Here is a 139,663-nt window from a genome sequence, read left to right on the forward strand (position 1 = left end):
GTATGAAAAAATTTAGTACCACAGAGATCAAAATTGATCCTGCAAAAAAAGTGTCTCTAAAAAGCATTAAAGAACGCTCAAAAAAAAGAAAAAAGTCCAAAGATGAAGATCCACTCCCTGAGAAACGCCCCAAAAAGCTTTCTAAGGAAAAATATTCAAAGCATGCAGATGAAGTGGTAGCTCATGAGCAAAAAGGCAATGAATCAAGCTCTGAAGAAAGTCAAAAACTTGTTGACTTAGAAGATGAAAGTGATGATTCAGAGACTGCAAGAAGCTGGAGGCAGGAGGGAAACAAAACATCTCAGCTAACACTCACCAAGTCAAATGCTGTTTTTGGGAGTCTAGATCGTGTACAAGTTAGTAAAGAAAAGCACAGCTATACTCATCGCCCTGTTATTCCAAGGAAGCATAGAGTAAGGGAAAGACTTGGTGCAACAGCTTACCCTAAGCTTCAGCATGCTAACCACCTGGAATCTGATGATAGTGATGATGCAAGTGTGCCTAATAGACTGACCAGCAGTGTTGTTACAAAAAAACCTTTCAGACATGACAATCCACCGCAAAAAATAATTGTGCAAATACCAGGATCTGCACAAAAGCAAAAAAAGAAATCAAAGACAAAACCAGATTTTTCTAAAGTTTATTCCATCCCTGCTAAGAGAAAAGCAGAGCAGGAAGAAGAAAGTTCTTCTGTATTGGAAAAAAAAACTAAAAAGAAAAAGAAAGAAAAAAAAAAGAAGAAGCATTTGAAAGAAATAGTGGACGCTGATGATGAAGGTCCCCCTGCCTCTGAAGGAGTTATAGTTCAGGAAGCTTGTGCATCTGTGGAACTGCCGTCTGTACCTTCACGTCCATCTGTTTATGATAGGCTTGGAAAGAAAGTACCCCTGACCCAACACAAGGAGAAGAAAAAAAAGAAAAAGAAGAAAAATCAATCCAATGATGGTGAGCATATCAGTTAATATTTTTCAGGAATTGTCTTCTCCTGAGGTAATGGTAGCAATAGTACTGTGGAAAAGGTTTCTAGTCATCTTGTATGTTTTGGGCATAAGGAGTGTACAATTTTTTAAGTGATTTTTAAGTTTATTGCAAGCATTTTGAATTCTTTTTCAATATGCATATTTGTTACAAGTATTTCAAAAATACTAGTCAATCTTTTAATAAAGTAATAGTTTTGGTATATTTTATCTTTATACACATGTAAGTTTATTGTGCGGGAATGTATACTATATTAGCTATAGAAGCAATGCTTTTTAGAGTAGGATGTTAATGAATGGCTTAAATTTGCCTTTTTTTTGCCACTTATTCAGAGAAAAAAATTGGGTTTGAAAAATTCTAAGGTTTTTTTTCCTAACAAAAATTGTCAATGGTGTTATTGTTTTGTTCGAGTGTGTGTATGCGAGGGGATGGGAGGAGTTAAGAAGAAAACATTGATAAAATCAATACATGTGGGTATCAAAAATAGTTTTTCACTTGTGGGTAGGAGAGGGTGGATGGGGAACCTCTCCCAGTGCTACCCTTGCACTTAAGCCAACTCAGTGTTATTTAAAGCAAAGTACAGCACAGTACTACAAAACATGATTTAACTATCTGAAACACAAACTTGTTTAGATGTTGCAGTCTGTACAATGATTATTATAATCAGCTTCATACGTTTCCTATCTTATGCGTGTTTTTATTTTTTGACTAGACTTTTGTCTCTTAAAAAAGTGTCAAAAATAGTGTTTTCTTACTCATTTAAAATTTTACCAAGTAGGATATACAAAGAAAATATTAAATGTGTTCTTTTTATTTTTGTAAATATGTATACTTTAGGTGAGTCAACTGACTTACTATCAGATTTTTATTTGCAGTAAGACGAAGTTGAAAAACTTTTAGAAATTTTATAAATGACCTAAGGATTATTCAGTTACCAAAGTCATTAATTGTGATAAAATAACCATGATTCTTTATGGATGTTTTATTTCATAATCCTTTTCAAACTAATGGTTAACAACTTATTATGACTAATAGATGTTACTCGTAAGTTTATTTATCTACCTACATTGTTTCAGATCTCTACAAATAGTAATATCATGGTAACATTTTTATTAAGTTAATAATTTTTGTACTTGATAATTACAATGTTCTCTGCAGGTTTTATACATTATTTATTAGTGGTGTTCAATGATTTTAAAGTATAGAAAGTTTTTGTAAAAATTGTTTTTCATTAACACGTGATATTTATCCAAATTTATTGAGAGATAAAATGTCATCAATAATTTACCACAGAAATAAATTGAATTCTTCCTTTGAAAAATGGAAGAGTTCAAAGATCACATTTGATATAAGTGTATTACTCATTCTCAAGGCAGCTATCTGATGTGTGATATAATTCAACTTGTTAAATGTTTTTGCTAATATTATTTCTATATACACATTTTATATCCTTGCTGTAGTTTTTTTAGACCACAGCATTTTAAGGCAAAATTTAAAACAAAAAAAAAACTTTCACAATATTTTTATTTTGTTAAATTTATAATGTAGATGACCAAAAAATCTTTTTTTTTTTTAATATTTAAATATCATTTTAACAACAAAAAAAGTCAATTGATGTTTTTAATGACAAATTGCTCAATGACTTGTTGAAGACATTTACTGGTGCTATGAAAATTGTTCTTGATGTAAAGCATTCCTACTGTCTGTAATAATTCTTTGATGGTACATTCCTGTAAATAATTGAAATTATCATTCCTTGTCATGTTCTATCAAGCAGAAGATTCTTCAGATCTTGATGCCAAGATTCAAAAGATCAAGGAAGAAAATGCAATCCGTGCTCAACGACAAAGGGAGATAGAGTTGGACAAGGAAAAGTATGGATGAAAGACACATTGGATTATATGATTCATTGTTTGGAATGTTTTTATATAATTTTGTTTTAACACTTACATTTTGATTACAAAGAAATCAATGTGTAAAATTATTTATGCATGTAATACATCTTTAGGTCTTGTCAGTTACTAATCTTAAAAAATTGTCTGGAAGTTTTATTTAGTTAACAATAGTTTTCCAATATAAAGTAACAGCTATTCTTAATAGAGCAACGTATTAGCGTATTAGCAACCTCTTCTTTAATTTTTAAATATATTATTCCATCACTAAAATTTTCAATACTGTTATGAGAAATTAAATTTGAACTAGCGTAAAGAGTACGTTTGGTTCACTGACGACCAATAGTTCTTGCCCATTCTTGATAGATTTCTTCTGTCGGGATCTTGCTATTACGACAAAAAAAATATCATAGTTTGCGAGTAAACTTCAAGCAGATATTTGAAATTAGCTTGTTACAAAGTTTTTAAATTTGTTCCTAAATATATTTATTAGAGAAATATTGAATTTTGGAGAATAAGTAATGTGTGATGTTAAGAAAGGTTATGTTTGTGATTTAAAAATGAAATAATGTTTTGTTAATGTCAAGTCAATTACTATGACATTAATGATTTGTTAATGAGATTGTTTATATTTTTTGTACTTATGTTGTAGAACAATAAATAAATTTTTTAAATTGTTAAACCAGATTGATAATGCGAAGAGAGCATTGGTATTTTCCCTAAAAAAAAAAAGCACTTTATTGCCTACTTAGGCATTACACCGTTGGATAAAGCGCACTTAATACATACCTGGATAAAGCGCACTTAATACATACCGGTAATTAAGTGTTGTTAGTCCTGTGATAGACTTTTTAAAACCCAACAGTTTACTTGTTCTTCTAGCCATGCAGTGCTAAGTTTAGGCTGCACATATTTTTTTTTTAAAACTCAATTATCCATGCAGGTGAAAAAAATTGCTTTTTTGTGTGGTGTAAAATTGTACATTTTGTTTGAAATAAAACTTTTATTCAGCTGCTCTCAAGATATTTTGTTATATTTGTAGAGGGTGTGTCATGTCTTATGCTTAAATGTGTTACTTTACTTCACACTGATTGTAAATTTGCAAAGCATTCTTTTAAAATCATATTTTACTTAAATATTTGAATACCAGCTACTTTTATGATATATACAAACAAAAACATTTTGATTGCATAAAAAAGTGTATTACATAAATTAATCATAAAGATAAAAGAACAAAACTAATTTATGGAAAGTATTGCACAAACATAACGTAAACAATGATTTTATGCAGTCTATAAACAAGTTATATATTGCATGAAGAAAAATGCATGCAGAATAAAAGATTGTGGGTATTAGCATTACTAAATACAAAATATTCGAGCTACTCTAATTTATAAATTTAGAACATCTTCATGTGCTGCTTGTTACATTACAAACTTATAATAAATGTAGCTTTGACATTTTTAAATGAAATATGAGCTGATTATAAATGATATAACTAACTAAAATGAACATTTAATTAAATATAAAAGTGAACAATTACAAAATTAAATGTGCAAATTTTACTTCTTTGAGTACTGTAAAATAAAAAGGTTGCATATATGACAATCAGGTATTGTGGCCTCATCTTAAGATTGCTTTAAATATTAAGACATTTAAAAAATACATACCAGTAGTATGAAATGCACTTCTAAAACAAATTTGTTTCTTTTACAAAAGTAGATTCTAATCTACTGGTTTCTAGTATACTATCATCTATTGATAGGCACCTTTCTAGTTGTTAGCATTGCCCAACTATTTTCTCCTCATTTCTACATTATACTAATTAGATTTCTATTATTAATAAATTATTATTTAAAGCTTTAATTGTAACATTTAAAGGTTAATAAAAAATAGATAGAAAATTTTTTCCCCATAAGTAATACAAAAGTAAAGGCGGCTGGGCATAGTGCTGACCACACTTTCCCTTCATATGCCGAGGTCTCAGAAATAAGAGAACTCTACTTCACTTGCCACATAGACCGTCAGATTTGAAAGGGAACTTTAATACAAAAATAGAATGCCATTTCAACTGAGAAGACGCATCTAATATACCAACATGAAAATTTCCTAATGTATTTTTCAGCAATCTTGTTGAGGGTAAAAATTTAAATAGAAAAGTGATACAAGTTTTTCTTTTCTAGGATTAAAGAAAATAAAGATACATTTTATTTTTTTCCTTTGGGATTTCAAATAAATAAATACATCTTAAAACAAAAGGTACTATATTGTATTAAAAATAACGTACAAACAAAATCATATCTGAAATACAAATCTTGGAAGCTTTATACTTATTATGCTAAGTAGATATTGACCTATAGTATTATGATTGGTTTCATTAATAGCAAAAATACAAACAAAAAAAAAAACACCTAAAAATATTTTTAATTTATTTATAAATACTAGTCTTTTCTCCAATTTTATTGTGCCTATTATTTCTTTTAATTTAACAATGTCTAATACAGAGTATTTACATACATACATTTAAAAAAAAGAAAATATATATATATATACAGAGAATAGTATGTATAATAATAGCTTTCAGGAAGACTAATGTTTTGGACAATAGCTATTAAAAGGTTTAAAAACAATGTAGACCTTTTACATCATGTTATTGAGTGTCTAAAAGTATTGTTTTTCCACATCTGAACATTTAGTAACAAATGCAGTCATTCGAATGATTAATGAATTTGTGGCTTGCTTCAAGGCACATGTGGTATGAGGGCAGTTATTCAGTTGATCCCATTTTGTGTATACAAATGTAAAAAAGAAACAATAAAAAGAATTTATTGGTGCTGGTATCTCAACCTATTTTTACAAGAAAAAAGAAATGTTGATAAAAAAAGAAAAAGAAACTTGATAAAACAACACTAAAAATTTTTGAGTTCAACTACAATTTCAAATGATGAATTGTATATTACTAAAATAATTAAATCGTTGAAAAAAAATTATTGTTTATACAAAACAGTGGATGCTAACTAAACTGGGGAACTTTTCCAATCTTATTATAACTCAGTTGTAAAATAGGTATATTAACCTATAAGTAAAAAAAAAACATTACGATACTTTAAATAACTCGCAAAAAGTATTTTTTAACTAACTAAATATTAAAAACCTTATTTTATACCATTTTAAACAACACTATGGAGTAAAAAATCTTCCATGTGTAACCATGCATAAAAGAATGCAATCATAGTAATATTAATAAATCTAATGTTTTTATTTAGCTTTGTATGTACTTTTACTTAAATTTTACACCAAAGTACACTTTACAACAATTTAAGCTATGCTAAGAACTTTATTTAAAAATACTTTTCCCAAAAGTATTAAAACACACATACACATATATATAAAGTATTCCAAAGATTAAACTTTTTAATTTTTATAATCATATATTTGGAGTTGAGTTTAATATAAAACCCTCACTTCAGTTTTAAAATATTAACACAAGGTTGCTGAAGGCAGCTGAGATCACAACCTTGTTCACTCAATTATATTATTAGAGTTTCTATAAAAAGCTTTAAAAGTCACAACTCAAAAAACACAACAATAATTAATAGAAATACCATTTAGAAACTATTCAACATTTGCATTATTTTAAAAAAATTCTCTAAACATACACTATGGAGTAGTTGTATAATACAACATGAATTGTAACAACTTCTAATAATGGTATTTTACTATAGATTGATATTAAAGCTAATTTATCTCTTTATTGAGAAAAATAAGGAAAAAAAAATCATCAATAACCATTAATTACTTTAATAACTCTTCAAATTTAACCCTTTGAGCCCTGGCCTCCCTGGCCTAGTTTCTCCCATTTCCTGAGCTCCCAGGGCCAAACCAATTTTTTACTTATCTGCTTCTAACTTTGCCTATAACTTTTGAACCGTTTGAGATAATCAAGCCAAATTTGGTATCCAGACTCAGGATCAAACAACAATGCAGCAAGATTCTGAAATTCTTTATTTGTTTACAATGTATGAACAGAACAATGTATGTAAAACGAACACGTAATTATTTTTTTGATAGGCCATAGAAGAAACAAATTTACATTTAGTAATTGTTTTGTTGTTATTGATACCTGGCCATACTAGTTCATAGCCAGAAGTCCACTTTTGTGTGATAACTTTCAAAACAGTTATCACTGCCGGACCCGATGCAAAGAAAAACTTCGCATGTTTTGCACCAGTAAACAGTTGTTTTTTTCGTTTCGGCAAGTCTTTGTCCTTGGCACCATGTTCATCATGACGTACAATGTCACTGTCAATTTCTATGTCACTGAGTTCAGTCTCAAATTCAACGTCACTATCATCACACTATAGACCAGGAATATTATCTTCTTCATCAGAATCAATAAGTAGTTGTATTGCCTGAGATGCAGTCATTCTACTTCTTTTGTTGATATTTCGGTCTTTTGCTTCATCTTTTGCACCAACTTTATATGCTGAAGTCGATGGCTTTTCGTTTCGGCGGCATTGCTACGAAATGTAAACACTTTCACTTTTCCTAAAATCTATTTTTAGAATCATAATCACACACTAAAAAGACATATGCGCAGTTTTAGTCAGTCTTCCGCTAATTATATTTAATTAGACGGTATACCGACCGCTAGGAATATGACGCTATATCATCGGGCCGGAAAACCGGCTTTTCGGACATATATGCCTATTGTTGAAGCCGGTTTACCGGCCTGGCGGGCTCAAAGGGTTAAAACTTTTAAAAGTTCCAATACATTTTTGATGATTACAAGTGTAGCAATTTTAACAATTAAGGCAGTTTTATCATTAAATTTTTGTTAATAACTGTAATTGATTATCCCATTATACAAGTTTTCACATTTCATACAGGCCTAATGCTTTGAAAGCTTTGACAAACTTGTTCAGGAACACAAAATAGAAAAATGAAAATAAAATGCACCATACTCATCACAACTTGTGCAACAATACATTATCAACAAAAATAATACTGCTAGTTAAAACACAACATGCATAGTTATCCTTGTATGATAATAATAATATTGAAAAGATCAATTGCATATACTGAAAATTAACATTAAATTTTAAATTATCTCTTCGAAAACTCAAAAATGTTGGAGAAAATTTTAAAATTCAACATTAATATGCAATGATTAATGGAGTTTGAAAATATGAATGAGCATCTAAAGAAAATGTATACCAACCATGTTCTAGTCAATAATAGAAACATTCACAACTCTAATAACTGTTTGTTGAATCTAAATAAGTAAAGTAACCAAAAGGAATGTGTGCTTAAATTTCAAAAAAGATTTTTAAGCAGAGAATAGTGCATATATCTTAAAAACATGTTTTTCAGAAAGACTTGAAGTTGAAGGCAAAAATAAAGCTATCTTGTTTAAAGATTTAAAAAAAAACATCCTGGTTAAAAGTACTACATGATGAAGCTAAAACATTTTTAGGTTTCATTATGCTCTTATAAAGAAATTCTATACAATTTATGTATGAATTAGTATAATACAATGTACTTTTTAAAAACTGGCTGTATGAATTATAAAATGAAAATTTGCGTTGGTTTGAACATTGCAAAAATGTGGCTATAAATTCAGACTGCATATATTTTTAAAAACATTTGAATTGGCGATGTTAAATCATTTAGTTTTTTATGTAATAACTCTACAGGTTGCATTTTTTTTATTAGGTATAATTTAAATACAACAGAATACATGCACTGTTTTATTTAAACTGATCAGTTAATGCCAGTTTAATGCCAATTGTAATAAACCCAACAATAATAGCTACTGTTTACCAAATGATAATATTTCAATTGAATCTTGTTTAACGCATATGTTTGTATAAGATTTTGAAGGACAACGCAGATTGTGTTTATTTGGTGAATGAAACTACATTTAGTCTATTTTCATTTTAAATAAATTGAAATGAAATTAAAACAAGATACAACTATGGCCCTAGATATCAAGGATTTCTTATGGATGCTTATTCATCCCATAAAGAAGCTGAGCCAAAAAGCTTATTGGCATTAGAGAGCATTGTGTTTACAAGGCAAAAACTTGAAGTAAAGAGTTTGATGTTGATGAGGAAATACTTGGACAAAAGTATTTTTTAAAAGACCATTTATTTGAAGGTTGGTAGCTCATTATGGTGCAAACAAGATTTCACTGTACTTACAATAATACATGCCATGAGTGTAAGAAATAACTTACTTTCAAATGTGTGTATAATGACAATAATTTAAAATAAAGTATTTTTGGAGCCTTCTTATAATCTTATTACCCTAATTTAAATAATTTCTACTGCATAATGATATAACCCTAAAAATGAAACCTTTTATTTTGCTAAGAATTATTTATCTTTCAGATACTTCTAATTAGAGAACCACGTAGAAATAAAAGGTAATAAATAACAAAAAAATAATAATTTGGTGGTTAATGTTCTTTAGTTTTTTTTTCAACACAAAGATTTGTGTGCAGAGTAATTAAATGTAGTGTACATATACATGAGAGTTTATGGGATTTGTACTCACAACAAAATGTGGTTAGATGTGAAGCCACAATTAACTGTATTTAAGGGCATGGAAAAGTTGCTAGATTTTAATACCCCTTTTTGTTTTAAGTGTTTATAGTCTTTTCTTATATATGAAAATCATTTTTCGTTCTTAAAGTAAAAAAACTGTTTTCTAGTGCCAGATAAATTTAGTCAAGAGTAATAAGAAAATAGCTCAAGAAATTGAGTCAAAGCTTTCTGGTCTAGAGATCCAATGACTACCAGATTTAAAAGTTCAAATTTTTCTTTTTTCTAGTAAAAAATATTGCCATTTACGTAAAAGAAATGTGTAAACTTCCCCCCCCCCCCCCCCCCCCCTGTTGTTTCAACTGTTAATTTTCAACCTTTTGAAGGTCTATCAAAAAGACATTTAAAAATGGCTTTATTCTATATAGAAAATTTTTAAAATTGCAGTGACAATTTAAAAAGAAGCTTTATAGCCACAACAACATAAAATTTATGTGTACTTATGCAATCAGGATACAAGTTGTGCTCAAAATTAAACATTACAGATATTGCATATATTTAGGACCATCCTACTTCACAACATCAAAATGTAGCTGTACAAAAGCTTTAAGAAGAGGAGAACTGTCTGGGTTAAAGGATATTTATATAAAAAAAACTTTTTACATTAACAGGATTCAACAGATCCAGAACTCAGTTTTCTCTCTCTGGGTATAAATGAAAGGTGTTTTCGTTTTGAAGATGAAGGGGTAGAGTTGATTCTGTTTAACTGGCCCGAAGACTTGGTTTGAGGACCATCCCTGGACTGCACATGCTCCTGTCTGGCTTGCTGCAAAGCTTTTGTTGCTCTATGGTCAATCAGCACATACCTGGACTTGGAATAGTCTTTCTCTTTTTGTTGTCTGATTCGTTTGCTCTGCCGAGTATAAGTAACAGGTGGTGGTGGGGGCGCTGCTTGCGCTGGTGTTTTCCTCATGTCTACCTCAATATAGTTTAATTCTTGCTCCTCTTCTTCAGATTCTAGCTCAGACTCTGAATGAGAAGAAGGAGAGGCGGGACAAGGCAAGAGCAACAGAGGCTGTCTGGGTGGGAGTGCTGGGGGTGGGGGGGAAGGTGCAAAGTAGGAAGGAGGAGAGTCAGATATATCAGAAGGTGTCAGGCATGGAGATGACTGAGAAGATGGTGGTGTGGAAGAGGATGTACGTCGTATAGGGATTGGTAGTGGAGGAGAGGGTATACAAGAAATGGACGAGATCTTCTCTACTGGACTTGTAATCGGGGAGATGGGTTCTAAAGACTGTGCTTTCTTACTGTATGCTGAGATGGTTTCAGAAGACTTATTACATTCAGGCGGTTTCTCAGGTATCTGAGCAGCCTGTGGAGTAGGTGCAGGTGACCCTAAAGCGTTGAAAGTATCAATATTTTTGTAACCACTAGATTTAAGTAGAGGAATTTGTAAGTGATTTCCTGATGAAAAGCTGACAAGTTCAAATGACTGGTTCTGTGACTTGTTTGTAAGAGTATCATTACTCTTACTTTGTCTGTGAGGATCTGGACACTGAAGCCTTCTTCTAGATATGATACTAGATTGAGCAAACTTATCAAACTCCTTTTTGTGCACCTTTTGGTCATCCCAGCTGCTAAGAGCTGGCTCTGGTGCTAATGTCAGAGCTGCACTGTCTCCAGTTTCAGTTCTTCGTGGATCAGAATGTGATCTATGAACATTAACAGGCAGTGGCAATACTTTTGTCATAGGAAGACTAACTGAGTGTTTTTCCAGTTTAGGAGCATCTGATTCTGAATTCCTCGACCTGCTTTTTCTAATGCTCCGACTAGTTTGCAACTCACTGGCAGTGTTTTGCTTCGGGGAGAAAAAAAAGGACATGAGTGTTTGAACACCAGTCCTGATGGGGGAGGCGCTAGAGTGGCTGCTACTTGTGCTGACTGTCCTAGTGCTGGGTTTAGGTATAAACTCTTGGTTGACATATATTGGGTAATACACTTGCTGAGCTGATGAGTGGTGGGAACTTGGGCAGGTCGGGGATGGTGGAGGAGATGCATTAAAAGAAAGATCCATTGGGAAGAAAATTCTGTGGTCAGTGGACTCAGCACTAGTTTTGTGCTCTGTGCCTATAGCAGTTGGCTGATGAATGACTGGGGATTTAGAAGCACTGGTGACCAACTTAGATGGTTTATTGACTGAGGGCTGCGAGTTGTCTTTTTCCCAAGGATCAGAATGGAGACTCTGGCATGACTTGGTTGTATCTGCCATGCTAGAAAATGTTGGTGAAAGCTCTTGTGATGATTGCAAGGATGATAAAATAGACAACTCCTCATTTAGGTTAGGCTCGTTGTTTGATACCGCATCAAAATAGTGTGTCCTTCGTTGTATTACAACATACTCTTTTCCTGCTCGTGGCCGCAATATTGTTTTCGCCGGGCTTATACATTCATAATCATCAGTTACATTGCCCTGATAAGAGCTGGATAGATCACACAAACGATGGAACAAAGGGGAGGCAGCCTCAGTATGTGTTGGTGAGGATTCATCTCTTTCATTAGGCAAAATGTCTAGAGGTAATGTACAGGATGCAGCGCTTACTGGTGTTTCATTCCTAGGTTCTTCTAATGAAAATCTTCCTGGAAAATAGAAAAATTAAAACAACAGATTAAACTTTGTAACTTGACAAGCAAATTACATACAGAAAAAAATTAAAATATTTAATTTACTTTTATTTTTCACTTTATACTACAGAATATACAGTTCAAAACTTTAAAAATGGTTTTCAATAATTTTTGAAGGTAATCATATTTGTATTATTGAAATTAAATAAATAACATCTTATTTTTAAAAATGTTATAAATTAAACAACCAACACAACAAAGCAGTTTTAATTTGCTAAACCAAAACTGGCTCACAACAAACATGCATTCTTCAGTGCTAAAAATGAAATGCTAATAAATAAGAACAAAAATGTGTAAACAAAGTCATAAATATAAAAAAAGCACAAATTAAGCTTTTGTTCTAGAAGATTTAAAATGTAACTAGAGGATTTAAAGAATGGAAGCATGGCATAAAAGCAGTGTCTTAATTTTAAAATTATAACCATTAATTATATCAGTCGTATATTGTAGTGATGAAACTATTGTTCAAGGTCCCTGTGAATATCAAAATATAAACATCTTAGAATTTTCTCTTTTACTCCCTGATTCCCTAAAATATAATAAACTTAGAACTAAATTTAATATTTTTCATATCTTCCAATGTTAGACAATTATGTCAGTAAAAATAATAGAAATTGTTTCAAAGATTCTTATTTAGATCTAAGTTTAAAAAAAAAAAAAAAGCCAAAAGCATAATGGACTAAAAATTAGCATCATGGTAGAAAAGTCAATTCACCATTTAAAAACAATGTGAAAAAAGTGGGGTATGCAAAGAAAATTTTAAAAATGTGTTTAAATGAAATACAATAAAGGAATTTGAAACAGCAACAAAAGTTTGAGTCAGAAATAAAAATGTGATTTGTCAAATTATTGTAACAACAGTTTTGTATTAGATGGTTTTAACTTCACATAACATGCAACATTTATATTACAACATGCATGTAGCAAAATGGAATTGATGGAGGATTTACAATTCAATAGTGATGGTGTTAGTAACTAAACTTAAAATAAAAAATGCAACAGAATGGCAAAACAAAAATGTTTGACTAAAATGTTTTAAACATAAACTAGAGATGAGAGGCAAACAAAAACATTGATACAGTTAATCACTGAAATTCAAGTATAAAGATATACAATACCATCTCATGACAATTAACAATCTGGGAGGTACACTTATCTATCTTAGAATACACTAAAGCAGATACCAAACATGCTTTAGACTTTTAAAAATTTCTATTGTGTTGCACTTATCAGATGATTCTTGTATGCATCCAATGCACCATGATGCTTAAAACAGAAAAATACCTGCCTTTTGTTTCTCAAAAGTTGCCTTTTGGGAACTTTGTTCTTCCTCGTCAATTATTATTGGTTCATAGTAATGCCTGTGGTTATCCATTTTCATGTTTGTTGCTCCTTCAATACAGGACACAGGCAATATCTCGTCCAACTCAACATACAGGGGTTCATTCATGAATGACAGAGATGGTGAAGTTTCAATGACAGGGGAGAGTAGAGCTTGATACAGTTTTGTTTTAGGTGGTAAACTTGGTGGGGTATCAGAGGAAGTAGACAAGGAGAGCGCTGGATGGGAGGCACCACTAGAGATATCAAGAGGTCTCGATGATCCCTGCTGGTTAGACGCCTCAACATCTAGCAGGCTTGAGCAAATTTTTAGCTTCTCTTGGCTTTGGCGCCTTTCTTTTTGAACAGAGTGCAGGGGCAACTTTAAATTCACCCCTTGCTCATGATCTTCCCGGGGCTGTTTTAGCTCAAGAGAAGAAGAACGCTGGTAAATAACAGGTTTCTTGGAAGTATTCTGTTGTTTGATCATGTCTATTAATTTTTCATCATCAGTCTTTGATGAATCTAGAGCCAGTGCTCCTGGCTTGTTGGGAGACTTGTTTATTTGCATGTAAGGATTCAGTGATTTAGAATGATCCCACTGGACATGAAGGATAGTTATGGCTCTTGGATCCACTTTCTTTTCTCCTCTTTTCAACAGCGGGGACATATCCGAGTCATCAGAATCATCTAGAATAGAAGATGAGCTCTCTGTCTGCGGCTTAGGTTTAGATGAGCCAGAAGAAAAACTACTGGAAGATGATCCAATCTGATGGACCACATCACTGCCATCTAGAGACTCCTGGTAGCTAAGTCTGTTGGGAAAGCTGGATGATCTCCTCCTGCCAAGTTTTAATTTAGAAGTTTTTTCTTCCTTTGCTGCCTTAGATGTTTCATGCTCTGACATACTGCGCTCTAACACACTGTTTCTGTTTTTACTGTTGCTAGGTTTTTCTTGGGTTGGGCCAGCGTTCTTATCTTTGGAGCTACGCCTCTTGAAACGAGCCAGGAAACCCTCCTTGGTAACAGGTTCTGGTAGTGGAACACTGGCTGTGTACGATTCTTGACTGGTAACAGTTTTCTCATTGTCTATTAAAGTATTTACATAAGTTGATCTACTATCTCCCATTTTTTTGGTGAACTCAATCAAATTTGGAAATGGCATGGGCGGCTCTGATAAAGCCTGATTGGACTGGGATTTTTTAGCTTTGGTGTAAACTTTAGTGGGACTTTTTACTGGCTTTTCATTAGGTCTCAAGTCATTACCTGGTTTAGATTCTACCGCATTTGTACCACTGTGCTTCACTTTCAATGACATTGGCCGTGGTGGGTATGGTGGTGGTGGGGGTGGTGATACCTTAGGTCGAACAGATGGTTTGCTGGAGTCCCAAGCTGTTGTTTTGCTAACATATGTCTGGAGGGTCTCTAAGTTTTGCATGACAACACTTTTCCTGTTAGAAACACTAGACATCTCCATATATGTACTCTCACACACCTGCTTACCAACATTGGGTGCTGGCAGAAATTTTAAGTCAGCTTCAGAGATATACAAATCATTTTTGCTTTCCACAACATCTAAGTATATTTCATCCTCCCCACCTTCCAATCCAAGTGTGGCCATGTCCATGTAATCACACCTGTTTACTATGGTCTTCATGGGTTTACATTTATTGTTAGCACCTGTTGGAGTAAATGCACTATTTAATTTTAATGGTGAATCCGGGATGATAGTTCGTTTGTGCTGAATTTTTGGACTGCCCATCATACAATAGTTATCTTCCTTGGCATCTTCTTTTGTAAAATAATTTTCATTTGCAGTTTTCCCATACTGAGTGTTACAGTGAATTGTATTTTTTGGTGGCGCTGGTAGAGACTGCTTCTGCTTGCAGGCATACTCTGAGGGTGCACTTGAAGGGATGGCAGAATTAGAGCAGGCATTTAATTTCTTAAGAAGAGCTGGACCTTTTGGGGGTAGTTCTGGTGGTGGGGTAGATGCTTTTCTTGCAGGTAAATTTTCATACAAATCTTCTTGATTTATCCTTTTTTCTTCACGGGAATATTTTCCTACATCAGCGGTTAGTACACTGACTAACTCTGAACCAGGTTTGTTTACATCATCATCTCCTTTAGCCATGCACTGCAATGATGCATAAATTATGGGATTAGTTTCCTCAGGATCTGGATCCATTTTCACAAACAAAATTTCCTGATGTTCATTGTATTTTTCATACTCTGGGTAAGCTTGTGTGTTTTCTTGTGATCTCTGTCCAGGTGCCATTTGTCGACATGAAGACTGATACAGCCCTGCTTGGCTGAGGTTGATTAAGCTAGCTGTGGCTGCTTGAGAATTGAGACATGTGAGACTGCTGCTGTGCCCACAAGGTCTCTCATGTTTGATATTTGGTCCTGCAATATTTGCACCATAACTAGCTGGTATACAATCAGCACTTCCTGGAAGATATACATGACTTTTAGACTCATCATCATATTTACTCAAGTTTACATAAGGGAGTGGAGCATTGAGTCGAGAAGTAATGGGTATATTATTTAGCTTGGTATGAAATATTGGACTTAGTGGAGTTCCCTCTGGCATGCTGGTGTTCAGCCTAAGTGCAGTTATTCTGTCAGCTTTTTTTGGATTGCTCAAATCGTTCAGTTTGTGTTGCAAAGGTGTAATGTTTCCAGAGATAATTGCCAAATCCTTGTCCAATCCTGATAAAAGGGTACTGGACATATTTTGACCAGAAAATTCAGCTTTCTCTGAAGGCTGCCCATTTGACATTTCTTGTGACTTGCCTGAACAATTGAGTAAAATCTCATCCAACAGGACCATTTCTCTATGCAAGTCAGACTCTTGCATTTTAAGCCGTTGCAGCGACTCTTCACGTGAATGTTTGTTATTGGAGTTGTTAGCTTGCCATCCCGCAGCCACCATTTCATCCACATTGCTAACTTTGAGGTCAAACAATTCAGCACTTACACTCTGCCGTTTCTGCATAAATACATGCCTTTTCTCATCCTGGTCAGATTCTTGCCCTTTAGGTACAATTCTTTTATAGTTCCCATAATCTTCAACAGAGTTTGAGCAATATATATGTAATGGCAAGTTTTCAGAATCACGCCTTGGTATTGAATAATTGGATTCTTCTGTCATTCCAGGACATGTTTCCTCAAGTTTTCGTCCATGATTTGGTGGTACATCATAAATTCCCATAAGATGTTCTCCATTTTCTGGGTAATTTTTTTCCCTAAGTGCTGCAATTCGATGATGATCCATAACACTAACTGAATGACGTTTGTACCAACTCCAGTCCTCAGAATCAGCACTTCCTGTCTGGTTGTCATGACAACAATTAAGGGTAACAGGCAATGCTCCTAGTGGGGGAGACTTTGTATCTACTATTTGATGGTGATGAATGGATGATGATGATAGTGAAGGGGACATATCTCTAATAAGATGTGTACCCAAGTCTATCTGTGAGCCTGAAAATTTGAAATACACACAAACATACACTTTCTTTTTAATTATCATGATAAAATCACTGGATGAGTTAAATATTTAGCATGAAATGTTTTTGTTTAAAGCAGTTTGTTATACATACTGATAGAAAACAATGGTTCAAAAGGAGTAAACAGAAAGTATTAATGGAAATTACATACATGGTATTTAAGCAATGATTCTACTCATATCTAAGTAGTTTTATTTCATTGGTAATTTTTATGAAGTTCCATTTAGGATTCTTACCATGTTCTAATTGTTGAATTTCTAGTAGATTGTGTTTACATAGGGGATTCAACATAATGAAAGGTCTGATAAAGTAATTTAGATTACACTTTACCCATTTTAACCAACAATTTTTAAAAATGTTAATTTTAAGACAATCTTAATGACAGGATAAAGTTATTGAATCATTCCATCTCTAAAATAAGACCACTCCTTTTTTTTTTTAAATGTAAAATAAAAATGCTTATATCAGATTAATGATTGATTTTTCAATGGCCAAAGGTAACTAGATTATCTTAATATCAAAATTTATACATTTTGAGGGTTAAATATTGAATATGAATTTTATAGTGTATTAGTAAAGCTATGTTGACTGGAACAAAAGTGAGTTAGCTCCTTAGACAACTCAAGTCATGTTAGATAAGTATTTGATCTGACTTTAACCATTACTATGCTGTATTGTGAGCCTCAAAATTTTTGTATCATTAGGGTCAATCTGGGAAAATGTGTTCCCTCAGACTTCTTTTTAAATTTTATGAAATAACACAATAACATTTTTTTAGACATTTTATTTGCAATACAAAGAATAACATAATTTTCTATAATTTTTTATAAGTATTATTAAGTTTTACTTAAGAATTGCTATTCCCAAATAATGCCAAATATAGCACTAAAGAGTTATCTCTCTTTTGTTAAAGAGCTAGTAAATGTCTACAGCTGGCAATATTCTAAAATATCAATTTCTGAAAAGTTCATTTCTAAACCTAACACCCTATGCCTAATCATTATATTATACTTGATTATGAAACTATGGAAAGTATTATATTTAATTATAAGTACATAATAATCTACATGGGTGAACCTTGACATAGAGTATAGACTGCATAGGGCTGACTTGTGAAAGTATATAGGAGGGGCGGTAGAAATTTAGAAACATTTATCAGTATCTAAAAAAGTTTGAGGCGAATAAATGTTACTAAATTTAATTAGTACTCATCCTATGTGAAGGTCAGTTCTAATTCATATAACCATTACTTTATTTATTACAATAATGTAACAACAATTTTAATTTAAATACTGACGGTCCTAACAAAAGTAGTTGATAGATTGATTAAATTACAATTAATTTTCTTAAAATTTAAAAAAAAAAAAAAAAACATTTTTAATAAAAAGAAGTAACAATATTTTACTTAATATTATGTGAAAAGAAAAACAGCTATATATTTAAGAAATGTTAAATATATAGGGTTCTTTTTTTCTTTAGTAAAAATTTTTGTTGTTTAGATGTAAGGCTACAACATGTGTAAAATAAGTTGATTTGGCTCTGTGGGATATTAATAATGTTAAAACACAATTATGGACTTACTTCTGTTCTTAAACTTGCGATGACAGTTAGACATCTTCCCAGTTGAGGCAGAGTTCATAATTTCCTCTATATCTTCTGCCTGTTCAGACTGTAGTGCAAAAACTCCAGACCCTAAAAACAAAAAAAAAATCACAGAATTTTAATTAAGCCTGGACTTTATGTAATTATAACACTGGAAAAAACTAAACTTTTTATAACATTCATCAAGTTTTTATAAACCTTATCTGAGGAGATCAAGTCAAAAATATAAACAATAATTTGATTACCTTTTCCACATCGAGTGCCACCTTCAAAACAAAATTTTCCATCTCTTGCTCCGAATCTACGCAGCTCTTCTATGTTCCAAGAGAGAAGTAATTTTGGTGGATTTTGAGCGACAAGACAAAATCTAAGGTCATGAATCATTAACCGTAGCTGCTCTTTTGGAAGCTTACAATTGGAAGGTGCTTTGACAACATTCACAGGAAACTGGCGCTCTAAAATAAGATTAGAATGAAACTTTTAAAACAAAATGGATTAAATACAAAAGTAAAAGAAGCTGTAATCAATATAGTTAAATAGAATTTTTTAAAGGGATATTTAACAGATGAATAGTAACCACATCTTTAAAAAAAACCATGCCATTATGCTCTCAAAATTTTAGAATTAGTATTAACAAAATTAACATCCCTTGTTAAAGAAAAAGATGTAATTATACATACCTTCTCCGAGACTTTGTCTTATATTTATTTCAAATTCAATCATTTTTTCTCGCTGTTCAAAAGCCATAAATGTGATATTTTTGTGGCATACAATGGCAAGCACATGTGTTTCCTTATCATAATTAAAATCTGTATTAAGACCAAAGAAGGCGTCCAAGCAAAATACAGATTTCGGCTTGGCATCTTCTTTAACCGATTCACCAACATCTTTATATAAAATAACTTGTAAACGATCTGGGGGAAAAAATGTAATAAGGCCCTTATGTTCTTAGTCCACAGTACACAAGTATATATTTAAACTTGACATAAATACTTACATGTGTGCATTTATGATGGGTGAATGTTTTTCACAGTAGAACAAAGACATTTTGGAAACATAGCTTTAAAATCTAGATCTAGAACATCTTTGAAACTTCTTATATAATTTATAGATCATTATGTGTGTGTATGTATGCCTGTATTTGCAATGGGTGAATGTGCTCAGCTCCCCCCTCCCCCTAAGAGAGATGCCTGAAATAAAACCCTGTGAAGATGTAATCTACAGATAATCGAATAGTTTAGTCTGGGGCACAGTAATAGAATCTTCAAGTTAAAACGGTTACTGATTACTGGTAGTTAACTAAATATAATTTTTTTTAATTATACTACTTAAGTTCTAAAGTACTAAACTCTAAAAAGTCCTTTACTAAAGTTGTAAAAAACTAAAATAAACGAATGAATTATGAATAGGGCCAACTAGATCTAGATTTCTAATTAATTAATGGACACCAGCGAGTTGACGAGATTCCTTCCGTAATGTTGTTGACATGGAATAAAAATGTGCTTTTTTAGATTTAGGACCATAAAAATAATAAATGATAAAATTTTATTAAAAACTTAAGCCTAAAATTAATTCAGAAATTTAATATTTTTAGAATCAATGCTATACAAGTTGCAGATCCAGAGAACTTGAAAATAATTTGTTGAGTTTAAGGCTACATTTCTATTTATTTTCATCAAGCCTAAGTTATAAACCGATGTTTCACTTTCGTAAGACAAACATTGATTGGCTGTAAAGGAACTCCGTGATCGATTTCTGACAGCCCCACTTCATAGTTATTTTGTTTACAAAACTTTGCAGATCAAGTTTTTAAATAACTATGCAAATTTAAACACCATGACCTATTTTTTCTATTTTTAGCTTACAATGTGTTCAATAAAATTTATGGCGGCCATTGTTTATGTCGCCATTACACGTGAAAACCAAATTGTTTTTGATTTTTTTTAAATTTTTATTTAGTTACCGAAAATATTAAAAACATCAAATACATCCAATCTTTAGTAAAGTCCGAAAAAAACCAGACAGACAGGATTTTATAACCATTTTAATTGTAACTACGCCGTGCAAGATTTTTAAATTAATTTATGCACCTCTCAAATACCTTTGAGACTTTTCTCGCTGGTGTCCATTACTAACTGAGAGTAAATACTAAATAATTAAATAACTAAACTGGCCTAAAAAATAAAATGAAAATCATAGGCCTAGCTACTAGACTAGCTAGGCCCTATGCCTGATTAATTATTTAACTAACAGGCCTTCGAATAAACATTAACATCTAGCCAATGTTGGCCGTAATCTTAGTACCCTATTTGGTAGCATTTGGGTATTTAATTTTTCAACTAAACTTGACGATAAGCCTAGGCAAAATATTTTATTATTATTTTGACTTTTTAGTTGACTCACCAGCCACTGGAGATGGTTTTTTCATTACACACCACCGAGGCTTCCACTGCAAAAATGAAAAGACAATAACAGAATAGATTTTTTTCCTATAATTTATTTCCTAATTCAACATCGCATTTTGATATTAATAAAAAATTTAAAACGAGGTTTTTATGTTGTTTCAAACTTACTTTTTTTCCTTCACGAAATTTTATTTTCCCCTCTACGACTGTAGTAACATCCGCCATGTTGGTCCCATGTTCAACTAATCGTAACAAATCCTTCGAGGGCAATGATTGGCTTAAAAGCAGAAAACTCGCCCTTATGCATTCCGTAGTAGACTAGACCTAGAATCTAGAATCTCGCCATGTAGTCTAACCTACTAGATTAGATTATTAGCCTCCAGAATGTAGCATCTAGAACTAGTTTAAAATCGAAATGTTTAAATATTTGATAGCATTTTCACGTCTCTGTTAATCTACAATCCTGATATTCCTTGTCCAACTACACTAGGCCTACTATTACTATATATATTTAGATCCAGATCCAACACACTACCACGCCCATGAAAACAAAGTTGACCACGGCTATTTTTAAATGGGCCCTACCTCTCGATATAGATCTACATTATCAAAACTAATTGAACGGAGTTTGGAATTGAACTATGCTATACTAAACTTGAAGATGAGAAATGCAAAGAAAATAAATAGAATCTAGAGTCTAGATACAAAAATAGCACACTTAATAAAAACTTTTTTTTAGTGTGATTTTTAAAAGATCTAGATTCTAGTTATCATTAGAAATCTAATATGCTTAGTAAAGAGGGCAAGTTGTGTTATTATCCCACATATGTCTGCAACAAATCAACAAAGTTTAAGAAAAAATGCCGTGAGTCAATAGCACGTTTCCTCTGGATGAGAAACCAGTCATTTTTAAGGCGTAATTCCAAGCTCTATACCACCAGGAGTGGTCGAAAGGTTTGAAATACCCAAAACCTTTGGATACTTACTTACATTTCTTTGGGAGTCAAATGTGTATAATAAAGACGCTGTAAAATATGTAGGTTAGCATTTATTCGTTCATTTATTCACCCTTTATAGTTAATGCTTGACAATAACGATGTTTTTCTTTAAAATAAAGCAAATACCACTCCTACATTTTGCCTTATTTAATATCGGGACAATCATTATTTTCTGCTATTATTTAGGGTCACAAAATATCGTTTAAATAATATTGGTCGTATCATGGGAGAGTGTAAAAAACATGCCTTGGCCTATAAACCATATATATATATATATATATATATATATATATATATATATATATATATATATATATATGCCCCTATAAGTATACCCTTTCCAACGCCACTGAAATTTAGACCTAAAAGTATATGTTGTCTATGGTTTATGAACACAGAATACGTTTATTTAATTGTTGGATGAAAAGTTGTATCGCCATTTGAAGGAGAGGTCTCGCTTCTTGCAGAGTCGTAGCTAGGGGAGGGCGGGTGGGGCGGCCGCCCCTGGCGCCGACCTTAAAGGGCGCCAAAGATGTCATCCATAAATCACGTCAGGCCTTTATTGACGATTTTTACCCCCCCCCCCCCCCACAAAAAGCCAGACCCCCCTAAAATAACGTCACACCTCAGCCTATAAACCCCCCCTCAAAATTACAGTTGAATTTTTTTTTAAACATCGATATTTTTCCAAAATTTAGTCTGAACTCTGTCAAAAATAGTCGAGTATTTTTATCAATTCCTATTACAATTTATTAAAACAGTTTTCTAAAACGCGAAATAATGTCTAAAATTTATTTTTTATAATGCAAAAGTGTGACGTCGCACCATCAGAACCCCCCTTCCCCTCATCACACACCGTCACAAAATTACGGACCCCCCTCCCCCCTACGAGTGTGACATCATTTACGGACGACCCCTAATCGGCTAGAAAAAGAGGGGGGGGGGAAGAGACGGACGACGACACTGTAGACTTTCTTCGGCCCCCCCCCCCCCCCGAAGAGATGCCTGGAAGAAACTCTGATCTCCAAGCGAGCTAGATATTTGCTAACGAGTCTCATATGCTCGTTTGTCCAACAAATTTCCGCCTGACCACGCCTTCCGCATAATTTCAGTTGAAAATTAACAATTCCAAAAAGCAGAAAAACACGAAGTTTAATTTCAATTTCAGTGTTTGGTGGACTAGAGAATTTAATGTTTTGGAGTTATAAGCTATTCCTTAACTTCTGAACATAATAATTAAGTTCTGTGGTCAGGATGACTTTTGTTAACTATCAAAAATAAAATATACAGATTTAAGTTGACATTATCATTTGAAATATTCGTTGATTTCATCATCATAATCTGACAGAAATGAGAAAAGAAAGACATTTTTAACGAACTTTTATAAACATTTAAACTTTAAACTTAAGAAAACTATCAATAACAATCGATATCTGAGTTTTAGATAAAAAAAATACAAGCATGCTATTACGTTTAAATAATAGTGATTGATGAAGAGTATGAGAATAAATAATGATTGACTAAATAATAGTATTAATGACGTTAATGTATTTTGATTAAGAAATAACATGGCTCTCTTTATGACTAGTACGGTACGAGTACCGTGGTTACAACCGGAAGTATGGGATAGTTTACAAAATGGCTGCAGTTTTAAACAGAAAGTCTTGGGGAGATTTTTATGCAAGAAATAAACATTTACCTGCTGCATTTGACAGAGAACATGCAGCACACGACATCAGCACAAGTGTTTGTATTAATCTCAAATCAATTTCTGCACTATTAAATCCGGTAAGTACACATAATAAACAATTATTGATAATTTATTGGAGAGTAAACATTGTGTTTGAGCCGAGTGAGCTCTCGAGTAGTATCGAGTACTGAGCCAGATCAAGTTAAAACCTGATCATTGATCAGATTTAGTTTGTTTATTTAAATAATTAATAATAGGTATATATATATAGGCCTAATTAAATAAAAATGATTGATAGTTAGGCCTACCTGATCCTACTACAAAATAAATCAGAATCTAATTGTAATTGAATTGGTAGCCTAATCAATAGTTTTTGCCTAAAACTTTTAGGTACAAAAATGGGCAGAGACTAGTAATGTGAAAAAAGTTAACTCATAAAAGTTTCATTAATGTACATGTTTTTAAACAATTGTATCAAAACTTTTCAGTAAAAATTAAAGACTAGCGATGTTTTCATCAGATGCAATCAAACGCATTTACTTAGCAGCCATCTTGTTTGTTTTTTCTTTTGGTAAAATTATAGTTAGAGATTTAGGGGAAACCACCCTAACTTACAGATGGCCACTGTTTATATAGCAAATCATGCTCACAAAAACTGCTGTTTAATTTCTGGCCTATATTGATATATTTAGCCATTGATTTTGGTTTATTATACAGGTATCTATAATATTTGACACAAATATATCACAATGTACTTCTATTAAAGCCTTAACAATGAGGCAACTTTTTCACACTTTACTATCCTCGGCAGATTTTACGCACCTAAAACAATAGATTACCATCTAATTTGTTTCTAGTATATTATTATTATATTTATTCTAATATATTATTACTTAGATTAAGAGAGATTTAAGATTTAAAATTTAAGAGAGGCCTACATGCTCAGCTATATCTGACATCAACATACAACATACCTGAATGATGATAGTCATAGTGAACTGTATTAAGCTATTAGGCTAACTACAACAAACTACATGGTCTAGTCTACTACTAGAATCTAGTACTTAAGTATTAATCTATACCACTTTAATAGTTAGGCCTATACTATACTAAAAGGCCCACCTCCATAAACTTCACTATTTAGTTAAATATTGGCTTTATAGGATATTCTATATCATATTTTTAATAGTTATAGGATTATTCTTTAACACCGGCATATCTAACAGGAGGCTTAAATAGTAAGTAATATACAAAATTATAATTAAGAGAACTCAGTTAACTGTTGAGTAATAGTTAAGTATTACTTGATGGGATGGCATGGTCTAGTGATAGAGCACTAGACTGCTAATCCAAAATTCTCAAATTCAAATCCAGGTTCAAGTCAGCAGAATGTCCCTTAGTTCATCCATCTCTGATGGGTATCTAAAGGGAAAGTAAAAATGGCTGGGAATAGTGCTGACCACACTATCCTTTCACATGCCAAGGTCAGAGAAACAGTTGGACTCTACTTCTCCTTCTTTTTTACTTTAGAGTTAAGTATAATATTTATGCTATTTGTAAATATAGTTTGCCATAGGTTATATAGTTAAGTTATAGTATAAAGTGACTTTATAAATATTATTTTGTATTTTTATAATTAAGTAAGGCTAGAGGCATAGGTCCTAAAGAATATAATAGCCATAGTGGTATAATTTATATTTTATTCTTTAGAGATTCTATACACTATAGCCTATCATATTTATAATTCATAATAATCTATTAAATATAATTTGTTTTTAAATGCTGGCACTTATTATTTTAAAAACAGCAGATCATTTACACTAAGGCTTCTAGTAAATAAACTTAAAAACTGATGCAGTCTATAGCTTAATTGATTTTTTTTTTTTACATTTAGGGCATATCTAGGTCCACTTTACCTTGTGATGCTATTTACAGAAACACTATTTAAAAAAAAAATGGTTAACTTCTTTTCATAAGCAGAGTTTCTTGCATTAAGATGATACATTGAAGAAGCATTATCAATTTATTGGTAGAAACCATATCCCAGATTTCCATTTATTTTTCATCCTTGCAATAACAGCCCTACACAAAGACATCATTACATTTCATCCTTGTCAAATTGTTGCAGTCATTCTTCACACATTCTTGTATTTATTTATCAAACACATATTCTCTTGTGTTACAATTACTCACATGCCTTAACAAAGATTGCACTTTCACTACATAACACTATCTCTATCACTTTCTCTCTAATACACATGGAACAGATACCACTGCCAAGATTATATTTTATGGACAGTTTTTGTCTACTTTCAAAGTAACAGATAATGACATTAAGTATCAGCTAGGATGCCTAAAAATTAAATTAAATTAAAAACACAAGTGAAGAGAGCACCAGACAGCTCCTTAAAATAGAAATATAGGTTAATGCACTCACCCAACTAAAAAAAATCCACTTTACTTCCTTTTTTTTCAACTTCAATAATATTAATAACATACTTAAATATCTAGAGTTTTTTATACTAGTAAAAATGTCATTCAACAAACTTTTACATATCTTTTAATAACTATTTAGTACATTAATCATGAAAGTTATCATCTATCAGTGACCTATTTTAAAGTGTGTAAGAATAAGCATTGAAGAATATCAAATTGAAAATAGCCAATATATCACATAACTAAAATGTCCATACACCAATTTTAGTGACAGTTGCATTCCTTACAATTCTAATTTTTATAATTGTTTAGTTATACATAATTCACGATACACAGCTTAATTCTGACTACATGGCATGTTAGCCTAATGAGCCATAAGTCGCCCGTTAGCATTCATAAAACACTGGACACCATACAAAATTCATACAATCCACTAGATCTAAAGGCCTATAGCACGCTGAGCTGCTAAACTTAATTATTAAACTAAGAATTTTAAGGACGTGATTCAAATGTTGACCATACATTGCAGCCTCGGAGGAACAGAATATAAATAGCTCAGTTCTATTTATAAAATGTGAGCAGGGGATTATCGACGTGAGCTTTTTTAAAGTTCAACTTTAAATTAATGATGACTTACTTCCCTTGCCTCATGCCGCTGAGCATAATCTGATATAGGCGTGGTCGTCTGTTTACAAGTTAGATAACTCCTCGCGTCCGTGATACATAAAATATATTTTTTTAAATTATCACAGTTTTACAGGTGTTTGTCGGCTGATTATTAAAGTGTTAGTTTCCGTTCTTTCACATGTAGCCTCCATGTTTTTTAAACCTTACGTTAGATGCCACGCGAGGACGATAAGCGTGATGGTGCACATAGTAGACTCGGTGTGTGTAGCGCAAATGGGGTGGTTTATATTATATGTTATGTTTAACTTTTACTGTAGTTGTACAGAGGTTTGGAATGGCCAATATAGCGGTATATTTTTGCCCAAAATTCTTTTATTTATGATGGTTGGATGATTAGCATTAGTTGACAAAGCTGTCTTCTTAAAAATAGTAACATGGGATTTTACCAACAACCACGAGATCTTAATTTGTAAAAAATCACACACTTTGTTTAACGTCAAATAATTTCGTGGTTTATGGTTAAATTTGAAGCTTCCCTCTCACGATTGGACACAGGCAAGTATAACGTGCCCTGCATAGCGACGTGACCAACGTGTCCTGCATAGCCACGTGACCGTGTCTAAAGTACAGCTTAAAAGCCCACCAGTTTACGGGTATCGATATTATCGAGGTAAACATGAATCGATCGGGCAATCACACCATGCCGACCTGAGGTATAAAAGTCGCTGGCTGGGACAGGCAATGGCATTGTGGCTTGTGAATCTGTGTTTGTTCTAGTGGAGTTCTGAGACGTGCACAATACTTTCTTTGTTTGCGTTGGATGTGTCAAACAGTCCTGTCATTCTTTCACAACTTCTCACAGTTTCTCTCGTACTTATCTCTCATTTAATACTCCCCTTACTCCCTCTCTTAAATATATATATATATATATATATATATATATATATATATATATATATATATATATATATATATATATATATATATATAATATTCGATTGGCTGTTATTTATTACGACAGAAAATCGATTGTATTTACGGCCCCAGAATTGATTATTTTAATGAAAAGGCAACACTGAATCATCTTAGGAGTTCGTTGTTTATAGTTCTGCAACTTAAGCACATAGTTGAACACCAGCTTAAACACAAAGCCCAACACCAACTTTAACACAAAGCCCAACACCAACTTTAACACAAAGCCCAACACCAACTTTAACACAAAGCTCAACACCAACTTCAACACTGTGTTAAACACCAACAAGGACACAAAGCTCTCTAAATAAACGCGGCAATTTACACTTTTTTGTCGGTGGTTTAGTTATGTTTATCGGCCAGTTTGTATTGATGTAACTTCTGAGCATTCATCCCATTGTTGTGGATCACAGCCGATGGAGGTCTTTAACCAGCTACTCCACCTTCTTCTACTCAGACTTCTCTGCTGTTTCTTTTTTCCGTGGCTTGGTTCCCAGCTGTCTTCACATCATCTACCCATTTCATCCTTTTGATAGTTTTCTCTTTGGGTTTTGGTTCTAGCCCTACACCACACACCCTTCTCTGTAGTTTAACAACCCGCCCAGATGACCCAACTATCGCAGTCGTCCGTTCTTAATTTCATTGTTTTCATGTTTTATGAAACCCGGATATTGTAATAGGTTTACTTTTTTTTTCGAATTTTCGGTTTCTAATTGTCTCTCTCCCACTGAGAAGTTTCTCAGAGATACTTGTGCTTTACGGTTCAGTGTTTTAGGCATAGATTTAGTGTGACTTCAACAAATTGTGTAATACATTGAAGTTAGTGAATCAGCTGTTATTTTTATTATTTAAAAAAAATTGGACCCCCCCCCCGTTTTAATAAGAAAACATGTTATACGGTTTGTGAGACGTATAATGATCACTTGTCCAGTGAACTAGATCATTTCCCATAATGATTTGGTGGGCCGGGCCTGGCCTAAGGCTTCAGGTTATGTGCTACACTTCGGGTCTCCTGTTTGCCTGTGGTGTAACTACACACACAAATAACATCAATCGATGTCGTGATGAGGTTAGCCTGACTTGGGGCGGCGGCACCTCAAAACTCCAGTGAATGTTGCCTGTGTTGAAGAGTAAATAATTTAATGTGATAAGAGGTTAGCATTGTAAGCATTGTCAAATATAGCAGAGGTTAGCATTGTAAACAGTATCAAATCATCCCATTATTATGATCGGCTTATTTACAATCAATATTTACGCTCATATATAAAAAAAATCAAATGTTAACACGAAGCAGACTAGACTGTAGAAGGAAATGTTAGCCAGAAGACAATGAAGCAGACTAGACTGTGGAATCAAGAGTTCGTTAAAAAGCTTAAGGCCTGCGAACAAGTTCAATATCCTCTAACACACTTGTGTAGGAAAAAATGTGTCATTCAAGGAGCACGTGTCGTGTTTCGTTCTATTCATGGCCTGCATCAAGAGACAATCCACTCAGTTTTTAAGGTGAAATATCAATATTAAAAATAGGGGTAGGCTACTTGTCTTGTGGGCGCTCCAACGTGGTTATAAAAAAAGTAAACTAAGAGAGGTAACCCATAATATTAGATTGTTTACCCTTTACAGAGTTTCTTCCCGTTCTTCATCCATTTTTGCGCGGGGGGGGGGGGGGGTCGTGCTGCACCTGAACATCCTCACCGGAGAGACGCCAAAAGAAACACTGATTACAGATACTTTTTTTTGTTATAGAATTCCGATACAATCTGTTTTTATTTCCTCAGCTGGAAGAGTTCAACATCCACTACCAAGTCTTAGTTTCCCTCTATGACGTCACATACAGGCAGTTCTTTGGGCGTCAGTGGAAGGGGCCAAGGGTAGCAGCAAGGGGAGATAAATTACAGTACAGTAAAGTAAGATTTTATGTTGTACAGGAAAATTTGGTTTTATGTTGTAAAGTAAAGTTAGAATTGGTCATATGTCGTACAGTAAAGTAAGATTTGGTTTTGTGTTGTACAGTAAAGTTAGAATTGGTCATATGTCGTACAGTAAAGTAAGATTTGGTTTTGTGTTGTACAGTAAAGTTAGAATTGGTCATATGTCATACAGTAAAGTAAGATTTGGTTTTTAATGTTACAAAAATGTAGGTTTAATTTTTTATTGAATTGCATTGCTTTAATTTACCAAAGTTAAAATGATATATTTGCAGATCCATATCATGCAATCTCAGTGTCACATTCTGTCAGTGTCACATTCTGTCAATGTCACAGCCTGTCAGTGCCATAGTCTGTCAGCATCACAATCTGTCATTCTCACAATCTGTCATTCTCACAGTCTGTCAGTGTCACATTCTGTCAGTGTCATGTCCACACTAGCACCTATGACAGTGTTTTAACTATCTTGATATTTTGTTTTCAGAGTGTTTACTTTCACACTAGCATCAACAATGTCAGTGTTCTAACTATATTGATATTTTGTTTTCAGAGTGTTTACTTTCACACTAGCATCAACAATGTCAGTGTTCTAACTATATTGATATTTTGTTTTCAGAGTGTTTACTTTCACACTAGCATCAACAATGTCAGTGTTCTAACTATCTTGATATTTTGTTTTCAGAGTGTTTACTTTCACACTAGCATCAACAATGTCAGTGTCATTGCTGTGGTGGAGGTGGTTGCCCACACAGTTGCGGCTGATGGGCGACCCCACACAGTGTCGTGTGGCTGGGGTTTTCTGCGACCTTTCAGCCCAGATGGGGAGGTACCAGACTCTTCACGAGGGGCCATCCCCCAGAGGTAAGCTTTAAAAAGATGATCAATCCATTCAGAAGAAAATAGGAACTGAAGTGAAATACAGTGATTTAAGGAGGTGTAGAGAGGTCATTAGAAATGTTAACTGTGAGCAGAGATGCCAAGAAATTTGTTTACTTTTTTAGGGGGGTTTAAACAATAATAAAAACAATAAATGAAAGATTTTGTAAGTATGGTATGTGCTGGTTGACAATATGTTTGATCAGACTATAAGTAACGTGACTTGCTCATTAATGTTCCCAGAATCCCTTTATACTACGGAACTCCAAGGGCTTTATATTTTCTTGATGACCCCATTGAAAGTAAGTGATTAGCTGTTCTTTATTGTTTGACCAGTAATTAATTATGATCTTTATTGGTGGATCAGCAATTAATTATGTGATATTGGTGGATCAGTAATTAATTATGCAATATTGTTGGAGCAATACAATACAATTTGAGCAGTCTAGCTGTCGGCTTATATTTTAGTTTTTTTTTAAAATCGGAAAGCTGTTGACTTAACAAAAAATAATCTACTGCATATTTGTAATATATTTTATACAGTTTTACCTGTTTCACTAATGTGTCAAATTTTTCTCGCTTAAAGATAATCCACTGCTTAAAACAATAGAAAAATGTGAACTCAGTTGTTCAGTTGTCTCCCATAAAGTCCTAAGGGGGATAATGCACCTTTTGCCAGAAAACACATTGGTGGATTCTAATGATGTCATACCTGGCATTGTGGATAGTCATGGTAAGTACTTTCTACATCTTTTTTTTTTTAATTAATCGTTAACTATTTGTAAATAAATTTTTTTTTTAATATGTATTTGATATGGTTGAAAATGCTAACTTCTGCTATATTTGACAATGCTTACAATGCTAACCTCAGCCTATATTTGACAATGCTTACAATGCTAACCTCTGCCTATATTTGACAATGCTTACAATGCTAACCTCTGCCTATATTTGACAATGCTTACAATGCTAACCTCTGCCTATATTTGACAAAGCTTACAATGCTAACCTCTGCTATATTTGACAATGCTTACAATGCCATGACCCATCAGGTCCAGACAAGCTGAAGAGGCCTGAACTCTTGAGACTTGTGCCCATTGTCATTGATGGCCTGGTCATCCAACTCCAGCCCAACGTGGAGAAGTTTGAAGCTGAGCTTTGTGAGCTGATGACAGAAGACAGAGCCCTAAGAGAAAACAGGCAGGCTGACAACATGCAGATCTCCATAGTGGAGAGAAGGCTGCAGGCAAGTGCTTTAAATCTAATACACAAGAGAGGCACATTTTAAAAGGCTATATTATATTGGTAAAGGTAAAATAGCAAACTTGTTTTTCTGATGCTTTTATTTTTTAAACAAAGTATATTTTTACTTTATGAATTTGTTGTCTCCAATCAGGTTGGTGTCCACAATGGCTGGTGTTATATTGATAAACCAACAGTCTACCATCTTGAAAAACAGACAGGCAACATGAGCAAAAAACCTACAGCCAGCCCCACTGTAAGACGCAGCAGTAAATTTCATATAAGGCGCAATAGCACCGGCTCATCAACGTAAGTCTACGATGTACTGTGATACGTCTTACTATCTCACATTTGTACTACATTTATAATGTTCATAAAGTTCTATATATAGCTTTAATATTATGACTTAAACATGCATGTTTATAAAACTCACCTTATGAATTGGTTGTAATCTCTATAAAACTCACCTTATGAATTGGTTGTAATCTCTATAAAACTCACCTTATGAATTGGTTGTAATCTCTATAAAACTCACCTTATGAATTGGATGTAATCTCTATAAAACTCACCTTATGAATTGGATGTAATCTCTATAAAACTCACCTTATGAATTGGATGTAATCTCTGTAAAACTCACCTTATGAATTGGATGTAATCTCTATAGAGCTGGAACAAATGCAAGTGCTGTGTTGATGTTGAAGAGTAAAATAGAAATACCTGACCTCCCAGAAGATCCTTTATGTGCCGTAGTGTTTGATCTGGAGTATGTGATTGGGGAACCTTTGTCAGCCTTAGACAGAAAGGTTAGATTTATGTGCTGTTTGGGTTTAGCTTTTAGGAAAGGTATTTACTGATCTTCACAATTTTTGAAATAACAAATGTGCATTTTGTTAACATTCAGATTTCACTTTTTTTTTTACTTTGACCAAATGTTTATTTAGAGTCTAACCCTATGTTATTTACTATTGTCCAGCAAACCCATAGCCTGACCAGAGCTTACACCCGTACAGTCAACATTCGCTGGGCTGCCTGGGCCCCGCTGATTGACCCCCACACAGAAGAAGTTCACGTTGCTCTGATGGGCGGACCTCTCAGATCTCCAGATGATGCTCTTGTCTACAAAATACCCACTACAGCTCTGCAAAATGAGCAAACGTCTGCTGGGGTTATTGCATTCAGATGGGCTAAAGATGGGGTACAGAAACAAAATTTTTTACTTTTAAAAATTATCTGAAATAAATACTTTGGATGTTTTTTGTTAACAGCCTTATTGAGAAATGTAAGACAAAATGTAGATTGAATGTTGCTTTGATAGAGCCTTACATGAACCATTTCTCATACAATATATATTATTTGTGTACGAATGTAGGAAGCAATTAGTGCTGGTCCAGTGACCCTTGCTGTGCCGACCTATCGCCCTCAAGGCTCAGCCGTGTCAGTACGTAGTGATGTCAGTGAATCTCTAATGTATGAGACAGGTGCTGCAGGTGATTACCCAAGCAGGAAGCCGCCATCTTGGAAAAACAGGTTCATACCATTTGTTTCACTTCACTTATTTTTCCTGGAAAAACGTGCTCATAAGATTTGTCTTATTTACTCAGTTTTCCCCAGCTAAAATGTTTTCCAGAAAACAGACAAAAATGTAGCATTGTTGATGATAATAGTAATTTATTATAACCATTTACTTCCTAGTAAAAATACCAATATTGTTAATACATTTTTCTTACTTAATCTCAACTTGTTGGAAGATCAAAGATTTTTTAGACCATAAAACAGAAATACATAAGTAACCTTCAAAATTAGATATAAAAACTCCAGACAGTACTTCTTTATTTACATTTCTTAAATTGGAAAACTAAACTGTAAGTTTAGTAGAGTACTTTTTCTGACCTGGTGGACCATATGGCTGATGAAGTAGAGTTCATCTGCTACTTCCACCTTGGGATATGTAGGTATTGTATGGGCATTATAATGTCATCCCACACACATAACTAGGGCTTTTGCACAGTTAACTTTCCTTTATTGAAACAGCTTACAGCAAGAATTATGTTTAGAAATCTCAGCTTACAGAAAGAATTATGTTTAGAAATCTACCTCTGGGTATAAAACCCCCACACTGCTCTTTATTGATACAAAACCCTCAGTGTTATCTGCTCTTTATTGATACAAAACCCCCTACAGATTTAAGTAATTGTGGTGTATTAATCCAAGTATTTGGTTGCCAACTTGCAGCATGCATCGTCAGAGTGTTATCTCCACCAAAAGTCACCAGAGCTTGCCTGCTATAACTGTGTCTAACTCCGCTGCTTACATTCAGAATGGGTCAGCTATAAATCAGTTTTCAGCTCTTTATACGGCTGTGTGTTTTCATTTTTTGGTGTGACAAACTTGTTTAACTTTAGACTAGACATTTCTGGCTTTTATGTTAATAATAATTTAATTTGTCCTTATTTCTTCAAAATGTTTACATCGAGGCACATCTTTATGTTTTTGCTTGACTTCCAAACACTCATTTAAATTTTTTGTATGGTGACTAATGTGTAGTGGTTTTAGAAACAAAAAAATCACAACTAATAACAGATGATGCATGCACTTTTGTTCAAATTAAAAATGAACTGCTATTAGTTATATAATAATTAAATTAACACTATTAAGTTCTCACATCAAGATGCAACTAAAAACCATTCTAATTATAGTATTTGTGTCCTAACTTTTGCAATAGCTTTAGGTAGATGTTTACTGATTTCAATCAACTGTTTCGGGCACCTTGCTTTCTTCACATCAAAAAATTGTAATTCATTTTTATATTTTTTTCAGCTCCTCTGAAAGTCCTTATTATCAGGAAGATTTTGAACTTTTAATGGATACTGACCAAGGGACATGTAGTCCTTTTAGCAAAAACAATCCCTACATACAAAAGTGAAATTTAACATAGAAATTCAGTTGTGTTCAATATATACATTTTTAGCGCCTACATTCGAAATTGATTTAATTTTCTATATTGGTTTGTAAATATTTTGTTTTACTTTGCAGATAAATAATCTGAAAAAAGTACTTGATTCAACTAATTTAAAAAAATTAATTTAATAACTAAATTTTATTCAATAGCTTGCTGTGTAAAGTTTAAAGCAAATTGTTTTAAAAACATTTTTAAAATATTAAAGCTTGAACTTGTTTTCTCAAGTGAAGACAGCTTAAGTACTTTTCTCATTTTTTAAATTATGTTTTTGTTGGCTCTTCTAGCTGTTTTTATTTTTGTTTTTTTATAAACTTTACTAACCAACAAAATTGAAATATAGATATAATCTAATCTTAAAATATCCTTTTATTTATATGACTATCACTCAACTAGAAGAAAAAGAAAAGATTAATAATACATAATGGTAGAAATTCCTTTAAAATTATACAAGTTAGATCATCCTAATATAATATTTTCTTACTGACTGGTCTAAATGAGAACTAATAAGACACAGTGACAGCCCTCAGATATTGTGAGTGAAATATTTCCCTACCCCACAGGCAGTCAACCCTCCCACCTCAAGTCCCTGTGGTTGCCATGAACGCCAACCCTATCCCTCAGATATTGTGACTGAAATATTTCCCTACCCCACAGGCAGTCAACCCTCCCACCTCAAGTCCCTGTGGTTGCCATGAACGCCAACCCTATCCCTCAGATATTGTGACTGAAATATTTCCCTACCCCACAGGCAGTCAACCCTCCCACCTCAAGTCCCTGTGGTTGCCATGAACGCCAACCCTATCCCTCAGATATTGTGACTGAAATATTTCCCTACCCCACAGGCAGTCAACCCTCCCACCTCAAGTCCCTGTGGTTGCCATGAACGCCAACCCTATCCCTCAGATATTGTGACTGAAATATTTCCCTACCCCACAGGCAGTCAACCCTCCCACCTCAAGTCCCTGTGGTTGCCATGAACGCCAACCCTATCCCTCAGATATTGTGACTGAAATATTTCCCTACCCCACAGGCAGTCAACCCTCCCACCTCAAGTCCCTGTGGTTGCCATGAACGCCAACCCTATCCCTCAGATATTGTGACTGAAATATTTCCCTACCCCACAGGCAGTCAACCCTCCCACCTCAAGTCCCTGTGGTTGCCATGAACGCCAACCCTATCCCTCAGATATTGTGACTGAAATATTTCCCTACCCCACAGGCAGTCAACCCTCCCACCTCAAGTCCCTGTGGTTGCCATGAACGCCAACCCTATCCCTCAGATATTGTGACTGAAATATTTCCCTACCCCACAGGCAGTCAACCCTCCCACCTCAAGTCCCTGTGGTTGCCATGAACGCCAACCCTATCCCTCAGATATTGTGACTGAAATATTTCCCTAACCTACAGGCAGTCAACCCTCCCACCTCAAGTCCCTGTGGTTGCCATGAACGCCAACCCTATCCCTCAGATATTGTGACTGAAATATTTCCCTTCCCCACAGGCAGTCAACCCTCCCACCTCAAGTCCCTGTGGTTGCTATGAACGCCAACCCTATCCCTCAGATATTGTGACTGAAATATTTCCCTACCCCACAGGCAGTCAACCCTCCCACCTCAAGTCCCTGTGGTTGCTATGAACGCCAACCCTATCCCTCAGATATTGTGACTGAAATATTTCCCTACCCTACAGGCAGTCAACCCTCCCACCTCAAGTCCCTGTGGTTGCTATGAACGCCAACCCTATCCCTCAGATATTGTGACTGAAATATTTCCCTTCCCCACAGGCAGTCAACCCTCCCACCTCAAGTCCCTGTGGTTGCTATGAACGCCAACCCTATCCCTCAGATATTGTGACTGAAATATTTCCCTACCCCACAGGCAGTCAACCCTCCCACCTCAAGTCCCTGTGGTTGCCATGAACGCCAACCCTATCCCTCAGATATTGTGACTGAAATATTTCCCTTCCCCACAGGCAGTCAACCCTCCCACCTCAAGTCCCTGTGGTTGCTATGAACGCCAACCCTATCCCTCAGATATTGTGACTGAAATATTTCCCTTCCCCACAGGCAGTCAACCCTCCCACCTCAAGTCCCTGTGGTTGCTATGAACGCCAACCCTATCCCTCAGATATTGTGACTGAAATATTTCCCTACCCCACAGGCAGTCAACCCTCCCACCTCAAGTCCCTGTGGTTGCCATGAACGCCAACCCTATCCCTCAGATATTGTGACTGAAATATTTCCCTTCCCCACAGGCAGTCAACCCTCCCACCTCAAGTCCCTGTGGTTGCTATGAACGCCAACCCTATCCCTCAGATATTGTGACTGAAATATTTCCCTTCCCCACAGGCAGTCAACCCTCCCACCTCAAGTCCCTGTGGTTGCTATGAACGCCAACCCTATCCCTCAGATATTGTGACTGAAATATTTCCCTACCCCACAGGCAGTCAACCCTCCCACCTCAAGTCCCTGTGGTTGCCATGAACGCCAACCCTATCCCTCAGATATTGTGACTGAAATATTTCCCTTCCCCACAGGCAGTCAACCCTCCCACCTCAAGTCCCTGTGGTTGCTATGAACGCCAACCCTATCCCTCAGTACATGTTTCCCATGCCCGCCATGACGGTTGCCCAGCAACAGATGATGTCAGTTAGCAGCATGTACCCAAACATGTACACACCAACCAATGGACTCTATCCTGTGGACATCAGGCACATGCAAGAGGTTCATTTTTTTTTTCTGATATTGATCAGTTCATTCACTTAGTCAAATTTTAATTTTTTGTGTTAACAAGGGAGAATACTGAGGAGCAATGTTTTAAAAACTAATTTCTAATGCTTCTAGACCTCAGCAGCAACAGAGTTACGAGACCTGCCATTTACCCCAGTCCATGCACTAGTACTTGCTGAAGGCTCACACCCCAAAGGGTAATTTAAGTTTCTGGTTGATTATCTATTGCATTTCTAAAGATACTTTATAAAATCATTTTTTTAACTAGATTAAATTACACCGTACATGTAAAGTTCTGACATTTATTTATGGAGTTTTTCATTTCAAGTCATGATTGAATGTAAACATGATCTCCCTTGTTTATCGGTTGTCTTGTTTTTAAAACAATATTTTTTTCTAAAAAAATAAGGGTTATATATTTATAGTCCACTATAGTAGTAATAGTAGTATTGTTGTGCAGTTCTGTGAGGTTTTCTGTCACTTAAAGATTTAACATATAAACATAGCTAATGAGACAAATGTTTTTTTTATAGATCCTTAGATTTATCGTTTTACATAAAATAATTTACAAATTATTTATATTATTTAGTATTAACACGTTTTTTTGTTTTTATAATAGTGGTAGAGGGCTTTCAAGAGCTGCATATGCTCGACTTTATGCTGCTGGATTCCCTCCCCTGTTGGACCGTAATGGAGACCCACCAGAGGTCATAGATCCACATGGACAGCATTTGGTCAGTTTGGCCAGAGAACAGATGGACCCCTTGCAAGCAAATGAGGTCATCTTTCAGTTTTTGGCATTCACTAGGTAAGAAACATTTGTTTGAATTAGCAATAAAAAAATATATTTATTTTTCTACCTTAAGAAATTAAAATGTTGTGCTAAGAGGATATTTTTCCTGATAACTTATCAAATTTTGTTTTGATATTTACTTCAGAGAGCCTATATTAGATATAAAAGCAGCACAAGGCGCAGTTCAACCTTCAACTGTTTTTTTCACATTCCAATTCTACCGATTTCCACAAGTCACAACAGAGAGGTCAGCTATTTTTTGTTTGCATTTAATTAGGTAGATCAGTTGCCTAGATTTTAATATAGTAAAACTTCAGTTTGTGTGTTTAGGAAGAGCAAAGGGCCTTAACTTGGGTGTAGAAAATGGTATTTACTTCCTGTCTACTTCCTGTCTCAAAATAAATCTTTACCCTTTTAATTCCTGCATACATTTAATGAAACAATTTTTCAAATTTCATAGAATGCTTTTGTCCAAGCCACAGAATGACTTGTCATCACACCCTAGTGCCATGCCATTTGTTCTCCAAAGGCTGAATCCAGATGGTTCAATTATGGAAGGCCCCCCAGGACTTGAAGTTAGTTAACTTTATTGTACGAATTCTAGATTTATCAGTATCATTGTCTAATGTTATCGTTAGTACAGTATGAATGATAAACCAAAAAATGTAAGAAAAATTTTAAAACATCCATTTTGTTTCATGTTTCATACTGTTATTCCTATTTAAGCATTTTAAAAATAAAAGCTCACTCTTTTGGTTTTAGGTAAAGTATCCAATTGATCCAACTTTTTTAAAACCTGGAGAAATCAGTTTGTTTTGGAAACATCTCTATCGTCAAACTATGCACATTGATGTCTGGGATGGAGATTCTTTACTGCTGATTGGCTCTTGTTCTGTAGAGCTTAAGGTACAGTCAGATCATATGCTTGTATGAATGTTAAATAGTGTCAGAAACAAAGAAATCTGATAGTAATTACATTTTCAAAACAAAGGGTAACTTAGAATATGCTAAACTTATTTCCAAGAAATTCACTATTTTCATGGAAAGCTTATTATTTATTTTAAGTAGCTTTGAAACTATATGCAAATTAAAAGGCTTAAAATTATTTTATTTAAATTTATTAAAAATAATTTTTTTCACAAAGTTGCAGAATTAACAAGTTACAAAACTTTTTTTAATTATGCTGCATTAAAAAATGACAAAAATATTTTTCCATACATGATGTTCTCTATGACTAGTACTTATTCCGTGGGGGTAACGAAGCTGTTCAGACAACCTTTGAACTTGATGTGCTAGCAACAGAGTACCAGGAAGACTCAGGGGCCCTGACGGGTGAAATTGTAAGAGGTGGGAGCATCCGTCCTGTGGGGGTCAACTGTCTCAACCGTGGCCGTCTTCACTTCAGGATTGCTAACATAGGCTACCCCGTGGACAAGAAAAAATCTGGTTAGTTTAGTCACACAGTTTTTATCTTTAGTCAAGTTGAGTTAACATGTAGTCTCACAATTTTATTCTTGCATTAAAATGTTTCCACAAAAGTTTTCTTGTTAAGATGTAGTCACACAATTTTATTCTTGAATTAAGATGTGAAAATTTGATCAAAAAATGGTAGTAAAATGTTCATATTTTAGCAGACCTCATCCCTGTAGCAAGTAAAACCCAGGTCATTGTGTCACAGACTGCTGGGAATTCTTCCTATAAAGGTGGAAGTCTAACAACAGTTATACCCCCTACTGGTATGTGGTATCAGGCACACACTTTCTTCATTTAATATGTTCTTGTTCACTTATTTTCATTATCTTCCTTTTGATGTTGAATAATTTTTATATTGATAATGATTTTAAAAAATGCAATTGATTAGTTTAAAAAATCATGATTTGACATAAAAGACAAAATACTTGTATTCCAGGGACTAGAAAAGTGCGGGTGGCAAGAGCCAAACACCTAGCAGAAAACAGTGAGGTTGCATCACTGCTGTTCTCAGAGCAGAGAAAGCTGGAGGGGCTGGGTGATGAGGAGGTGATGCCCAGGGAAGGAGATGCAGAGCGACAACGAAAACTTGCGAGGCTGCAAGCTGTCAAGGCAATAGAGCAAAATGAAGACGATAACAAAGCTGTAACAACAATCATTGTAAGCCCAATATATCTATGTGCACATTTTTCTTGGCATTGCTGTTGTACAATCACTTAACATAACTGTCACAGGTTGATGAAAATATTTTAGTATTTCAATCCTGGTATATTACACTGTGCATACTTTTAGTGAATTAACCATGATATGTCTTATTACTTTTTGGATTTATGAGAATTTATTTCAATAACTAGCTGATCCAATCACATTTTCATCAATCATCATTTCCCATTCATGCCCAAGACACATGGGGCAGATGAAGTAGAGTTAATCTGTTACAATAAACTTAGCATATGAAGGGATAATGTGGTCAGCATTATGCCCAGCCGCCTTTGTTTCCCTAACTTGTTAGGTACCCATCAGAGCTGGGTGGACTCAGGGACGTTCCCCTGATTTGAACTTAATACTCATTATTAACAGTCTAGCTCTCTACCACTAGGCCACTCCATCCCTATTTTCTCATCAATAAAAATAGACAATTTTTTATCTTATAAATTAAATTTTTCTATTTTTTGTAACCAGGGTTACAGGAAGGAAAAAACAGAAAGAACACGAGACTTTAAGACCATGGATATCTACAGGAACCAAACAAAGCGTGAGGGAATCATCAACATGCTGAGCACCTCTATAACCACTGAGCACACTATATTTCCCTCCTTTGGCACAGTTGAGTTTTTTGAGTTTGTCCTGAGGAACCCATTTAATCAGGAAACTACTGTCACAATAGAAATAAATGACCAAGAGCTCTTGTAAGTATTCTGGCAACCTGCTTCATCCTTTGTTTGATCATTTAAAATGAGTGTAATATGTTCAGATTTTAGTTATATAGCTAAAGAAAAGTGATTTCTTTTTGAGGTCTCGCAGCATTCTTTGATAATCTAGCTTGGCTCATCCAAACTTTGATAATCTAGCTTGGCTCATCCAAACTTTGATAATCTAGCTTGGTAACTGATGCTCATACAAACTTTGATAATCTAGCTTGGCTCATACAAACTTTGATAATCTAGCTTGGCTCATCCAAACTTTGATAATCTAGCTTGGTAACTGATGCTCAAACAAACTTTGATAATCTAGCTTGGTAACTGATGCTCAAACAAACTTTGATAATCTAGCTTGGTAACTGATGCTCAAACAAACTTTGATAATCTAGCTTGGTAACTGATGCTCAAACAAACTTTGATAATCTAGCTTGGTAACTGATGCGCGTGAGTGGAGACATTACAAACAGCTCTGCCAGCTGACAACCCCAATAGAGGAAGGCATGTTTACATCAGCTAGCAGTGATCAAAGCAAACCACAGATTTTCTTGAGGGCTAAAGAGCAGGTCAACATTCCATTGAAGTTCCAGACATTTAAAACAGATATGTCCGTCCAGCCTCAGGTGAGGGTATAGTTTCATTTTGTAGGTGTGTCTAGTCAGGTGAGGGTATAGTTTCATTTTGTAGGTGTGTCTAGTCAGGTGAGGGTATAGTTTCATTTTGTAGGTGTGTCTAGTCAGGTGAGGGTATAGTTTCATTTTGTAGGTGTGTCTAGTCAGGTGAGGGTATAGTTTCATTTTGTAGGTGTGTCTAGTCAGGTGAGGGTATAGTTTCATTTTGTAGGTGTGTCTAGTCAGGTGAGGGTATAGTTTCATTTTGTAGGTGTGTCTAGTCAGGTGAGGGTATAGTTTCATTTTGTAGGTGTCTCTAGTCAGGTGAGGGTATAGTTTCATTTTGTAGGTGTCTCTAGTCAGGTGAGGGTATAGTTTCATTTTGTAGGTGTGTCTAGTCAGGTGAGGGTATAGTTTCATTTTGTAGGTGTCTCTAGTCAGGTGAGGGTATAGTTTCATTTTGTAGGTGTGTCTAGTCAGGTGAGGGTATAGTTTCATTTTGTAGGTGTGTCTAGTCAGGTGAGGGTATAGTTTCATTTTGTAGGTGTGTCTAGTCAGGTGAGGGTATAGTTTCATTTTGTAGGTGTGTCTAGTCAGGTGAGGGTATAGTTTCATTTTGTAGGTGTGTCTAGTCAGGTGAGGGTATAGTTTCATTTTGTAGGTGTGTCTAGTCAGGTGAGGGTATAGTTTCATTTTGTAGGTGTCTCTAGTCAGGTGAGGGTATAGTTTCATTTTGTAGGTGTGTCTAGTCAGGTGAGGGTATAGTTTCATTTTGTAGGTGTGTCTAGTCAGGTGAGGGTATAGTTTCATTTTGTAGGTGTGTCTAGTCAGGTGAGGGTATAGTTTCATTTTGTAGGTGTCTCTAGTCAGGTGAGGGTATAGTTTCATTTTGTAGGTGTGTCTAGTCAGGTGAGGGTATAGTTTCATTTTGTAGGTGTGTCTAGTCAGGTGAGGGTATAGTTTCATTTTGTAGGTGTGTCTAGTCAGGTGAGGGTATAGTTTCATTTTGTAGGTGTCTCTAGTCAGGTGAGGGTATAGTTTCATTTTGTAGGTGTGTCTAGTCAGGTGAGGGTATAGTTTCATTTTGTAGGTGTGTCTAGTCAGGTGAGGGTATAGTTTCATTTTGTAGGTGTGTCTAGTCAGGTGAGGGTATAGTTTCATTTTGTAGGTGTGTCTAGTCAGGTGAGGGTATAGTTTCATTTTGTAGGTGTGTCTAGTCAGGTGAGGGTATAGTTTCATTTTGTAGGTGTGTCTAGTCAGGTGAGGGTATAGTTTCATTTTGTAGGTGTGTCTAGTCAGGTGAGGGTATAGTTTCATTTTGTAGGTGTGTCTAGTCAGGTGAGGGTATAGTTTCATTTTGTAGGTGTGTCTAGTCAGGTGAGGGTATAGTTTCATTTTGTAGGTGTGTCTAGTCAGGTGAGGGTATAGTTTCATTTTGTAGGTGTGTCTAGTCAGGTGAGGGTATAGTTTCATTTTGTAGGTGTGTCTAGTCAGGTGAGGGTATAGTTTCATTTTGTAGGTGTGTCTAGTCAGGTGAGGGTATAGTTTCATTTTGTAGGTGTCTCTAGTCAGGTGAGGGTATAGTTTCATTTTGTAGGTGTGTCTAGTCAGGTGAGGGTATAGTTTCATTTTGTAGGTGTGTCTAGTCAGGTGAGGGTATAGTTTCATTTTGTAGGTGTGTCTAGTCAGGTGAGGGTATAGTTTCATTTTGTAGGTGTGTCTAGTCAGGTGAGGGTATAGTTTCATTTTGTAGGTGTGTCTAGTCAGGTGAGGGTATAGTTTCATTTTGTAGGTGTGTCTAGTCAGGTGAGGGTATAGTTTCATTTTGTAGGTGTGTCTAGTCAGGTGAGGGTATAGTTTCATTTTGTAGGTGTGTCTAGTCAGGTGAGGGTATAGTTTCATTTTGTAGGTGTGTCTAGTCAGGTGAGGGTATAGTTTCATTTTGTAGGTGTGTTGATTCTGGTCAGGTGAGGGTATAGTTTCATTTTGTAGGTGTGTCTAGTCAGGTGAGGGTATAATTTCATTTTGTAGGTGTGTCTAGTCAGGTGAGGGTATAGTTTCATTTTGTAGGTGTCTCTAGTCAGGTGAGGGTATAGTTTCATTTTGTAGGTGTGTTGATTCTGGTCAGGTGGGAGAATAGCTTATAGTGTAGATACAAGAATCAAGTGAAGTTTCTTTGTTTTACCCATGGTTTGAAATTTCCTGTAATAAAATTTGGGGTTGAACCTAAAAGTGAGCATCATTTTTCAGGGTCCCTCCAATCCATTCAACAAAAATACAAGACAATCTCAACAAGACAAATCTCTGGAGTCAAGAATCATCAGGGCAAGTACTTTCTAAATCATACATTTTTTTTACTGCTACTCCTGCAAGATAAGTTTTTTTTTACTGCTGTGTGATTGTTTTTTAACTGCTACATGTCTCAGTTGTTTTACTGCTGCTACATGGTAATGTTAGTCATGATGTATTAATTTCTTTATTAGGTTGCTTTCCGGTCTGAGGAAGGTAAAGCTGTTGCCATTCTGAATGTGAGAGTGGAGCCACAGCCACACGTGGTGGATCAGACTTTCAGGTTTCATCACCCAGAAAATTCCTTTCTTAAAAAGTCTGTCCGCCTCCCACCCTTCCAGACCTTGCCAGGTGAGCTCAACTTGTCACCGTCTAATTGAATCAAGACATGTAAACATTATGTCCTGTAAAGTTATATTGTAATACTATCACTCACACAACCAACTTGTCAGTCTAATTGAATCAAGACATGTAAACATTATGTCCTGTAAAGTTATATTGTAATACCATCACTCACACAACCAACTTGTCAGTCTAATTGAATCAAGACATGTAAACATTATGTCCTGTAAAGTTGTATTGTAATACCATCACTCACACAACCAACTTGTCAGTCTAATTGAATCAAGACATGTAAACATTATGTCCTGTAAAGTTATATTGTAATACCATCACTCACACAACCAACTTGTCAGTCTAATTGAATCAAGACATGTAAACATTATGTCCTGTAAAGTTATATTGTAATACCATCACTCACACAACCAACTTGTCAGTCTAATTGAATCAAGACATGTAAACATTATGTCCTGTAAAGTTGTATTGTAATACCATCACTCACACAACCAACTTGTCAGTCTAATTGAATCAAGACATGTAAACATTATGTCCTGTAAAGTTGTATTGTAATACCATCACTCACACAACCAACTTGTCAGTCTAATTGAATCAAGACATGTAAACATTATGTCCTGTAAAGTTATATTTTAATACCATCACTCACACTATCTCATTGGTTGAAAGTTTATAGAAAAACACAAAACTTCACACTCTCACACTATCTCATAGACTTGATGTGCTGAGATATATTTTATTGAACACAAAACTGCACTCTCTCACATAATCTCATATGTCGACAGTTTATAGAAATTTTAACACAAATCTTCACTCTCACACTATCTCATAGACTGGATGTGCTGAGATATATTTTATTGAACACAAAACTTCACACTCACACTATCTCATAGATTTGATGTGCTGAGATATATTTTATTGAACACAAAACTTCACACTCACACTACCTCATAGATTTGATGTGCTGAGATATATTTTATTGAACACAAAACTTCACACTCACACTACCTCATAGACTGGATGTGCTGAGATATATTTTATTGAACACAAAACTTCACTCTCACATTATCTAATAGACTTGATGTGCTGAGATATATTTTATTGAACACAAAACTTCACACACTCACACTATCTCATAGACTGGATGTGCTGAGATATATTTTATTGTGCCCACAGGTGGTCCAGTAGGTGGAGCTGGTCTCAGCCAGGTGTTTGTCAGGTGTAGTGACCCCAATGTCATCTTGGACTGTAAGCCTACCCAGCCTGGGGAACCCCACGATATCTTTATGAAGGTTTTAATTTCTGATTGATTAAATATGCTGCTTTAGTTGTTAAAGTGAACTCTCAAATGATGTATGATTAAATATGCTGCTTTAGTTGTTAAAGTGAACTCTCAAATGATGTATGATTAAATATGCTGCTTTAGTTGTTAAAGTGAACTCTCAAATGATGTATCTGTTGCACACTGTAGACTCACTGAGCGTTCATTTTCATATATTACCTAGCTTTTATATGTATATTACCTAGTTTTTATATGTGTATTACCTAATGTTTGTATGTATCTATCTAATAATAATCTATATGTCTTTTGAATTTAGGTAGCACTTGGAGCCTCCCCTCAGATCAAACGCTTCTTTGTATGTGCATACATTGATCCGTATTTGTCTCAGCCCGCCCAAATATGGCAGTGCTATGTCCACGCGCTTCAGCGCGTTGATGTCACCTGCGTAGAAGGCCAGACTTCAAGATTAGCTTTACTCCTAAGGTAGTCATTCATTTTTAGTTTACTTTCATTTATTATTGAGCCTATCTAAGAAAGCGTAGCTTAACTCCCTTTTGTACCAGTTGTTTTATTTAAAAATTGTCATTCAAGAAATATAAAAAAATATTATTTTGTGTAACCACAGAGGTACTCAAGCATCAAGGGTGGTGAAATGTTTCACCTCTCACCCACTGGAGTTAAAAATAGCACCAGAAGAACCCTTCATCCTAGCAGCAGGAACTGTTCATGAGCTGAATGTGGCTGTGAGACCCATCCGCACTGGAAGCAAGTTCTTTTACATCAATGTGGTAGACATTGAGTACCACCAGCTGGTCAGGTCATGGCTCCTCTGTGCCAGCTGCAGATCTCCCATTGTCTCCAGAGCTTTTGAGCTGACACTGCCTGTTGGAGGGGGGAGGAACAGCTCTAAAAGGATCACATACACAAACCCTTACCCTGTTACTAAAAGATTCCAGCTGCTCTGTGACCGTCCTGATCTGCTCCATTTTAAAGAGTCCTTGCTAGAGATAGAAGGTGGGGGTTCCCGCCCCATCTGCCTCCAGTTTCTGCCTGTGATGCAGCCTGGAGTCTTAGAAATCATGGTCTTTATCAATGATGAGGAGGATAAAAATGAGGAGACATTTAGGGTTACTGCTACTTACAAATTTTTGTAATATCATAATGTATTTTAACCAAACATAGTGTTTTATTAAATAACATGCCAGGTAGATTATTCATTTTTCTTTCCTTATAATATATACCTAGAGTAAATAATATAGGCCTACAGTGTTAGAATATTATATTTCATATATTTTGTAGGTTTTTATTTATTTTGCTATTAAAACTCTTGAAAAGAGTAGTAATTTATTTATTCAATTTATTCAATTACGGTAACAAAAGTAGGCACTGAGGCCTTTTTTTCACAAAATAGCCTTCATAGTAAATATATGTAAGATAAAAAGATTGATTCAATTTTAATATTTTATGAAAACAGGATATGTATTTTCATATTTACTTACAATTTCAGATGTAAAAGTATTTCATGAAAAGTTTTGCATACAAATGTTTTTAATACGTTAACATGCTTACTTGTAAGTTTTACCCTAATACTAATGTGTAAATAAATGTTGTTCTCCAATGGCTGTAGATAAAGGGTAACAAGAAACACTTTACATTATCACTCTGCTAATTCACTTTTGATTTGATTATGTTAAGTTTTATAACATAGTAATTTTGAGGTAAAAGGTAAAAAAATAAATTTGCTTTTGTCCTATGGAGAAAACTTTTCGAAACACAGATTTAAGATTTTTAACTGTATTGAAATTGAAAATATGACTCATTTTTTGTTGAATGTTTTATTAAAAGATCATATCAAAGCTCATACATTTTAAAACTTATTTTTCTTTTTAGTTTTTCTATTGGACTATTAAAAAAGTTGTACTGGCAAAAAAAAAAATAATCAAATGGTCAATAGTTAGTCAGGTAGTCTGCTGCATTTTAAAAAGTTTTGTTTTAAACTTTTTTTTTATGTCCGTGATTTTACAGCACCTCAATGTAGTAATAAAAATGTATAGTAAAATAAAAATGTGCAAACAAATTTTTAAATCTTATATGTGCCTTAACTCCGTCCATTTGTTAAATGTGTTTACATTTTAAAGTATCAATGTCTTCTAGTTTTTATATTGTCATTTTATTTAGATTACTATAAAAAGTTTATGTAAGATTATATTATAGTCTATTGTATTCGCAAATAAAAGATTACATTGATAAACAATTTAAGACTCAAGTTTTTTTTCAAAAGTTTGAACAATATCCACTTTTGTATTATAATTTGTTCTCTAATCTGGAAAAACAAACAAATAAACTTGTCTCTGGCAGCTTTATGTAACAGGTGTATTATTTCATTTCTGTTTAGAGACGACATAAATGTTTCTAAAGTTCTTTGTTATTTAATTCACTTTTATTTTTATTGATGTAAAATAGATTTATTAATTATGTTTTCCAGTGATGGTAGGGAATTTGAGGTGTAATTCCCTATATTTAAAAAATCGTTTCTGCAAATGATTTAAACAATAATATTTCTATAACACAAATGGTAAGGTATACTTTAAGCCTTAATGACAGCGTAGCGGGGGGTGGGTGGTGCGGACCGCACCGGGTGACACAATTTGGGGGGGGTGGGGTGACACCAAGGCAAAAAAGAGCAAAATATATACAGAAAAGTTATAATTTCACTTAATTAAAAGAGTAATTAGAGTGAATTAAATAGTCTTTTAAGAGCAAAGTTGACATATTCCAACACCATGAAGTAAACCTGCTAATGATAAAGAAAACATGCTACATCCAGCTGAATTTATAACCGAATATAGATACAAATTGTTAGTATTATCTGAGCAGAGTTTAAAGCAATATATATATACACATACTTACAAGTGTATATGGAATATATATATATATATATATATATATATATATATATATATATATATATATATATATATAAATTTTTTTTCTTACGGTGGTGGTGGTGGGGGGGACGACACCATTAGTTGCCGCACCAGGTGACACCCAACCTCGCTACGCCACTGGCCTTAATGATTAAGGCTCCTTATGTGTAAACATACTGACCTAAGATCAGGATGCTGCTCTTCATGATGTCCATTGGTGTCATTCATCGCATAGTTTGGTGAAGAGAGAAGACCCAAAACAACTCTAATATACTAGTGTTTCCACGATCTAGACCTACACACCTGAGTGGTGAAACTTTTCATAAGGGTTTTGTCAACATGTGCATTTTCAAATGTGTGACCTTGTTTTCTTAATATGAGTTATTTTTTAAATGTAAACAAAGCCGGTGCTATATTTCTTGGATCTTAGTTGTTGGGGAATGGATTTGTCCACACTGCCGCCCAGATGCTCTAGGGCATGTTGTATGAAAGCATTGAGTGTACTTTATTACACTATGTAATATGTAGATAGAACACTCCTTACTGACCGGCATGGTGTTAGGGGGATCGCTGTTGCCATCGGGAGCTACCGTTTAAGCAGGGGCGCCGGTTGTGACCACTGGTTGGATTTAGTTATTAAACGTAGAACCCTGACGTGTCAAGAGTGTAGAGTGCTCTTTAAAATAATTATATTCCCATAGTGCTCATATGGGAGCCCGAGATGCTCCAGGAGGACTTTTGACATTTGAATCAAGTAATATTCTTGACCTCCCCCATCCTCTGCACGGCACCAGAACAACGGACACCATGTGCTCAGGGAGTGGAAGGGTGCACATTGTTCAATTTAGTCATGAATTTAAAGATAATGTAAGGGCATAATGCTCAAGGGAGAGGAGAGGGTGTTCAACAACTGGGGCTCTGGTGGAGGCGTCTGGTTAGATTTGGTCAACGATTATAGCAGTCCGCTGAATCCATAGTCAGTGGCGCTCTTTAAAACAAAGATGTGTCAAAGTACTATGAGGGAGCCCGGCGTGCACGGGTCATACTAAAAGGAAGACGTTAGTTATTCATTTAGTCATTTATTTTAATAGCCAACCGTTTCCCTAGTGAATGACGCTATTTAAAATGAATGTATGCGCCATTGGTGCTCATGAAGGGCGCAACGGGTCACAGGACCACCGGGGCGCAGACGGATGCAGTATGACAGGTGAATCTAGTACCCCTGACCTCCTGTGCAGCAGTGTTTCTTTCAGGCTTTTTTCTCCAGGTAGGCATTTGAAATTTTCGGGGGGGGGGGGGGGGGGGGGGAACGAACACTTGTAAAAGTATACATCTATATCTTTAAAATCAATGTATGTCTGTCTGTTTCTTTGCCTGTCTGTCTTTTATACATTACTACACCTTTCATACGATCACCATGAAACTTTGGAAAGTTGTTGAGAATAATCCAGGGCAGATTTCTGAGTTAAAAAAAATTCAAATTCGTACGGGTGGCAGGACGCGATTCGATTCTTCTCTATATACGGTATATAAAAAAATCGATTGCGGTTTGACACCGTTCATCCGATCGCCTTCAGACTTTGGAGAGTTAATTAGAACACTCCAGGGGAGGTTTTTGCAAAAAAAGAAAAAAAAATAATTACGCAAGAACGGCGCATTTTTCTTTATAAAATTATACGGTATATAAAATAATAAAATACAATAAAAGTCGGATGCGGTACGACAACATTCATCCGAGTGCCATGAATCTTTAGAGCTATCCTGTGAGCGATATGGCACCTACATCCGTTTTAAACATTGCTTAAGACTATGCATACGATTGAGATTTAGAGTAGGTCACTAAACATAATCACCTCCTCCGCCGGCACACAAGCAAGGTGCAGTTTGACGCCGGCGCCATCCTATGAGCACTATTGCGCCTACGTTAGTTTTAAGGAGCACCCTACAAGGAGCACCCGAGCCAGGGACTGTACAAGGCGCCCTGTTGTAGTGTAATCAGCGACTCACGAGAGCGCCCTCTACGCAGAGGCGTAGCGACCCTTCCCGGCGCCCGGGGACAAACTTTCCGATTTGCACCCTCCCCTCGAGATTTCAATTTGCACCCCCCCCCCCCTCAAACTTTCGATTTGCCCCCCCCCCCTCGAGATTTCCATTAGCAGCCCCCCCCCCCTCAAACTTTCGATTTTCACCCCCCTCAACCTTTCAATTTATTTTTCCAACCCATTTTGGCGCCCCCTAAGGTCGGCGCCCGGGGACATATGTCCCCCCCCCCCGCCCCCCCCCCCCCTCGCTACGCTACTGCCTCTACGTCCCTGACAGGTGATATTACGTTGAGTATTAACATACACTCAAGGTTTTTAAGGCGGTAGTGTAGGTATACCAGTGTCCCGATAAATATAATCCAAACGCAGGCATTGTTTAAATTTAAATAACTCAGTTTTAGAAAACAAGGTCACGCGTCTAAGAATATAGAATTGGTAAAGCGTTGATGAAACCCTCCTAATATATTTCATCATATTTTATTTGTCTTATATGCATTGCTACACCTTTCATCTGATCGCCATGAAACTTTCGGAAGTTGTTGAGAATACTCCTGGGGAGTTTGCTGCGATTTTTTTTTAATTTCGCAAGGATAGCACCCGACAGGGTGCAATTTGGCGCCCCGGGCTATCCCGGTAGCGCTATGGCGCATACTTTCGTTTCAAAAAGTGTGATAAAATATGGATAAGAAGTAGTATTATATTGGTTCACAAAACTCACCGTGCCCCGCAGGGTGCAATTTGCCCCGGGCTATCCCGGGACTTTCTTTTAATCCAGCGGCAACGCGCGGGGAAGGGCACGCTAGTTTTCTATAAAAAGTCTATTTCGTTCGGGAGCGCGGGGGGGGGGGGGGAGGGGGGGGGTAGAATTCTTCGGGGATGCCTGACAGAAACTCTGCAGGACGTCAAATACTTTAAAATGCATACTTGTAAGTTTTACCCTAATACTAACGTGTAAATAAATGTTGTTCTCCAATGGCTATAGATAAAGGGTAACGAGAAATACTTTACATTATCACTCTGCTTATTTATATCCCATGTGCTAAGATAGACACTGGGGGAGGGGGGGGGGCTCTGGGCACCAAACCGCACCGTGCTGCCTGGACGCTCTCTCCCTCAGGAATTAAATTTTTTTAAATTGCAGAAACCTTCCCAGAAATATTTTCAACAACATCCCAAAGTTTCTTGGTGATTGGGTGTACGTAATAAAATAATTTAGTAATACATACAAGACAAACATATGATGCAAAAGAAAGTCAGACGCAATATTTTAAGAGGGTTTCACCAATGCGTTACCAATCCTATATTTTTAGACTCGAGACCTTTTCTGTAAGTGAATTATTTAAAGGTAAACAATGCCTGCGCTACATTTCTTGTATCATATGTGTCGGGGCACAAATTAGTCCACACTATCACCCAGCACAGTTCAGGGGCGTGCACTATGAAAGCTTTGAGTATACGTTAACCCTTTATTTACGGAATTATGTTCTGAATGAGATTTTTACTTAAACAATGTGTTACTATATTGCTTTTGGTACATTCAAAGCATATATCGAAGGAAATTTCGTTTCATAAATTTTTAATGGCCCAAACAGATATTGGTACTTATAAGTACCGTCAGTAAACTAGGACATTTTTTTTCAAAAAAATTTTTTTTACAAAACAGGAACAAACGATACAATTTATTAACTAATAAAATGGCAATCATTATAACAATCACTTTTTGTAATTTTCACACATAAATACAGCACAATAGTATATTTTGAGTACGATTTTTACTGGATTTTCTATCGGAACACATCTTAGACCTCAAACACAGCAAAAGTAGTCGACATGTCATGCTCCCTCAATCTTGTCTGTGGTCTTTCTAGTTTAGCAACGGTTGCCGGAATGAATATGCTTTTGCTGGAAGCTTCCAATAACTAGTACAATGAGGCGCATAAACAAACAAAAGCCTAGTCATTCAGCACACAACTACTAGAAATACTAATATAATTGTAGCCTACTATAATGTTATGACAAGTCTACACTACAGTGCAAAGTTCATAAATAGAAGTGAGCTCAATGTGTTTTGGAAGAAGTAGTGGATTACTCTTTTCGGTTTACTGATTAAAATTTACCTTATAGATCTATACTATATGCAGAAGTATGGACTATTACTAGTCTACAGGTATACATTATGTAAATGCTATTTGTTGTAGGCAAGACAGTTCATTGCAGTAAATATAACTAACAAATTAAATCTTACAACCTGAACTAGGCTTTGGTATACAAATGAAGTATACTAAACCTTATAAACGAGCCCGCAACTGATACCTTTATTCTTGTTATTTTTTTACTACTAGAAATTAACATGTAATTACAATATTTCTTAGGTAAACCATATGCAAACCTTCTTATAAATGTGTAAATATCATTTTTTGAGTACATTTCGATAAGTAATTATCAAGGCAATATTTATGTAACTCCACCTAACAAATCTGCAATTTTCTAAAAAATCCTTAAAAAATGACCGTGTGCCCTGACGGTACTTATAAGTCCACTTGTAAACATTGATCTAATACAAAGACAATTTGATTAAAATTGTATAACTAGAAGTTAAACGCGTTTGCCTGACTATTGAAGGTGCCAATAAAAATATTTGGGGTTGAAAACTTGAAAAATAAGGTAAAACAAAAGGAAATCAGGAACGGGTGTGAGAAATGTACAGAAAAATTGTGAACTACCGATATAGCAAGACATTGAAAAAGCGCCACACCATTAACTTTTTTAAAAACATTGATACCTCCGACTACCGGCGACTCGGGGGAGATAATACTATAAAATACATCAATAATTTTTAAAATTCGTATTTAATTTAAAATAATACAGGCACTTAATTAAAGTGGTACTTATAAGTACCGTCAGTAGATAAAGGGTTAATCACTTTCCATAATAGTGAGATAGAACACACTTCGCGACCGCCCAGGTGTCAGGGACGTAGGGGGCGCTCTCATGAGCCCCCGATTACACACCGCAATTGCCCAACGAACGGCCCCTGGCTTGGTTTAATCATCGAATGTCGAATGCCGCCTTGTCAATATTGTAAGGTGCTCCTTAAAATTAACGTAGGTGTCTAAGTGCTCACAGAATAGCGCAGGGCGCCAAACCGAAATTGATTTTTATTTTTATATACAGTACATAGAAAAGAATCGAATCGCGCCCTGCCTGTACGCCACCCATGCGAATTTGATTTTTTCCCCGCAGAAACCCCCACAGGAGTGTTCTCAACAGCTTCTCAAAGTTTCATGGCGATCGGATGAAAGGTGAAGTAAGAGGTCATCCATAAATGATGTCACGCTTTTTTTTTTACGATTTTACCCCCCCCCCTCCCCTCCTTCACACGTTGTCACAAAAAGCCAGACGCCTCACTAAAATGACGTCACGCCTCAGCCTACACCCCCCTCCTCGAAATTGCTGTTGAATTTTTCTTAAAACATCGATATTTTTCCAAAATGTTGTCAGAACTCTGTCAACATGGAGTATTTTGATCGATTCGTATTACAATTTATTAAAACCGTTTTCTAAAACGCGAAATAATAACGGATAAAACTCGTTTTCTAACATAGCTTTTTTATTTGAACCCTCCATCCCCTCCCCCTCATCACACACCGTCACAAAATTACGGACCCTCCCCTCCCCCCTACGATTTTGACGTCTTTTATTGACGACCCCCTAATGCATAAAAGTAATAAAAGTTATTAAAAGACATATAGACAAACATACATTAATACATCCATTGCTTTTCCTATATAGATCTAGTGATTTAATATTTCTTTTAGAACCTAGATCTACATGCTGTACGTACTTTTTTTCTGAAAATTTTTAACGCTTTATAGAAGCCTATTACTATAGAATAGATCTATTTTACAGCCTTAGGCCTAACCACAGATCTAGTCTTCTAGATCTAGATCTAGTAAAAGTATAAACTACAGTAGGCCTATCAGACGTCGGCGTGCTGATAGACAGTGAATGTAAAAACATAAACAGGATCAAAGCATGGTGGATGATAGTTTCATGCATGAAAATTGAAGGATACTAACGAGAACTTACGATACGATGTAAAATAACCTACCTTATAAATTATAAATTCTAGATCTTGAATTTGAAACACATCTTAGATCTAGTAGATCTATCTATTTATTTATATTATTATTTATATTTAACTAGATCTAGAGTCTAGAATCTAGAAGACCAAGTTAAGAAGACTGAAGTAGATTCTAAACAAAATCTAAATTCTAAATCAGTAAATCGAGTAAGTTTGAAAGTGAAAGTAAATGATGAAAGTTTCATTTATTTAAGTTTGTGATGTGAATCAATCAATGTGTTGTGTTGGCTTTATCTAAACTCAAACTTCAAAGTAAAGTTTACTTAGAAGTTTGATTTTAGTTCTGTTTTCTGATAAGTGACTGATAAACCGAGACACTAAGGTCTAAAGTCTAAGGCGTGACTAACTTAGTTAGGTACTAGGTAGAGACGTCACAATTACTAACCCTGTCCCTAACCCCAACCCTGGTCCTACCATAAGTAATAAGTATTAAGTAACCATACGCCTAACCCTAATTTCAATTTCTAACCATAAAATTAGTCAAGATTACAATACTACTAAATAACCCAACATCCCTTTTTTTAAAGAAGATTCCATTATCGGACACCGGTATCTATAGGGTAAAGGAGGGCGTTAAGAGCCGTGTGGTATTAAGCCCCAATCAACACCCCACCCCCACAAAACCCCCAATAACGCTGCTAATCTACTTCTGAGGTAACAACTACTGCTGTTCTTTGATAACAGAGAAGCAGAGGATTAATTTTATGTAATTTATGACCCATTTGGTCCAATAGGGAGAGGATGAGACAGGATTTAATCCCACTGCTCTTTCCCTAAAATTTCTCATCTCCATAAAACCATTTTGTGAACTTTTTTTCCAAATAGACATAACTTGGGAAACTTCACTTTGTAATATACCAAATGAGTTTTTCAAGCCCATTCTTTGTTCCTGTATTAGAGCATTGGTTGTTGTACATTTTAACACTATTTTTATAGCTATCGCTAGAATAGTTTTATTTTGGTGAATTTTTTTTGCACAGTGATTATTGGTGCCAAAACAAAATGGCTGACATTTGTCCCATTTTACCATGCTATAAAGTTTTTATCATTATCAGAGTAAAACTTGACTGATCATTACCTTAATGGTTTTATTTGTTAGATAATAACTAAATCTACATGAATACATTAATTTTGTCCACTAGCTTGCCTGTTTAGAAAAGTTATAACAGATACTGTTATGTGGCTCTTGAAACCCTAAGTGCAAGTTTCTCATTTATTAGACCACTGAATATGACACTGGTATAGGAATAGTTAACACAAAATGTATTAATTGTTAAACAGACTTGTGTCTAAATGATAGAAATACAATTCTAACCAGCTAAAAAGTAAAAATTCAGCCATCTGATGTTAGCAAGGTAATTTTTAAAATGGTACAGGTACTTATTACCCCTAAGGGGCAATACAGCCGACTCAGCCCCCACCTGTTTCTAACCAACCATAAAACTTCTAATCTCATTGTAGGTAACAGGAATAAATGCTCTTAGGTCTCAGCCAATCTGGGGTGGTATGTTATGTAATTTATGACCCTCATTGTCCAGCAGGGAAGTAAACAGACACATTAATACCACTGCTCCCCCCCTTACAATTTCTTACCCCCATGATACCCAGCCCCCACCAGTTTCTGGCCCACCATAAAACTTCATCTCTTTGTAGGTAACATGGATTACAGTTACAGATCTCAGACAATCTGGGGTGGCATGTTATGTAATATATGACCTTCATGGTCTAGCAGGGTGGAGACCAAAGAGGAATCAGTACCACTGCTCTCCCCTCACAATTTCTCACCTCCATGATAGCCAGACCCCACCTGTATCTAACCCACCCTAAAACTTCATCTCTTTGTAGGTAGCATGGACTTAGTTCTTAGATCTCAGCCAACCAGAGATAGCATCTCCTTATGTAATTTATGGCCCTCAGGGTCCAGCAAGGAGAACAAAGGGGAAACCAGTACAACTGCTCTCCCCTCAACATTTCTCACCCCCATGATACCCAGCCCCCACCTGTATCTAACCCACCATAAAACTTATCTCTTTGTAGGTAGCATGGACTTAGTTCTTAGATCTCAGCCAACCAGAGATAGCATCTCCTTATGTAATTTATGGCCCTCAGGGTCCAGCAAGGAGAACAAAGGGGAAACCAGTACAACTGCTCTCCCCTCAACATTTCTCACCTCCATGTCATGTTATGTAATGTATAGCACACATGGCTTATCAGGGGAAAGCATTAAGGCAGATTAGTTAGTACCACCCCTTTTTACATACAAGAATGTTAACTCTGGACAGCTACACACTAGTATACTAGCTACACATTAGGCATACTAATGTGCCTACTGTAAATTACTAGACTTTAGGGCTTAGGCCCTATGTACACCTGCAATTGTATCAATTGTAGACTGGGCCCATTGGGGCCTAGTGATAGCTAGTATCAGTTAAAGTGTGTGTACACAGCATTAACTATTTTGGGGTTAGAAATTAATTATTTTTATTGTGGAGTTAGTCTAAACTAGGAGATAATGCTTATTGCCCCATTGCCCGGCTCCTTTCACCCCAAATGCTGATTTTGGGGGTATGACAATAAATGTTCAATTAAACCCATTTAAAGTATATTTAATACACTTTGTTATTATTTTTACATTGTGTAAGATATGTTAGAATAATTTTGTCATATTTTCAATACTAAAAAATTCTTAGATTAGTAGAAATCTTTAAAAATGTACAGGTGCTAAAAAGTGTGGCTCTTAACGCCCTCCTTTACCCTAATCATCCGGCCTATTTAATAAACTATTTATTTATTTATTTGGTAATCTAGCATTTTGCTAGGTAAACAAAATTGTCCGAGGCTAGATCTAGATGTGCGACAAAGTTGACTCATTGTTAAGGCTTTAATAGAAGTATATTGTGATATATTTGTGTCAAGTATTAGATCTATAGATAATTGGGATGGTATTTCAAGTCAACCCTTTGTTATTTCTATCCCTACCAGAACAAACCTCTAGTCTAGCATGGCCTCAACTAACAGGCTGGCTTGTTGCATTGAGTTAAATATAAACTCAAAACAATAGGCCTAATATAGGCCTAAACAATCTAATTTAAATAGGTGAGGCCACATACCACACACACATAGTGTTGTGTGTCGTGCCTTGACAGAAATAAACTAATAATAAATAAATAAACTTTATGACTTATTGTTTTCATGTTAATGTTTTAGTAGCCTGGTTGCTAGTCATCATTGATGAGCATCTTGACATCAATGACTTTTGATAGACAGCTATACTAAAGACAAAATGGAACCACTTAACTCCTCAACACCAAACTTTTATTCAGATTTAAAAGTCCTTTTATCACAGAACAAAGATGTCAGTGTAAGTATTAATTCTTTACCTTTTTTCCCAATTTTTTTCCTATTTCTCATTACTAATAAGGAATAATATTTCAAAAGACTACAAAGATTGGTAATGGTTGCACTATCTAAATAAGGTTTTCTTTTTCATAATAGGTAGCAGGAAACTCATATGACACTTTGTTATTAACTTTATCAAACCCAGATACTGAGGTATGTATGACATGAAACTGGTTGGGTTTAGGAAATATTTGCAACTACGTTAATAATTGTAATAAAGAAACATATTATTTTATTTGAGGAAGGATAGTTATTTTTAGAATTTCTTCTTTGCTTGAAATTTTAAAGTTACTAAAGAATTGCTGAGTCTTTTTTAAAACATTTACCTGCATTTATATTACACCAATGTTTATTTTATTGTTTTTCTTAAATGGTTTAGGCTGGGAAAGTTATTCATATTCTAAAAGATATTGAGGAAAATATAACTCTTTTAACGAATGAGCACAGACCTCTTGTACAAGTGATTATGGTAATTTATTTACTATTGTTTGTAAATATTTTATTGTTTGAAACCTTGATTTTTTTTTGGTGTGTCTTTTTCAAATGTTTTAAAATGTAAATAATTATTCTCAGAACATGAACTGGTTGGAGAGAGGCCCTGAACTAATTAGTGTGTTTAAATCTTGCATTTTGAATCTCGTATCTGCCCATATGTTCCACCTGAAACCAATGCTAAAGGTACTGGTGAGGAGATTCATACAAGGTAAGCTAAATTCAGCTTATATATGATAGTGTATACTAAAAAAATTGTCTTTTAGAATTTCGATTCATGCTAAAAATTATTGATTCAATTCCTTAAACTTAATGTTTAAAAATTCTGCCTAACTATTACAAGATGACAAAACAACAGATGAGTCAGAAAAGGTCACAAAGAAAAAAGAGGATTTATTACACATTCATTCCCTTATAAAGTCACTCTATCAGCTGGCACCTACGTGAGTGAATGCATTTTGAACATATATTTAAAAAATATTCCTGTATTAGACTAGATTTACGCTACTGATTTCTCTATTTACAAGTTTTTGTATAGTACATTGACACATTTGTTTATAGGACAACACTTTTCATGTTGCAAATCCTGGAAGAAAATTTTCCCTACTTAAATAAAGGAGTTGCAAACTTTGAATACTTCACACTGGGTGCTCTTACTGTGAGCAAGTACATGAGCCCTTTGAGAATGGATATTTTAGAATTGGTTGTAAAAAATATGTTGAAATTAGATGTAAGTATTTACTTTGGAATTTCACTTTCTCAATAATGGTTAGACAATAGTGATTTGATTATTACTTAAACTGATGATATTACTTCAGGATATTTGAAAAAGAATGTAAAAGTTTTTTATGTTAAGAAATGGATCTGATTTTTTTTGTAAAGAATGAGTTTGTCATCAACATTTTGGATTTCCCTAACTATAAGTACACTTCTATGTAAAAAATAGGTAAGATCATCAAGAACTGAGATAAATACTGTGATATGTGAACCTCAGAAAGAATCCACTGAATTAGAAGACACACTTTTTGAAATGGTTAGTAGCCATATTCACCTGCATCAAATATACTTGCACATAGACACATGCATACCAACTGAAATAGGTAATATAAGTACAAAACAATTTGCTCATATAGGAGGACGGTACAGCAGGTAACACAAGTGGGTCAGTAGAACAGAGATTAGCCACAGCACTACCTATGGCAGGGTCACTTGATGCAATGATGACACTCTGCTTCCAGTACATCAAAGAGGAGTGTTTTGTGGAAGGTGAACCTAGTCTGTCAATTTTGTAGGTCTGTCACAAATGTGACAACCTGTCTGCTTTTAGTTAGGACCCAATCAGGTCCTTTAATTATGTTTTCCATTCTTTAGCTAGTTTTATTTACATTTAAGTTAAAGTGTATTCACTCAATTGAAAGTATGCTAATTAATCTCTTGCTTTCATGCAGTTAATTTTACTTTGGTTACTGTATATTTGATTTCCAGACAAGCTAAACTGGGAGGTCACTAAAAAGCTGTACAGAGAAATGCTATCAGTTTTTGATAAGTTTATATTTCCCACACATGCTTCTTGCCATGTACAGTTTCTAATATTTTACATATGCAGTTTCAAAGAAGTAAGTAAATTATGGATTTAATTAAGAAATGAACACTATTGTCTTTCTTTTTAATAACCTTACATTGTCATGTAAAAAAACAACTTCATTTTCTATCTTGGTTTTTAGAATGTTTAATGAGACTGTTGTAGGCCCATGTGTTAACTTTTTGTTGGATGTATACGAGTATACCTGACATGTTTAAACACTTGATGTTTCAGCCTTTGGGAGAGGGATTTATTGACTACTTGTGGAAAAAAGTGACAGACCCGACATTACAGTGTATTTACAGGCAGACAGCAGCTTGTTACATTGGTAGTTTCCTCACCAGGGCTAAATACATTTCATTAAAGTAAGTGTTTTTAAAATTTCTTTCTATTGCTTATATCTCTATATAGTAAATTTTAAATAATTAACAAAAAAGGAAAGCACTGCAGTGTTTTAAATTCTGAACATTAGAAGTAAGGCGAGTTAATTATGTTAATTTATGAGCAACTACTCTCTTTGTTTCATTGCTCATGTAGTAGACTAAGTAGTAGCCATTTTGAGTTACAGCTACAAAGTGCCATCAATCTGGTTTACCTTTCCAAGGGAGGAAACTCTGACAGTAAATAAAGCTTGAATTAATTTTCCTCTTGAATAAACTACATCGAGTAACTTCATTTTGCACGATAATGTAATTGATAGAGGTCTTGAATCAATGATACAAAAATATTAGTGAGAGAATCTCTATGTTAACTGGTCTATATAATAAACCTCCTAGTTAATACCAGTCCACATTAGAGTACTGTATATTACACCCCATTATCAGCTAAAAATCAATATTCCCTCAGTAATTTTATTTTTTAAGAAAATTACCAAGCAGGAGTATTAATTTTTGTTAATTTAATCTACATGTTACTCTTTTTTACAGTACATCAAAAGAAGTGATGCAGTTGATGATGAAGTGGGTCCATAAATATTTAGACCAAACCGGTGAACAGGGACTCAATGCTGATATTGCCCACCATGGGACCTTCTACTCAGTCTGCCAGAGTGCCTTTTACATATTTTGTTTTAAACATAATGACTTTATGCAGATGAAGAGAGGTAATGCTGATGTTTTATCTTTAAGTGAGGTTAGATTATACACTATATGGCAGCTATTGTTCACTATTGCTAACATATTTATTTACTTTATAGTAAGAAAGAATTATCTTTGATTAAGATACATTGACTTTGTCTTCAGGTCACAAGTGGGCAGAATCTTTGAACTTTCAGAGGGTTGTTACAAGCAAGCTGAACCCCCTTCGTGTGTGTGTTCCTATCATTGTTAAAACATTTGCTTCTGCTACCAGGTAAGAAGATGATAAGAATACTTTATTCCTGATTGTTCTAGAACCTGCATGCTGGTTTTATCTCTGTTCTTTATTTCAAACAAATTGTAACTTAAAGCTCATGGCATTAAATATTCTTACTTCAATTTTTAAAAAAACTTAATTTTTTATGTGTTCATAAATGTCATAAGACTCAACATTGTCAAGATTGCTTTCATTGGGTCATTGCTATAATTTCACACACATTCTATCCTTCTTTGCCTCTATGTTGTTTATCCACTGGGCCACAGGTAGCCTTTGCCACTGATCTAACACAATAAATTTTATTCCTATGTCTTGGCTTGCTATTTCTTTTATCACTAAAAAGATAAGCTCAATTTGTATTGTATTAAATAGAAAAACTAAATATAAGACTTATTTTAGCCTGTTTCAATTTAAGACCATTTCTTCATCAGTTAATGGGTAGGTTTATGTTTTTTTTTAGAATGCACCAGCTAGCTTTCTGTGATACTATCATTGAGAGAAACAATCGTTATAGTCTACCTATCACCAGTTCAAGCTATCAGCTTGCCAGTTCAGCATCAAAACAGCTTGAATCATATTTTCCCTTTGATCCTTACTTACTGCCAAGGTATGTGTTCATTAATAACTTCATCTACTAGATGAACCTAACTTCAACATTATTTTACTGTAAACCTCTAACTATTTTGTGATCCATTGAAAATGTAAAAGTGTTTTTAATGTATGTGCTGCAATGTTCTCAAGCTATGTGTTTATTGAAAAAACATTTTTATAACAGATCTGGTACACATATCACACCTTTGTACTATGAGTTTAGAGGAAGTCTGCCTGAAGAAGAAGAATTGGAAGATGAGGTAATAACCTTTACCTGGTTGATATGAGTCAGCCCAACTCTTATGTTAAAATTTCCTTTTCAATAAATTTCATTTCCAGAAAACAAAATAAGCATTTGAAAATATATAAAACAATTGTGCTGAATCAAACATGAAACTTATGGTATTTTAAATGGAATCCTATTTTCACATCTGAAACTCAGAAATGTTAAAAATAACTTCAATTGTTCTTTATTGTAACATTTCCTTACAATCAGGCCTGGTGTCCCTGGCAGAAATTTTTTGGAACCCCTATGTGTATTAAAATTTATAAAAATAGTTTTTTTAGAGGAGTACAAATTCCTCCTGAACACCGGAAATAAGGTTGCATCTTTCTTTAATAGTCAATTTCATCAATTTCTCCTCTCTTAGGATGTAGATGACTTTTTGCCAGATGAAGATGATGAAATGATACCAAGCACAAATCCTGTGAGCATATCTTTAGTCAACTGCCCTGCAGATTTTCTTCAATACGGCACTTCTCCTGGATTTAAACATGGTTATTCAAACTAAACTAAGTATTTTGTTTTGTTATGTGGGCATTGTATTAGATACCTTGCTTTAATTGGGCATATAATTTATTTTCTGAGCATTTTTTACTGTAAGACAATAAAGAATAAAAAACAAAAGATAAGATTCTCAAGCTTGTATTAAATTCATGAGCTTTTATGTAAGCTTTATATTTTTGTTTTGATGCTTGTTTTAAATATATTTGGATGAGTCTCATTGTGTTTTATTCCCAACCAAATGTTATTTGAGTAACTGCATTAGTCAATGCTTTTACTTTTGCTTCTGAAAACATTCATCAATGAGTTGTAGACAGTTTAAAAATTCATGTTAATTTTAACATCACATGCAATAGTTGCTCCTATTGTTCTCTAGTGTTTCAGTGTTTTTCTTAAGGAAAAAATTCTCTCTTGTTGGTAGGCACATAATAAAAGAGTCATTCATTATGACTTTTTTGTTACTGTGGTGTATAAGTCAAGCCTAATCTTTATTATGCTCAACATATTAATGCCAAAACCAAAATAAAAAGCAAAGAGGAAACTGGTTGCTGGTTTTGTACTTTTATTAATGTTAAACAGTACTTGAAAAATACAGCTGTTATATCTTGTAACTGAGCATGTTAATTTTGTACAGCCAATTGTAAAATGTTGCTATGTGTATAGAAAATAAAAAAATTGTAGAACATTTATATATTAAAAAAAAATATCATTGAAATATTTTCCTCCATATTGTGGAATTTTGGGGTATTACCTATAGCTTCTTTTGTAAAAAAAAAAAGAAGTTTAATATACAATATTATGTACAATTTGGCAATAAAACCAATGGACAGGTTTTTTCAAGTGCAATTACTCTACAGCTATCCATGCACCAAATGGGTCTTTAACATATCTTCGAGGGGCTCCATTCTTAAATACAGATTTTAGTGGTTCTGGAAAATCATTGAGCCACTTTAGAGTTGTCCTCACATTATCTTCAAAGCCCTCTGGTTCTTGATCAGGAGAAGTTGATAAAAACTAAAAGGGATAAAATAATATAAGCTGCAAATAAGTGGAATTATTTTCTTTACAAATACAAGTTTTTAAAAAACATTTTAGCTGTAAATCATGAGGATTTGGTTTCATCCATCCAGAAATGCCACAGTAAATTATGAATTCTCCAAGAATTTATTATTACAAATTGAAAGTACTGTAACAACTACAATTTATTTTTAAAAAGTTCTCACTTTTCTAATATCTCTGTTTGTTAAAGATAGAAAAAAATCTAGGTTTGGCATCCCAGAGTAATCAAATGGCCCTATTGTCAATTCATGCATGTGAGGATCATAGATGATTATATTCTGAAATACAAAATTTTTGCTTCAATAAATCAAATAATGAAATTTAAAAATAATTATTAAAAAAAAAGAAAATATAATTTTCCTCCAAAATTATTCATCTACCATGATTTTTCCTTTTTTAAAATTAAGTAAAACTAAGAAGCAGAAGAGATTTCATGAGTAACTAATGCTTAATTTGTCTTCAGTTTATTTAAAAGATTATTATAAAGGTTTTTATATATTAGTTATATTTTCTACTTCTTAGTCATTTGAAATTTAAAAAATTAAAATTGTTTAAGAACATTTTGTAGCATAGGTGTAGTTAATTGTTTTCTCATTCAGTTTTTTCCAATGAAGTTGAAAAAACGTACAACAAAGAATGTTTGCTTTAAAACCGAATTAGTGGCTTACGATCTCTAAAAGACAATTATCTACCCTTTCTTAGTCAGTAGTTGGCTCTCAGGTTCGAAACCAACCATAAGTGACAAACAGTCCACAGTAGCTGGTTAGCACTTTATCTTGTTATCTCCTATTCATTGTTTAATTTTGTAATCTTTTAAAATTTAATTTGAATGTCTAATTTAATAAATAATTAGATTAAAAATTAGATCTGCTCGCAGTGTCATCAAAGACGAACTTATATAAAAAGTTTGAATGAAATTGCAGCAATCAGAAGTATGTTAAAGTTAAGTTACAAGGTAAGCCACAAACACACAGACAATGCTAATTAAATGAAAGGTTATAAAAATTAATGTTTGCTCTCAACTTCTTTTTACTTTCTCGTATACGTGGTATAGAGGAAGTATTGTAATCGCGCAAAAATCGAAATTGAGATTTTCACCTCCCTGAGTTGGAAAAAAATAGTTTTGCAATTTTGTCAGTGTGTACCTGTGTGTGGACAATTCTTTTTTTTTCTACAAGATTCTATTCTATTTTTAAAAGTTTAAGTAATTAAAATTGGATTTAAAGTCGTCTAAATCCCAAGTTGCCATCCCCCCAAAGAGTTATATAAGAATATTCAAGAAAGTTTAGGAGAGATCACTACCACTTTATTAAAAATGTAATAATTTTTTGACCAGCTCATACAATAAAGTTTTAAAGTAAGAAACAACCAAAGAAGCATTAATCACAAAAAAAAACCACCTACATCTTTTCCACCGGTAAAATGGCGAGCACTTCTTAAAGCAAGGTCTGGACCTTTATCTGGAAAAGTTGCTGGGAAAATCTCACCAGTCTCAATGTTTACAGCTGTCAAAAATATTAATGGGAATTTAAAGTATATGAATTAAATAAATCATTTTAAATAAATTATTATTTATGAAAACTAATAACTAGTAATGAAAATACAAACCACAGAAAGAATTAGTGATGTAATAAATAAAAAGAAATAAATGTGAAAATTTGATCTTACCTACGCCATATATAGCTGGGAAAGGTTTATTGTGATGCTTGTATACTGTATTGAAATCTGAAAAATAATATCCATTAAAGTTTCTTTCCAAACCAACTCCTCACTTTTAAATTTAATGGTTAAATTATTTACAATTATAGTACAATTGATAATAATATCCACTCACGGGTTATACATGCTGTAACCAGATGAATCTCATGTTGACATTCACACAAAGCTTCTGCAGAACAGTAAACATATGGGTATAACACTTATCTAAACCTCAGACAAAAAAAAAGTCAGCACTTATGTCTGTGTACAAATCAAGGCTGGGCAAGCAAACAATGCTTTGAAGAATCACATTTGAAATAACGGAAAGAAAATTTGTCTGAGGTGTAAAGAACCATTGTGAAAAGCTAATAGATATATAAAAAAGGGAAAAAGAATAGTTAGTAGACAAAAGAACAAATAAATCAAACAACTTATTTAAAACAATAACTACATGATGCAATGTCTAGCCTTAAGTAGTAATCAATGACAGAACAGTTTTTTTAAACTAATTTTCCCAGTTGTTTAAAAGAACAGTAAAAAACTAAAATTCTAAAAGCCACACACACACAAAATGAAACAATTTAGCCAATCTTTCACTCACTGAGTATTTTGTTTGAAACTGTGTGAGAGTTCAGCTGATCATCTAAAAACCCACCAACAAGATGAAGTTCAAGCCTGTGTGGTAAATAAATTTTAATAGATATCTCCAACTTTCAAATAATATTGTTGAGCAAATTAGCATTTTGGGGTAAACAGTTTGCAATTTTAGCAACAGATAGTAACAATTTTGTTCTAATAATAATTTTTAAATGGCTGTAATTGTAATAAAAATATTAATTTCCAATTCTTCCAGCCAACGCAAAAAAATGTAATTAAACATTTTCTGTATTATTTATGTACAGCTATGTCAGTTTCAGGACTCACCTGCCAGAGGACATATTTTGTGTAAGATTGGAAACTATTGTAATCATGGCCTCAAGTCCTTGAGCAGTTGAACAACCATCAAAATGTATCATGCTTGTAGCACCAGAACCTGCAGGATAGTATAAAAAAAAAAATCAACCTAATTATTGTAGTTGAAATAATTTGAAAATACACAATATTTAAGGCCAGTATTTTTATGGAGGCTGATTCTTTAAAAAATGGTTTTCCACAATCATCACAGTGAATTCATTAGTTGTTTGAATTCTTATTATTAACATAAGTTCAAATGGAAATTATATTTAATTTAAAAAAAAAAGCAACATTCATTTTTAAAAATGCATTATGCTACTAAATAAAATCTGATATTATGGAAACAATGTATAAATCTAGTTCTACCTGTATGCCTCATAACAGCAATATGACATGTTGTCGCATCTTCTGAGCCCAAAACTGATACAGTCTCTATATGGTTACAAAAAAAAGATTATAAGCCATGGCTTAATATAACTAAATAAATAAATAAATAACATATATTTTAAATATATAATAAAACTTTCAAAATTTAAAACTATTTAAAAACCTTTTCTTTCTTTAGATATACTAAAAGCAACTCTAACTATAAATAGAAAAAAAGTTTTATTTTTTTAAAAATGTATTCTTCAACAGATTTTTTTTGTTTTATTTTCTACTGTGTTGTATATAGACTAGTAAAAATATAAGCTAGTTGAAGGTTTATCTAGACGAAGTTCAGTAACACATTCATTCATTATAATTCTACTTCCTGTATGACTAAATATAGTAGTATTAAAATCAGACCAGTAACAATTATCTCAAGATTTGTACGCAAACACGAGCTCAACTGGCTGATATAGGGAAAGTACTTTGTAGTTATATCACCTTTTGTGAATACATAGTAATCTTTAAACTTATTTTAAATGACTAATCTAATATATCATTAGACTGAAAATGAGATTTCCTTATGTTTATCAGAAATGCAAATATCTGTTAAGTTTAATGATTGGTAAAATCTGAGTTACAGTTAAAGCATTTAAAATGGATTGCAATACAGTTCACATTCATTATGTATTTTATAATATATTTTAGAAAAAAGGCATTTTGAGCCCAAAAAATGTAGATTGGAAACGAGAGATGATTCAAACACTACATAACTGTTATTCATATTCTTTTAATGTGATATTTTAGTGAATGATGTCAATTTAAGTACAAACTATCTGTAGGACAAGTCCCTCCTACTTCTCGTTGACCAATGTACAAAAGATGTTTTGGGCCAACAACCCTGATCTGCTGTTGCTGAAGTTGTCTTGAGGATTCCTTGAGGTAAAAAATAAATTAAAAATTTGCCAAAAATTCAGTTTATCTACTAAATGTCAACATTTTATTTGTAAGAGCTGAAATATTTGATAAAACTGCCATATTAGTCATACTACTGTGTAATTAAATTTTCTGTATAATCATTAAATAGCATAGATCTTTATGGAGATGGAAAATGATGCATAAAAGTAGATTGACAGTGAAATGATATTTAATTCAACAAATTAGAATTTTAGCATACTTTAAAATGTGAAAACTTTTTGATGAAGTTTTCTATTGACATTTCCGGTTTCACCTCAAGCTCTTGAATGAAAAGTGGCATTTTTTAAAATGGTATCTGAAACAATAAACAAAATATTATTAGCAAATTATTTTTAAAATTAGCTTTTAATTTAAATTACTAAAATGCTTCTTCTATAATAGCCTAAAGGGCAATAGTGCCAAACTCATTAGTATTTTATTACTATGCTAGGTTTACCAATACCAAAATAAAGTTCCCTGAAAAATGTAAAAACAGTAATTTGCACAGACAGAAAAAGATAATATATATATATATATATATATATATATATATATATATATATATATATATATATATATATATATATATAAAATATATATATGTGCCTATATTTTATATAGAATATGGTAATCTATCGTTTTAGGTGCATAAAATCGGCAGAGGCTAGTAATGTGCGAAAAAGCTGCCTCATTGTTAAGGCTTTATAGAAGTATATTGTGACATATTTGTGTCAAATATTATAGATAAATGAATAATAAACCTAAATTAATGGTTAAATATATCAATATTATTATAGGCCAGAAATTAACTTTAAACAGCAATGTTTGAGAGCAAGATTTGATATAAACAGCAGCCATTTGTAAAATAGATTGGCTTCCCCTGAATCTCGAGCTAGAATATAAGTTTACAAAAAAAAAAAAACTTAAACATGATGGCTGATATAGTAAATGAGCATGGTTGCATTGTTGGAAACATCGCTAATCATCATTTATTACTGAAAAGTTTAAATTCAATTGTTTAAAAACAGGTAGGCCTACATAAATTATTAAAATTAAACAAGGAAACTGGAGACCACAGTCCGGTTTGTTCATGAAGTTGGACTTATTGTCTGAATCCTCCACCATATTCTCAATTAAGAACGAAGAAGAAGAAGAAGAAGAAAAACAAGGAAACATTTTTGTATTTTTCAAAACATAAATCCTCCTCAAAATGTGAAATAATTATTAAAATTTAAGGAGTCACCTGTTTTTCACATTACTAGTCACGGGCAATTTTACGTACCCTAAAACAATAGTTAATTACGAGCCGACCCGCGGCATATCATACACCGCTATTTAGTTGTCGTTTTTTCTACTTTTCAGTTATTCATAATTTGTGAATTCGACACTACCAACGCTGCCACTGAAAATATTTCTTTAAAACACTATAAGTAGCTCGTTAAGGACGATAACCCCCCACTCCTTCTCCCCCCTCCGTTAAAATAAACTCCACTTAGTTACCCCCCCCCCCCCCCCTACGTTAAAAATCGTTTCAAACTAAATTATCTGCCCCTAATAGTCGTCACAAAACCCGGCTCTGTTTGTAAACATTTAGAGTGAACCACAGCTCAACAGACCATGTAGGGGTGGGGGTGGTAGGGAGCACGTTTACAGCTTGTTTTCTAGCGTCTCCCAGAAGAGAATTATATATTATATATAGTATATAGATATTTAGTAGGCCTATAGATAGACTATAGAATACCGCCCTATTTTATTTATTTACTAGGTCTAGGGATAGGCTAACTAAACTAGAATCTATTTATTCACTATTATTTAAAATGGTTTACGTAGTTTACTGTTTACTAGTGTTTAGTGTTTACGAGTTACGACTTAACTTACGAGTTGCCTTGAAGTAGGCTGTTTAATGAGAATTACAGAATGATTTTTTTATTAAAAATGTATCAATAATAGCTAGAACACTAGTAAACTAAGCTAATTTAGCATATTTTAACTTTCTGTGCAAAGTCATTATTACTGAAAAAAATTCCAAAGTCAGGTCAGCCTGTGGCACCCTCCACTGAACGTGACAGAAGGAAAAAAAAACTTCACCCGTGACCTTCATTAAAACAGAATTTGCTTTTGTTTTATTTTTATTTTTGGTAAACATGTGCTTAATCTTACCCAATAAGTGATAAAAATTTGAAAATTAATTTTAATTACTGTTGTAAAGTGAGATAAACAGCTTAATAAACACATGCTTTCTTGAGGGGGTGTGGCCCGGGTGTGGCACATCGCAATTATAACTTTATATTTCTGTGTTTTATGACTATATTTGTTCACAATTAGCATGCTATGTTTTTTAAATTGATAAAAGGTAAGTATACCAAGTTACAAAATCCGCAATCTAACTAATAATTCATACTTTCAATTTAAAAAATAATAAAAACGATCATCAACGAAGAAAGCGTAAACATTCTATTTTTAGGTATGACATAAAAAACAGTCATAAATCTAGCCAAATGATTGGATTCTTGCGCGGCACACATTTTCCCGCGCCTCGTTTTCACCAAACAAGAATATAATAAAATGGCATTATTGAGGGGTGATCACTTACACCCTCAAATGTATTGTTTTCACCCTAATTTCATTAAACAATTCAATTTTTATTTGATAGTAAAGATGTTATAAAAATTGTAAAAAATAAAAAAGTTATTGTCGAGCGCACCTGCTTTAGTTAATTCGACTTGAAACGCAAGCTAAATAAGCGTGACTTTCTCTCGACGGCCTCGTTAAATACAAACAAAGAAATTAGGCCAAAAGTAGATCCGACAATTCTTAAACAACAGACTTAAATAGAAACGGATAGTTCCGATGTCTAAAATTAACGATGGCTTCGTAATCATTAGTTTTATCCCTCTACCCATTAGTGAAAGCGAAACTGGTCGCCATTTTTGGTAAGCGCATGAGCCGTGAGATGGCTTCAAAACAACAAACCCGGAAGCTGTGAATTCGAACGGCCTACCTTGAAGTTGAAGTCTTGCCCTATGCCCTATAAAAATTTGATCCAGAATCTGACTTGTGTGAAATTTTCAAGTTTTTTTTTTTAACTGGTGTTTTGTTATTATTTATTATGTTTAGTACTTTAGTTACTTGGCGACTAGAATCTAGATCTAGACTAGATCTACTTCTGTCTTCTAGAGATCTTGTTCTAATCAATAATGTTTACAAACCGTAAGTGGTCCGTGTAATAACCGAAAAAAAGTATCCCATTACATTTAGTATTTACAATTTAGTAAGGCACATTTAAAATACCATAGGCCAAGATCTACTAATTTTTACTATTATTTAACTATAGGGGCCTATAGGCTATATATATATATATATATATATATATATATATATATATATATATATATATATATATAGGCCTATAGTTCATTTTAATTGTTTTTTAACCAGATAAAAAACAAGGTAATTAAAAAGTCTAGTGACAATTCTAGCGCAATTTCCTTATGTCGTTATCTAAAAATAGCTCTGTCGTAGCGTAAATCAAGAGCAGGGTTAGTAAAACCATTGGTTAGTTAATTAGTTATTAAAACGTTTTTTATTAAATTTTTTTCAGTATTTTACATGTTTTATTTACAATAGAGTTACATGACTAAAAACCATTGCGCGCCTAGCTACCGAACGTGATGTCGCAGCCATTGAACGTGATGTCGCAGCCGTTGAACGTGATGACGCGTGTGGTGTGGTTGGGTAAAAATGCCTAATAATTCGGTCCAAATTTTAATTAATAAAAAAAAATTTGTGACCGAACGAAAGGATATTTTTGAAAACTTTCTTCGGCAATATTGTTCTAAATTATGGCAGGAATCGATTGGTACATGTTTCAAGTCACTAAGTGGTCTGGTTGCCGAGATATGGGCCAAAAATTGCATTTTTTCGAGTTTTTTTAGCTTTTCCGGGAAATCCATGAAAGAAACCCGGAATTTTTTTGACCTATGTTCATCCTCGTAACTTGCTTAAAATAATTGCTTTTGGAACTAGTCCTCAATATTGCTTCGTTGAGGAGGAGATACGACTTAAAGCTGCGGACACACATCCATTCATACATTCATACATCCAGAAATGACGGGTTAATAAACGCAATTCTCCAGAATGGAAATTGCGCTAAAAATTAAAAGTTTGCTAAGTATACTAAAGTTTACGATTATTAAAGTTCTTATGGTGTTGGTTGTCATTTGAAACATTGCAGTTATATTTCATTGTTGTTTGGACTAGTCCTCTTCGTCTCTGTAGACATATGTTACTTCGTTGTTTGAGTCTTGTCTGCAATAAACTTCGTTGTATGCTGCATCGTTGTCTGGATGCCAGGTTTGAGGCGCGTTTTTAGCTGTTTGTTTGTGGTAAATATGGATTCTGCATCCTCACAATATGAACATTTGTATGTTAGGGCTTTTGGGCGTTTTGTTGCAAAATGTTTGAGCATGTTTTCCTCCATTGTATGTTTACAGATGCGACAATTTAGGGTGTCGAGGTGTTCCTTGACCAAAATATGGTCACACCGAGGTCCGAAGAAAAAAAAAGAGCATAGTAGGCAATAGTTGAGTAGGTTTTCAATTGGTGTTTTGGACGGGGCGGTGGTTGCTGACTTGTTGTCACCTTCATTGACTATAGCTGCTTCTGATGTTGTCTCTGATTCTGGGCTGTCATCTTTCTTCCTTTTGGTTATTGGTGTTTCCACGATTGTTTGTTGTTGTGAGATTATTTGAGCGCCGGAAGTTTCTATCTGTGGTGTCAAGATCAGGGTGGTGACTGCATACATGCTTGTTATTGGCTATTGTTCTGCTTCGCCATGGTCAGATGTTGGCGTCTTCAAGACCGTTGATTCAGGTGTGTCCAATGTTGGCGTTCTCAAGACCCTTGATTCAAATGTGTCCATGACTGGGCTTTGGGGAACGGAGTTGACTGGCTGTATTGCGATCCCTGTTGTAATAGGCGTTGTTGATTTTGCAGTTGAACGTGGTGCTGGTTTTGGGGTTGTCTGATGCGTTGTTTTTGCTATCGTTGTTGTTTTTTCTGTTGGGTCATCCTCCAGTGGTTGGGTCATCCTCCAGTGGTATGTCCGACGATGACAGAAGATTGTCTCCCTTTAATACCAATCCAACTTAGCTCCCATGTACCTTTGAAATTATGCGATGGCGGGCCGCCTAGCTTTCTTGAGACTAAACTGTTAGGGGAAGTACACGTCACCCAACTAACAAAAAATAAAATGACGCCATTGCTTTGAGGCGCGTGACCGACTGTTGTCGTTCTGCCAGCAGTCTGAACTGTTGTTTGTTGGAATCGAAACGAGTGAGTTGTTTAAAAAAAATAATAATAATAATAAAGTCTAGACAGAACAGTAGTTGGTTTTGATTTGGTTCTTCGGCACTGAACCTAGACGTATTTGAAATCTTTTTTGATTTATGTACTCACTAATTATGCATGGCCATCGGACAAGAGTTGTCCGGTTCCGTCCAAGGCCACGGAAAAACGTGCCAAAGGAAACGAAACCTCCCAACGGCAGGGTTCATTTTCTATCCCAGGGTTAAAAAAAACAAATGATGTAGTCACCCACTCATGTTTACATTGGAAATATTCACCCTACAGCGTAGGGCGTGAAAAATAGTCTTCTAAGACTCATTATAATGCTCCTCTCCACGGAAATCTTTAGTAAAAGGCGAAAGATTTACTCGATGTGAAGAGAAACCAGAGTGTCTGTCTGGGGGAAAATTTTCCGGTCTGCCCTAAACCGGATCAGCTGGAATCGCATGGTTTTCGGCTGACAGCAATGTGCCTCTGAAAACAAAAAGAGTTCGCCGCGGAGACTGTGTTGGTCGTACTGAAGGCTAGGCTACATCGTTCAGAACTCAGACCTGTCCGGTGGACAACGTTTCCCTTCTCCGCGAGCGCATTCCACCCGTGGACAAACGCTTACAAACCAATCCGACGATGACAGAAGATTGTCTCCCTTTAATACCAATCCAACTTAGCTCCCATGTACCTTTGAAATTATGCGATGGCGGGCCGCCTAGCTTTCTTGAGACTAAACTGTTAGGGGAAGTACACGTCACCCAACTAACAAAAAATAAAATGACGCCATTGCTTTGAGGCGCGTGACCGACTGTTGTCGTTCTGCCAGCAGTCTGAACTGTTGTTTGTTGGAATCGAAACGAGTGAGTTGTTTAAAAAAAATAAAATAATAATAATAAAGTCTAGACAGAACAGTAGTTGGTTTTGATTTGGTTCTTCGGCACTGAACCTAGACGTATTTGAAATCTTTTTTGATTTATGTACTCACTAATTATGCATGGCCATCGGACAAGAGTTGTCCGGTTCCGTCCAAGGCCACGGAAAAACGTGCCAAAGGAAACGAAACCTCCCAACGGCAGGGTTCATTTTCTATCCCAGGGTTAAAAAAAACAAATTATGTAGTCACCCACTCATGTTTACATTGGAAATATTCACCCTACAGCGTAGGGCGTGAAAAATAGTCTTCTAAGACTCATTATAATGCTCCTCTCCACGGAAATCTTTAGTAAAAGGCGAAAGATTTACTCGATGTGAAGAGAAACCAGAGTGTCTGTCTGGCGGAAAATTTTCCGGTCTGCCCTAAACCGGATCAGCTGAAATCGCATGGTTTTCGGCTGACAGCAATGTGCCTCTGAAAACAAAAAGAGTTCGCCGCGGAGACTGTGTTGGTCGTACTGAAGGCTAGGCTACATCGTTCAGAACTCAGACCTGTCCGGTGGACAACGTTTCCCTTCTCCGCGAGCGCATTCCACCCGTGGACAAACGCTTACAAACCTATCCGACGATGACAGAAGATTGTCTCCCTTTAATACCAATCCAACTTAGCTCCCATGTACCTTTGAAATTATGCGATGGCGGGCCGCCTAGCTTTCTTGAGACTAAACTGTTAGGGGAAGTACACGTCACCCAACTAACAAAAAATAAAATGACGCCATTGCTTTGAGGCGCGTGACCGACTGTTGTCGTTCTGCCAGCAGTCTGAACTGTTGTTTGTTGGAATCGAAACGAGTGAGTTGTTTAAAAAAAATAAAATAATAATAATAAAGTCTAGACAGAACAGTAGTTGGTTTTGATTTGGTTCTTCGGCACTGAACCTAGACGTATTTGAAATCTTTTTTGATTTATGTACTCACTAATTATGCATGGCCATCGGACAAGAGTTGTCCGGTTCCGTCCAAGGCCACGGAAAAACGTGCCAAAGGAAACGAAACCTCCCAACGGCAGGGTTCATTTTCTATCCCAGGGTTAAAAAAAACAAATTATGTAGTCACCCACTCATGTTTACATTGGAAATATTCACCCTACAGCGTAGGGCGTGAAAAATAGTCTTCTAAGACTCATTATAATGCTCCTCTCCACGGAAATCTTTAGTAAAAGGCGAAAGATTTACTCGATGTGAAGAGAAACCAGAGTGTCTGTCTGGGGGAAAATTTTCCGGTCTGCCCTAAACCGGATCAGCTGGAATCGCATGGTTTTCGGCTGACAGCAATGTGCCTCTGAAAACAAAAAGAGTTCGCCGCGGAGACTGTGTTGGTCGTACTGAAGGCTAGGCTACATCGTTCAGAACTTAGACCTGTCCGGTGGACAACGTTTCCCTTCTCCGCGAGCGCATTCCACCCGTGGACAAACGCTTACAAACCAATCCGACGATGACAGAAGATTGTCTCCCTTTAATACCAATCCAACTTAGCTCCCATGTACCTTTGAAATTATGCGATGGCGGGCCGCCTAGCTTTCTTGAGATTAAACTGTTAGGGGAAGTACACGTCACCCAACTAACAAAAAATAAAATGAAGCATTGCTTTGAGGCGCGTGACCGACTGTTGTCGTTCTGCCAGCAGTCTGAACTGTTGTTTGTTGGAATCGAAACGAGTGAGTTGTTTAAAAAAAAAAAAAATAATAATAAAGTCTAGACAGAACAGTAGTTGGTTTTGATTTGGTTATTCGGCACTGAACCTAGACGTATTTGAAATCTTTTTTGATTTATGTACTCACTAATTATGCATGGCCATCGGACAAGAGTTGTCCGGTTCCGTCCAAGGCCACGGAAAAACGTGCCAAAGGAAACGAAACCTCCCAACGGCAGGGTTCATTTTCTATCCCAGGGTTAAAAAAAAACAAATGATGTAGTCACCCACTCATGTTTACATTGGAAATATTCACCCTACAGCGTAGGGCGTGAAAAATAGTCTTCTAAGACTCATTATAATGCTCCTCTCCACGGAAATCTTTAGTTTTTTTTTTTTTTTTTTTTTTTTTTTTTTTTTTTTTTTTTATAAAAGTTTATTTCTGAAAATATTTACATCAACATCAGCATAACATTGTACACATATTTGTTATACAAGGACATCAGTTGCATACATTACAAAAACGTGGGCTTCAACATTCACACATATTTGTTCAAACTCTCACAAAAAATTGTCTTTAGTGTTTTGTTGGTAAATCTTTTCTTGTCATACTTCGCCTTGTTTCTTGCTTGCCAGATAGTTTGTCTGTATGTCGCTAAGGCATAAATGTTTTTGTCTCTCTCTGCAGCCACGGGCTTTTTGGGTACTTTATTTAGAGTTATCGCCCCGTCGATAGTCAGGGCTTTATTGTCTATCTTGATTTCTTCTTCTAGCGCCCGTTTCGCCATCTGTATTGTGGGGCATGTTAGGAATAAATGGGTATCAGTCTCTCTGATATCTTGTCCACACAGTACACAACCTGTGTTTCTCTTCTTGTTAGCTGGCATAATTTGGTAGATCGGAGTCAAATTAAAGATCAGTCTGTATGTGATCTCCCTCGCTTTAGGTGTGATGGATTTCCTATGAAGATTTCTAAAAGTCTCTGTTGTGTCTATATCGCTGTATATTTTGCACCATTGGATTCTGTTATGTAGTGGCGTGGCTAGTTTCTTTATCAGATGTGAGTAGGTCTTCCGTGTGTTTTCGTGTATGAATTTTTCGTTCCCTTTCAGGCTGGTTAGACATTCAATGTAGAAAGCGCTTAATTTCTCTCCTCCAAAATGCGGCGTGCTATTATTATGTTTGAGTATTTTGTTCAGTCTAAGTCCTAAATAGTAATGTGCTAGCGGATGATTTGGGGGGTCGCTGACTATTCTGCCGACGTGTTTTATTCTAAGAGAGTTGATTTTGGTTTGAATATCATGTAGGTTTATCCCTCCTTGTAATTTATTTTGAATTAACGTGCAGTGGTTAATGGTTCTGACTGTGTTCTTAAAAATGAATTCTCTAATTTTTTGATTGATTCCTTGAATGGTGGCTTTAGGGACGGTTGATGTTGTGGCTACATATATCAACTTGGGTGTTATATATCTGTTAACGATGGCCGCTCGTCCGAAGATGGTAGTTGCGCTATTTTTGTATTTGAGTAGTTTACTACTGATTTTGTCAGTCATCTTTTCCCAAGTTTCCTCGTGTTTTCTATGGGGATCGTTCTCAAAAATTATTCCGTAAATTTTCAGTCTGTCAGTCGCTTTCAAGTTCAAAGGGTAAGTTTGCTTCTCCTTCCATCGTCCTAAGCCCATGATCTGTGTCTTGTCTAAATTTATTTTCGTGCCGCTTGCTTGTCCGAAATCTTGGAAGTGGTTGATTACAGCTATTAGAGATTTTTCTGTCTGTAGGCTAAATGTCGTGTCGTCAGCGTAAGCAAAAAGTTTTCTGTTCTGCGTGTTTGGACAGTCAATTCCTCTAATCTGTGTGTCGAGTCTAATTTTTTCCAAAAGGGGTTCTAATGTCAGTATATATAACACGGGAGACAAAGGGCAGCCTTGTCTGACAGATTTTTGAATCTGGAACGGTCTTGTGATGCATCTGTTGATTTGAAGGTGACTAACAGCATTCCTGTAAATAATGTCGATCCATGTGCATACGTAATTCCCCAGATTATTGGCTTCTATTATTTTAAGTAAAAAGCTGTGAGACACTCTATCAAAAGCCTTCTCTTGGTCAAGGCTCAGTAAAAAGGCTTGTGCTTCTTTTTCATGTGTATATTGGATGAGGTCCCTAATGTAGTGCGTATGGTTTAAGATGTTCCTTCCTGTGATGCTGCATTGCTGGTCTGTATGCACTATTTTGTGGAGATAAGGCTCTAACTTTCTGACTAACGTTTTTGTTAAAATCTTGTAATCTGTATTGAGTAGCGATATAGGTCTGTAGTTTTTCATCTGTTTTTCGTCGGTGTTTGGCTTGTGGATTAGGGTGATGAAAGATCTGTTGAAATTTTCGTGGCACGTTTTCTTGTCTGTCATGTCGTTGAACGTGTTTAACAAAAGTTGCCCTATTTCTGTAGTGAAAGACTTGTAAAATTCTGCCGTTAATCCGTCGGGTCCAGGGGATTTGTTGTCTTTTAACTGTCGTATTGTTTCTTCGATGTCCTTTATTGTGATAGGTTCATCTAGTTTTTCTCTGTCCGTGTCGTCTAGGCGGCGTGCGTAACACAGGTACTCGTCTTCCTTGTCTCCCCTTGTTTGCTCTTTCCTGTACAGCTGCGTGTAGTATTGATGAAACGCCTGAGTGATTTTGCTTTCGTCTGTAGTCTCCTGGCCGTCCCTGTCCACGATACACTGAATGTTTTTGTTTTTCTGAGTGATTTGTTCGAGTATTATGTTGTGGTGTGTCGGGTCTTCTGTTCCTGCTATGTCCAACCTACTCCTCACTAAGGCTCCCTTGTATTTATATTTCCTAATTTCTTCCAGTTCGTCTTCGTACTTTGCCACTACATCTTCACTAGCATGGAATGATTTTAGTATGTGCAGGGTCTCTAAACATTCTTTCTCTTTATTCTGTCTCTCGCTCTTCAAATATGTTCCAATTCTAATGGATATTTCCTTGACTTCAATTTTGAAAGTTTCCCAAAGATCTATGAAATTAGTGCTTGGTTGAGTGGTTATGAATCTTGCTATCGTTTCTTTTATATTTGCGATGTATATTGGTTCTGTTAAAAGGGCGTTGTTTAGTTTCCAGTATGTGTTGCGTTGACGTGTGCTAACTGGTGAGTTTAACATCACCAGTGTCGCCTTGTGATCTGTGTACTGTAATGTTCTTTTCAGGTGCACTACTTTCCTAATTGTGTTGTTTGTGTTGACATATACTCTGTCCAATCTTGAGTAACTTTTCCCTGACGGGCTACAGTATGTTGTCTCTATCTTATGTGGGTGTAGCTTCCTAAATGTGTCTACTAGATTGAACTGCTCTATTATTTTGTTTAATGACTGGATTTGTTCTCTGTCCTCTGCCATTCGTATTTCTTCTCTATCGTTTTGAACTATCAAGTCTTTCTTGTCTATCACTAGATTAAAATCCCCAGCCAGAATGATTGGCTTGTCCTTGTACTCTTTTTTCAGGGTACGTTTCAAATGCTTGTAGTAGAGCCTTTGTTCTAATTTGACCACGGGGGCGTATATGTTGACAATGGTGAACTGCGTGCTGTTGTCCCCGACTGTTATAATCACCAGTCTTCCATTCTCGTCGGTGTATGTTTGCAATGTCTTGTATTTGTCTGATGTTTTAATTATTGACGTTCCCTTGCAGTTCTCTCCTAAACTATGGTATGCTTCAGTTGTTTCTAAGCCTAAGCTACTTATAAATTTATCTGCCTTATACTTATTTTTAAAATTAGTTTCTTGTAGAAGGATGTAGTCTGTTTTGAAGGTGTTTATGAGTGATATTATTAGATCAGCTTTCTTTTTTGCCCCCTTGATGTTGATGGTTATCATTGTGAGTTGTCCTACATTAGTTTTATTCGTTGAACTAGCCATTCTTGTTTATGTAAGGTCGCATGTATCTATCTAGTGGTTGGTTTTTTCCCCGTGTGTTGTTTTGGTGAGTCACCGCTGGGTCGCTTGCCTGTCTTCACCTTGTCATCAGCTGATGTGTGTTTTGGCCTGGCTGAGTGGTCCTTGGGGTTCATGGTTAGGGCTGCTTTCCCTTGCATGAACGCAGCGAACTGGCCGGTGTGTTTAGCGTTATCCGTTGTTTGACTCAGTGATGCCGTGGGTGTTTCTTGTGTCAATGGCGTTGTCGTGTCTTCTGTTGTATGTGTCATGGGTGTTGTCTTGGTTACTGCGGTCGCATATGAGGTGGTAGGCTTAAGGGGATCTTCTTCGGTCGAATCTTGTCTGTCCATCATTCTCACCTCCTCTACAGCTTTCCCATCAATGTATTTTTTGTCGTCCGTCAAGATTATGTCATCCCTTGATCTGATATCTTCTCTTCTGCATTGGCCTGGGTGATGTCTGCTGGTGTGGCATAGATGGCAGTTTTGCCTTCTGCCTCTAAACAGAAGCAACATGGTGTGGGTAAGATCTCCCATTACCACTTCAAGATAATGGGGTAGTTTCTCAACCGGCATCTTAGAGTTGATGATTACCGCCCATCTATCTCCTTTTCTGAGAGGTTTGACAGTAATCTGGGTGTTGGGGATGATGAAATTTTCAACTATTTTTGTAACCGTGTCTTCGGTAAACGTCGGTGGTACCCAATGGAGTTCACCGTACAACACAGGCTTGTCCACGTGGGTAAACACCACTTGTGTTATGCCGTAGTCATTGGTGGTGAATTCCCTCATGTGGAGAGTGGTGTACACTTCCTGACTTTTAATGGTGACGTACCACTCTGTGGGCCGTCCTAGGTTGTAAACTTTTAAAATTTCATCAGGGTTTATTTTGGTGACAGCCTGAGTTACAATTTCGATAACTCTATCATCCACGTGGATGGTGCTTCCGGCTCTGAACTTTATTTCAACTTTTAAAGTTCTTGGAAGGTGTAGGCTGGTGGGTAGGCCAGGGATGGTAAGTTTAATGGTTGATGACATACTCACTGTGGTGTTTGAAATGTGTCACAGTTAAACACAGAACACAGTCCACGAAATATAATTAAACACAAATCTTGAAACTAGGTCACGTTCAGTAAAAGGCGAAAGATTTACTCGATGTGAAGAGAAACCAGAGTGTCTGTCTGGGGGAAAATTTTCCGGTCTGCCCTAAACCGGATCAGCTGGAATCGCATGGTTTTCGGCTGACAGCAATGTGCCTCTGAAAACAAAAAGAGTTCGCCGCGGAGACTGTGTTGGTCGTACTGAAGGCTAGGCTACATCGTTCAGAACTCAGACCTGTCCGGTGGACAACGTTTCCCTTCTCCGCGAGCGCATTCCACCCGTGGACAAACGCTTACAAACCAATCCGACGATGACAGAAGATTGTCTCCCTTTAATACCAATCCAACTTAGCTCCCATGTACCTTTGAAATTATGCGATGGCGGGCCGCCTAGCTTTCTTGAGACTAAACTGTTAGGGGAAGTACACGTCACCCAACTAACAAAAAATAAAATGACGCCATTGCTTTGAGGCGCGTGACCGACTGTTGTCGTTCTGCCAGCAGTCTGAACTGTTGTTTGTTGGAATCGAAACGAGTGAGTTGTTTAAAAAAAATAAAATAATAATAATAAAGTCTAGACAGAACAGTAGTTGGTTTTGATTTGGTTCTTCGGCACTGAACCTAGACGTATTTGAAATCTTTTTTGATTTATGTACTCACTAATTATGCATGGCCATCGGACAAGAGTTGTCCGGTTCCGTCCAAGGCCACGGAAAAACGTGCCAAAGGAAACGAAACCTCCCAACGGCAGGGTTCATTTTCTATCCCAGGGTTAAAAAAAACAAATGATGTAGTCACCCACTCATGTTTACATTGGAAATATTCACCCTACAGCGTAGGGCGTGAAAAATAGTCTTCTAAGACTCATTATAATGCTCCTCTCCACGGAAATCTTTAGTAAAAGGCGAAAGATTTACTCGATGTGAAGAGAAACCAGAGTGTCTGTCTGGGGGAAAATTTTCCGGTCTGCCCTAAACCGGATCAGCTGGAATCGCATGGTTTTCGGCTGACAGCAATGTGCCTCTGAAAACAAAAAGAGTTCGCCGCGGAGACTGTGTTGGTCGTACTGAAGGCTAGGCTACATCGTTCAGAACTCAGACCTGTCCGGTGGACAACGTTTCCCTTCTCCGCGAGCGCATTCCACCCGTGGACAAACGCTTACAAACCAATCCGACGATGACAGAAGATTGTCTCCCTTTAATACCAATCCAACTTAGCTCCCATGTACCTTTGAAATTATGCGATGGCGGGCCGCCTAGCTTTCTTGAGACTAAACTGTTAGGGGAAGTACACGTCACCCAACTAACAAAAAATAAAATGACGCCATTGCTTTGAGGCGCGTGACCGACTGTTGTCGTTCTGCCAGCAGTCTGAACTGTTGTTTGTTGGAATCGAAACGAGTGAGTTGTTTAAATAATAATAATAATAATAATAATAAAGTCTAGATAGAACAGTAGTTGGTTTTGATTTGGTTCTTCGGCACTGAACCTAGACGTATTTGAAATCTTTTTTGATTTATGTACTCACTAATTATGCATGGCCATCGGACAAGAGTTGTCCGGTTCCGTCCAAGGCCACGGAAAAACGTGCCAAAGGAAACGAAACCTCCCAACGGCAGGGTTCATTTTCTATCCCAGGGTTAAAAAAAACAAATTATGTAGTCACCCACTCATGTTTACATTGGAAATATTCACCCTACAGCGTAGGGCGTGAAAAATAGTCTTCTAAGACTCATTATAATGCTCCTCTCCACGGAAATCTTTAGTAAAAGGCGAAAGATTTACTCGATGTGAAGAGAAACCAGAGTGTCTGTCTGGGGGAAAATTTTCCGGTCTGCCCTAAACCGGATCAGCTGGAATCGCATGGTTTTCGGCTGACAGCAATGTGCCTCTGAAAACAAAAAGAGTTCGCCGCGGAGACTGTGTTGGTCGTACTGAAGGCTAGGCTACATCGTTCAGAACTCAGACCTGTCCGGTGGACAACGTTTCCCTTCTCCGCGAGCGCATTCCACCCGTGGACAAACGCTTACAAACCAATCCGACGATGACAGAAGATTGTCTCCCTTTAATACCAATCCAACTTAGCTCCCATGTACCTTTGAAATTATGCGATGGCGGGCCGCCTAGCTTTCTTGAGACTAAACTGTTAGGGGAAGTACACGTCACCCAACTAACAAAAAATAAAATGACGCCATTGCTTTGAGGCGCGTGACCGACTGTTGTCGTTCTGCCAGCAGTCTGAACTGTTGTTTGTTGGAATCGAAACGAGTGAGTTGTTTAAAAAAAAAAAAATAATAATAATATAGTCTAGACAGAACAGTAGTTGGTTTTGATTTGGTTCTTCGGCACTGAACCTAGACGTATTTGAAATCTTTTTTGATTTATGTACTCACTAATTATGCATGGCCATCGGACAAGAGTTGTCCGGTTCCGTCCAAGGCCACGGAAAAACGTGCCAAAGGAAACGAAACCTCCCAACGGCAGGGTTCATTTTCTATCCCAGGGTTAAAAAAAACAAATTATGTAGTCACCCACTCATGTTTACATTGGAAATATTCACCCTACAGCGTAGGGCGTGAAAAATAGTCTTCTAAGACTCATTATAATGCTCCTCTCCACGGAAATCTTTAGTAAAAGGCGAAAGATTTACTCGATGTGAAGAGAAACCAGAGTGTCTGTCTGGGGGAAAATTTTCCGGTCTGCCCTAAACCGGATCAGCTGGAATCGCATGGTTTTCGGCTGACAGCAATGTGCCTCTGAAAACAAAAAGAGTTCGCCGCGGAGACTGTGTTGGTCGTACTGAAGGCTAGGCTACATCGTTCAGAACTCAGACCTGTCCGGTGGACAACGTTTCCCTTCTCCGCGAGCGCATTCCACCCGTGGACAAACGCTTACAAACCAATCCGACGATGACAGAAGATTGTCTCCCTTTAATACCAATCCAACTTAGCTCCCATGTACCTTTGAAATTATGCGATGGCGGGCCGCCTAGCTTTCTTGAGACTAAACTGTTAGGGGAAGTACACGTCACCCAACTAACAAAAAATAAAATGACGCCATTGCTTTGAGGCGCGTGACCGACTGTTGTCGTTCTGCCAGCAGTCTGAACTGTTGTTTGTTGGAATCGAAACGAGTGAGTTGTTTAAAAAAAATAATAATAATAATAATAAAGTCTAGACAGAACAGTAGTTGGTTTTGATTTGGTTCTTCGGCACTGAACCTAGACGTATTTGAAATCTTTTTTGATTTATGTACTCACTAATTATGCATGGCCATCGGACAAGAGTTGTCCGGTTCCGTCCAAGGCCACGGAAAAACGTGCCAAAGGAAACGAAACCTCCCAACGGCAGGGTTCATTTTCTATCCCAGGGTTAAAAAAAACAAATGATGTAGTCACCCACTCATGTTTACATTGGAAATATTCACCCTACAGCGTAGGGTGTGAAAAATAGTCTTCTAAGACTCATTATAATGCTCCTCTCCACGGAAATCTTTAGTAAATTTTTTTTTTTTTTTTTTATTTGCAATTTAAAACAAGTGCAACAACATCAGCATATTTTACATTTTTCTAAATGTTCTTAAAAAAAACATATCAAGATGAATTTACAAATGTATACACCTTTTTTTACTAAATTTTATCATCTAATGAAACCATTTTGTACGGATGAGCGTATTAATAATAAGTATGTACATGGTTATCATATTTGTTTTATATATGTTGTTATACAAAATTTTAAGGGATAATCAGTAAAAGGGGTTAAAGTAAAATGATAGTGTTGGAAACCGGATGAGGAGGGATTGCCAAAACTTGTTTAAGTGGTGAGTACAGCGTGTCATATTTGAAGAGTTGTCCTTCTCGCTGTTTATGTTCTGTCGTCTGCATATATGTACGAAATGGATCTGTCTGGGTTGAGGATGTAGAATATTTGATTGTGGCAGGGGTCGTTGTCGGGGTGCTGGTCGTTGAGGTGTTTTTCTATGTCGTATTTGGTGTATAGACTTGTTAGGCAGTATCCACACTGGAAGACAGCGGTGTCTGGGTGTTTTAGTACGTGGTGCTTTATTGCTCCTCTGCTCTTGATCAGATTGTTGCAATGCGGGCATTTACTCGTATCAGGATGGGAAGTTTTTGTATGTGTTTTACACTCGCTGGCAGTACTGAAACTGTGAAAGCAATAACCGCAGCTCTTGTCTTTTCCAGGAGTTAAAGGTTTGGGAATTTGAATTGGTTCAGTGGTAGTTTCTTGTTGTGGCTGAGTTTCTAAGGTGTTTGTCAGGCGATCGAAGATTTGATTCGCGGGTTTTTTTGTTAATTTTCCTTGTTCTGTGGGGCTGATTTCATTTTTTCTTTTCATTGACGTGGTGTTATCTATTTCTGAATCTGGGCTTTGTGTTTCTCCAGTGTTTTGGAGTTTTGTTGATGTAGTTGGTGACTTCGGGTAAGCCGTACTTGGGATCGCTTTTTGGTTCGACAGGTTAGGGGTTACCAATGTTTGCTGCGGTGTGGCTGGCATGGGAGGTTGTGGAGTAGGTGGTGCCGCTGTTTGTGTTGATGGTTGATTCCTGGGCATTGTCTCTGGGTTGAGGACATGGCATTGATTGGTCCAATGCGATGTAGATGCGCAGGTTTGGCAGGCTTGCTTTCTGTCTTTGATGGCTATTAGAATGTTGAGTGATTTGTTTTTGTAGTTTATTTGTATGTAGTGGGGGATGGTTGCTGGACTGTCAGTGTATATGGAAAAGTTGCGGTTATTGGTGTGAGGAATTGTGTTTATGATTGGTTGTTTGTTGCTGTAAGGCTGTAGTGCTTGTATGAGTGTGTGATCGCTGAGTGTGGGTGGGACCCATCTAAGGGTACCGTTTATTTTGTCTTTTTCGTGTAGTGAGAAGTATAGTGTGTAGGGGCCGTATGTTTTGTGGGTATTGTGAAGCTTGGTGACGTCAAAGGTGATCGAAGAGAAATACCACGTATCTGCTCTTCCATAATTGAGGAGCAGGATTTGTTGGTCGCTAATAAGCTGACGTAGGATGTGTCCTCTCAGGTTGGGTTGTCCTGTTGAGTGGATGGTTACTTGAATGGTTGGCGAATCAGCAGTGTAGAGTTCCGGACATTCTTGATCAGGAAAGTTCAGGATGGCAGTTGTGGCTGAAAAGGGTTGGGCCCTGGATTTCATTAAACCACCCGAACCGTAGTCCGGGTGGCTCCTCCCCAAGTCTCTCGACCCAGGGGGAACATCCGATGGCGCAACCCCTGTGGTGATGTGGACTATATTTGCATATGTCAGTTCTCTAGGAGATGACATGATTGGAAATCTTTAGTAAAAGGCGAAAGATTTACTCGATGTGAAGAGAAACCAGAGTGTCTGTCTGGGGGAAAATTTTCCGGTCTGCCCTAAACCGGATCAGCTGGAATCGCATGGTTTTCGGCTGACAGCAATGTGCCTCTGAAAACAAAAAGAGTTCGCCGCGGAGACTGTGTTGGTCGTACCGAAGGCTAGGCTACATCGTTCAGAACTCAGACCTGTCCGGTGGACAACGTTTCCCTTCTCCGCGAGCGCATTCCACCCGTGGACAAACGCTTACAAACCAATCCGACGATGACAGAAGATTGTCTCCCTTTAATACCAATCCAACTTAGCTCCCATGTACCTTTGAAATTATGCGATGGCGGGCCGCCTAGCTTTCTTGAGACTAAACTGTTAGGGGAAGTACACGTCACCCAACTAACAAAAAATAAAATGACGCCATTGCTTTGAGGCGCGTGACCGACTGTTGTCGTTCTGCCAGCAGTCTGAACTGTTGTTTGTTGGAATCGAAACGAGTGAGTTGTTTAAAAAAAATAAAATAATAATAATAAAGTCTAGACAGAACAGTAGTTGGTTTTGATTTGGTTCTTCGGCACTGAACCTAGACGTATTTGAAATCTTTTTTGATTTATGTACTCACTAATTATGCATGGCCATCGGACAAGAGTTGTCCGGTTCCGTCCAAGGCCACGGAAGAACGTGCCAAAGGAAACGAAACCTCCCAACGGCAGGGTTCATTTTCTATCCCAGGGTTAAAAAAAACAAATGATGTAGTCACCCACTCATGTTTACATTGGAAATATTCACCCTACAGCGTAGGGCGTGAAAAATCGTCTTCTAAGACTCATTATAATGCTCCTCTCCACGGAAATCTTTAGTAAAAGGCGAAAGATTTACTCGATGTGAAGAGAAACCAGAGTGTCTGTCTGGGGGAAAATTTTCCGGTCTGCCCTAAACCGGATCAGCTGGAATCGCATGGTTTTCGGCTGACAGCAATGTGCCTCTGAAAACAAAAAGAGTTCGCCGCGGAGACTGTGTTGGTCGTACTGAAGGCTAGGCTACATCGTTCAGAACTCAGACCTGTCCGGTGGACAACGTTTCCCTTCTCCGCGAGCGCATTCCACCCGTGGACAAACGCTTACAAACCAATCCGACGATGACAGAAGATTGTCTCCCTTTAATACCAATCCAACTTAGCTCCCATGTACCTTTGAAATTATGCGATGGCGGGCCGCCTAGCTTTCTTGAGACTAAACTGTTAGGGGAAGTACACGTCACCCAACTAACAAAAAATAAAATGACGCCATTGCTTTGAGGCGCGTGACCGACTGTTGTCGTTCTGCCAGCAGTCTGAACTGTTGTTTGTTGGAATCGAAACGAGTGAGTTGTTTAAAAAAAATAAAATAATAATAATAAAGTCTAGACAGAACAGTAGTTGGTTTTGATTTGGTTCTTCGGCACTGAACCTAGACGTATTTGAAATCTTTTTTGATTTATGTACTCACTAATTATGCATGGCCATCGGACAAGAGTTGTCCGGTTCCGTCCAAGGCCACGGAAGAACGTGCCAAAGGAAACGAAACCTCCCAACGGCAGGGTTCATTTTCTATCCCAGGGTTAAAAAAAACAAATGATGTAGTCACCCACTCATGTTTACATTGGAAATATTCACCCTACAGCGTAGGGCGTGAAGAATAGTCTTCTAAGACTCATTATAATGCTCCTCTCCACGGAAATCTTTAGTAAAATTTTTTTTTTTTTTTAATATAATTCCTTCCGTTATATGGATAGGTTGCATGTTTTAAAACATAATGTAATACATAGTATAACATTAATGCATAAAATATCAGTTCAATTGTGACTAATACAAAACGTTTAACAATGATATACAAAACGTCTAATATTTGTTGTATTTCAAAAATTCTTAGATTAAGCATGTTCAAATTTAATACTGAACAAAACGTCTAAAATTGTTTCTAGTTAAGACATAGGGTGATGATGTGCCATGTGCGCCTTCATGCCTTCTTCGGTGAGGTATATTTCGCATGGGATGCACTGTATGATGGTTGCATTTTTGTGAGAAGTCCGATAGTGGGTTCCTATGTTGTTGTGTATTTTTCGGTCTTTACAGATGGTGCATCGTTTCAGCTTCGTATGTGTTGTGTTCTCGTGTTGTATCGCTTCCTTCCCTGTTGGGAAGTGTTCAGTACAGTAGTCACAGTCGTAATAAGATTCCTCCTCGCATTTTTGTTCTTTGGTTTTATTTTCTTGCTCCGTGGGGCTATTTTCACTCTTCCTTTTCGATGACGGGCCTTGGTCTGTTCCAGTAGTTGGGTTTTTTATTTCTTTGTTTTGAGATATTGGGGAGTTCTTGGTTGGGGTTTGAGCTGCAGTTGTGCTTGGGGTTGTTGCTTTCCCTGATGAGTTTGAAGGTGCTATTGGGAGCACGAGTTGTGTTGGTGCAGTTTTTGCTGTATCCTGTGTTGTGAGTTGATCATTGGGTTTTGCGGTTGGTTCAACTTGTTGGTTCGTTTGATTTTGGGATGCTGTTGGCTGCTGCGGAGGGGGTGTGATTCTAATTGGCTCTGGTTCAGCTATTGGTGGGGATAGGAGGCATTGGCTTGTCCAGTGTTGAGTTGAGTCGCATGATTGACAAGCTTGACGTCTGCCTGGTATGGCCACGAGTATGTTGACCGGTCTGTTTTTGTAATTGAATTTGATGTAGTGTGGTATGATGCTCGGTGTGTCTGAGAATATGGTGAAGCTGCGGTTGTTTGTGAAAGGAATGTTGTTCACTGTTGGCTCTTTTTTGCTGATGATTCTTAGCGCTTTTAGTAGGGCGTCGTTTCCTAAAGTTGGCGGGACCCACCTGAGGGTACCATTGACTTTGTCTTTGTGATAAATCGTAAAGTGCAGAGTATAGGGTCCATGTTGTTTACTCGTTTTGTCCATTGTTGCTACGTTGAACTTGTCAGACGAAAAGTACCAAGTATCGCTGCGGCCGTAATTCATTAGTAGAATTTGGTGAGGGCTAACCAGTTTCCTGATGATATGCCCTCTAAGGTTTGGGTGCCCATTTGTCTGGATTTCAATCTGCATGACTGTGTTCGGTTGGCCGGGAAACAGGTCTGGACTGTCTTCCTCGGGTAACTCGATCGTTAGAGTGGTTGAACTTGTAGCTGAAAAGGGTTGGGCCCTGGATTTCATTAAGCCACCCGAACCGTAGTCCGGGTGGCTCCTCCCCAAGTCTCTCGACCCAGGGGGAACATCCGAGGGCGCAACCCCTCTGCTGGTTTCGACAATTTTTGCATAGGTCATCAGGCTAGGGGATGACATGGAGATTTGCTCGAGGTAAATCTTTAGTAAAAGGCGAAAGATTTACTCGATGTGAAGAGAAACCAGAGTGTCTGTCTGGGGGAAAATTTTCCGGTCTGCCCTAAACCGGATCAGCTGGAATCGCATGGTTTTCGGCTGACAGCAATGTGCCTCTGAAAACAAAAAGAGTTCGCCGCGGAGACTGTGTTGGTCGTACTGAAGGCTAGGCTACATCGTTCAGAACTCAGACCTGTCCGGTGGACAACGTTTCCCTTCTCCGCGAGCGCATTCCACCCGTGGACAAACGCTTACAAACCAATCCGACGATGACAGAAGATTGTCTCCCTTTAATACCAATCCAACTTAGCTCCCATGTACCTTTGAAATTATGCGATGGCGGGCCGCCTAGCTTTCTTGAGACTAAACTGTTAGGGGAAGTACACGTCACCCAACTAACAAAAAATAAAATGACGCCATTGCTTTGAGGCGCGTGACCGACTGTTGTCGTTCTGCCAGCAGTCTGAACTGTTGTTTGTTGGAATCGAAACGAGTGAGTTGTTTAAAAAAAATAAAATAATAATAATAAAGTCTAGACAGAACAGTAGTTGGTTTTGATTTGGTTCTTCGGCACTGAACCTAGACGTATTTGAAATCTTTTTTGATTTATGTACTCACTAATTATGCATGGCCATCGGACAAGAGTTGTCCGGTTCCGTCCAAGGCCACGGAAAAACGTGCCAAAGGAAACGAAACCTCCCAACGGCAGGGTTCATTTTCTATCCCAGGGTTAAAAAAAACAAATGATGTAGTCACCCACTCATGTTTACATTGGAAATATTCACCCTACAGCGTAGGGCGTGAAAAATAGTCTTCTAAGACTCATTATAATGCTCCTCTCCACGGAAATCTTTAGTAAAAGGCGAAAGATTTACTCGATGTGAAGAGAAATCAGAGTGTCTGTCTGGGGGAAAATTTTCCGGTCTGCCCTAAACCGGATCAGCTGGAATCGCATGGTTTTCGGCTGACAGCAATGTGCCTCTGAAAACAAAAAGAGTTCGCCGCGGAGACTGTGTTGGTCGTACTGAAGGCTAGGCTACATCGTTCAGAACTCAGACCTGTCCGGTGGACAACGTTTCCCTTCTCCGCGAGCGCATTCCACCCGTGGACAAACGCTTACAAACCAATCCGACGATGACAGAAGATTGTCTCCCTTTAATACCAATCCAACTTAGCTCCCATGTACCTTTGAAATTATGCGATGGCGGGCCGCCTAGCTTTCTTGAGACTAAACTGTTAGGGGAAGTACACGTCACCCAACTAACAAAAAATAAAATGACGCCATTGCTTTGAGGCGCGTGACCGACTGTTGTCGTTCTGCCAGCAGTCTGAACTGTTGTTTGTTGGAATCGAAACGAGTGAGTTGTTTAAATAATAATAATAATAATAATAATAAAGTCTAGATAGAACAGTAGTTGGTTTTGATTTGGTTCTTCGGCACTGAACCTAGACGTATTTGAAATCTTTTTTGATTTATGTACTCACTAATTATGCATGGCCATCGGACAAGAGTTGTCCGGTTCCGTCCAAGGCCACGGAAAAACGTGCCAAAGGAAACGAAACCTCCCAACGGCAGGGTTCATTTTCTATCCCAGGGTTAAAAAAAACAAATGATGTAGTCACCCACTCATGTTTACATTGGAAATATTCACCCTACAGCGTAGGGCGTGAAAAATAGTCTTCTAAGACTCATTATAATGCTCCTCTCCACGGAAATCTTTAGTAAAAGGCGAAAGATTTACTCGATGTGAAGAGAAACCAGAGTGTCTGTCTGGGGGAAAATTTTCCGGTCTGCCCTAAACCGGATCAGCTGGAATCGCATGGTTTTCGGCTGACAGCAATGTGCCTCTGAAAACAAAAAGAGTTCGCCGCGGAGACTGTGTTGGTCGTACTGAAGGCTAGGCTACATCGTTCAGAACTCAGACCTGTCCGGTGGACAACGTTTCCCTTCTCCGCGAGCGCATTCCACCCGTGGACAAACGCTTACAAACCAATCCGACGATGACAGAAGATTGTCTCCCTTTAATACCAATCCAACTTAGCTCCCATGTACCTTTGAAATTATGCGATGGCGGGCCGCCTAGCTTTCTTGAGACTAAACTGTTAGGGGAAGTACACGTCACCCAACTAACAAAAAATAAAATGACGCCATTGCTTTGAGGCGCGTGACCGACTGTTGTCGTTCTGCCAGCAGTCTGAACTGTTGTTTGTTGGAATCGAAACGAGTGAGTTGTTTAAAAAAAATAATAATAATAATAAAGTCTAGACAGAACAGTAGTTGGTTTTGATTTGGTTCTTCGGCACTGAACCTAGACGTATTTGAAATCTTTTTTGATTTATGTACTCACTAATTATGCATGGCCATCGGACAAGAGTTGTCCGGTTCCGTCCAAGGCCACGGAAAAACGTGCCAAAGGAAACGAAACCTCCCAACGGCAGGGTATATTTTCTATCCCAGGGTTAAAAAAAAACAAATGATGTAGTCACCCACTCATGTTTACATTGGAAATATTCACCCTACAGCGTAGGGCGTGAAAAATAGTCTTCTAAGACTCATTATAATGCTCCTCTCCACGGAAATCTTTAGTAAAAGGCGAAAGATTTACTCGATGTGAAGAGAAACCAGAGTGTCTGTCTGGCGGAAAATTTTCCGGTCTGCCCTAAACCGGATCAGCTGGAATCGCATGGTTTTCGGCTGACAGCAATGTGCCTCTGAAAACAAAAAGAGTTCGCCGCGGAGACTGTGTTGGTCGTACTGAAGGCTAGGCTACATCGTTCAGAACTCAGACCTGTCCGGTGGACAACGTTTCCCTTCTCCGCGAGCGCATTCCACCCGTGGACAAACGCTTACAAACCAATCCGACGATGACAGAAGATTGTCTCCCTTTAATACCAATCCAACTTAGCTCCCATGTACCTTTGAAATTATGCGATGGCGGGCCGCCTAGCTTTCTTGAGACTAAACTGTTAGGGGAAGTACACGTCACCCAACTAACAAAAAATAAAATGACGCCATTGCTTTGAGGCGCGTGACCGACTGTTGTCGTTCTGCCAGCAGTCTGAACTGTTGTTTGTTGGAATCGAAACGAGTGAGTTGTTTAAAAAAAATAATAATAATAATAATAAAGTCTAGACAGAACAGTAGTTGGTTTTGATTTGGTTCTTCGGCACTGAACCTAGACGTATTTGAAATCTTTTTTGATTTATGTACTCACTAATTATGCATGGCCATCGGACAAGAGTTGTCCGGTTCCGTCCAAGGCCACGGAAAAACGTGCCAAAGGAAACGAAACCTCCCAACGGCAGGGTTCATTTTCTATCCCAGGGTTAAAAAAACAAATGATGTAGTCACCCACTCATGTTTACATTGGAAATATTCACCCTAAAAATAGTCTTCTAAGACTCATTATAATGCTCCTCTCCACGGAAATCTTTAGTTTTTTTTTTTTTTTTTTTTTTTTTTTTTTTTTTTTTTTTTTTTTTTTTTTTTTATAAAAGTTTATTTCTGAAAATATTTACATCAACATCAGCATAACATTGTACACATATTTGTTATACAAGGACATCAGTTGCATACATTTCTACAAAAACGTGGACTTCAACATTCACACATATTTGTTCATACTCTCACAAAAAATTGTCTTTAGTGTTTTGTTGGTAAATCTTTTCTTGTCATACTTCGCCTTGTTTCTTGCTTGCCAGATAGTCTGTCTGTATGTCGCTAAGGCATAAATGTTTTTGTCTCTCTCTGCAGCCACGGGCTTTTTGGGTACTTTATTTAGAGTTATCGCCCCGTCGATAGTAAGGGCTTTATTATCTACCTTGATTTCTTCTTCTAGCGCCCGTTTAGCCATCTGTATTGTGGGACATGTTAGGAATAAATGGGTTTCTGTCTCTCTGATATCTTGTCCACACAGTACACAACCTGTGTTTCTCTTCTTATTAGCTGGCATAATTTGGTAGATCGGAGTCAAATTGAAGATCAATCTGTATGTGATCTCCCTAGCTTTGGGTGTGATGGATTTCCTATGAAGATTTCTAAAAGTCTCTGTTGTGTCTATATCGCTGTATATTTTGCACCATTGGATTCTGTTATGTAGTGGAGTGGCTAGTTTCTTTATCAGATGTGAGTAGGTCTTCCGTGTGTTTTCGTGTATGAATTTTTCGTTCCCTTTCAGGCTGGTTAGACATTCAATGTAGAAAGCGCTTAATTTCTCTCCTCCGAAATGCGGCGTGCTATTATTATGTTTGAGTATTTTGTTCAGTCTAAGTCCTAAATAGTAATGTGCTAGCGGATGATTTGGGGGGTCACTGACTATTCTGCCGACGTGTTTTATTCTGAGTGAGTTGATTTTGGTTTGGATATCATGTAGGTTTATCCCTCCTTGTAATTTATTTTGAATTAACGTGCAGTGGTTAATGGTTCTGACTGTGTTCTTAAAAATGAATTCTCTGATTTTTTGATTGATTCCTTGAATGGTGGCTTTAGGGACGGTTGATGTTGTGGCTACATATATCAACTTGGGTGTTATATATCTGTTAACGATGGCCGCTCGTCCGAAGATGGTAGTTGCGCTATTTTTATATTTGTTTAGTTTACTACTGATTTTGTCAGTCATCTTTTCCCAAGTTTCCTCGTGTTTTCTATGGGGATCGTTCTCAAAAATTATTCCGTAAATTTTCAGTCTGTCAGTCGCTTTCAAGTTCAAAGGGTAAGTTTGCTTCTCCTTCCATCGTCCTAAGCCCATGATTTGCGTCTTGTCTAAATTTATTTTCGTGCCGCTTGCTTGTCCGAAATCTTGGAAGTGGTTGATTACAGCTATTAGAGATTTTTCTGTCTGTAGGCTAAATGTCGTGTCGTCAGCGTAAGCAAAAAGTTTTCTGTTCTGCGTGTTTGGACAGTCAATTCCTCTAATCTGTGTGTCGAGCCTAATTTTTTCCAAAAGGGGTTCTAATGTCAGTATATATAACACAGGGGACAAAGGGCAGCCTTGTCTGACAGATTTTTGAATCTGGAACGGTCTTGTGATGCATCTGTTGATTTGAAGGTGACTAACAGCATTCCTGTAAATAATGTCGATCCATGTGCATATGTAATTCCCCAGATTATTGGCTTCTATTATTTTAAGTAAAAAGCTGTGAGACACTCTATCAAAAGCCTTCTCTTGGTCAAGGCTCAGTAAAAAGGCTTGTGCTTCTTTTTCATGTGTATATTGGATGAGGTCTCTAATGTAGTGCGTATGGTTTAAGATGTTCCTTCCTGTGATGCTGCATTGCTGGTCTGTGTGCACTATTTTGTGGAGATAAGGCTCTAACTTTCTGACTAACGTTTTTGTTAAAATCTTGTAATCTGTATTGAGTAGCGATATAGGTCTGTAGTTTTTCATCTGTTTTTCGTCAGTGTTTGGCTTGTGGATTAGGGTGATGAACGATCTGTTGAAGTTTTCGTGGCACATTTTCTTGTCTGTCATGTCGTTGAACGTGTTTAACAAAAGTTGCCCTATTTCTGCAGTGAAAGACTTGTAAAATTCTGCCGTTAATCCGTCGGGTCCAGGGGATTTGTTGTCTTTTAACTGTCGTATTGTTTCTTCGATGTCCTTTATTGTGATAGGTTCATCCAGTTTTTCTCTGTCCGTGTCGTCTAGGCGGCGTGCGTTACACAGGTACTCGTCTTCCTTGTCTCCCCTTGTTTGCTCTTTCCTGTACAGCTTCGTGTAGTATTGGTGAAACGCCTGAGTGATTTTGCTTTCGTCTGTAGTCTCCTGGCCGTCCCTGTCCACGATACACTGAATGTTTTTGTTTTTCTGAGTGATTTGTTCGAGTATTATGTTGTGGTGTGTCGGGTCTTCTGTTCCTGCTATGTCCAACCTACTCCTCACTAAGGCTCCCTTGTATTTATATTTCCTAATTTCTTCCAGTTCGTCTTCGTACTTTGCCACTACATCTTCACCAGCATGGAATGATTTTAGTATGTGCAGGGTCTCTAAACATTCTTTCTCTTTATTCTGTCTCTCGCTCTTCAAATATGTTCCAATTCTAATGGATATTTCCTTGACTTCAATTTTGAAAGTTTCCCAAAGATCTATGAAATTAGTGCTTGGTTGAGTGGTTATGAATCTTGCTATCGTTTCCTTTATATTTGCGATGTATATAGGTTCTGTTAAAAGGGCGTTGTTTAGTTTCCAGTATGTGTTGCGTTGACGTGTGCTAACTGGTGAGTTTAACATCACCAGTGTCGCCTTGTGATCTGTGTACTGTAAAGTTCTTTTCAGGTGTACTACTTTCCTAATTGTGTTGTTTGTGTTGACATATACTCTGTCCAATCTTGAGTAACTTTTCCCTGACGGGCTACAGTATGTTGTCTCTATCTTATGTGGGTGTAGCTTCCTAAATGTGTCTACTAGATTGAACTGCTCTATTATTTTGTTTAATGACTGGATTTGTTCTCTGTCCTCTGCCATTCGTATTTCTTCTCTATCGTTTTGAACTATCAAGTCTTTCTTGTCTATCACTAGATTAAAATCCCCAGCCAGAATGATTGGCTTGTCCTTGTACTCTTTTTTCAGGGTACGTTTCAAATGCTTGTAGTAGAGCCTTTGTTCTAATTTGACCACGGGGGCGTATATGTTGACAATGGTGAACTGCGTGCTGTTGTCCCCGACTGTTATAATCACCAGTCTTCCATTCTCGTCGGTGTATGTTTGCAATGTCTTGTATTTGTCTGATGTTTTAATTATTGACGTTCCCTTGCAGTTCTCTCCTAAACTATGGTATGCTTCAGTTGTTTCTAAGCCTAAGCTACTTATAAATTTATCTGCCTTATACTTATTTTTAAAATTAGTTTCTTGTAGAAGGATGTAGTCTGTTTTGAAGGTGTTTATGAGTGATATTATTAGATCAGCTTTCTTTTTTGCCCCCTTGATGTTGATGGTTATCATTGTGAGTTGTCCTATATTAGTTTTATTCGTTGAACTAGCCATTCTTGTTGGTGTAAGGTCGCATGTATCTATCTAGTGGTCGGTTTTTTCCCCGTGTGTTGTTTTGGTGAGTCACCGCTGGGTCGCTTGCCTGTCTTCACCTTGTCATCAGCTGATGTGTGTTTTGGCCTGGCTGAGTGGTCCTTGGGGTTCATGGTTAGGGCTGCTTTCCCTTGCATGAACGCAGCGAACTGGCCGGTGTGTTTAGCGTTATCCGTTGTTTGACTCAGTGATGCCGTGGGTGTTTCTTGTGTCAATGGCGTTGTCGTGTCTTCTGTTGTATGTGTCATGGGTGTTGTCTTGGTTACTGCGGTCGCATATGAGGTGGTAGGCTTAAGGGGATCTTCTTCGGTCGAATCTTGTCTGTCCATCATTCTCACCTCCTCTACAGCTTTCCCATCAACGTATTTTTTGTCGTCCGTCAAGATGATGTCATCCCTTGATCTGATATCTTCTCTTCTGCATTGGCCTGGGTGATGTCTGCTGGTGTGGCATAGATGGCAGTTTTGCCTTCTGCCTCTAAACAGAAGCAACATGGTGTGGGTAAGATCTCCCATTACCACTTCAAGATAATGGGGTAGTTTCTCAACCGGCATCTTAGAGTTGATGATTACCGCCCATCTATCTCCTTTTCTGAGAGGTTTAACAGTAATCTGGGTGTTGGGGATGACGAAATTTTCTACTATTTTTGTAACCGTGTCTTCGGTAAACGTCGGTGGTACCCAGTGGAGTTCACCGTACAACACAGGCTTGTCCACGTGGGTAAACACCACTTGTGTTATGCCGTAGTCATTGGTGGTGAATTCCCGCATGTGGAGAGTGGTGTACACTTCCTGACTTTTAAGGGTGACGTACCACTCTGTGGGCCGTCCTAGATTGTAGACTTTTAAAATCTCATCAGGGTTTATTTTGGTGACAGCCTGAGTTACAATTTCGATAACTCTATCATCCACGTGGATGGTGCTTCCGGCTCTGAACTTTATTTCAACTTTTAAAGTTCTTGGAAGGTGTAGGCTGGTGGGTAGGCCAGGGATGGTAAGTTTAATGGTTGATGACATACACACTGTGGTGTTTGAAATGTGTCACAGTTAAAACACAGAACACAGTCCACGAAATATAAATGAACACAAATCTTGAAACTAGGTCACGTTCAGTAAAAGGCGAAAGATTTACTCGATGTGAAGAGAAACCAGAGTGTCTGTCTGGCGGAAAATTTTCCGGTCTGCCCTAAACCGGATCAGCTGAAATCGCATGGTTTTCGGCTGACAGCAATGTGCCTCTGAAAACAAAAAGAGTTCGCCGCGGAGACTGTGTTGGTCGTACTGAAGGCTAGGCTACATCGTTCAGAACTCAGACCTGTCCGGTGGACAACGTTTCCCTTCTCCGCGAGCGCATTCCACCCGTGGACAAACGCTTACAAACCAATCCGACGATGACAGAAGATTGTCTCCCTTTAATACCAATCCAACTTAGCTCCCATGTACCTTTGAAATTATGCGATGGCGGGCCGCCTAGCTTTCTTGAGACTAAACTGTTAGGGGAAGTACACGTCACCCAACTAACAAAAAATAAAATGACGCCATTGCTTTGAGGCGCGTGACCGACTGTTGTCGTTCTGCCAGCAGTCTGAACTGTTGTTTGTTGGAATCGAAACGAGTGAGTTGTTTAAAAAAAAAAAATAATAATAATAAAGTCTAGACAGAACAGTAGTTGGTTTTGATTTGGTTCTTCGGCACTGAACCTAGACGTATTTGAAATCTTTTTTGATTTATGTACTCACTAATTATGCATGGCCATCGGACAAGAGTTGTCCGGTTCCGTCCAAGGCCACGGAAAAACGTGCCAAAGGAAACGAAACCTCCCAACGGCAGGGTTCATTTTCTATCCCAGGGTTAAAAAAAACAAATGATGTAGTCACCCACTCATGTTTACATTGGAAATATTCACCCTACAGCGTAGGGCGTGAAAAATAGTCTTCTAAGACTCATTATAATGCTCCTCTCCACGGAAATCTTTAGTAAAAGGCGAAAGATTTACTCGATGTGAAGAGAAACCAGAGTGTCTGTCTGGCGGAAAATTTTCCGGTCTGCCCTAAACCGGATCAGCTGAAATCGCATGGTTTTCGGCTGACAGCAATGTGCCTCTGAAAACAAAAAGAGTTCGCCGCGGAGACTGTGTTGGTCGTACTGAAGGCTAGGCTACATCGTTCAGAACTCAGACCTGTCCGGTGGACAACGTTTCCCTTCTCCGCGAGCGCATTCCACCCGTGGACAAACGCTTACAAACCAATCCGACGATGACAGAAGATTGTCTCCCTTTAATACCAATCCAACTTAGCTCCCATGTACCTTTGAAATTATGCGATGGCGGGCCGCCTAGCTTTCTTGAGACTAAACTGTTAGGGGAAGTACACGTCACCCAACTAACAAAAAATAAAATGAAGCATTGCTTTGAGGCGCGTGACCGACTGTTGTCGTTCTGCCAGCAGTCTGAACTGTTGTTTGTTGGAATCGAAACGAGTGAGTTGTTTAAAAAAAAAAAATAATAATAAAGTCTAGACAGAACAGTAGTTGGTTTTCATTTGGTTATTCGGCACTGAACCTAGACGTATTTGAAATCTTTTTTGATTTATGTACTCACTAATTATGCATGGCCATCGGACAAGAGTTGTCCGGTTCCGTCCAAGGCCACGGAAAAACGTGCCAAAGGAAACGAAACCTCCCAACGGCAGGGTTCATTTTCTATCCCAGGGTTAAAAAAAACAAATGATGTAGTCACCCACTCATGTTTACATTGGAAATATTCACCCTACAGCGTAGGGCGTGAAAAATAGTCTTCTAAGACTCATTATAATGCTCCTCTCCACGGAAATCTTTAGTTTTTTTTTTTTTTTTTTTTTTTTTTTTTTTTTTTTTTTTTTTTTTTTTTTTTTTTAAATGTTTATTATTTATTAACAGAAATATTCCAGATTTTTTTTTTACAGGAGAAAACAAATATATTGTTCTAATTAATATATCTTATTACAGAATGGTCAATGAAACTATATAATATAAGTAATATGAGTGCCAATTTTCATATCAATTTTCCTAGCAATTAACAAAAACAGTCAACTTTTTTGTATAAAGTTTAAATTGACAATTTAAATAGCCTATCTCAACAAGATCTTTATTACATTTTCATCTTATTTTTTAATGACCAGATATTTACTAGTAAATACATTTACAAAAACAGTTTGCGAATCATAGTTGCATTACGAAATAATTTACAACAAAACAGTATGGTGACAAAACTATGTTAAAACCACTGGTTTGCTTTAGATTTCAATTAATTACTGGCTATATTTTGTTTTTACAATTGACATTTTGTATCCCATAATTTAAAGTATATGGTAATTTTAAATAGCAATAGCATGCAGATTTTTGATTTTTAGAGAAAATATATTTTCATACTAAATTCTTGTTCACTTCGTAAATCAATTATAATTATATTATCAAATGACAGATTCTCATTAAAAAAAATTACAAAAAATGGAACAAAGGAAAACATAACAGCCAATTCTAACACTACTAACAGTGACTGCAACAGTCATTCAAACAACATTTAACAGTAGAAAAGAAAATTAAACAAGAACAAAGGTATTGTATTAATTCACCAATAATTATTATATAATACATAATACATTCCTGTATTATGATTGAAAGACTCAATTATTATGTTATACGTAAGATGAAATGTTGAAATGTTTTGCTTGTCTTAAGAGAACTTAAAACAAAAGATTGGTAAAATAAGGAACTATGTAAAGACATTATGTTCTTGTTCTAGTAAGACAAAATATTTGTATAACTCCAATTTTTTTTTAAATAGACAACCCTAAATAATTTAAAGACGTTTCAGCAGACACAAAGTACATTTAAAAAATGTATGAACAAGTTTGAATGTTTAATCAACTGACTGAAGTGGAAAAATCTGGGATGAGACTAGGAAACCAAAATGAACGCTCACTTCCACTTTGATCATCAACCCAGGCCAGACCTTCAGTGACCATGAAGTCCAATGCTCGTTTAGCTCTTTCTTTTTCCCATTGTAAAGATTTGATAAGACCTGACTGTGTTACATGACCATTTTCCTGTGCATGCTGTAGAACTATAGTGTGATCAAGAGTTAACTCCCCTGGAATGGACTGGACAAGATAACTCTCTCCTACTCTGTGCACACAAAACCCATTGCCCAGAATTTTCAGTTTTTTGATTGACCTCAACAAGTCATCTATGCTAATTGCTTGTGAGTTCCGTCCCCTGGATGCTTCTACTTTTCTCCTTAATTCTTCAATTCCAATTAAACCTCCATTTCTTTTACTCGTTGCCATACAAACTTCAACAATTTGAATTCCCAATTCATAGTAAAAATCTCCTACCCCCAGCATTTCAGCCCAGAAGCCTTTGCTTGAAGCTAATGGATCCACGCCTATCGAGGCACACATCTCTTGAAACTGCAGCCTAAACTCTGGATCTTTTCTGATGTCTTCTCTGTGTTTTGATGCAAAGTCTTCAAGATTATGTTTAAACATTTCCATTTGTTTTCCCATCTGTGCAAACTGACTCTCAGCAATTTCAGTACCTTTATCTTTGTACTTAGCCTGGGCAAGATTTTTATTTTTAATAGCTGCTACTCCTGCAGGTCTCCTAGACATTTTGATCTAATCTAATTACAAGTTTTTATCTTCCTTAAAACTTGACTAGGTATCAATATCTAAATTATCTGGAACCTAGTCTGTCTAGATATTTTAGCTCTCTAATTTCCACGGAAATCTTTAGTAAAAGGCGAAAGATTTACTCGATGTGAAGAGAAACCAGAGTGTCTGTCTGGGGGAAAATTTTCCGGTCTGCCCTAAACCGGATCAGCTGGAATCGCATGGTTTTCGGCTGACAGCAATGTGCCTCTGAAAACAAAAAGAGTTCGCCGCGGAGACTGTGTTGGTCGTACTGAAGGCTAGGCTACATCGTTCAGAACTCAGACCTGTCCGGTGGACAACGTTTCCCTTCTCCGCGAGCGCATTCCACCCGTGGACAAACGCTTACAAACCAATCCGACGATGACAGAAGATTGTCTCCCTTTAATACCAATCCAACTTAGCTCCCATGTACCTTTGAAATTATGCGATGGCGGGCCGCCTAGCTTTCTTGAGACTAAACTGTTAGGGGAAGTACACGTCACCCAACTAACAAAAAATAAAATGACGCCATTGCTTTGAGGCGCGTGACCGACTGTTGTCGTTCTGCCAGCAGTCTGAACTGTTGTTTGTTGGAATCGAAACGAGTGAGTTGTTTAAAAAAAATAATAATAATAATAATAAAGTCTAGACAGAACAGTAGTTGGTTTTGATTTGGTTCTTCGGCACTGAACCTAGACGTATTTGAAATCTTTTTTGATTTATGTACTCACTAATTATGCATGGCCATCGGACAAGAGTTGTCCGGTTCCGTCCAAGGCCACGGAAAAACGTGCCAAAGGAAACGAAACCTCCCAACGGCAGGGTTCATTTTCTATCCCAGGGTTAAAAAAAACAAATGATGTAGTCACCCACTCATGTTTACATTGGAAATATTCACCCTACAGCGTAGGGCGTGAAAAATAGTCTTCTAAGACTCATTATAATGCTCCTCTCCACGGAAATCTTTAGTAAAAGGCGAAAGATTTACTCGATGTGAAGAGAAACCAGAGTGTCTGTCTGGGGGAAAATTTTCCGGTCTGCCCTAAACCGGATCAGCTGGAATCGCATGGTTTTCGGCTGACAGCAATGTGCCTCTGAAAACAAAAAGAGTTCGCCGCGGAGACTGTGTTGGTCGTACTGAAGGCTAGGCTACATCGTTCAGAACTCAGACCTGTCCGGTGGACAACGTTTCCCTTCTCCGCGAGCGCATTCCACCCGTGGACAAACGCTTACAAACCAATCCGACGATGACAGAAGATTGTCTCCCTTTAATACCAATCCAACTTAGCTCCCATGTACCTTTGAAATTATGCGATGGCGGGCCGCCTAGCTTTCTTGAGACTAAACTGTTAGGGGAAGTACACGTCACCCAACTAACAAAAAATAAAATGACGCCATTGCTTTGAGAGGCGTGACCGACTGTTGTTCTGCCAGCAGTCTGAACTGTTGTTTGTTGGAATCGAAACGAGTGAGTTGTTTAAAAATAAATAAATAATAATAATAAAGTCTAGACAGAACAGTAGTTGGTTTTGATTTGGTTCTTCGGCACTGAACCTAGACGTATTTGAAATCTTTTTTGATTTATGTACTCACTAATTATGCATGGCCATCGGACAAGAGTTGTCCGGTTCCGTCCAAGGCCACGGAAAAACGTGCCAAAGGAAACGAAACCTCCCAACGGCAGGGTTCATTTTCTATCCCAGGGTTAAAAAAAACAAATGATGTAGTCACCCACTCATGTTTACATTGGAAATATTCACCCTACAGCGTAGGGCGTGAAAAATAGTCTTCTAAGACTCATTATAATGCTCCTCTCCACGGAAATCTTTAGTTTTTTTTTTTTTTTTTTTTTTTTTTTTTTTTTTTTTTTTTTTTTTATAAAAGTTTATTTCTGAAAATATTTACATCAACATCAGCATAACATTGTACACATATTTGTTATACAAGGACATCAGTTGCATACATTTCAACAAAAACGTGGACTTCAACATTCACACATATTTGTTCATACTCTCACAAAAAATTGTCTTTAGTGTTTTGTTGGTAAATCTTTTCTTGTCATACTTCGCCTTGTTTCTTGCTTGCCAGATAGTCTGTCTGTATGTCGCTAAGGCATAAATGTTTTTGTCTCTCTCTTCAGCCACGGGCTTTTTGGGTACTTTGTTTAGAGTTATCGCCCCGTCGATAGTCAGGGCTTTATTATCTACCTTGATTTCTTCTTCTAGCGCCCGTTTCGCCATCTGTATTGTAGGGCATGTTAGAAATAAATGGGTTTCTGTCTCTCTGATATCTTGTCCACACAGTACACAACCTGTGTTTCTCTTCTTGTTAGCTGGCATAATTTGGTAGATCGGAGTCAAATTGAATATTAGTCTGTATGTGATCTCCCTCGCTTTGGGTGTGATGGATTTCCTATGAAGATTTCTAAAAGTCTCTGTTGTGTCTATATCGCTGTATATTTTGCACCATTGGATTCTGTTATGTAGTGGAGTGGCTAGTTTCTTTATCAGATGTGAGTAGGTCTTCCGTGTGTTTTCGTGTATGAATTTTTCGTTCCCTTTCAGGCTGGTTAGACATTCAATGTAGAAAGCGCTTAATTTCTCTCCTCCAAAATGCGGCGTGCTATTATTATGTTTGAGTATTTTGTTCAGTCTAAGTCCTAAATAGTAATGTGCTAGCGGATGATTTGGGGGGTCGCTGACTATTCTGCCGACGTGTTTTATTCTAAGAGAGTTGATTTTGGTTTGAATATCATGCAGGTTTATCCCTCCTTGTAATTTATTTTGAATTAACGTGCAGTGGTTAATGGTTCTGACTGTGTTCTTAAAAATGAATTCTCTGATTTTTTGATTGATTCCTTGAATGGTGCCTTTAGGGACGGTTGATGTTGTGGCTACATATATCAACTTGGGTGTTATGTATCTGTTAACGATGGCCGCTCGTCCGAAGATGGTAGTTGCGCTATTTTTATATTTGTTTAGTTTGCTACTGATTTTGTCAGTCATCTTTTCCCAAGTTTCCTCGTGTTTTCTATGGGGATCGTTCTCAAAAATTATTCCGTAAATTTTCAGTCTGTCAGTCGCTTTCAAGTTCAAAGGGTAAGTTTGCTTCTCCTTCCATCGTCCTAAGCCCATGATTTGCGTCTTGTCTAAATTTATTTTCGTGCCGCTTGCTTGTCCGAAATCTTGGAAGTGGTTGATTACTGCTATTAGAGATTTTTCTGTCTGTAGGCTAAATGTCGTGTCGTCAGCGTAAGCAAAAAGTTTTCTGTTCTGCGTGTTTGGACAGTCAATTCCTTTAATCTGTGTGTCGAGTCTAATTTTTTCCAAAAGGGGTTCTAATGTCAATATATATAACACAGGAGACAAAGGGCAGCCTTGTCGGACAGATTTTTGAATCTGGAACGGTCTTGTGATGCATCTGTTGATTTGAAGGTGACTAACTGCATTTCTATAAATAATGTCGATCCATGTGCATATGTAATTCCCCAGATTATTGGCTTCTATTATTTTAAGTAAAAAGCTGTGAGACACTCTATCAAAAGCCTTTTCTTGGTCAAGGCTCAGTAAAAAGGCTTGTGCTTCTTTTTCATGAGTATATTGGATGAGGTCCCTAATGTAGTGCGTATGGTTTAAGATGTTCCTTCCTGCGATGCTGCATTGCTGGTCTGTGTGCACTATTTTGTGGAGATAAGGCTCTAACTTTCTGACTAACGTTTTTGTTAAAATCTTGTAGTCTGTATTGAGTAACGATATAGGTCTGTAGTTTTTCATCTGTTTTTCGTCAGTGTTTGGCTTGTGGATTAAGGTGATGAACGATCTGTTGAAGTTTTCGTGGCACGTTTTCTTGTCTGTCATGTCGTTGAACGTGTTTAACAAAAGTTGCCCTATTTCTGCAGTGAAAGCCTTGTAGAATTCTGCCGTTAGTCCGTCGGGTCCAGGGGATTTGTTGCCTTTTAACTGTCGTATTGTTTCTTCGATGTCCTTTATTGTGATAGGTTCATCCAGTTTTTCTCTGTCCGTGTCGTCTAGGCGGCGTGCGTTACACAGGTACTCGTCTTCCTTGTCTCCCCTTGTTTGCTCTTTCCTGTACAGCTGCGTGTAGTATTGATGAAACGCCTGAGTGATTTTACCTTCGTCTGTAGTCTCCTGGCCGACCCTGTCCACGATACACTGAATGTTTTTGTTTTTCTGAGTGATTTGTTCGAGTATTATGTTGTGGTGTGTCGGGTCTTCTGTTCCTGCTATGTCCAACCTACTCCTCACTAAGGCTCCCTTGTATTTATATTTCCTAATTTCTTCCAGTTCGTCTTCGTACTTTGCCACTACATCTTCACCAGCATGGAATGATTTTAGTATGTGCAGGGTCTCTAAACATTCTTTCTCTTTATTCTGTCTCTCGCTCTTCAAATATGTTCCAATTCTAATGGATATTTCCTTGACTTCAATTTTGAAAGTTTCCCAAAGATCTATGAAATTAGTGCTTGGTTGAGTGGTTATGAATCTTGCTATCGTTTCCTTTATATTTGCGATGTATATAGGTTCTGTTAAAAGGGCGTTGTTTAGTTTCCAGTATGTGTTGCGTTGACGTGTGCTAACTGGTGAGTTTAACATCACCAGTGTCGCCTTGTGATCTGTGTACTGTAAAGTTCTTTTCAGGTGTACTACTTTCCTAATTGTGTTGTTTGTGTTGACATATACTCTGTCCAATCTTGAGTAACTTTTCCCTGACGGGCTACAGTATGTTGTCTCTATCTTATGTGGGTGTAGCTTCCTAAATGTGTCTACTTGATTAAACTGCTCTATTATTTTGTTTAATGACTGGATTTGTTCTCTGTCCTCTGCCATTCGTATTTCTTCTCTATCGTTTTGAACAATTAAATCTTTCTTGTCTATCACTAGATTGAAATCCCCGGCCAGAATGATTGACCAGAGTGTCTGTCTGGCGGAAAATTTTCCGGTCTGCCCTAAACCGGATCAGCTGAAATCGCATGGTTTTCGGCTGACAGCAATGTGCCTCTGAAAACAAAAAGAGTTCGCCGCGGAGACTGTGTTGGTCGTACTGAAGGCTAGGCTACATCGTTCAGAACTCAGACCTGTCCGGTGGACAACGTTTCCCTTCTCCGCGAGCGCATTCCACCCGTGGACAAACGCTTACAAACCAATCCGACGATGACAGAAGATTGTCTCCCTTTAATACCAATCCAACTTAGCTCCCATGTACCTTTGAAATTATGCGATGGCGGGCCGCCTAGCTTTCTTGAGACTAAACTGTTAGGGGAAGTACACGTCACCCAACTAACAAAAAATAAAATGACGCCATTGCTTTGAGGCGCGTGACCGACTGTTGTCGTTCTGCCAGCAGTCTGAACTGTTGTTTGTTGGAATCGAAACGAGTGAGTTGTTTAAAAAAAAAAAAAAATAATAATAAAGTCTAGACAGAACAGTAGTTGGTTTTGATTTGGTTCTTCGGCACTGAACCTAGACGTATTTGAAATCTTTTTTGATTTATGTACTCACTAATTATGCATGGCCATCGGACAAGAGTTGTCCGGTTCCGTCCAAGGCCACGGAAAAACGTGCCAAAGGAAACGAAACCTCCCAACGGCAGGGTTCATTTTCTATCCCAGGGTTAAAAAAAACAAATGATGTAGTCACCCACTCATGTTTACATTGGAAATATTCACCCTACAGCGTAGGGCGTGAAAAATAGTCTTCTAAGACTCATTATAATGCTCCTCTCCACGGAAATCTTTAGTAAAAGGCGAAAGATTTACTCGATGTGAAGAGAAACCAGAGTGTCTGTCTGGGGGAAAATTTTCCGGTCTGCCCTAAACCGGATCAGCTGGAATCGCATGGTTTTCGGCTGACAGCAATGTGCCTCTGAAAACAAAAAGAGTTCGCCGCGGAGACTGTGTTGGTCGTACTGAAGGCTAGGCTACATCGTTCAGAACTCAGACCTGTCCGGTGGACAACGTTTCCCTTCTCCGCGAGCGCATTCCACCCGTGGACAAACGCTTACAAACCAATCCGACGATGACAGAAGATTGTCTCCCTTTAATACCAATCCAACTTAGCTCCCATGTACCTTTGAAATTATGCGATGGCGGGCCGCCTAGCTTTCTTGAGACTAAACTGTTAGGGGAAGTACACGTCACCTAACTAACAAAAAATAAAATGACGCCATTGCTTTGAGGCGCGTGACCGACTGTTGTCGTTCTGCCAGCAGTCTGAACTGTTGTTTGTTGGAATCGAAACGAGTGAGTTGTTTAAAAAAAATAAAATAATAATAATAAAGTCTAGACAGAACAGTAGTTGGTTTTGATTTGGTTCTTCGGCACTGAACCTAGACGTATTTGAAATCTTTTTTGATTTATGTACTCACTAATTATGCATGGCCATCGGACAAGAGTTGTCCGGTTCCGTCCAAGGCCACGGAAGAACGTGCCAAAGGAAACGAAACCTCCCAACGGCAGGGTTCATTTTCTATCCCAGGGTTAAAAAAAACAAATGATGTAGTCACCCACTCATGTTTACATTGGAAATATTCACCCTACAGCGTAGGGTGTGAAAAATAGTCTTCTAAGACTCATTATAATGCTCCTCTCCACGGAAATCTTTAGTAAAAGGCGAAAGATTTACTCGATGTGAAGAGAAACCAGAGTGTCTGTCTGGGGGAAAATTTTCCGGTCTGCCCTAAACCGGATCAGCTGGAATCGCATGGTTTTCGGCTGACAGCAATGTGCCTCTGAAAACAAAAAGAGTTCGCCGCGGAGACTGTGTTGGTCGTACCGAAGGCTAGGCTACATCGTTCAGAACTCAGACCTGTCCGGTGGACAACGTTTCCCTTCTCCGCGAGCGCATTCCACCCGTGGACAAACGCTTACAAACCAATCCGACGATGACAGAAGATTGTCTCCCTTTAATACCAATCCAACTTAGCTCCCATGTACCTTTGAAATTATGCGATGGCGGGCCGCCTAGCTTTCTTGAGACTAAACTGTTAGGGGAAGTACACGTCACCCAACTAACAAAAAATAAAATGACGCCATTGCTTTGAGGCGCGTGACCGACTGTTGTCGTTCTGCCAGCAGTCTGAACTGTTGTTTGTTGGAATCGAAACGAGTGAGTTGTTTAAAAAAAATAAAATAATAATAATAAAGTCTAGACAGAACAGTAGTTGGTTTTGATTTGGTTCTTCGGCACTGAACCTAGACGTATTTGAAATCTTTTTTGATTTATGTACTCACTAATTATGCATGGCCATCGGACAAGAGTTGTCCGGTTCCGTCCAAGGCCACGGAAGAACGTGCCAAAGGAAACGAAACCTCCCAACGGCAGGGTTCATTTTCTATCCCAGGGTTAAAAAAAACAAATGATGTAGTCACCCACTCATGTTTACATTGGAAATATTCACCCTACAGCGTAGGGCGTGAAAAATAGTCTTCTAAGACTCATTATAATGCTCCTCTCCACGGAAATCTTTAGTAAAAGGCGAAAGATTTACTCGATGTGAAGAGAAACCAGAGTGTCTGTCTGGGGGAAAATTTTCCGGTCTGCCCTAAACCGGATCAGCTGGAATCGCATGGTTTTCGGCTGACAGCAATGTGCCTCTGAAAACAAAAAGAGTTCGCCGCGGAGACTGTGTTGGTCGTACTGAAGGCTAGGCTACATCGTTCAGAACTCAGACCTGTCCGGTGGACAACGTTTCCCTTCTCCGCGAGCGCATTCCACCCGTGGACAAACGCTTACAAACCAATCCGACGATGACAGAAGATTGTCTCCCTTTAATACCAATCCAACTTAGCTCCCATGTACCTTTGAAATTATGCGATGGCGGGCCGCCTAGCTTTCTTGAGACTAAACTGTTAGGGGAAGTACACGTCACCCAACTAACAAAAAATAAAATGACGCCATTGCTTTGAGGCGCGTGACCGACTGTTGTCGTTCTGCCAGCAGTCTGAACTGTTGTTTGTTGGAATCGAAACGAGTGAGTTGTTTAAAAAAAATAAAATAATAATAATAAAGTCTAGACAGAACAGTAGTTGGTTTTGATTTGGTTCTTCGGCACTGAACCTAGACGTATTTGAAATCTTTTTTGATTTATGTACTCACTAATTATGCATGGCCATCGGACAAGAGTTGTCCGGTTCCGTCCAAGGCCACGGAAGAACGTGCCAAAGGAAACGAAACCTCCCAACGGCAGGGTTCATTTTCTATCCCAGGGTTAAAAAAAACAAATGATGTAGTCACCCACTCATGTTTACATTGGAAATATTCACCCTACAGCGTAGGGCGTGAAAAATAGTCTTCTAAGACTCATTATAATGCTCCTCTCCACGGAAATCTTTAGTAAAATTTTTTTTTTTTTTAATATAATTCCTTCCGTTATATGGATAGGTTGCATGTTTTAAAACATAATGTAATACATAGTATAACATTAATGCATAAAATATCAGTTCAATTGTGACTAATACAAAACGTTTAACAATGATATACAAAACGTCTAATATTTGTTGTATTTCAAAAATTCTTAGATTAAGCATGTTCAAATTTAATACTGAACAAAACGTCTAAAATTGTTTCTAGTTAAGACATAGGGTGATGATGTGCCATGTGCGCCTTCATGCCTTCTTCGGTGAGGTATATTTCGCATGGGATGCACTGTATGATGGTTGCATTTTTGTGAGAAGTCCGATAGTGGGTTCCTATGTTGTTGTGTATTTTTCGGTCTTTACAGATGGTGCATCGTTTCAGCTTCGTATGTGTTGTGTTCTCGTGTTGTATCGCTTCCTTCCCTGTTGGGAAGTGTTCAGTACAGTAGTCACAGTCGTAATAAGATTCCTCCTCGCATTTTTGTTCTTTGGTTTTATTTTCTTGCTCCGTGGGGCTATTTTCACTCTTCCTTTTCGATGACGGGCCTTGGTCTGTTCCAGTAGTTGGGTTTTTTATTTCTTTGTTTTGAGATATTGGGGAGTTCTTGGTTGGGGTTTGAGCTGCAGTTGTGCTTGGGGTTGTTGCTTTCCCTGATGAGTTTGAAGGTGCTATTGGGAGCACGAGTTGTGTTGGTGCAGTTTTTGCTGTATCCTGTGTTGTGAGTTGATCATTGGGTTTTGCGGTTGGTTCAACTTGTTGGTTCGTTTGATTTTGGGATGCTGTTGGCTGCTGCGGAGGGGGTGTGATTCTAATTGGCTCTGGTTCAGCTATTGGTGGGGATAGGAGGCATTGGCTTGTCCAGTGTTGAGTTGAGTCGCATGATTGACAAGCTTGACGTCTGCCTGGTATGGCCACGAGTATGTTGACCGGTCTGTTTTTGTAATTGAATTTGATGTAGTGTGGTATGATGCTCGGTGTGTCTGAGAATATGGTGAAGCTGCGGTTGTTTGTGAAAGGAATGTTGTTCACTGTTGGCTCTTTTTTGCTGATGATTCTTAGCGCTTTTAGTAGGGCGTCGTTTCCTAAAGTTGGCGGGACCCACCTGAGGGTACCATTGACTTTGTCTTTGTGATAAATCGTAAAGTGCAGAGTATAGGGTCCATGTTGTTTACTCGTTTTGTCCATTGTTGCTACGTTGAACTTGTCAGACGAAAAGTACCAAGTATCGCTGCGGCCGTAATTCATTAGTAGAATTTGGTGAGGGCTAACCAGTTTCCTGATGATATGCCCTCTAAGGTTTGGGTGCCCATTTGTCTGGATTTCAATCTGCATGACTGTGTTCGGTTGGCCGGGAAACAGGTCTGGACTGTCTTCCTCGGGTAACTCGATCGTTAGAGTGGTTGAACTTGTAGCTGAAAAGGGTTGGGCCCTGGATTTCATTAAGCCACCCGAACCGTAGTCCGGGTGGCTCCTCCCCAAGTCTCTCGACCCAGGGGGAACATCCGAGGGCGCAACCCCTCTGCTGGTTTCGACAATTTTTGCATAGGTCATCAGGCTAGGGGATGACATGGAGATTTGCTCGAGGTAAATCTTTAGTAAAAGGCGAAAGATTTACTCGATGTGAAGAGAAACCAGAGTGTCTGTCTGGGGGAAAATTTTCCGGTCTGCCCTAAACCGGATCAGCTGGAATCGCATGGTTTTCGGCTGACAGCAATGTGCCTCTGAAAACAAAAAGAGTTCGCCGCGGAGACTGTGTTGGTCGTACTGAAGGCTAGGCTACATCGTTCAGAACTCAGACCTGTCCGGTGGACAACGTTTCCCTTCTCCGCGAGCGCATTCCACCCGTGGACAAACGCTTACAAACCAATCCGACGATGACAGAAGATTGTCTCCCTTTAATACCAATCCAACTTAGCTCCCATGTACCTTTGAAATTATGCGATGGCGGGCCGCCTAGCTTTCTTGAGACTAAACTGTTAGGGGAAGTACACGTCACCCAACTAACAAAAAATAAAATGACGCCATTGCTTTGAGGCGCGTGACCGACTGTTGTCGTTCTGCCAGCAGTCTGAACTGTTGTTTGTTGGAATCGAAACGAGTGAGTTGTTTAAAAAAAATAAAATAATAATAATAAAGTCTAGACAGAACAGTAGTTGGTTTTGATTTGGTTCTTCGGCACTGAACCTAGACGTATTTGAAATCTTTTTTGATTTATGTACTCACTAATTATGCATGGCCATCGGACAAGAGTTGTCCGGTTCCGTCCAAGGCCACGGAAAAACGTGCCAAAGGAAACGAAACCTCCCAACGGCAGGGTTCATTTTCTATCCCAGGGTTAAAAAAAACAAATGATGTAGTCACCCACTCATGTTTACATTGGAAATATTCACCCTACAGCGTAGGGCGTGAAAAATAGTCTTCTAAGACTCATTATAATGCTCCTCTCCACGGAAATCTTTAGTAAAAGGCGAAAGATTTACTCGATGTGAAGAGAAACCAGAGTGTCTGTCTGGGGGAAAATTTTCCGGTCTGCCCTAAACCGGATCAGCTGGAATCGCATGGTTTTCGGCTGACAGCAATGTGCCTCTGAAAACAAAAAGAGTTCGCCGCGGAGACTGTGTTGGTCGTACTGAAGGCTAGGCTACATCGTTCAGAACTCAGACCTGTCCGGTGGACAACGTTTCCCTTCTCCGCGAGCGCATTCCACCCGTGGACAAACGCTTACAAACCAATCCGACGATGACAGAAGATTGTCTCCCTTTAATACCAATCCAACTTAGCTCCCATGTACCTTTGAAATTATGCGATGGCGGGCCGCCTAGCTTTCTTGAGACTAAACTGTTAGGGGAAGTACACGTCACCCAACTAACAAAAAATAAAATGACGCCATTGCTTTGAGGCGCGTGACCGACTGTTGTCGTTCTGCCAGCAGTCTGAACTGTTGTTTGTTGGAATCGAAACGAGTGAGTTGTTTAAAAAAAATAATAATAATAATAAAGTCTAGACAGAACAGTAGTTGGTTTTGATTTGGTTCTTCGGCACTGAACCTAGACGTATTTGAAATCTTTTTTGATTTATGTACTCACTAATTATGCATGGCCATCGGACAAGAGTTGTCCGGTTCCGTCCAAGGCCACGGAAAAACGTGCCAAAGGAAACGAAACCTCCCAACGGCAGGGTATATTTTCTATCCCAGGGTTAAAAAAAACAAATGATGTAGTCACCCACTCATGTTTACATTGGAAATATTCACCCTACAGCGTAGGGCGTGAAAAATAGTCTTCTAAGACTCATTATAATGCTCCTCTCCACGGAAATCTTTAGTAAAAGGCGAAAGATTTACTCGATGTGAAGAGAAACCAGAGTGTCTGTCTGGCGGAAAATTTTCCGGTCTGCCCTAAACCGGATCAGCTGGAATCGCATGGTTTTCGGCTGACAGCAATGTGCCTCTGAAAACAAAAAGAGTTCGCCGCGGAGACTGTGTTGGTCGTACTGAAGGCTAGGCTACATCGTTCAGAACTCAGACCTGTCCGGTGGACAACGTTTCCCTTCTCCGCGAGCGCATTCCACCCGTGGACAAACGCTTACAAACCAATCCGACGATGACAGAAGATTGTCTCCCTTTAATTTTAATACCAATCCAACTTAGCTCCCATGTACCTTTGAAATTATGCGATGGCGGGCCGCCTAGCTTTCTTGAGACTAAACTGTTAGGGGAAGTACACGTCACCCAACTAACAAAAAATAAAATGACGCCATTGCTTTGAGGCGCGTGATCGACTGTTGTCGTTCTGCCAGCAGTCTGAACTGTTGTTTGTTGGAATCGAAACGAGTGAGTTGTTTAAAAAAAATAATAATAATAATAAAGTCTAGACAGAACAGTAGTTGGTTTTGATTTGGTTCTTCGGCACTGAACCTAGACGTATTTGAAATCTTTTTTGATTTATGTACTCACTAATTATGCATGGCCATCGGACAAGAGTTGTCCGGTTCCGTCCAAGGCCACGGAAAAACGTGCCAAAGGAAACGAAACCTCCCAACGGCAGGGTTCATTTTCTATCCCAGGGTTAAAAAAAACAAATGATGTAGTCACCCACTCATGTTTACATTGGAAATATTCACCCTACAGCGTAGGGCGTGAAAAATAGTCTTCTAAGACTCATTATAATGCTCCTCTCCACGGAAATCTTTAGTTTTTTTTTTTTTTTTTTTTTTTTTTTTTTTTTTTTTTTTTTTTTTTTTTTTTTTTATAAAAGTTTATTTCTGAAAATATTTACATCAACATCAGCATAACATTGTACACATATTTGTTATACAAGGACATCAGTTGCATACATTTCTACAAAAACGTGGACTTCAACATTCACACATATTTGTTCATACTCTCACAAAAAATTGTCTTTAGTGTTTTGTTGGTAAATCTTTTCTTGTCATACTTCGCCTTGTTTCTTGCTTGCCAGATAGTCTGTCTGTATGTCGCTAAGGCATAAATGTTTTTGTCTCTCTCTGCAGCCACGGGCTTTTTGGGTACTTTATTTAGAGTTATCGCCCCGTCGATAGTAAGGGCTTTATTATCTACCTTGATTTCTTCTTCTAGCGCCCGTTTAGCCATCTGTATTGTGGGACATGTTAGGAATAAATGGGTTTCTGTCTCTCTGATATCTTGTCCACACAGTACACAACCTGTGTTTCTCTTCTTATTAGCTGGCATAATTTGGTAGATCGGAGTCAAATTGAAGATCAATCTGTATGTGATCTCCCTAGCTTTGGGTGTGATGGATTTCCTATGAAGATTTCTAAAAGTCTCTGTTGTGTCTATATCGCTGTATATTTTGCACCATTGGATTCTGTTATGTAGTGGAGTGGCTAGTTTCTTTATCAGATGTGAGTAGGTCTTCCGTGTGTTTTCGTGTATGAATTTTTCGTTCCCTTTCAGGCTGGTTAGACATTCAATGTAGAAAGCGCTTAATTTCTCTCCTCCGAAATGCGGCGTGCTATTATTATGTTTGAGTATTTTGTTCAGTCTAAGTCCTAAATAGTAATGTGCTAGCGGATGATTTGGGGGGTCACTGACTATTCTGCCGACGTGTTTTATTCTGAGTGAGTTGATTTTGGTTTGGATATCATGTAGGTTTATCCCTCCTTGTAATTTATTTTGAATTAACGTGCAGTGGTTAATGGTTCTGACTGTGTTCTTAAAAATGAATTCTCTGATTTTTTGATTGATTCCTTGAATGGTGGCTTTAGGGACGGTTGATGTTGTGGCTACATATATCAACTTGGGTGTTATATATCTGTTAACGATGGCCGCTCGTCCGAAGATGGTAGTTGCGCTATTTTTATATTTGTTTAGTTTACTACTGATTTTGTCAGTCATCTTTTCCCAAGTTTCCTCGTGTTTTCTATGGGGATCGTTCTCAAAAATTATTCCGTAAATTTTCAGTCTGTCAGTCGCTTTCAAGTTCAAAGGGTAAGTTTGCTTCTCCTTCCATCGTCCTAAGCCCATGATTTGCGTCTTGTCTAAATTTATTTTCGTGCCGCTTGCTTGTCCGAAATCTTGGAAGTGGTTGATTACAGCTATTAGAGATTTTTCTGTCTGTAGGCTAAATGTCGTGTCGTCAGCGTAAGCAAAAAGTTTTCTGTTCTGCGTGTTTGGACAGTCAATTCCTCTAATCTGTGTGTCGAGCCTAATTTTTTCCAAAAGGGGTTCTAATGTCAGTATATATAACACAGGGGACAAAGGGCAGCCTTGTCTGACAGATTTTTGAATCTGGAACGGTCTTGTGATGCATCTGTTGATTTGAAGGTGACTAACAGCATTCCTGTAAATAATGTCGATCCATGTGCATATGTAATTCCCCAGATTATTGGCTTCTATTATTTTAAGTAAAAAGCTGTGAGACACTCTATCAAAAGCCTTCTCTTGGTCAAGGCTCAGTAAAAAGGCTTGTGCTTCTTTTTCATGTGTATATTGGATGAGGTCTCTAATGTAGTGCGTATGGTTTAAGATGTTCCTTCCTGTGATGCTGCATTGCTGGTCTGTGTGCACTATTTTGTGGAGATAAGGCTCTAACTTTCTGACTAACGTTTTTGTTAAAATCTTGTAATCTGTATTGAGTAGCGATATAGGTCTGTAGTTTTTCATCTGTTTTTCGTCAGTGTTTGGCTTGTGGATTAGGGTGATGAACGATCTGTTGAAGTTTTCGTGGCACATTTTCTTGTCTGTCATGTCGTTGAACGTGTTTAACAAAAGTTGCCCTATTTCTGCAGTGAAAGACTTGTAAAATTCTGCCGTTAATCCGTCGGGTCCAGGGGATTTGTTGTCTTTTAACTGTCGTATTGTTTCTTCGATGTCCTTTATTGTGATAGGTTCATCCAGTTTTTCTCTGTCCGTGTCGTCTAGGCGGCGTGCGTTACACAGGTACTCGTCTTCCTTGTCTCCCCTTGTTTGCTCTTTCCTGTACAGCTTCGTGTAGTATTGGTGAAACGCCTGAGTGATTTTGCTTTCGTCTGTAGTCTCCTGGCCGTCCCTGTCCACGATACACTGAATGTTTTTGTTTTTCTGAGTGATTTGTTCGAGTATTATGTTGTGGTGTGTCGGGTCTTCTGTTCCTGCTATGTCCAACCTACTCCTCACTAAGGCTCCCTTGTATTTATATTTCCTAATTTCTTCCAGTTCGTCTTCGTACTTTGCCACTACATCTTCACCAGCATGGAATGATTTTAGTATGTGCAGGGTCTCTAAACATTCTTTCTCTTTATTCTGTCTCTCGCTCTTCAAATATGTTCCAATTCTAATGGATATTTCCTTGACTTCAATTTTGAAAGTTTCCCAAAGATCTATGAAATTAGTGCTTGGTTGAGTGGTTATGAATCTTGCTATCGTTTCCTTTATATTTGCGATGTATATAGGTTCTGTTAAAAGGGCGTTGTTTAGTTTCCAGTATGTGTTGCGTTGACGTGTGCTAACTGGTGAGTTTAACATCACCAGTGTCGCCTTGTGATCTGTGTACTGTAAAGTTCTTTTCAGGTGTACTACTTTCCTAATTGTGTTGTTTGTGTTGACATATACTCTGTCCAATCTTGAGTAACTTTTCCCTGACGGGCTACAGTATGTTGTCTCTATCTTATGTGGGTGTAGCTTCCTAAATGTGTCTACTAGATTGAACTGCTCTATTATTTTGTTTAATGACTGGATTTGTTCTCTGTCCTCTGCCATTCGTATTTCTTCTCTATCGTTTTGAACTATCAAGTCTTTCTTGTCTATCACTAGATTAAAATCCCCAGCCAGAATGATTGGCTTGTCCTTGTACTCTTTTTTCAGGGTACGTTTCAAATGCTTGTAGTAGAGCCTTTGTTCTAATTTGACCACGGGGGCGTATATGTTGACAATGGTGAACTGCGTGCTGTTGTCCCCGACTGTTATAATCACCAGTCTTCCATTCTCGTCGGTGTATGTTTGCAATGTCTTGTATTTGTCTGATGTTTTAATTATTGACGTTCCCTTGCAGTTCTCTCCTAAACTATGGTATGCTTCAGTTGTTTCTAAGCCTAAGCTACTTATAAATTTATCTGCCTTATACTTATTTTTAAAATTAGTTTCTTGTAGAAGGATGTAGTCTGTTTTGAAGGTGTTTATGAGTGATATTATTAGATCAGCTTTCTTTTTTGCCCCCTTGATGTTGATGGTTATCATTGTGAGTTGTCCTATATTAGTTTTATTCGTTGAACTAGCCATTCTTGTTGGTGTAAGGTCGCATGTATCTATCTAGTGGTCGGTTTTTTCCCCGTGTGTTGTTTTGGTGAGTCACCGCTGGGTCGCTTGCCTGTCTTCACCTTGTCATCAGCTGATGTGTGTTTTGGCCTGGCTGAGTGGTCCTTGGGGTTCATGGTTAGGGCTGCTTTCCCTTGCATGAACGCAGCGAACTGGCCGGTGTGTTTAGCGTTATCCGTTGTTTGACTCAGTGATGCCGTGGGTGTTTCTTGTGTCAATGGCGTTGTCGTGTCTTCTGTTGTATGTGTCATGGGTGTTGTCTTGGTTACTGCGGTCGCATATGAGGTGGTAGGCTTAAGGGGATCTTCTTCGGTCGAATCTTGTCTGTCCATCATTCTCACCTCCTCTACAGCTTTCCCATCAACGTATTTTTTGTCGTCCGTCAAGATGATGTCATCCCTTGATCTGATATCTTCTCTTCTGCATTGGCCTGGGTGATGTCTGCTGGTGTGGCATAGATGGCAGTTTTGCCTTCTGCCTCTAAACAGAAGCAACATGGTGTGGGTAAGATCTCCCATTACCACTTCAAGATAATGGGGTAGTTTCTCAACCGGCATCTTAGAGTTGATGATTACCGCCCATCTATCTCCTTTTCTGAGAGGTTTAACAGTAATCTGGGTGTTGGGGATGACGAAATTTTCTACTATTTTTGTAACCGTGTCTTCGGTAAACGTCGGTGGTACCCAGTGGAGTTCACCGTACAACACAGGCTTGTCCACGTGGGTAAACACCACTTGTGTTATGCCGTAGTCATTGGTGGTGAATTCCCGCATGTGGAGAGTGGTGTACACTTCCTGACTTTTAAGGGTGACGTACCACTCTGTGGGCCGTCCTAGATTGTAGACTTTTAAAATCTCATCAGGGTTTATTTTGGTGACAGCCTGAGTTACAATTTCGATAACTCTATCATCCACGTGGATGGTGCTTCCGGCTCTGAACTTTATTTCAACTTTTAAAGTTCTTGGAAGGTGTAGGCTGGTGGGTAGGCCAGGGATGGTAAGTTTAATGGTTGATGACATACTCACTGTGGTGTTTGAAATGTGTCACAGTTAAAACACAGAACACAGTCCACGAAATATAAATGAACACAAATCTTGAAACTAGGTCACGTTCAGTAAAAGGCGAAAGATTTACTCGATGTGAAGAGAAACCAGAGTGTCTGTCTGGCGGAAAATTTTCCGGTCTGCCCTAAACCGGATCAGCTGGAATCGCATGGTTTTCGGCTGACAGCAATGTGCCTCTGAAAACAAAAAGAGTTCGCCGCGGAGACTGTGTTGGTCGTACTGAAGGCTAGGCTACATCGTTCAGAACTCAGACCTGTCCGGTGGACAACGTTTCCCTTCTCCGCGAGCGCATTCCACCCGTGGACAAACGCTTACAAACCAATCCGACGATGACAGAAGATTGTCTCCCTTTAATACCAATCCAACTTAGCTCCCATGTACCTTTGAAATTATGCGATGGCGGGCCGCCTAGCTTTCTTGAGACTAAACTGTTAGGGGAAGTACACGTCACCCAACTAACAAAAAATAAAATGACGCCATTGCTTTGAGGCGCGTGACCGACTGTTGTCGTTCTGCCAGCAGTCTGAACTGTTGTTTGTTGGAATCGAAACGAGTGAGTTGTTTAAAAAAAATAATAATAATAATAATAAAGTCTAGACAGAACAGTAGTTGGTTTTGATTTGGTTCTTCGGCACTGAACCTAGACGTATTTGAAATCTTTTTTGATTTATGTACTCACTAATTATGCATGGCCATCGGACAAGAGTTGTCCGGTTCCGTCCAAGGCCACGGAAAAACGTGCCAAAGGAAACGAAACCTCCCAACGGCAGGGTTCATTTTCTATCCCAGGGTTAAAAAAAACAAATGATGTAGTCACCCACTCATGTTTACATTGGAAATATTCACCCTACAGCGTAGGGCGTGAAAAATAGTCTTCTAAGACTCATTATAATGCTCCTCTCCACGGAAATCTTTAGTAAAAGGCGAAAGATTTACTCGATGTGAAGAGAAACCAGAGTGTCTGTCTGGGGGAAAATTTTCCGGTCTGCCCTAAACCGGATCAGCTGGAATCGCATGGTTTTCGGCTGACAGCAATGTGCCTCTGAAAACAAAAAGAGTTCGCCGCGGAGACTGTGTTGGTCGTACTGAAGGCTAGGCTACATCGTTCAGAACTCAGACCTGTCCGGTGGACAACGTTTCCCTTCTCCGCGAGCGCATTCCACCCGTGGACAAACGCTTACAAACCAATCCGACGATGACAGAAGATTGTCTCCCTTTAATACCAATCCAACTTAGCTCCCATGTACCTTTGAAATTATGCGATGGCGGGCCGCCTAGCTTTCTTGAGACTAAACTGTTAGGGGAAGTACACGTCACCCAACTAACAAAAAATAAAATGACGCCATTGCTTTGAGGCGCGTGACCGACTGTTGTCGTTCTGCCAGCAGTCTGAACTGTTGTTTGTTGGAATCGAAACGAGTGAGTTGTTTAAAAAAAATAATAATAATAATAATAAAGTCTAGACAGAACAGTAGTTGGTTTTGATTTGGTTCTTCGGCACTGAACCTAGACGTATTTGAAATCTTTTTTGATTTATGTACTCACTAATTATGCATGGCCATCGGACAAGAGTTGTCCGGTTCCGTCCAAGGCCACGGAAAAACGTGCCAAAGGAAACGAAACCTCCCAACGGCAGGGTTCATTTTCTATCCCAGGGTTAAAAAAAACAAATGATGTAGTCACCCACTCATGTTTACATTGGAAATATTCACCCTACAGCGTAGGGCGTGAAAAATAGTCTTCTAAGACTCATTATAATGCTCCTCTCCACGGAAATCTTTAGTAAAAGGCGAAAGATTTACTCGATGTGAAGAGAAACCAGAGTGTCTGTCTGGGGGAAAATTTTCCGGTCTGCCCTAAACCGGATCAGCTGGAATCGCATGGTTTTCGGCTGACAGCAATGTGCCTCTGAAAACAAAAAGAGTTCGCCGCGGAGACTGTGTTGGTCGTACTGAAGGCTAGGCTACATCGTTCAGAACTCAGACCTGTCCGGTGGACAACGTTTCCCTTCTCCGCGAGCGCATTCCACCCGTGGACAAACGCTTACAAACCAATCCGACGATGACAGAAGATTGTCTCCCTTTAATACCAATCCAACTTAGCTCCCATGTACCTTTGAAATTATGCGATGGCGGGCCGCCTAGCTTTCTTGAGACTAAACTGTTAGGGGAAGTACACGTCACCCAACTAACAAAAAATAAAATGACGCCATTGCTTTGAGGCGCGTGACCGACTGTTGTCGTTCTGCCAGCAGTCTGAACTGTTGTTTGTTGGAATCGAAACGAGTGAGTTGTTTAAAAAAAAAAAAAAATAATAATAAAGTCTAGACAGAACAGTAGTTGGTTTTGATTTGGTTCTTCGGCACTGAACCTAGACGTATTTGAAATCTTTTTTGATTTATGTACTCACTAATTATGCATGGCCATCGGACAAGAGTTGTCCGGTTCCGTCCAAGGCCACGGAAAAACGTGCCAAAGGAAACGAAACCTCCCAACGGCAGGGTTCATTTTCTATCCCAGGGTTAAAAAAAACAAATGATGTAGTCACCCACTCATGTTTACATTGGAAATATTCACCCTACAGCGTAGGGCGTGAAAAATAGTCTTCTAAGACTCATTATAATGCTCCTCTCCACGGAAATCTTTAGTAAAAGGCGAAAGATTTACTCGATGTGAAGAGAAACCAGAGTGTCTGTCTGGCGGAAAATTTTCCGGTCTGCCCTAAACCGGATCAGCTGAAATCGCATGGTTTTCGGCTGACAGCAATGTGCCTCTGAAAACAAAAAGAGTTCGCCGCGGAGACTGTGTTGGTCGTACTGAAGGCTAGGCTACATCGTTCAGAACTCAGACCTGTCCGGTGGACAACGTTTCCCTTCTCCGCGAGCGCATTCCACCCGTGGACAAACGCTTACAAACCAATCCGACGATGACAGAAGATTGTCTCCCTTTAATACCAATCCAACTTAGCTCCCATGTACCTTTGAAATTATGCGATGGCGGGCCGCCTAGCTTTCTTGAGACTAAACTGTTAGGGGAAGTACACGTCACCCAACTAACAAAAAATAAAATGACGCCATTGCTTTGAGGCGCGTGACCGACTGTTGTCGTTCTGCCAGCAGTCTGAACTGTTGTTTGTTGGAATCGAAACGAGTGAGTTGTTTAAAAAAAAAGAATAATAATAATAAAGTCTAGACAGAACAGTAGTTGGTTTTGATTTGGTTCTTCGGCACTGAACCTAGACGTATTTGAAATCTTTTTTGATTTATGTACTCACTAATTATGCATGGCCATCGGACAAGAGTTGTCCGGTTCCGTCCAAGGCCACGGAAAAAACGTGCCAAAGGAAACGAAACCTCCCAACGGCAGGGTTCATTTTCTATCCCAGGGTTAAAAAAAACAAATGATGTAGTCACCCACTCATGTTTACATTGGAAATATTCACCCTACAGCGTAGGGCGTGAAAAATAGTCTTCTAAGACTCATTATAATGCTCCTCTCCACGGAAATCTTTAGTTTTTTTTTTTTTTTTTTTTTTTTTTTGTTTTTTTTTTTTTTTTTTTGTTTTTTTTTTTTTTTTTATAAAAGTTTATTTCTGAAATTATTTACATCAACATCAGCATAACATTGTACACATATTTGTTATACAAGGACATCAGTTGCATACATTTCTACAAAAACGTGGACTTCAACATTCACACATATTTGTTCATACTCTCACAAAAAATTGTCTTTAGTGTTTTGTTGGTAAATCTTTTCTTGTCATACTTCGCCTTGTTTCTTGCTTGCCAGATAGTCTGTCTGTATGTCGCTAAGGCATAAATGTTTTTGTCTCTCTCTGCAGCCACGGGCTTTTTGGGTACTTTATTTAGAGTTATCGCCCCGTCGATAGTAAGGGCTTTATTATCTACCTTGATTTCTTCTTCTAGCGCCCGTTTAGCCATCTGTATTGTGGGACATGTTAGGAATAAATGGGTTTCTGTCTCTCTGATATCTTGTCCACACAGTACACAACCTGTGTTTCTCTTCTTATTAGCTGGCATAATTTGGTAGATCGGAGTCAAATTGAAGATCAATCTGTATGTGATCTCCCTAGCTTTGGGTGTGATGGATTTCCTATGAAGATTTCTAAAAGTCTCTGTTGTGTCTATATCGCTGTATATTTTGCACCATTGGATTCTGTTATGTAGTGGAGTGGCTAGTTTCTTTATCAGATGTGAGTAGGTCTTCCGTGTGTTTTCGTGTATGAATTTTTCGTTCCCTTTCAGGCTGGTTAGACATTCAATGTAGAAAGCGCTTAATTTCTCTCCTCCGAAATGCGGCGTGCTATTATTATGTTTGAGTATTTTGTTCAGTCTAAGTCCTAAATAGTAATGTGCTAGCGGATGATTTGGGGGGTCACTGACTATTCTGCCGACGTGTTTTATTCTGAGTGAGTTGATTTTGGTTTGGATATCATGTAGGTTTATCCCTCCTTGTAATTTATTTTGAATTAACGTGCAGTGGTTAATGGTTCTGACTGTGTTCTTAAAAATGAATTCTCTGATTTTTTGATTGATTCCTTGAATGGTGGCTTTAGGGACGGTTGATGTTGTGGCTACATATATCAACTTGGGTGTTATATATCTGTTAACGATGGCCGCTCGTCCGAAGATGGTAGTTGCGCTATTTTTATATTTGTTTAGTTTACTACTGATTTTGTCAGTCATCTTTTCCCAAGTTTCCTCGTGTTTTCTATGGGGATCGTTCTCAAAAATTATTCCGTAAATTTTCAGTCTGTCAGTCGCTTTCAAGTTCAAAGGGTAAGTTTGCTTCTCCTTCCATCGTCCTAAGCCCATGATTTGCGTCTTGTCTAAATTTATTTTCGTGCCGCTTGCTTGTCCGAAATCTTGGAAGTGGTTGATTACAGCTATTAGAGATTTTTCTGTCTGTAGGCTAAATGTCGTGTCGTCAGCGTAAGCAAAAAGTTTTCTGTTCTGCGTGTTTGGACAGTCAATTCCTCTAATCTGTGTGTCGAGCCTAATTTTTTCCAAAAGGGGTTCTAATGTCAGTATATATAACACAGGGGACAAAGGGCAGCCTTGTCTGACAGATTTTTGAATCTGGAACGGTCTTGTGATGCATCTGTTGATTTGAAGGTGACTAACAGCATTCCTGTAAATAATGTCGATCCATGTGCATATGTAATTCCCCAGATTATTGGCTTCTATTATTTTAAGTAAAAAGCTGTGAGACACTCTATCAAAAGCCTTCTCTTGGTCAAGGCTCAGTAAAAAGGCTTGTGCTTCTTTTTCATGTGTATATTGGATGAGGTCTCTAATGTAGTGCGTATGGTTTAAGATGTTCCTTCCTGTGATGCTGCATTGCTGGTCTGTGTGCACTATTTTGTGGAGATAAGGCTCTAACTTTCTGACTAACGTTTTTGTTAAAATCTTGTAATCTGTATTGAGTAGCGATATAGGTCTGTAGTTTTTCATCTGTTTTTCGTCAGTGTTTGGCTTGTGGATTAGGGTGATGAACGATCTGTTGAAGTTTTCGTGGCACATTTTCTTGTCTGTCATGTCGTTGAACGTGTTTAACAAAAGTTGCCCTATTTCTGCAGTGAAAGACTTGTAAAATTCTGCCGTTAATCCGTCGGGTCCAGGGGATTTGTTGTCTTTTAACTGTCGTATTGTTTCTTCGATGTCCTTTATTGTGATAGGTTCATCCAGTTTTTCTCTGTCCGTGTCGTCTAGGCGGCGTGCGTTACACAGGTACTCGTCTTCCTTGTCTCCCCTTGTTTGCTCTTTCCTGTACAGCTTCGTGTAGTATTGGTGAAACGCCTGAGTGATTTTGCTTTCGTCTGTAGTCTCCTGGCCGTCCCTGTCCACGATACACTGAATGTTTTTGTTTTTCTGAGTGATTTGTTCGAGTATTATGTTGTGGTGTGTCGGGTCTTCTGTTCCTGCTATGTCCAACCTACTCCTCACTAAGGCTCCCTTGTATTTATATTTCCTAATTTCTTCCAGTTCGTCTTCGTACTTTGCCACTACATCTTCACCAGCATGGAATGATTTTAGTATGTGCAGGGTCTCTAAACATTCTTTCTCTTTATTCTGTCTCTCGCTCTTCAAATATGTTCCAATTCTAATGGATATTTCCTTGACTTCAATTTTGAAAGTTTCCCAAAGATCTATGAAATTAGTGCTTGGTTGAGTGGTTATGAATCTTGCTATCGTTTCCTTTATATTTGCGATGTATATAGGTTCTGTTAAAAGGGCGTTGTTTAGTTTCCAGTATGTGTTGCGTTGACGTGTGCTAACTGGTGAGTTTAACATCACCAGTGTCGCCTTGTGATCTGTGTACTGTAAAGTTCTTTTCAGGTGTACTACTTTCCTAATTGTGTTGTTTGTGTTGACATATACTCTGTCCAATCTTGAGTAACTTTTCCCTGACGGGCTACAGTATGTTGTCTCTATCTTATGTGGGTGTAGCTTCCTAAATGTGTCTACTAGATTGAACTGCTCTATTATTTTGTTTAATGACTGGATTTGTTCTCTGTCCTCTGCCATTCGTATTTCTTCTCTATCGTTTTGAACTATCAAGTCTTTCTTGTCTATCACTAGATTAAAATCCCCAGCCAGAATGATTGGCTTGTCCTTGTACTCTTTTTTCAGGGTACGTTTCAAATGCTTGTAGTAGAGCCTTTGTTCTAATTTGACCACGGGGGCGTATATGTTGACAATGGTGAACTGCGTGCTGTTGTCCCCGACTGTTATAATCACCAGTCTTCCATTCTCGTCGGTGTATGTTTGCAATGTCTTGTATTTGTCTGATGTTTTAATTATTGACGTTCCCTTGCAGTTCTCTCCTAAACTATGGTATGCTTCAGTTGTTTCTAAGCCTAAGCTACTTATAAATTTATCTGCCTTATACTTATTTTTAAAATTAGTTTCTTGTAGAAGGATGTAGTCTGTTTTGAAGGTGTTTATGAGTGATATTATTAGATCAGCTTTCTTTTTTGCCCCCTTGATGTTGATGGTTATCATTGTGAGTTGTCCTATATTAGTTTTATTCGTTGAACTAGCCATTCTTGTTGGTGTAAGGTCGCATGTATCTATCTAGTGGTCGGTTTTTTCCCCGTGTGTTGTTTTGGTGAGTCACCGCTGGGTCGCTTGCCTGTCTTCACCTTGTCATCAGCTGATGTGTGTTTTGGCCTGGCTGAGTGGTCCTTGGGGTTCATGGTTAGGGCTGCTTTCCCTTGCATGAACGCAGCGAACTGGCCGGTGTGTTTAGCGTTATCCGTTGTTTGACTCAGTGATGCCGTGGGTGTTTCTTGTGTCAATGGCGTTGTCGTGTCTTCTGTTGTATGTGTCATGGGTGTTGTCTTGGTTACTGCGGTCGCATATGAGGTGGTAGGCTTAAGGGGATCTTCTTCGGTCGAATCTTGTCTGTCCATCATTCTCACCTCCTCTACAGCTTTCCCATCAACGTATTTTTTGTCGTCCGTCAAGATGATGTCATCCCTTGATCTGATATCTTCTCTTCTGCATTGGCCTGGGTGATGTCTGCTGGTGTGGCATAGATGGCAGTTTTGCCTTCTGCCTCTAAACAGAAGCAACATGGTGTGGGTAAGATCTCCCATTACCACTTCAAGATAATGGGGTAGTTTCTCAACCGGCATCTTAGAGTTGATGATTACCGCCCATCTATCTCCTTTTCTGAGAGGTTTAACAGTAATCTGGGTGTTGGGGATGACGAAATTTTCTACTATTTTTGTAACCGTGTCTTCGGTAAACGTCGGTGGTACCCAGTGGAGTTCACCGTACAACACAGGCTTGTCCACGTGGGTAAACACCACTTGTGTTATGCCGTAGTCATTGGTGGTGAATTCCCGCATGTGGAGAGTGGTGTACACTTCCTGACTTTTAAGGGTGACGTACCACTCTGTGGGCCGTCCTAGATTGTAGACTTTTAAAATCTCATCAGGGTTTATTTTGGTGACAGCCTGAGTTACAATTTCGATAACTCTATCATCCACGTGGATGGTGCTTCCGGCTCTGAACTTTATTTCAACTTTTAAAGTTCTTGGAAGGTGTAGGCTGGTGGGTAGGCCAGGGATGGTAAGTTTAATGGTTGATGACATACTCACTGTGGTGTTTGAAATGTGTCACAGTTAAAACACAGAACACAGTCCACGAAATATAAATGAACACAAATCTTGAAACTAGGTCACGTTCAGTAAAAGGCGAAAGATTTACGCGTTGTGAAGAGAAACCAGAGTGTCTGTCTGGCGGAAAATTTTCCGGTCTGCCCTAAACCGGATCAGCTGAAATCGCATGGTTTTCGGCTGACAGCAATGTGCCTCTGAAAACAAAAAGAGTTCGCCGCGGAGACTGTGTTGGTCGTACTGAAGGCTAGGCTACATCGTTCAGAACTCAGACCTGTCCGGTGGACAACGTTTCCCTTCTCCGCGAGCGCATTCCACCCGTGGACAAACGCTTACAAACCAATCCGACGATGACAGAAGATTGTCTCCCTTTAATACCAATCCAACTTAGCTCCCATGTACCTTTGAAATTATGCGATGGCGGGCCGCCTAGCTTTCTTGAGACTAAACTGTTAGGGGAAGTACACGTCACCCAACTAACAAAAAATAAAATGACGCCATTGCTTTGAGGCGCGTGACCGACTGTTGTTCTGCCAGCAGTCTGAACTGTTGTTTGTTGGAATCGAAACGAGTGAGTTGTTTAAAAATAAATAAATAATAATAATAAAGTCTAGACAGAACAGTAGTTGGTTTTGATTTGGTTCTTCGGCACTGAACCTAGACGTATTTGAAATCTTTTTTGATTTATGTACTCACTAATTATGCATGGCCATCGGACAAGAGTTGTCCGGTTCCGTCCAAGGCCACGGAAAAACGTGCCAAAGGAAACGAAACCTCCCAACGGCAGGGTTCATTTTCTATCCCAGGGTTAAAAACAACAAATTATGTAGTCACCCACTCATGTTTACATTGGAAATATTCACCCTACAGCGTAGGGCGTGAAAAATAGTCTTCTAAGACTCATTATAATGCTCCTCTCCACGGAAATCTTTAGTAAAAGGCGAAAGATTTACTCGATGTGAAGAGAAACCAGAGTGTCTGTCTGGCGGAAAATTTTCCGGTCTGCCCTAAACCGGATCAGCTGAAATCGCATGGTTTTCGGCTGACAGCAATGTGCCTCTGAAAACAAAAAGAGTTCGCCGCGGAGACTGTGTTGGTCGTACTGAAGGCTAGGCTACATCGTTCAGAACTCAGACCTGTCCGGTGGACAACGTTTCCCTTCTCCGCGAGCGCATTCCACCCGTGGACAAACGCTTACAAACCAATCCGACGATGACAGAAGATTGTCTCCCTTTAATACCAATCCAACTTAGCTCCCATGTACCTTTGAAATTATGCGATGGCGGGCCGCCTAGCTTTCTTGAGACTAAACTGTTAGGGGAAGTACACGTCACCCAACTAACAAAAAATAAAATGACGCCATTGCTTTGAGGCGCGTGACCGACTGTTGTTCTGCCAGCAGTCTGAACTGTTGTTTGTTGGAATCGAAACGAGTGAGTTGTTTAAAAATAAATAAATAATAATAATAAAGTCTAGACAGAACAGTAGTTGGTTTTGATTTGGTTCTTCGGCACTGAACCTAGACGTATTTGAAATCTTTTTTGATTTATGTACTCACTAATTATGCATGGCCATCGGACAAGAGTTGTCCGGTTCCGTCCAAGGCCACGGAAAAACGTGCCAAAGGAAACGAAACCTCCCAACGGCAGGGTTCATTTTCTATCCCAGGGTTAAAAACAACAAATTATGTAGTCACCCACTCATGTTTACATTGGAAATATTCACCCTACAGCGTAGGGCGTGAAAAATAGTCTTCTAAGACTCATTATAATGCTCCTCTCCACGGAAATCTTTAGTTTTTTTTTTTTTTTTTTTATAAAAGTTTATTTCTGAAAATATTTACATCAACATCAGCATAACATTGTACACATATTTGTTATACAAGGACATCAGTTGCATACATTTCTACAAAAACGTGGACTTCAACATTCACACATATTTGTTCATACTCTCACAAAAAATTGTCTTTAGTGTTTTGTTGGTAAATCTTTTCTTGTCATACTTCGCCTTGTTTCTTGCTTGCCAGATAGTCTGTCTGTATGTCGCTAAGGCATAAATGTTTTTGTCTCTCTCTGCAGCCACGGGCTTTTTGGGTACTTTATTTAGAGTTATCGCCCCGTCGATAGTAAGGGCTTTATTATCTACCTTGATTTCTTCTTCTAGCGCCCGTTTAGCCATCTGTATTGTGGGACATGTTAGGAATAAATGGGTTTCTGTCTCTCTGATATCTTGTCCACACAGTACACAACCTGTGTTTCTCTTCTTATTAGCTGGCATAATTTGGTAGATCGGAGTCAAATTGAAGATCAATCTGTATGTGATCTCCCTAGCTTTGGGTGTGATGGATTTCCTATGAAGATTTCTAAAAGTCTCTGTTGTGTCTATATCGCTGTATATTTTGCACCATTGGATTCTGTTATGTAGTGGAGTGGCTAGTTTCTTTATCAGATGTGAGTAGGTCTTCCGTGTGTTTTCGTGTATGAATTTTTCGTTCCCTTTCAGGCTGGTTAGACATTCAATGTAGAAAGCGCTTAATTTCTCTCCTCCGAAATGCGGCGTGCTATTATTATGTTTGAGTATTTTGTTCAGTCTAAGTCCTAAATAGTAATGTGCTAGCGGATGATTTGGGGGGTCACTGACTATTCTGCCGACGTGTTTTATTCTGAGTGAGTTGATTTTGGTTTGGATATCATGTAGGTTTATCCCTCCTTGTAATTTATTTTGAATTAACGTGCAGTGGTTAATGGTTCTGACTGTGTTCTTAAAAATGAATTCTCTGATTTTTTGATTGATTCCTTGAATGGTGGCTTTAGGGACGGTTGATGTTGTGGCTACATATATCAACTTGGGTGTTATATATCTGTTAACGATGGCCGCTCGTCCGAAGATGGTAGTTGCGCTATTTTTATATTTGTTTAGTTTACTACTGATTTTGTCAGTCATCTTTTCCCAAGTTTCCTCGTGTTTTCTATGGGGATCGTTCTCAAAAATTATTCCGTAAATTTTCAGTCTGTCAGTCGCTTTCAAGTTCAAAGGGTAAGTTTGCTTCTCCTTCCATCGTCCTAAGCCCATGATTTGCGTCTTGTCTAAATTTATTTTCGTGCCGCTTGCTTGTCCGAAATCTTGGAAGTGGTTGATTACAGCTATTAGAGATTTTTCTGTCTGTAGGCTAAATGTCGTGTCGTCAGCGTAAGCAAAAAGTTTTCTGTTCTGCGTGTTTGGACAGTCAATTCCTCTAATCTGTGTGTCGAGCCTAATTTTTTCCAAAAGGGGTTCTAATGTCAGTATATATAACACAGGGGACAAAGGGCAGCCTTGTCTGACAGATTTTTGAATCTGGAACGGTCTTGTGATGCATCTGTTGATTTGAAGGTGACTAACAGCATTCCTGTAAATAATGTCGATCCATGTGCATATGTAATTCCCCAGATTATTGGCTTCTATTATTTTAAGTAAAAAGCTGTGAGACACTCTATCAAAAGCCTTCTCTTGGTCAAGGCTCAGTAAAAAGGCTTGTGCTTCTTTTTCATGTGTATATTGGATGAGGTCTCTAATGTAGTGCGTATGGTTTAAGATGTTCCTTCCTGTGATGCTGCATTGCTGGTCTGTGTGCACTATTTTGTGGAGATAAGGCTCTAACTTTCTGACTAACGTTTTTGTTAAAATCTTGTAATCTGTATTGAGTAGCGATATAGGTCTGTAGTTTTTCATCTGTTTTTCGTCAGTGTTTGGCTTGTGGATTAGGGTGATGAACGATCTGTTGAAGTTTTCGTGGCACATTTTCTTGTCTGTCATGTCGTTGAACGTGTTTAACAAAAGTTGCCCTATTTCTGCAGTGAAAGACTTGTAAAATTCTGCCGTTAATCCGTCGGGTCCAGGGGATTTGTTGTCTTTTAACTGTCGTATTGTTTCTTCGATGTCCTTTATTGTGATAGGTTCATCCAGTTTTTCTCTGTCCGTGTCGTCTAGGCGGCGTGCGTTACACAGGTACTCGTCTTCCTTGTCTCCCCTTGTTTGCTCTTTCCTGTACAGCTTCGTGTAGTATTGGTGAAACGCCTGAGTGATTTTGCTTTCGTCTGTAGTCTCCTGGCCGTCCCTGTCCACGATACACTGAATGTTTTTGTTTTTCTGAGTGATTTGTTCGAGTATTATGTTGTGGTGTGTCGGGTCTTCTGTTCCTGCTATGTCCAACCTACTCCTCACTAAGGCTCCCTTGTATTTATATTTCCTAATTTCTTCCAGTTCGTCTTCGTACTTTGCCACTACATCTTCACCAGCATGGAATGATTTTAGTATGTGCAGGGTCTCTAAACATTCTTTCTCTTTATTCTGTCTCTCGCTCTTCAAATATGTTCCAATTCTAATGGATATTTCCTTGACTTCAATTTTGAAAGTTTCCCAAAGATCTATGAAATTAGTGCTTGGTTGAGTGGTTATGAATCTTGCTATCGTTTCCTTTATATTTGCGATGTATATAGGTTCTGTTAAAAGGGCGTTGTTTAGTTTCCAGTATGTGTTGCGTTGACGTGTGCTAACTGGTGAGTTTAACATCACCAGTGTCGCCTTGTGATCTGTGTACTGTAAAGTTCTTTTCAGGTGTACTACTTTCCTAATTGTGTTGTTTGTGTTGACATATACTCTGTCCAATCTTGAGTAACTTTTCCCTGACGGGCTACAGTATGTTGTCTCTATCTTATGTGGGTGTAGCTTCCTAAATGTGTCTACTAGATTGAACTGCTCTATTATTTTGTTTAATGACTGGATTTGTTCTCTGTCCTCTGCCATTCGTATTTCTTCTCTATCGTTTTGAACTATCAAGTCTTTCTTGTCTATCACTAGATTAAAATCCCCAGCCAGAATGATTGGCTTGTCCTTGTACTCTTTTTTCAGGGTACGTTTCAAATGCTTGTAGTAGAGCCTTTGTTCTAATTTGACCACGGGGGCGTATATGTTGACAATGGTGAACTGCGTGCTGTTGTCCCCGACTGTTATAATCACCAGTCTTCCATTCTCGTCGGTGTATGTTTGCAATGTCTTGTATTTGTCTGATGTTTTAATTATTGACGTTCCCTTGCAGTTCTCTCCTAAACTATGGTATGCTTCAGTTGTTTCTAAGCCTAAGCTACTTATAAATTTATCTGCCTTATACTTATTTTTAAAATTAGTTTCTTGTAGAAGGATGTAGTCTGTTTTGAAGGTGTTTATGAGTGATATTATTAGATCAGCTTTCTTTTTTGCCCCCTTGATGTTGATGGTTATCATTGTGAGTTGTCCTATATTAGTTTTATTCGTTGAACTAGCCATTCTTGTTGGTGTAAGGTCGCATGTATCTATCTAGTGGTCGGTTTTTTCCCCGTGTGTTGTTTTGGTGAGTCACCGCTGGGTCGCTTGCCTGTCTTCACCTTGTCATCAGCTGATGTGTGTTTTGGCCTGGCTGAGTGGTCCTTGGGGTTCATGGTTAGGGCTGCTTTCCCTTGCATGAACGCAGCGAACTGGCCGGTGTGTTTAGCGTTATCCGTTGTTTGACTCAGTGATGCCGTGGGTGTTTCTTGTGTCAATGGCGTTGTCGTGTCTTCTGTTGTATGTGTCATGGGTGTTGTCTTGGTTACTGCGGTCGCATATGAGGTGGTAGGCTTAAGGGGATCTTCTTCGGTCGAATCTTGTCTGTCCATCATTCTCACCTCCTCTACAGCTTTCCCATCAACGTATTTTTTGTCGTCCGTCAAGATGATGTCATCCCTTGATCTGATATCTTCTCTTCTGCATTGGCCTGGGTGATGTCTGCTGGTGTGGCATAGATGGCAGTTTTGCCTTCTGCCTCTAAACAGAAGCAACATGGTGTGGGTAAGATCTCCCATTACCACTTCAAGATAATGGGGTAGTTTCTCAACCGGCATCTTAGAGTTGATGATTACCGCCCATCTATCTCCTTTTCTGAGAGGTTTAACAGTAATCTGGGTGTTGGGGATGACGAAATTTTCTACTATTTTTGTAACCGTGTCTTCGGTAAACGTCGGTGGTACCCAGTGGAGTTCACCGTACAACACAGGCTTGTCCACGTGGGTAAACACCACTTGTGTTATGCCGTAGTCATTGGTGGTGAATTCCCGCATGTGGAGAGTGGTGTACACTTCCTGACTTTTAAGGGTGACGTACCACTCTGTGGGCCGTCCTAGATTGTAGACTTTTAAAATCTCATCAGGGTTTATTTTGGTGACAGCCTGAGTTACAATTTCGATAACTCTATCATCCACGTGGATGGTGCTTCCGGCTCTGAACTTTATTTCAACTTTTAAAGTTCTTGGAAGGTGTAGGCTGGTGGGTAGGCCAGGGATGGTAAGTTTAATGGTTGATGACATACTCACTGTGGTGTTTGAAATGTGTCACAGTTAAAACACAGAACACAGTCCACGAAATATAAATGAACACAAATCTTGAAACTAGGTCACGTTCAGTAAAAGGCGAAAGATTTACTCGATGTGAAGAGAAACCAGAGTGTCTGTCTGGCGGAAAATTTTCCGGTCTGCCCTAAACCGGATCAGCTGAAATCGCATGGTTTTCGGCTGACAGCAATGTGCCTCTGAAAACAAAAAGAGTTCGCCGCGGAGACTGTGTTGGTCGTACTGAAGGCTAGGCTACATCGTTCAGAACTCAGACCTGTCCGGTGGACAACGTTTCCCTTCTCCGCGAGCGCATTCCACCCGTGGACAAACGCTTACAAACCAATCCGACGATGACAGAAGATTGTCTCCCTTTAATACCAATCCAACTTAGCTCCCATGTACCTTTGAAATTATGCGATGGCGGGCCGCCTAGCTTTCTTGAGACTAAACTGTTAGGGGAAGTACACGTCACCCAACTAACAAAAAATAAAATGACGCCATTGCTTTGAGGCGCGTGACCGACTGTTGTCGTTCTGCCAGCAGTCTGAACTGTTGTTTGTTGGAATCGAAACGAGTGAGTTGTTTAAAAAAAAAATAATAATAATAATAAAGTCTAGACAGAACAGTAGTTGGTTTTGATTTGGTTCTTCGGCACTGAACCTAGACGTATTTGAAATCTTTTTTGATTTATGTACTCACTAATTATGCATGGCCATCGGACAAGAGTTGTCCGGTTCCGTCCAAGGCCACGGAAAAACGTGCCAAAGGAAACGAAACCTCCCAACGGCAGGGTTCATTTTCTATCCCAGGGTTAAAAAAAACAAATGATGTAGTCACCCACTCATGTTTACATTGGAAATATTCACCCTACAGCGTAGGGCGTGAAAAATAGTCTTCTAAGACTCATTATAATGCTCCTCTCCACGGAAATCTTTAGTAAAAGGCGAAAGATTTACTCGATGTGAAGAGAAACCAGAGTGTCTGTCTGGCGGAAAATTTTCCGGTCTGCCCTAAACCGGATCAGCTGAAATCGCATGGTTTTCGGCTGACAGCAATGTGCCTCTGAAAACAAAAAGAGTTCGCCGCGGAGACTGTGTTGGTCGTACTGAAGGCTAGGCTACATCGTTCAGAACTCAGACCTGTCCGGTGGACAACGTTTCCCTTCTCCGCGAGCGCATTCCACCCGTGGACAAACGCTTACAAACCAATCCGACGATGACAGAAGATTGTCTCCCTTTAATACCAATCCAACTTAGCTCCCATGTACCTTTGAAATTATGCGATGGCGGGCCGCCTAGCTTTCTTGAGACTAAACTGTTAGGGGAAGTACACGTCACCCAACTAACAAAAAATAAAATGACGCCATTGCTTTGAGGCGCGTGACCGACTGTTGTCGTTCTGCCAGCAGTCTGAACTGTTGTTTGTTGGAATCGAAACGAGTGAGTTGTTTAAAAAAAAAGAATAATAATAATAAAGTCTAGACAGAACAGTAGTTGGTTTTGATTTGGTTCTTCGGCACTGAACCTAGACGTATTTGAAATCTTTTTTGATTTATGTACTCACTAATTATGCATGGCCATCGGACAAGAGTTGTCCGGTTCCGTCCAAGGCCACGGAAAAAACGTGCCAAAGGAAACGAAACCTCCCAACGGCAGGGTTCATTTTCTATCCCAGGGTTAAAAAAAACAAATGATGTAGTCACCCACTCATGTTTACATTGGAAATATTCACCCTACAGCGTAGGGCGTGAAAAATAGTCTTCTAAGACTCATTATAATGCTCCTCTCCACGGAAATCTTTAGTTTTTTTTTTTTTTTTTTTTTTTTTTGTTTTTTTTTTTTTTTTTTTTTTTTTTTTTTTTTTTTTATAAAAGTTTATTTCTGAAAATATTTACATCAACATCAGCATAACATTGTACACATATTTGTTATACAAGGACATCAGTTGCATACATTTCTACAAAAAACGTGGACTTCAACATTCACACATATTTGTTCATACTCTCACAAAAAATTGTCTTTAGTGTTTTGTTGGTAAATCTTTTCTTGTCATACTTCGCCTTGTTTCTTGCTTGCCAGATAGTCTGTCTGTATGTCGCTAAGGCATAAATGTTTTTGTCTCTCTCTGCAGCCACGGGCTTTTTGGGTACTTTATTTAGAGTTATCGCCCCGTCGATAGTAAGGGCTTTATTATCTACCTTGATTTCTTCTTCTAGCGCCCGTTTAGCCATCTGTATTGTGGGACATGTTAGGAATAAATGGGTTTCTGTCTCTCTGATATCTTGTCCACACAGTACACAACCTGTGTTTCTCTTCTTATTAGCTGGCATAATTTGGTAGATCGGAGTCAAATTGAAGATCAATCTGTATGTGATCTCCCTAGCTTTGGGTGTGATGGATTTCCTATGAAGATTTCTAAAAGTCTCTGTTGTGTCTATATCGCTGTATATTTTGCACCATTGGATTCTGTTATGTAGTGGAGTGGCTAGTTTCTTTATCAGATGTGAGTAGGTCTTCCGTGTGTTTTCGTGTATGAATTTTTCGTTCCCTTTCAGGCTGGTTAGACATTCAATGTAGAAAGCGCTTAATTTCTCTCCTCCGAAATGCGGCGTGCTATTATTATGTTTGAGTATTTTGTTCAGTCTAAGTCCTAAATAGTAATGTGCTAGCGGATGATTTGGGGGGTCACTGACTATTCTGCCGACGTGTTTTATTCTGAGTGAGTTGATTTTGGTTTGGATATCATGTAGGTTTATCCTCCTTGTAATTTATTTTGAATTAACGTGCAGTGGTTAATGGTTCTGACTGTGTTCTTAAAAATGAATTCTCTGATTTTTTGATTGATTCCTTGAATGGTGGCTTTAGGGACGGTTGATGTTGTGGCTACATATATCAACTTGGGTGTTATATATCTGTTAACGATGGCCGCTCGTCCGAAGATGGTAGTTGCGCTATTTTTATATTTGTTTAGTTTACTACTGATTTTGTCAGTCATCTTTTCCCAAGTTTCCTCGTGTTTTCTATGGGGATCGTTCTCAAAAATTATTCCGTAAATTTTCAGTCTGTCAGTCGCTTTCAAGTTCAAAGGGTAAGTTTGCTTCTCCTTCCATCGTCCTAAGCCCATGATTTGCGTCTTGTCTAAATTTATTTTCGTGCCGCTTGCTTGTCCGAAATCTTGGAAGTGGTTGATTACAGCTATTAGAGATTTTTCTGTCTGTAGGCTAAATGTCGTGTCGTCAGCGTAAGCAAAAAGTTTTCTGTTCTGCGTGTTTGGACAGTCAATTCCTCTAATCTGTGTGGTCGAGCCTAATTTTTTCCAAAAGGGGTTCTAATGTCAGTATATATAACACAGGGGACAAAGGGCAGCCTTGTCTGACAGATTTTTGAATCTGGAACGGTCTTGTGATGCATCTGTTGATTTGAAGGTGACTAACAGCATCCTGTAAATAATGTCGATCCATGTGCATATGTAATTCCCCAGATTATTGGCTTCTATTATTTTAAGTAAAAAGCTGTGAGACACTCTATCAAAAGCCTTCTCTTGGTCAAGGCTCAGTAAAAAGGCTTGTGCTTCTTTTTCATGTGTATATTGGATGAGGTCTCTAATGTAGTGCGTATGGTTTAAGATGTTCCTTCCTGTGATGCTGCATTGCTGGTCTGTGTGCACTATTTTGTGGAGATAAGGCTCTAACTTTCTGACTAACGTTTTTGTTAAAATCTTGTAATCTGTATTGAGTAGCGATATAGGTCTGTAGTTTTTCATCTGTTTTTCGTCAGTGTTTGGCTTGTGGATTTAGGGTGATGAACGATCTGTTGAAGTTTTCGTGGCACATTTTCTTGTCTGTCATGTCGTTGAACGTGTTTAACAAAAGTTGCCCTATTTCTGCAGTGAAAGACTTGTAAAATTCTGCCGTTAATCCGTCGGGTCCAGGGGATTTGTTGTCTTTTAACTGTCGTATTGTTTCTTCGATGTCCTTTATTGTGATAGGTTCATCCAGTTTTTTCTCTGTCCGTGTCGTCTAGGCGGCGTGCGTTACACAGGTACTCGTCTTCCTTGTCTCCCCTTGTTTGCTCTTTCCTGTACAGCTTCGTGTAGTATTGGTGAAACGCCTGAGTGATTTTGCTTTCGTCTGTAGTCTCCTGGCCGTCCCTGTCCACGATACACTGAATGTTTTTGTTTTTCTGAGTGATTTGTTCGAGTAATTATGTTGTGGTGTGTCGGGTCTTCTGTTCCTGCTATGTCCAACCTACTCCTCACTAAGGCTCCCTTGTATTTATATTTCCTAATTTCTTCCAGTTCGTCTTCGTACTTTGCCACTACATCTTCACCAGCATGGAATGATTTTAGTATGTGCAGGGTCTCTAAACATTCTTTCTCTTTATTCTGTCTCTCGCTCTTCAAATATGTTCCAATTCTAATGGATATTTCCTTGACTTCAATTTTGAAAGTTTCCCAAAGATCTATGAAATTAGTGCTTGGTTGAGTGGTTATGAATCTTGCTATCGTTTCCTTTATATTTGCGATGTATATAGGTTCTGTTAAAAGGGCGTTGTTTAGTTTCCAGTATGTGTTGCGTTGACGTGTGCTAACTGGTGAGTTTAACATCACCAGTGTCGCCTTGTGATCTGTGTACTGTAAAGTTCTTTTCAGGTGTACTACTTTCCTAATTGTGTTGTTTGTGTTGACATATACTCTGTCCAATCTTGAGTAACTTTTCCCTGACGGGCTACAGTATGTTGTCTCTATCTTATGTGGGTGTAGCTTCCTAAATGTGTCTACTAGATTGAACTGCTCTATTATTTTGTTTAATGACTGGATTTGTTCTCTGTCCTCTGCCATTCGTATTTCTTCTCTATCGTTTTGAACTATCAAGTCTTTCTTGTCTATCACTAGATTAAAATCCCCAGCCAGATGATTGGCTTGTCCTTGTACTCTTTTTTCAGGGTACGTTTCAAATGCTTGTAGTAGAGCCTTTGTTCTAATTTGACCACGGGGGCGTATATGTTGACAATGGTGAACTGCGTGCTGTTGTCCCCCGACTGTTATAGATCACCAGTCTTCCATTCTCGTCGGTGTATGTTTGCAATGTCTTGTATTTGTCTGATGTTTTAATTATTGACGTTCCCTTGCAGTTCTCTCCTAAACTATGGTATGCTTCAGGTTGTTTCTAAGCCTAAGCTACTTATAAATTTATCTGCCTTATACTTATTTTTAAAATTAGTTTCTTGTAGAAGGATGTAGTCTGTTTTGAAGGTGTTATGAGTGATATTATTAGAATCAGCTTTCTTTTTTGCCCCCTTGATGTTGATGGTTATCATTGTGAGTTGTCCTATATTAGTTTTATTCGTTGAAACTAGCCATTCTTGTTGGTGTAAAGGTCGCATGTATCTATCTAGTGGTCGGTTTTTTCCCCGTGTGTTGTTTTGGTGAGTCACCGCTGGGTCGCTTGCCTGTCTTCACCTTGTCATCAGCTGATGTGTGTTTTGGCCTGGCTGAGTGGTCCTTGGGGTTCATGGTTAGGGCTGCTTTCCCTTGCATGAACGCAGCGAACTGGCCGGTGTGTTTAGCGTTATCCGTTGTTTGACTCAGTGATGCCGTGGGTGTTTCTTGTGTCAATGGCGTTGTCGTGTCTTCTGTTGTATGTGTCATGGGTGTTGTCTTGGTTACTGCGGTCGCATATGAGGTGGTAGGCTTAAGGGGATCTTCTTCGGTCGAATCTTGTCTGTCCATCATTCTCACCTCCTCTACAGCTTTCCCATCAACGTATTTTTTGTCGTCCGTCAAGATGATGTCATCCCTTGATCTGATATCTTCTCTTCTGCATTGGCCTGGGTGATGTCTGCTGGTGTGGCATAGATGGCAGTTTTGCCTTCTGCCTCTAAACAGAAGCAACATGGTGTGGGTAAGATCTCCCATTACCACTTCAAGATAATGGGGTAGTTTCTCAACCGGCATCTTAGAGTTGATGATTACCGCCCATCTATCTCCTTTTCTGAGAGGTTTAACAGTAATCTGGGTGTTGGGGATGACGAAATTTTCTACTATTTTTGTAACCGTGTCTTCGGTAAACGTCGGTGGTACCCAGTGGAGTTCACCGTACAACACAGGCTTGTCCACGTGGGTAAACACCACTTGTGTTATGCCGTAGTCATTGGTGGTGAATTCCCGCATGTGGAGAGTGGTGTACACTTCCTGACTTTTAAGGGTGACGTACCACTCTGTGGGCCGTCCTAGATTGTAGACTTTTAAAATCTCATCAGGGTTTATTTTGGTGACAGCCTGAGTTACAATTTCGATAACTCTATCATCCACGTGGATGGTGCTTCCGGCTCTGAACTTTATTTCAACTTTTAAAGTTCTTGGAAGGTGTAGGGCTGGTGGGTAGGCCAGGGATGGTAAGTTTAATGGTTGATGACATACTCACTGTGGTGTTTGAAATGTGTCACAGTTAAAACACAGAACACAGTCCACGAAATATAAATGAACACAAATCTTGAAACTAGGTCACGTTCAGTAAAAGGCGAAAGATTTACTCGATGTGAAGAGAAACCAGAGTGTCTGTCTGGCGGAAAATTTTCCGGTCTGCCCTAAACCGGATCAGCTGAAATCGCATGGTTTTCGGCTGACAGCAATGTGCCTCTGAAAACAAAAAGAGTTCGCCGCGGAGACTGTGTT

The 139,663-nt window shown here is 37.8% G+C and overlaps 6 protein-coding genes and 23 non-coding genes across 39 annotated transcripts in view; 3 read left to right on the forward strand and 26 right to left on the reverse strand.

Moving 5' to 3' along the window:
• The window catches only part of LOC131950822 (serine/arginine repetitive matrix protein 2), a 19,641-nt gene extending 15,755 nt beyond the window's left edge, over positions 1-3,886 (forward strand). The window contains exons 7-8 of the mRNA XM_059313034.1: positions 1-945; positions 2,756-3,886. The exon at positions 1-945 is cut by the window's left edge and continues 2,196 nt beyond it. Coding sequence (XP_059169017.1) covers positions 1-945; positions 2,756-2,862 — 1,052 coding nt within the window. The 3' untranslated portion in view covers positions 2,863-3,886. The remainder of the gene's footprint in view (positions 946-2,755) is intronic.
• Positions 3,887-9,762: 5,876 nt separating this feature from the next.
• Positions 9,763-21,830, reverse strand: LOC131950808 (uncharacterized). Its single transcript, XM_059313008.1, has 8 exons — positions 21,102-21,830; positions 20,932-20,977; positions 19,209-19,442; positions 18,774-18,983; positions 18,508-18,618; positions 13,368-16,900; positions 12,143-12,161; positions 9,763-12,052 (listed from the first exon to the last, which is right to left on the reverse strand). Exons 1-8 carry the CDS (start codon positions 21,156-21,158, stop codon positions 10,080-10,082), a joined length of 6,183 nt encoding a protein of 2,060 aa, XP_059168991.1. The 5' UTR covers positions 21,159-21,830; the 3' UTR covers positions 9,763-10,079.
• A 1,730-nt stretch (positions 21,831-23,560) lies between these two features.
• On the forward strand, positions 23,561-47,855 carry LOC131950829 (nephrocystin-4). The gene is made up of 27 exons (XM_059313042.1): positions 23,561-23,719; positions 29,435-29,563; positions 30,267-30,445; positions 30,704-30,762; positions 31,047-31,193; positions 31,510-31,703; positions 31,854-32,008; positions 32,364-32,502; positions 32,673-32,894; positions 33,069-33,226; positions 33,932-34,021; positions 37,193-37,379; positions 37,500-37,582; positions 38,005-38,193; positions 38,324-38,425; positions 38,639-38,753; positions 38,941-39,084; positions 39,417-39,624; positions 39,810-39,914; positions 40,088-40,308; positions 40,831-41,057; positions 41,497-41,689; positions 43,928-44,002; positions 44,161-44,317; positions 45,497-45,612; positions 45,919-46,085; positions 46,228-47,855. Exons 1-27 carry the CDS (start codon positions 23,570-23,572, stop codon positions 46,754-46,756), a joined length of 4,440 nt encoding a protein of 1,479 aa, XP_059169025.1. The 5' UTR covers positions 23,561-23,569; the 3' UTR covers positions 46,757-47,855.
• A 6,679-nt stretch (positions 47,856-54,534) lies between these two features.
• On the forward strand, positions 54,535-63,470 carry LOC131950801 (RNA polymerase I-specific transcription initiation factor RRN3). Of its 6 annotated transcripts, none has more exons than XM_059312992.1 (16): positions 54,535-54,668; positions 57,923-58,076; positions 58,211-58,267; positions 58,494-58,583; positions 58,688-58,817; positions 58,950-59,049; positions 59,168-59,336; positions 59,553-59,639; positions 59,740-59,872; positions 60,092-60,222; positions 60,423-60,553; positions 61,115-61,290; positions 61,430-61,538; positions 62,002-62,148; positions 62,317-62,392; positions 62,783-63,470. In XM_059312992.1, exons 2-16 carry the CDS (start codon positions 57,999-58,001, stop codon positions 62,921-62,923), a joined length of 1,755 nt encoding a protein of 584 aa, XP_059168975.1. In that variant the 5' UTR covers positions 54,535-54,668; positions 57,923-57,998; the 3' UTR covers positions 62,924-63,470. The 6 variants fall into 6 exon arrangements, with proteins under 6 accessions (XP_059168975.1, XP_059168978.1, XP_059168976.1 ...); XM_059312995.1 differs by having other exon boundaries at positions 54,554-54,668; positions 57,926-58,076; XM_059312993.1 differs by having other exon boundaries at positions 54,554-54,663.
• A 215-nt stretch (positions 63,471-63,685) lies between these two features.
• On the reverse strand, positions 63,686-71,165 carry LOC131950802 (protein N-terminal asparagine amidohydrolase). 6 transcript variants are annotated; one of them, XM_059313000.1, is made up of 11 exons: positions 70,952-71,165; positions 68,171-68,266; positions 67,827-67,929; positions 66,994-67,059; positions 66,598-66,706; positions 66,275-66,348; positions 65,810-65,863; positions 65,644-65,700; positions 65,380-65,480; positions 64,140-64,253; positions 63,686-63,930 (listed from the first exon to the last, which is right to left on the reverse strand). In XM_059313000.1, exons 2-11 carry the CDS (start codon positions 68,249-68,251, stop codon positions 63,763-63,765), a joined length of 927 nt encoding a protein of 308 aa, XP_059168983.1. In that variant the 5' UTR covers positions 68,252-68,266; positions 70,952-71,165; the 3' UTR covers positions 63,686-63,762. The 6 variants fall into 6 exon arrangements, with proteins under 6 accessions (XP_059168983.1, XP_059168984.1, XP_059168985.1 ...); XM_059313001.1 differs by lacking the exon at positions 70,952-71,165 and adding an exon at positions 70,655-70,910; XM_059313002.1 differs by lacking the exon at positions 70,952-71,165 and adding an exon at positions 70,352-70,536.
• Positions 71,166-73,570: 2,405 nt separating this feature from the next.
• Positions 73,571-73,689, reverse strand: LOC131950857 (U5 spliceosomal RNA). Its single transcript, XR_009388353.1, has one exon. It is a non-coding gene; the product is annotated as a U5 spliceosomal RNA (small nuclear RNA).
• Positions 73,690-74,435: 746 nt separating this feature from the next.
• LOC131950868 (U5 spliceosomal RNA) lies at positions 74,436-74,554 on the reverse strand. The gene has a single exon (XR_009388364.1). It is a non-coding gene; the product is annotated as a U5 spliceosomal RNA (small nuclear RNA).
• A 746-nt stretch (positions 74,555-75,300) lies between these two features.
• Positions 75,301-75,419, reverse strand: LOC131950871 (U5 spliceosomal RNA). The gene has a single exon (XR_009388366.1). It is a non-coding gene; the product is annotated as a U5 spliceosomal RNA (small nuclear RNA).
• A 6,286-nt stretch (positions 75,420-81,705) lies between these two features.
• Positions 81,706-81,824, reverse strand: LOC131950872 (U5 spliceosomal RNA). The gene has a single exon (XR_009388367.1). It is a non-coding gene; the product is annotated as a U5 spliceosomal RNA (small nuclear RNA).
• A 748-nt stretch (positions 81,825-82,572) lies between these two features.
• On the reverse strand, positions 82,573-82,691 carry LOC131950847 (U5 spliceosomal RNA). The gene has a single exon (XR_009388343.1). It is a non-coding gene; the product is annotated as a U5 spliceosomal RNA (small nuclear RNA).
• Positions 82,692-83,437: 746 nt separating this feature from the next.
• LOC131950848 (U5 spliceosomal RNA) lies at positions 83,438-83,556 on the reverse strand. The gene has a single exon (XR_009388344.1). It is a non-coding gene; the product is annotated as a U5 spliceosomal RNA (small nuclear RNA).
• A 3,434-nt stretch (positions 83,557-86,990) lies between these two features.
• Positions 86,991-87,109, reverse strand: LOC131950864 (U5 spliceosomal RNA). Its single transcript, XR_009388360.1, has one exon. It is a non-coding gene; the product is annotated as a U5 spliceosomal RNA (small nuclear RNA).
• A 3,231-nt stretch (positions 87,110-90,340) lies between these two features.
• Positions 90,341-90,459, reverse strand: LOC131950863 (U5 spliceosomal RNA). Its single transcript, XR_009388359.1, has one exon. It is a non-coding gene; the product is annotated as a U5 spliceosomal RNA (small nuclear RNA).
• A 748-nt stretch (positions 90,460-91,207) lies between these two features.
• Positions 91,208-91,326, reverse strand: LOC131950849 (U5 spliceosomal RNA). The gene has a single exon (XR_009388345.1). It is a non-coding gene; the product is annotated as a U5 spliceosomal RNA (small nuclear RNA).
• A 745-nt stretch (positions 91,327-92,071) lies between these two features.
• Positions 92,072-92,190, reverse strand: LOC131950850 (U5 spliceosomal RNA). Its single transcript, XR_009388346.1, has one exon. It is a non-coding gene; the product is annotated as a U5 spliceosomal RNA (small nuclear RNA).
• Positions 92,191-98,479: 6,289 nt separating this feature from the next.
• On the reverse strand, positions 98,480-98,598 carry LOC131950851 (U5 spliceosomal RNA). The gene has a single exon (XR_009388347.1). It is a non-coding gene; the product is annotated as a U5 spliceosomal RNA (small nuclear RNA).
• A 1,365-nt stretch (positions 98,599-99,963) lies between these two features.
• Positions 99,964-101,302, reverse strand: LOC131950795 (vacuolar-sorting protein SNF8-like). The gene has a single exon (XM_059312980.1). The coding sequence runs from the start codon at positions 101,224-101,226 to the stop codon at positions 100,480-100,482; it is 747 nt and encodes a 248-aa protein (XP_059168963.1). The 5' UTR covers positions 101,227-101,302; the 3' UTR covers positions 99,964-100,479.
• LOC131950865 (U5 spliceosomal RNA) lies at positions 101,279-101,394 on the reverse strand. Its single transcript, XR_009388361.1, has one exon. It is a non-coding gene; the product is annotated as a U5 spliceosomal RNA (small nuclear RNA).
• A 747-nt stretch (positions 101,395-102,141) lies between these two features.
• Positions 102,142-102,260, reverse strand: LOC131950852 (U5 spliceosomal RNA). The gene has a single exon (XR_009388348.1). It is a non-coding gene; the product is annotated as a U5 spliceosomal RNA (small nuclear RNA).
• Positions 102,261-106,929: 4,669 nt separating this feature from the next.
• Positions 106,930-107,048, reverse strand: LOC131950853 (U5 spliceosomal RNA). Its single transcript, XR_009388349.1, has one exon. It is a non-coding gene; the product is annotated as a U5 spliceosomal RNA (small nuclear RNA).
• Positions 107,049-107,794: 746 nt separating this feature from the next.
• Positions 107,795-107,913, reverse strand: LOC131950846 (U5 spliceosomal RNA). Its single transcript, XR_009388342.1, has one exon. It is a non-coding gene; the product is annotated as a U5 spliceosomal RNA (small nuclear RNA).
• A 746-nt stretch (positions 107,914-108,659) lies between these two features.
• On the reverse strand, positions 108,660-108,778 carry LOC131950854 (U5 spliceosomal RNA). Its single transcript, XR_009388350.1, has one exon. It is a non-coding gene; the product is annotated as a U5 spliceosomal RNA (small nuclear RNA).
• Positions 108,779-112,008: 3,230 nt separating this feature from the next.
• Positions 112,009-112,127, reverse strand: LOC131950855 (U5 spliceosomal RNA). Its single transcript, XR_009388351.1, has one exon. It is a non-coding gene; the product is annotated as a U5 spliceosomal RNA (small nuclear RNA).
• Positions 112,128-112,871: 744 nt separating this feature from the next.
• On the reverse strand, positions 112,872-112,990 carry LOC131950856 (U5 spliceosomal RNA). The gene has a single exon (XR_009388352.1). It is a non-coding gene; the product is annotated as a U5 spliceosomal RNA (small nuclear RNA).
• Positions 112,991-119,302: 6,312 nt separating this feature from the next.
• Positions 119,303-119,421, reverse strand: LOC131950858 (U5 spliceosomal RNA). Its single transcript, XR_009388354.1, has one exon. It is a non-coding gene; the product is annotated as a U5 spliceosomal RNA (small nuclear RNA).
• A 747-nt stretch (positions 119,422-120,168) lies between these two features.
• On the reverse strand, positions 120,169-120,287 carry LOC131950859 (U5 spliceosomal RNA). The gene has a single exon (XR_009388355.1). It is a non-coding gene; the product is annotated as a U5 spliceosomal RNA (small nuclear RNA).
• Positions 120,288-121,032: 745 nt separating this feature from the next.
• On the reverse strand, positions 121,033-121,151 carry LOC131950860 (U5 spliceosomal RNA). Its single transcript, XR_009388356.1, has one exon. It is a non-coding gene; the product is annotated as a U5 spliceosomal RNA (small nuclear RNA).
• A 6,313-nt stretch (positions 121,152-127,464) lies between these two features.
• LOC131950861 (U5 spliceosomal RNA) lies at positions 127,465-127,583 on the reverse strand. Its single transcript, XR_009388357.1, has one exon. It is a non-coding gene; the product is annotated as a U5 spliceosomal RNA (small nuclear RNA).
• Positions 127,584-133,850: 6,267 nt separating this feature from the next.
• LOC131950862 (U5 spliceosomal RNA) lies at positions 133,851-133,969 on the reverse strand. Its single transcript, XR_009388358.1, has one exon. It is a non-coding gene; the product is annotated as a U5 spliceosomal RNA (small nuclear RNA).
• Positions 133,970-139,663: the final 5,694 nt, after the last annotated feature.

Source organism: Physella acuta, unplaced genomic scaffold (assembly GCF_028476545.2).
Source record: "Physella acuta isolate Inbredline_101_S28 unplaced genomic scaffold, ASM2847654v3 ptg000781l, whole genome shotgun sequence".
NCBI classification, from domain to species: domain Eukaryota; kingdom Metazoa; phylum Mollusca; class Gastropoda; family Physidae; genus Physella; species Physella acuta.

Bases quoted from the DNA above. Each gene is read 5' to 3' on its own strand.
- LOC131950808 (XM_059313008.1), bottom strand. From the start codon at position 21,158: ATGGCGGATGTTACTACAGTCGTAGAGGGGAAAATAAAATTTCGTGAA. The intron at 19,443-20,931 runs GTGAGTCAACTA...TTTTTCCCCCAG, and splicing joins AAAACCATCTCCAGTGGCTG to ATCGTTTACAAGTTATTTTA. The intron at 16,901-18,507 runs GTAAGTCCATAA...TCAAATTTTCAG, and splicing joins TCGCAAGTTTAAGAACAGAA to GCTCACAGATAGACTTGGGT.
- LOC131950829 (XM_059313042.1), top strand. From the start codon at position 23,570: ATGGCTGCAGTTTTAAACAGAAAGTCTTGGGGAGATTTTTATGCAAGA. The intron at 23,720-29,434 runs GTAAGTACACAT...TTATTTCCTCAG, and splicing joins TTTCTGCACTATTAAATCCG to CTGGAAGAGTTCAACATCCA. The intron at 37,380-37,499 runs GTTCATTTTTTT...TAATGCTTCTAG, and splicing joins ACATCAGGCACATGCAAGAG to ACCTCAGCAGCAACAGAGTT.
- LOC131950801 (XM_059312992.1), top strand. From the start codon at position 57,999: ATGGAACCACTTAACTCCTCAACACCAAACTTTTATTCAGATTTAAAA. The intron at 58,584-58,687 runs GTAATTTATTTA...AATTATTCTCAG, and splicing joins CTCTTGTACAAGTGATTATG to AACATGAACTGGTTGGAGAG. The intron at 60,223-60,422 runs GTAAGTAAATTA...TTGATGTTTCAG, and splicing joins ACATATGCAGTTTCAAAGAA to CCTTTGGGAGAGGGATTTAT.
- LOC131950802 (XM_059313000.1), bottom strand. From the start codon at position 68,251: ATGCCACTTTTCATTCAAGAGCTTGAGGTGAAACCGGAAATGTCAATA. The intron at 67,930-68,170 runs GTATGCTAAAAT...TTTTACCTCAAG, and splicing joins AAAAGTTTTCACATTTTAAA to GAATCCTCAAGACAACTTCA. The intron at 65,481-65,643 runs GTAAGATCAAAT...TATTTTTGACAG, and splicing joins CCCAGCTATATATGGCGTAG to CTGTAAACATTGAGACTGGT.
- LOC131950795 (XM_059312980.1), bottom strand. From the start codon at position 101,226: ATGTCTAGGAGACCTGCAGGAGTAGCAGCTATTAAAAATAAAAATCTT.